Source organism: Panicum virgatum, chromosome 6K, assembly GCF_016808335.1.
Source record: "Panicum virgatum strain AP13 chromosome 6K, P.virgatum_v5, whole genome shotgun sequence".
Classification (NCBI taxonomy): Eukaryota; Viridiplantae; Streptophyta; class Magnoliopsida; order Poales; family Poaceae; genus Panicum; species Panicum virgatum.
This window is the reverse complement of record NC_053141.1, coordinates 16,222,053-16,366,231: the sequence shown is the minus strand read 5'-3', so window position 1 is coordinate 16,366,231 and position 144,179 is coordinate 16,222,053. Positions and strand designations below refer to the sequence as shown.

General features: G+C 45.5%; 3 protein-coding genes and 4 long non-coding RNA genes across 9 annotated transcripts; 2 read left to right on the top strand and 5 right to left on the bottom strand.

Moving 5' to 3' along the window:
- Positions 1 to 60,650: 60,650 nt before the first annotated feature.
- LOC120713304 lies at positions 60,651 to 68,856 on the bottom strand. The gene is made up of 7 exons (XM_039999292.1): positions 67,675 to 68,856; positions 62,619 to 62,720; positions 62,385 to 62,513; positions 62,111 to 62,304; positions 61,971 to 62,028; positions 61,627 to 61,706; positions 60,651 to 60,951 (listed from the first exon to the last, which is right to left on the bottom strand). The coding sequence occupies exons 1-5, from the start codon at positions 68,854 to 68,856 to the stop codon at positions 61,983 to 61,985; spliced, it is 1,653 nt and encodes a 550-aa protein (XP_039855226.1). The 3' UTR covers positions 60,651 to 60,951; positions 61,627 to 61,706; positions 61,971 to 61,982.
- Positions 68,857 to 82,491: 13,635 nt separating this feature from the next.
- Positions 82,492 to 85,364, bottom strand: LOC120711900. 2 transcript variants are annotated; one of them, XR_005690525.1, is made up of 6 exons: positions 84,734 to 85,364; positions 84,292 to 84,323; positions 83,550 to 83,711; positions 83,341 to 83,461; positions 83,066 to 83,122; positions 82,492 to 82,711 (listed from the first exon to the last, which is right to left on the bottom strand). It is a non-coding gene; the product is annotated as an uncharacterized LOC120711900 (long non-coding RNA). The 2 variants fall into 2 exon arrangements; XR_005690524.1 differs by lacking the exon at positions 83,066 to 83,122 and having other exon boundaries at positions 84,734 to 85,360.
- A 1,472-nt stretch (positions 85,365 to 86,836) lies between these two features.
- Positions 86,837 to 91,085, bottom strand: LOC120711899. The gene is made up of 2 exons (XR_005690523.1): positions 91,037 to 91,085; positions 86,837 to 87,115 (listed from the first exon to the last, which is right to left on the bottom strand). It is a non-coding gene; the product is annotated as an uncharacterized LOC120711899 (long non-coding RNA).
- LOC120711898 lies at positions 91,081 to 97,715 on the bottom strand. Its single transcript, XR_005690522.1, has 3 exons — positions 97,659 to 97,715; positions 97,496 to 97,574; positions 91,081 to 91,111 (listed from the first exon to the last, which is right to left on the bottom strand). It is a non-coding gene; the product is annotated as an uncharacterized LOC120711898 (long non-coding RNA).
- Positions 97,716 to 99,568: 1,853 nt separating this feature from the next.
- On the top strand, positions 99,569 to 108,383 carry LOC120711896. Of its 2 annotated transcripts, XM_039997574.1 has the most exons (4): positions 99,569 to 101,586; positions 105,419 to 105,510; positions 105,764 to 106,044; positions 107,037 to 108,383. In XM_039997574.1, the coding sequence occupies exon 1, from the start codon at positions 99,670 to 99,672 to the stop codon at positions 101,581 to 101,583; it is 1,914 nt and encodes a 637-aa protein (XP_039853508.1). In that variant the 5' UTR covers positions 99,569 to 99,669; the 3' UTR covers positions 101,584 to 101,586; positions 105,419 to 105,510; positions 105,764 to 106,044; positions 107,037 to 108,383. The 2 variants fall into 2 exon arrangements, with proteins under 2 accessions (XP_039853508.1, XP_039853507.1); XM_039997573.1 differs by having other exon boundaries at positions 105,784 to 108,383.
- A 14,037-nt stretch (positions 108,384 to 122,420) lies between these two features.
- LOC120711895 lies at positions 122,421 to 124,048 on the top strand. The gene is made up of 3 exons (XR_005690521.1): positions 122,421 to 122,816; positions 123,481 to 123,531; positions 123,760 to 124,048. It is a non-coding gene; the product is annotated as an uncharacterized LOC120711895 (long non-coding RNA).
- A 4,229-nt stretch (positions 124,049 to 128,277) lies between these two features.
- LOC120639114 (cysteine proteinase inhibitor 8-like) lies at positions 128,278 to 128,883 on the bottom strand. The gene has a single exon (XM_039915151.1). The coding sequence runs from the start codon at positions 128,848 to 128,850 to the stop codon at positions 128,404 to 128,406; it is 447 nt and encodes a 148-aa protein (XP_039771085.1). The 5' UTR covers positions 128,851 to 128,883; the 3' UTR covers positions 128,278 to 128,403.
- Between the last annotated feature and the right edge of the window lie 15,296 nt (positions 128,884 to 144,179).

The following is a 144,179-nucleotide window of genomic DNA, read 5'->3' as shown; positions in this document are numbered from 1 at the left end:
GACGCGAGGTCGTGCCCTTCTCACGAGCCTATCTGGATTGTCTGTGTAGTTTTCCGGCAGGGAGAAACCAGTCATACACTACCCCTATCTTCTTTCAAATAAAAAATAAAAGAAGACATAAAGTGACATTAGCCTGAAAGAGTAAAGTCTATATCCTGAGTACAAGGCCTAAGTTAATATCAGCACAATATCTTTGTTCACATGCTATCCCCGGCAACGGCGCCAGAAATACTTGTTGACATTTCTTAGCACAATCACTAGGAATGGTTAATCCCCGGCAACGATGCCAGAAATGATTGTTGGCGGTCCTTAGTGCAATCACTAGAAATGAGGGCGCCGATCCCATCCTAGCAACTGCACCTAAGGGGTGCCACTCTCGTGGTATAATCAATACGATTACAGATGGATCCGGAAGTGCACGGATATACCGTTGTAGTATTTCACCTGGAGAGTAAGGGTGTCGTCATTTATTTGTGTCCCAAAGGACGGCAGCAACAAAGGTATTGTACTCAACATTAACCATGACATTTTACATTAAGCAATAGGCAATACTCTAACAGGGGTAAGTCCAGATAAAGAATAAGCAAGGGTAATGCGACACAGCACATAACCACACTCCAAGAGGAAGGAATAAAGGAGAGAAACTATAATACAAAGGACTACTCTATCCTACGTTAAGTCAGCTGGAGCTTAGGCTAGGTTAGGTGTCCTAGTGCTTCTATCCAAAGCTGGGGTCATGTTAGATCATGGTTAGGGCTACAAGTGCCAGGAAAATGGGATAGCGGGGAGAAGGTCCCGCACCGGAGTACATCCAGTCCCGTTACCTCTTTGCATGAACTCCTACACCAAACCCGAACGTCGGGGAGTACGCTAAACGCAACACCGCTGTTTGTTGGTACTTTGTAACGTCACGAATAAAATCCGCAAGCGCACGGATACCGTTTTAGCTTTCACCCAAGAGTATTCTAGGGTATCGTATCCACAGGGGAACGTGAGTACACTACCTATGGGTTCAGACAGCCCAAGGACACACACACACTGTTGTAGGAGGATAGGAAAGAGAGGACTTTCTACGATCTAGAATCTATGCCTAGAAGAAGAGATCACGTCGCCGTTATACTTCGAGCTTAAGGTATCGACCGGCTTATACAAGCCGGTAGCTCCAATATGTGCTCTATCCAATATCCGAACGTGGAGGATTACTAAAAGGCTCGAATAGGGCTGTCACCACCTGCCGGCTACCTCTACAAACCGTGGGACTATCAGACAATTGAGTGGTATAGTCCAGCCTAGACACCACATCTATGCCTTTCCCTACTAACTCTAGAGGGGATCAGAGTTATCCTTTTCTATCCAGAGCCCACTCTAGAGTCAAATGCTACTCGCTAGCATACACATCAACTAATATAAGGTAGAGATGATATATTGCGATCTAAACTCTAATTCTAAATAAACAAAGAAACTCTCGAACACTTACAACCGAATAAGCATTCGTCGAGGCACAAGCGGAGAAGAGCGCCGACAAGCCCGGCACATCCCCCAACTATCTCCCTCACTCTCGTAGAGGTACAATTTGGAGAAGAGCACCATTGCCGGTGCCCATCCTGAGTACCTCTACTCCTAACTCCCTAAGACAACTCTACACCTCAAGTGAGGACTCAAGAGAAGAGATGGTGTGGTGTGTGTGTGTCTTCATTCTCACCCCCTCCCCTTGTATTTATAGGAGGGAGCCACTCCGGGAATGCAGCCAATCCTCCTCAAACCGCCTTCTAGAGAGAATAAGTGACACGTGGAAGCTGGAGGTGAGAGGGCCCAGTGCCAGGTCGGTGGACCTCTAGGTCGACCGACCTGTGGCCACCGCGTTTTGCCCCCAAATTTGGACACGTGACTGATGAGTGGGCCCTTAGGTCGGTTCCTGGTGACTTGGCGCGAAACTATGTCGGTTGCATGCCCTGGTGGGTCCATGGATCTTCTTGCTCGCTTCTGATTGGTCGAGGTGGAATTGCTTTGGATCGATGACATGTCACGCGTGTGGGCTGAGTCTCCCTCTCATGTGCAGCTGCCAAGTGGGCCCTTTTGGCCTTTGGGCTTGCTTGTGCTTGGCCCAGGAATTTATGCCTTGGATAATATGCTCGTTACATGCAGTTTTGGCCCAAATTCACCTGCACACATTCTCAGACCAGCATCTGTGGAATTCGTCAAATAATCATCTTATGCTAACATTTATTCCTTCTGATACTCGACTTTTGCACGATAGTTGGAGGTCAAAATGGGTCATTAGTGATCGTCAACAACATCCCCCACACTTAATTCTTTGCTCGTCCTCGAGTAAAGGCAAGAACTAAGGCGTACCCAACTTCATATGATATGACACCTGCATACAAATTATTCTAGGCCTTACCTTTGCCTGTGAATTTTGATGTGTCTACCATAAATGTTTGGGAGGTTGAAGAACAGAACGGTGTTGACTTCAATCTCCACCACTTTCCTGCTATATGACAGGGGTTTTGGAAATATTTTTGCAAACACCAACCATAGCTTTACTTCTCCATAGGATCTCTCACGTCGCTCACTATGTATATATCCTCACCAAAGGCATTGCTTGTTTTCATCCTACTTCTAAAGATGGCTTATGTGGAGCTCATGGTAGGGAAAATGTAATCATGCACTTGTGTCACATATATTGCAAAACCAAACAAAGGATCCATGGGGACGACAAATCAAACAAGCTGATCAAGATCGTGCACATATGTGGAAGGGGGATGATGCAATGAAATATTCCTTTTATGAATCTCTCTCTCCTTTATTTGGATAACATGACGACATGGCTATATATATTTTTTTTCTTCTTTTCTCTTCTTCTCTTTTTTTAATGGACATTGATGTGTCCATTTTTTTCTCTCTTTTTTGGATCATGCTTCTTGGGCATGCCATCCTTTTTTTTAATAGCCCATGCCTCATTTGAAGGATACTAGAGAGAGATCATTAAACATGGAGTTTTATTTTGTGGATGAATGGAATGGCATAGCTGACTTCCAGTGTAGAAGTTCAGCTGGTGGAGTGCACAAGATCTTGATCAAGCAAGTATGAAAAGACATCTCACTAGGGTCACAAAGTTTGAAGAAGCTCAATGCAACAACAAGGCACATATGCGTAAAGATTTGTATCATGAAGGTCAACATATGGCTTTGGTAGGACAGACACATGGAGTTATAAAGCTATGGAGGTTTTTCTTTTGATAAAAAATTCACAGACACATAAGCAAATAAAGCAAGGATTCTTCCATCAAACCATATCTCACTGGTCAACAACTTAACAATTATGGGTTCCCTAAGATTTGATTCACAAGCTCAGGTTTAGCAAAGAATAAAAGGTATACAAGCCAATCATAGAGAAGTACAAGAACCAGAGGATACCTTGAGTTTAATTTTAATGATTAAGCAAGATTTCATTTAAACTCATAGGTTAGGGAGAGTATGAGGGGTAGAGTGCACAAACCGTCACGATAAAGAATGAACGATGGTAGCACTGGTTAGCAAACCTTACTAGCACCAGTTCATCTTGGCCTTTTGCGTGCTGGTTCATTCGGTGTTGTGCACGTGTTGTGGGAGATCTCGAGTGTATATGCATGAGAGTTCCGAGAGATCTCCCCCACATTTGTTCTTGTATCTGGTGCTTATTCAAAAACAAAAATATGGAAACAAACTAACGGCTCTACTGGTTTTAAAAACTAGGGAGCTCCTAAGATTTATTGAAAATAAAATTTAATCTCACCAAAATACTTACTCAAGCAAGGCTGAATTATGATTGCATCAACATGAGCATGTTGTGCAACATTAATCCAAAACCTTGGCTTACCTTCCCATTTGAATTCAGCTCAATGACTCACCCAACTGGATTTGATTTTCCTGCACGGGTTAGTCCACATATGCAACCAATATCTATACAAGTAGTAACTCTAGAACATCAATCAAACTTGACACCATGTCAGTTTGACTGACGAAGATATTTTAACCCAAGCACCATGCTTGGTTTAGAACACCCATGAATGTGTTATGCATCACACATTCAAACCGGAGCATGCGAGAACAGATAAAGGGAGCAAGAAAGCATGATCAAGCATTATTCGAAGAGAGATAGGCATGAGTACGAACCTGGTGATCCTCAGGTGACCTCCCGACAGGGCTTTGTTTAATGTCAAAAGCAGGACATTGAGAGTACTTACCATGATGTATTGTTGATCAAGACTCGATGTTGTTACCATGGCAACTCCTCTCATTTTTTTTTCTTTCATTTTTTTATAGAGCAAAATGCGTGGACATACACCAATTCCAAGACAAGATATGAATCGAGAAATGAACTTACTTTGGGGTACTCACATACCTCCCCCACACTTGGAGTTTGCAAAACTTCAAGTGTATGGAGTTCAAGTCTTCTTTTGTAGTTGTTCCTTCATCAAGGCATATCAAGGTGTTGTAGTCGGTGTAGCTCTCATGTTCGTAGGTATTGCTTGTCCGTCATTCTTCTTGATCTTCCCTTAGAAAGGTTAGTGACCAAAAATACCCGAAGGGAAACTATACCCTAGAACATGCTCTTGCTTTTTGTTGAAAGGGAAATAAATAAGTAAATAAATAAACAATAGTCCGGGTTATCTCCCGGTAGTGCTTTGTTTTTATGGTCATAAGCTCGACCATGATAACCTTTGCAGCTATCACTGGTGATGGGTCATTGTTTCACAACCAATTGTTGAAGCTAGCTACAAGGTTAGTACCACGGTGCACCCACAAAATCTGCAATGTTTACGATAAACATATCCATCTACAACCAACCTTCTGAAGATTTTGCAGAAGAGGACCTTGAGTTGGTTGTAGTTCTCGTGTGTGTACGGTGCACTAAGCATGCCTAACTCTGGAGTTGCATTGAATGAGCACAGTTTACATGGTATGTCAAAAGTGAAATTCCCATGCTCATTTGAGGAATCCTTTTCATTGGACTCCAGAGTCGGCGCCTCACAAGATTTCTTGACCCATTGATTCTCCATCTCAAGAGATTCATCGTGAAAGCTTGATGTTGATTCTCGATTGTGGTCGAGAACAACATATTCTAGGCCAGCAGGAAGAGGCTCAAACTCGATCAAGGGTGATGATGAACGTTCATCTTCACAAAAGTGAAAGCTATCTTTCGAGTCGTATTCTTCAGAGGATTCTAGAACTCCCAAGAGAACGGGCTCGGATGATATGAACGGAGATGTATGCATTATCTCCTCGAGCGGGTTTTGCTCGGGAAGAGGCTTGGCCAGAAGATTTTCTAGGTGAGGAGTAGCAGTGGCCGAGCCGGTTTCCCTAAGCTTTTCATCTAGGCTCCCATGAGATGCTAAAAGTTTTTCTAGCGGGCAGCCTAAGAGCAGATCAAAATCGAGGATATCGTAGATGTAAAAACCTAAATACACCTCAATTTTGTCTATGGTGATAGGCACGTCCCTTGCAATCCCCCGACATTCAAAGTACAGTCCGGATGGACTTTTAAAGTACTTGTCGGTTGGGGTTAGAGGCTTGTTACCCACGAGAGTGTCCAAAAGGCACTGGGGTATGATACAAACCTCAGCAAAAGGGTCATGAAGAGCTTCTACGGCATTTCCCTTCATAAAACAATGGATGGTTGCAGAGGTTGGGCTAATCCGAATTGCTTCGGAAGCACGCTTTGCCTCCTTTGACCAATCCATTGCGGGTGTATGGCGGAAAATTTTATCGAGTGTGTCATAAGGACACAACGAGATTTCTCGTGCCTAAGATTCGAGGTGTTTTTGATGTTTCCTGAAGGATCATCCTCGAATCGGGAAGAGAACTCCGAAGGTTGAATTTCTTCTTCCTTCGGTGTTCGTGGTTCGGGAGAGGGCTCAACAAACGAATATTGGGATGTGGAAGATGAAGGCTCAGATTCGGGTGTTGAGAGACTCTCATGGCTCGACGCGGATTCCTCCCAGCGGGGTTCACTATGGTCGGTAGAGAAGAAAGAGCCTTCTAAGAAACTATATAGGATGTGTCTTCCTTCTTCCGGAGTTGTGTGTAAGAACCATCCTCCACTGGCGTCGTCAAGCTCTAGGACAGTTTTCATGTCTAAACCCAAGTAGAAAACTTCCAATGATACTTCATCGGGTATAGACATGTATGGGATAGATGCCAAAAGGTGTGAGAATCTAGCCCATGCTGCACCTATGGACACCTTCTCTAATTGCTCAAAATCGAGGATGTCGGTCGGTAGGGAGTCTATGCGTTCGGTAAGAGAGAATGAGTAACAAAAGTCATCTCAAAGCTCCTCCCAATCACCGCTCATATTTCCTATCGTGCGGGTGTACCATTACTCGGCCCTCTCTATAAGAGAGAAGGGGAACAATTTCCACTACAAATCTTCCTGTGTCATGCCTAGGATTACTAGACCCGTATATAGTTCCTCGAATTCTTGCAAATGCTCATAGGGATCTTCATGAATTTCTCCCGAGAAGGGTCGAGTTCATGATTAGATGAGGAAGATGGTAATGGCTCAGAGAACTCGCCCATTGGGGTAGAGAGCTGTGGAAAGGATAGCTGCTCCATGGGTAGCGGGGGTAAAGGTAGAAGGAAAGAAAAGGAAAAAGATACGAGGACGACTGAGTCCAAAGATAATGTAGCTGCCGTTCCCCGGCAGCGGCGCCAGAAAGCTTGTTGGTACTTTGTAACGTCACGAATAAAATCCGTAAGCGCACGGATACCGTTGTAGCTTTCACCCAAGAGTATTCCAGGGTATCGTATCCATAGGGGAACGTGAGTACACTACCTACAGGTTCAGACAGTCCAAGGACACACACACTGGTGTAGGAGAATAGGAAAGAGACGACCTTCTACGATCTAGAATCTATGCCTAGAAGAAGAGATCACGTCGCCGTTATACTTCGAGCTAAAGGTATCGACCGGCTTACACAAGCCGGTAGCTCCAATATGTGCTCTATCCAATATCCGAACGTGGAGGATTACTAAAAGGCTCGAACAGGGCTGTCACCACTAGCCGGCTACCTCTACAAACCGTGGGACTATCAGACAACTAAGTGGTATAGTCTAGCCTAGACACCACATCTACGCCTTTCCCTACTAACTCTAGAGGTGATCAAGGTTATCCTTTTCTATCCGGAGCCCACTCTAGAGTCAAATGCAACTCGCTAGCATACACATCAACTAATATAAGACAGAGATGATAACTTGCGATCTAAAATCTAATTCTAAATAAACAAAGAAAATCTCGAACACTTACAGCCGAATAAGCATCCGTCGAGGCAAAAGCGGAGAAGAGCGCCGACAGGCCCGGCACATCCCTCGACTATCTCCCTCACTCTCGTAGAGGTACAATTTGGAGAAGAGCGCCGTTGCCGGTGCCCCTCCTGAGTACCTCTACTCCTAACTCCCTAAGACAACTCTACACCTCAAGTGAGGACTCAAGAGAAGAGATGGTGTGGTGTGTGGTGTGTGTGTGTGTCTTCATTCTCACCCCCTCCCCTTGTATTTATAGGAGGGAGCCACCCCGGGAATGCAGCCAATCCTCCTCAAACCGCCTTCTAGAGCCAATAAGGAAGTGACACGTGGAAGCTGGAGGCGAGAGGGCCTAGTGCCAGGTCGGTGGACCTCTAGGTCGGCCGACCTGTGGCCACCCCCTTTTGCCCCCAAATTTGGACATGTGACTGATGAGTGGGCCCTTAGGTCGGTTCCTAGTGACTTGGCACGAAACTATGTCGGTTGCATGCCCTGGTGGGTCCATGGATCTTCTTGCTCGCGTCTGATTGGTCGAAGTGGAATTGCTTTGGATCGATGATGTGTCACGCGTGTGGGCTGAGTCTCCCTCTCATGTGCAGCTGCCAAGTGGGCCCTTTTGGCCTTTGGGCTTGCTTGTGCTTCACCCAGGAATTTATGCCTTGGATAATATGCTCATTACATGCAGTTTTGGCCCAAATTCACCTGCACACATTCTCAGATCAGCATCTGTGGAATTCGTCAAATAATCATCTTATGCTAACATTTATTTCTTCTGATGCTCGACTTTTGCATGATAGTTGACGATCAAAATGGGTCGTTAGTGACCGTCAACACTGTTACGCCAGACGGACAGGGCTGTCACCGCCTGCCGTCTACCCCAGTCACACTGTGGAGCATGGTCATATCCGAAGGATCCAGCATACCCGAGCACCACGCTCGTGTATGAAGTCACTACTCTAGTGACCCCAGGTCTCCCACCCTTCGGATGGACGAGTAAAACACTAGAGCATGCCCGAAAGCACAACGAACCTCTATCCGTACCCGGATCATCTGGCCTAACCAAGACCGTAGCATAACTCATGAACGAACTAAGCATGGATTGATAAACTATCAAGATAGTAAAGCAACCATGTCATAACTCTATATTATAAATAGAAGTCTGACAAGTCGGATACAAAGCCATACCAGGAGCCGAGGATTGCTCAACGACCCCGAGGACGACTTGCTCGCTAAAGAAGAACTAGCCTAGCTCCACTACCTAGCTAAGAGAGCAAGAGAGAGGAGAGCTTTCTTGGAGAGAATGGAATGAAGTGTGTGTGTAGAGAGGGGTGAGAGGGGGCCCTATTTATACTAGTGGAGGTCGGTTCCCGCCAAATGCACGTATGGAAGGTGATCAGGAGACTTGGGGGTGAGTCCTCCTCGAAATGCACCTGGAAGGGAGGCCGGCCATGTTCTGCCGACCCAGGGGGTCGGCCGGCCCCACCTGGCCGCCTCTCGTCCTCATCCTTCTCTGGCAGGCTGACATATGGGCCCTGATATCTTTCCTTGTATGCATTATGTGTGGCGCGCCCGTTTGCTCTGCCAGATGGGACCTCTTTGTAAGTGGGTGATGCCGGATGCGATATTCTGCATAGTTGTATGGCGTCTGCTGCGTGTTTTCATCTTATTCCGCTCTTGCTCATCTGGAATGTACAAAACTCGAAAACAACTGTGGATCAAGGTTAGTGATACAAATATGCAAGTAATGCATGCAGTTTTCCTTTATTATTGAGTATAGTTGACAGGTGAAAATGGCACTTATGCACCGTCAACAGATGGATATGTCATTCTTGATGAGAAAAAGTTGACACCTCTAGATGAAGGGAATGATTTACTCAACGATCAAGTCGTGAATGTGTTGTTTAGTGCTCTTGATGTTAGTGAATTCAACCGAGTCAAGGGTCTCACTAATGCTAATGAGATATGGAAGAAACTTATGGAAATTCATGAGGGTACTTCAAGTGTGAAAGATGCAAAATTATATGTGCTCAAGGGAAAATTTAGTATGAATTTGCCATGAAGAAAGAAGAAAGTGTGCCCGAGATGTTCAATCGGTTGAATGACATTGTGAATGATCTCAAGGGGCTTGGATTTGATGTTTCGGATGTGGATTTCTCTCACAAATTTCTTTGATGTCTTCCGGAGAGATATGACACTATTGTGACTTTGCTAGTGAGATCAAATTTGAAGACCACAACTCCCACACAAGTTTTGGGAGAAGTGCTCACTCATGACATGTGCAAGAAGTCGCAAGATGAAGTGCATGGTGTGACAAATGATGAGAAAAAAAAGAGTGTGGCTTTCAAGGCATAATCCTCCAATGGAGAAAATGATGAAGATTGTAATGAGGATGAGTCGGATGAAGAAATAGCTCTTTTTGTAAAGAGATTCAACAAATTCATGAGCAAGAAGAGTTATGGAAGAAAAGGTCAATACTCAAAGAAAAATCCCTTCATCAACAAGAAGTGTTTTGAGTGTGGTGAAGAAGGTCACATCATTGTCAATTGTCCAAACAAGAAAAATGACAAGAGCAAGAAGGGCAAGAAAAAGAAGAGATTCATCAAGAGGAAGAAGAATGGCCAAGCCTATTTTGTTGAATGGGACTCCGATGCAAGCTCCGATGATGATGATGATGATGATGATGATGATGATGATGATGATGATGATGATGATGATGATGATGATGATGATGATGATGATGATGATGATGATGATGATGATGACAAGACATCCAAAGGTGTTGCCAGAATCGCCATCAAGGAGGCTCCTTTACTCTTCTCCACATCACATTGCCTTATGGCAAAAGGTGGTAAAAATGTATTACAAGATGGTGAACTTGATGAACTCACTTATGATGATCTTGTTGAAATGCTCAATGATGCCGATGAATTCATGAGCAAAGAAAAGGCAAAGTTGAAGGACTTGAAGTTGAAATTCACCTCACTTCAAGCATCCTATGAGGAGCTAAAGACCCCTCATGAGAATCTTAAAGAAACTCATGAGAAGGTTGAGGAAGCTCACAACACCTTACTTACTCATGAAAATAAGGCAACATTGAGTATTGGTGTTAGTTGTGATTTAATCAATGATAAGTGTTGCGCTTCTAGTTCAACTAACCCGTCTTGTAGCTCAAGTGACTTTTCATGCCCAAGTAATACATCCTCTTGTGATGAGTCACTCATTGTGGAAAATGAATTATTGAAGAAGGAGGTCACTTGCTTGACAAATGACTTGAGAAAATGCTATGGTCAAATGGTTAAATTCAATCATGGTTGGGGGAATCAAAAATTCTCAAGGAACAAAGAAGGCTTTGGATACATTCCCAAGAAGGGAAGGGCAGCCTTTGTTCAAACAAGGACCACTTTTGTGAAGGCTAGTGGTGTTCCTTTTCGTGAAAATTGCAAAAATCTTGGTCATGATGAGAAAAATTGCACAAACAAGAAAGCTATATCCTTTGATGCTAGATATGTTCTTTTCAAATATTCTAAAGGTTGTGTTAGTGCTAAATTTGTTGGGATACCTATAAATGGTGCTAAAAAGAATGCCATTTGGGTGCCTAAAGCTTTGGTCTCTAACATTCAAGGACCCAAGAAAGTTTGGGTACCTAAACGAGGATGATTTTCTTTTGTAGGTGAACTACAAGGCCGGAGGAAAATATTGGGTGCTTGATACTGGATGCACTCAACATATTACCGGTGATCCAAGTATGTTCTCCTCTCTTGAAGAAAATGTTGTTAGCTATAGTGACATAATCTTTGGAGATAATAACCAAGGCAAAGTTGAAGGAGTTGGTAAAATTGCTATCTCAAATGATCACTCTCTCTCAAATGTGTTGCTAGTTGATTCACTCAAGTTCAATCTTTTGTCGGTTACTCAACTTTGTGATCATGGGTACAAATGCTCTTTCACTAGTGATAGTGTAGAAGTGACTAGTTTGGATGGTAAATATCAAATATTCAAGTGCTTTAGACATGACACTATTTATCTTGTGGATTTCTCTTCTAATGATGCAAAGTTGACAACATGTCTATTCTCAAAATCATCTATGGGTTGGTTATGGCATAGAAGACTTGCTCATGTTGGCATGAAACAACTCAACTGGCTCTTGAAATATGATTTAGTTGTTGGGTTGAAAAATGTGAAGTTTGAGAAGGATGAATTGTGTAGTGCTTGTCAAGCCGGAAAGCAAGTTGGAAATTCACATCCCTCCAAAAGTACTATGTCAACCTCAAGACCATTGGAATTATTGTATATGGATTTATTTGGTCCTACTACATATAGAAGCAATGGAGAAAATTGTTATTGTCTTGTGATTGTGGATGATTACTCAAGATACACTTGGGTATTCATTCTAAATGATTAGGCCGACACTTATGACATTTTGAAGAAATTTTTGACAAGGGTTGAAAATAAATTTGATCTCAAAGTGAAGAAAGTAAGAAGTGATAATGGAAGTGAATTTTGAAATACAAGAGTTGAGGAGTTGTGTGATGACAAGGGGATCAAGCATGAGTTCTCATCCAAGTACACACCGGAACAAAATGGTCTTGTTGAGAGGAAAAATAGAACTTTCATTGATATGGCAAGATCAATGCTCTCCGAGAACAAAGTTTCGGATAGTTTTTGGGCTGAGGCAATTAACACCGCTTGTCATGCTTCAAATAGGCTATATTGTCATAGAGTTCATGACAAAACTCTATATGAGCTGCTAGTTGAAAGAAAGACAAATATTTCTTATTTTCGAGACTTTGGTTGCAAATGCTATATTCTAAGCAAAGGAACTCGGTTATCAAAGTTTCAAAGCAAGTGTGATGAAGGATTTCTTCTTGGATACTCATCTTGTAGCAAGGCTTATCGGGTTCATAATAAAACTCATGGCATTGTTGAAGAAGTGTATGATGTGGAGTTTGATGAAACTCAAGGCTCTCATGAAGAAAAGGATAACCTTGATGATGTGAGAAGTGATGTCTTGAGAAATATAATGAAGAATATATCAATTGGTGATATTCGACCAAGTGAAGAAGATGAGTGTTGACGGTCACTAACGACCCATTTTGACTGTCAACTATCATACAAAAGTCGAGCATCAGAAGGAATAAATGTTATCATAGGATGTTTATTTGACGAATTTCACAAATGCTGGTCTGAGAATGTGCGCAGGTGAATTTGGGCCAAAATTGCGTGTGACAAGCATATTATCCAACGCATAAATTCCTGGGCCAAGCACAAGCAAGGCCAAAGGACAAAAAGGGCCCACTTGGCAGCTGCACATGAGAGAGACGCAACCCATACGCAAGGAGACACGTCATCGATCTGAGGCAACACCCTCTCGACGAATCAGACGCGTTCACGAGGATCCATGGGCCCACCAGAGCACCAAAACCGACTCAGGACAGGACATTACCCATATACATGACATGGGGGCCCACCTAGCAGTCTTCTGACCAAGAACCTTGGTGAACGGAGCCAGCCCACGGTCGGCCGACCAGCTAGGTCGGCCGAACTAGTGGTGGCAGCCCACGGGCCCCACCGCCTCTCAGTGACATGTGGCGTCGCGTGGTTGGCTACCTATGGCGGTTTGGCTTCATTCCCAGGGTGGCTCCGTCCTATAAATACAAGGGGAGGGGATGAGAATTAGAACACACCACACACTCCACACCACAACATCTTCTCTTGAGTTCTCACTTGAGTGAGAGTTATCCTAGGGAGTTTAGGAGTAGAGGTACTCAGGAGGGGCGCCAGTAATGGCGCTCTTCACCAAATTGTACCTCTACGAGAGTGAGGGAGATAGTCGGGGGAAGTGCCGGGCTTGTCGGCGCTCTTCTCCGCTTGTACCTCGACGGATGCTTATTCGGTTGTAAATGTTCGAGACTTTCTTTGTTTATTTAGAATTAGAGTTTAGATCGCAAGTTATCATCTCTGCCTTATATTAGTTGATGTGTATGCTAGCGAGTAGTATTTGACTCTAGAGTGGGCTCCGGATAGAAAAGGATAACCTTGATCGCCTCTAGAGTTAGTAGGGAAAGGCGTAGACGTGGTGTCTAGGCTAGACTATACCACTCAGTTATCTGATAGTCCCATGGTTTGTAGAGGTAGCCGGCAGGTGGTGACAGCCCTGTTCGAGCCTTTTAGTAATCCTCCATGTTCGGATATTGGATAGAGCACATATTGGAGCTACCGGCTTGTATAAGCCGGTCGATACCTTTAGCTCGAAGTATAACGGCAACGTGATCTCTTCTTCTAGGCATAGATTCTAGATCATAGAAAGTCCTCTCTTTTCTATCCTCCTACACCAGTGTGTGTGTCCTTGGACTGTCTAAGATCGTAGATAGTGTACTCACGTTCTCCAGTGGATACGACACCCTAGAATACTCTTGGGTGAAAGCTACAGCGGTATCTGTGCGCTTGCGGATTTTATTCGTGACGTTACAAAGTACCAACAAGCTTTCTGGCGCCGTTGCCGGGGAATGGCAGCTACATTATCTTCGGACTCAGTCGTCCTCATATCTTTTTCTTTTTTTTCCTTCTACCTCTACCCCCGCTACCCTCGGAGCAGCTATCCTTTCCACAGCTCTCTACCCCAATGGGCGAGTTCTCTGAGCCATCACCATCTTCCTCATCTTACCATGAACTCGACCCTGGCTTTATAGCCATGGTTCAGAACGGGAGAAATTCATGAAGATCCCTATGAGCATTTGCAAGAATTCGAGGAACTGTGTAAGGGTCTAGTAATCCTAGGCATGACAAAGGAAGATTTGTGATGGAAATTGTTCCCCTTCTCTCTTATAGAGAGGGTGGAGCAATGGTACACCCGCACGATAGGAAATATGAATGGTGATTGGGAGGAGCTTCGAGATGACTTTTGTTACTCGTTCTCCCTCACCGAATGCATAGACTCCCTACCGATCGACATCCTCAACTTTGAGAAATTAGAGAAGGAGTCCATAGGTGCAGCATGGGCTAGATTTTCACGCCTTTTGGCATCTATCCCTGACATGTCTATACCCGATGAAGTATCGTTGGAAGTTTTCTACTTGGGTTTAGACATGGAAACTGCCCTAGAGCTTGACGACGCCAGCGGAGGATGGTTCTTACACACAACTCCAGAAGAAGGAAGAGACATCCTAGATAGCTTCTTAAAAGACTCTTTCTTCTCTACCGACCATAGTGAACCCCGCCGGGAGGAATCTGTGTCGAGACATGAGAGTCTCCCAACACCCGAATCTGAGCCTTCATCTTCCATATCCCAATATTCATTTGTTGAGCCCTCTCCCGAACCACGAACACCGAAGGAAGAAGAAATTCAACCTTCGGAGTTCTCTTCCCGATTCGAGGATGATCCTTCAGGAAACATCCAAAATACCTCGAATCATCTTAGGCACGAGGAGCCTATGAAATCGATGTGTCTTTATGAGACCCTCGATATAATTCCCCCTCTATGCACCCGCAATTGATTGGTCAAAGGAGGCAAAGTGTGCATCCGAAGCGATTCGGATTAGCCCAACCTTTGCAACCATCACTTGTTCTATGAAGGGAAAAATCGTAGAAGCTCTTCATGACCCTGCTGCTGAGGTTTGCATCATACCCGAGTGCTTTTTGGACACTCTCGTGGGTAACAAGCCTTTAACCCCGACCGACAAATACTTTAAGAGTCCATCCGGACTATACTTTGAATGTTGGGAGATTGTAAGGGACGTGCCTATCACAATAGACAAAATTGAGATGCATTTAGATTTTTATATCTATGATATCCTCGATTTTGATCTTATCCTAGGCCTCCCGCTAGAAAAAACTTCTGGCATCTCATGGGAGCCTAGATGAAAAGCTTAGCGAAACACACCACTGCTACTCCTTGCTTAGAAAATCTTCTGGCAAAGCCTCTCCCCGAGCAAACCCCGCTCAAGAAGATGATGCATACATCTCCGTTCATATCATCCGAGCCTGTTCTCTTGGGAGTTCTAGAATCCTCTGAAGAATACGACTCGGAAGATAGCCTTCACTTTTGTGAAGATGAACGTTCATCATCACCCTTGATCGAGTTTGAGCCTCTTCCCGATGGCCTAGAATCTGTTGTTCTTGACCTTGATCGAGATACAACTATGATCTTTCATGATGAATCTCTTGAGATGGAGAAACAATGGGCCTCGGAATTCTGTGAGGCGCCGACTCTAGAGTCCAATGAAAAGGATTCCTCAAATGAGCATGAGAATTTTACTCTAGATATACCACACAAACCATGCTCATTCAATCCAACTCCAAAATCAGTCATGCTTAGTACCCCATGCACACACGAGGACTACAACCACCTTATGGTCCTCTTCTGCAAAATTTTCAGAAGGTTGGTTGTAGATGTATATGTTTATCGTAAACATTGCAGATTTTGTGCGTGCACCGTGACACTGACCTCGTAGCTAGCTTCAACAATTGGTGGTGAAATAATGACCCATCACCAATTACGGCTACAAGAGTTATCATGGTCGAGCTTATGACCATAAAAACAAAGCACTGCCGAGAGATAGCCCGGACTATCATTTATTTATCTACTTTTTTATTTCCCTTTCAATAAAAAGCAGGAGCATGTTCTAGGATATAGTTTTACTTTAGGTATTTTTGGTCGCTAACCTTTCCAGGGGAAGATCAAAGAAAACAGCAGACAAGCAACACCTACGAACATGAGAGCTACACCGACTACAACACCTCGAAATGTCTTGATGAAGGAACAACTACAGAAGGAGACTTGAACTCCATACACTTGAAGTTTTGCAAACTCCAAGTGTGGGGGAGGTATGTGAGTGCCCTGAAGTAAGTTCCCTTCTCAATTCATATCTTGTCTTGGAATTCGTGTATGTCCTCGCATCTTGCTCTCTATAAAAAAATAATAAAAAATTGAGAGGAGTTGCCATGGTGACAATATTATCTCCATCAACAAAATGCCATGGTAAGTACTCTCAATGTCCTGCTTTTGACATTAAACAAAGCCCTGTCGGGAGATCGCCCGAGGATCACCAGGTTTGTACTCATGCCTATCTCTCTTCAAATAATGCTCAATCATGCTTCGTGCTCCCTTTTATCTATTCTTGTATGCACCGGTTTGAATGTGTGGTGCACAACACATTCATAGACGTCTTTATTTAAGTATGGTGCTTAGGTTAAAATGTCTTCTTTAGTCAAACTGACATGGCATCAAGTTTGGTTAATGAACCTCAGAGTTAATACTTGTATAGATGTTGGTTGCATATATGGACTAACCCCTGCAGGAAAATCAAATCCAATTGGGTGAGTCATTGAGCTGAATTCAAATGGAAAGGTAAGACAAGGTTTTGGATTAATGTTCCACAACATACTCATGTTGATGCAATCTTAGTTCAGCCTTGCTTGAGTAAGTATCTTGGTGAGATTAAATTTTAGTTTAATTAAATTTTAGGAGCTCACTGGTTCTTAAAACCAGTAGAGCTATTAGTTTGTTTCCACCTTTTTGTTTTTGAATAAGCACCAGGTACAAGAACAAGTGTGGAGGAGATCTCTCGGAAACTTTCATGAATATACACTCGAGATCTCCCACAACACATGAACAACACCGAACGAACCAGAATGCAAAAAGCCAAGACGAATCAGAGCTAGTATTGGGCAGTGGAACCTCAGGTTTGGCTGACTAGCACTAACTCCGATCATCTTCATCGCGATGGTTTGTGCACTCTACCCCTCATACTCTCCCTAACCTATGAGTTTAAATGAAATCTGGATCAATCATTAAAATTAAACTCAAGGTATCCTCTGGTTCTTGTGCTTCTCTATGATTGGCTTGCATACCTTTTATTCTTTGCTAAACCTGAGCTTGTGAATCATATCTTAGGGAACCCATAATTGTTAAGTTGTTGACTAGTGAGATATGGTTTGATGGAAGAATCCTTACTTTATCTGCTTATGTGTCTGGGAAATTTTTATCAAAATGAAAACCTCCATAGCTTTACAACTCCATGTGTTTGTCCTACCAAAGCCATATGTTGACCTTCATGATACAAATCTTTACACATATGTGCCTTGTTGCTGCTTTGAGCTTCTTCAAGCTTTGTGACCCTAGTGAGATGTCTTTCATACTTGCTTGATCAAGATCATGTGCACTCCACCAGCTGAACTTCTACACTGGAAGTCAGTTATGCCATTCCATCCATCCACAAAATAAAACTCCATGTTTAGTGATCTCTCTCTCTAGTATCCTTCAAATGAGGCATGGGCTATTAAAAAAAAGAAAAAAAAAAGAGAAAAGATGGCATGCCCAAGAAGCATGGCCCAAAAAAAAGGAAAAAAATGGACACATCGATGTCCATAAAAAAAAGGAGAAGAGAAAAAAAAATATAGCCATGTCCTCATGTTATCCAAATAAAGGAGAGAGAGAGAGATTCATAAAAGGAGTATTTCATTCCATTTCCACCATCCACCTTCCACATATGTGCACGATGTTGATCAGCTTGTTTGATTTGTCATCTCCATGGATCCTTTGTTTGATTTTGCAATATATGTGACACAAGTGCATGCTTCCATTTTCCCTACCATGAGCTCCACATAGGCCATATTTAGATGTAGGATGAAAACAAGCAATGCCTTGGTGAGGATATATACATAGCGAGCGACATGAGAGATCCTATGGAGAAGTAAAGCTATAGTTGGTCTTTGCAAAAATATTTTCAAAACCCCAGACATATGGCAGGAAAGTGGAGGAGACTGAAGTCAGCACCGTTCCACTCTTCAACTTCCCAAACAATTCATGGTAGACACATCAAAATTCACAGGTAAGGGTGAAGCTTAGAATAATTTGTATGCAGGTGTCATATCATATGAAGTGGGGTCCGCCTTAGTTCTTGCCTTTACTCGAGGACGAGCAAAGAACTAAGTGTGGGGGATCTTGTTGACGGTCACTAACGACCCATTTTGACCGTCAACTATCGTACAAAAGCCGAGCATCAGAAGGAATAAATGTTAGTATAGGATGTTTATTTGACGAATTTCACAGATGCTGGTCTGAGAATGTGTGCAGGTGAATTTGGGCCAAAATTGCATGTGACAAGCATATTATCCAACGCATAAATTCCTGGGCCAAGCACAAGCAAGGCCAAAGGCCAAAAAGGGCCCACTTGGCAGCTGCACATGAGAGAGAGACGCAGCCCATACGCAAGGAGACACGTCATCGATCCAAGGCAACACCCTCTCGACAAATCAGACGTGTTCATGAGGATCCACGGGCCCACCAGAGCACCAAAACTGACTCAAGACAGGCCCTTACCCATATACATGACATGTAGGCCCACCTAGCAGTCTTCTGACCAAGAAGCGGGACGGACGGAGACAGCCCTCGGTCGGCCGACCAACTAGGTCGGCTGAACCAGTGGTGGCGGCCCACGGGTCCCACCGCCTCTCAGTAACAGGTGGCGTCGCGTGGTTGGCTACCTATGGCAGTTTGGCTTCATTCCCGGGGTGGATCCCTCCTATAAATACAAGGGGAGGGGGTGAGAATTAAAACACTCCACACACTCCACACCACAACATCTTCTTTTGAGTTCTCACTTGAGTGAGAGTTATCTTAGGGAGTTTAGGAGTAGAGGTACTCAGGAGGGGCGCCGGTAACGGCGCTCTTCACCAAATTGTACCTCTACGAGAGTGAGGGAGATAGTCGGGGGAAGTGCCGGGCTTGTCGGTGTTCTTCTCCGCTTGTACCTCGACGGATGCTTATTCGGTTGTAAGTGTTCGAGACTTTCTTTGTTTATTTAGAATTAGAGTTTAGATCGCAAGTTATCATCTCTGCCTTATATTAGTTGATGTGTATGCTAGCGAGTAGCATTTGACTCTAGAGTGGGCTCCGGATAGAAAAGGATAACCCTAATCGCCTCTAGAGTTAGTAGGGAAAGGCGTAGATGTGGTGTCTAGGCTGGACTATACCACTCAGTTGTCTGATAGTCCCACGGTTTTTAGAGGTAGCCGGCAGGTGGTGACAGCCATGTTCGAGCCATTTAGTAATCCTCCATGTTCGGATATTGGATAGAGCACATATTGGAGCTACCGGCTTGTATAAGCCGGTCGATACCTTTAGCTCGAAGTATAACGGCGACGTGATCTCTTATTCTAGGCATAGATTCTAGATCGTAGAAAGTCCTCTCTTCCCTATCCTCCTACACCAGTGTGTGTGTGTCCTTGGACTGTTTGAGATCATAGATAGTGTACTCACATTCCCCAGTGGATAAGATACCCTGGAATACTCTTGGGTGAAAGCTACAGCGGTATCCGTGTGCTTGCGGATTTTATTCATGACGTTACAAAGTACCAACAATGAGGAAGAAAATGACTTATCTATTCCTATTAGAGTGATTCCATGTAACTCTACTTCTACTTCAAATGATAAAGCTCAACCAATTGATCAAGTCACTCATGATGATGATTCTCAAGCTCAAGATCAACCGGGCTCATCTACCTCACCATCCACATCAACTCAAGAGCCCGTAGCTCCACCAAAAGTTCATCATGCCATTGCAAAGGAACACCCCGTGGATCTAATTATGAGTGACATTAGTAAGGGTGTTCAAACTCGATCTCGTGTTGCTTCATTTTGTGAACACTATTCTTTTGTATCTTCTTTTGAACCTAACCGTGTAGATGAAGCATTCATGGATCCGGATTGGGTGAATGCTATGCATGAAGAGTTGAATAACTTCACCCGGAATCAAGTTTGGGATTTAGTTGAGAGGCCCAAGAATTATAATGTTATTGGTACTAAATGGGTCTTTCAACAAGCAAAATGAAGATAGAATTGTAGTGAGAAACAAGGCAAGATTGGTGGCTCAAGGCTTCACTCAAGTCGAAGGTTTGGATTTCGGTGAAACTTTTGCTCCCGTTGCTAGACTTCAAGCCATAAGGATCTTGCTAGCTTATGCATGCTCACATAATATAAAACTTTTTTCAAATGGATGTAGAAATTACTTTCTTAAATGGTATAATTAGTGAACTAGTGTATGTTGAACAACCTCCCGGGTTTGAAGATCCTAAGAAGCCAAATCATGTGTACAAGTTGTCTAAAACTCTCTATGGTCTTAAGCAAGCTCCTCGGGCTTGGTATGAGAGACTAAGAGACTTTCTAGTTTCTAAAGGCTTCAAAATTGGGAAGGTTGACACTACATTGTTCACTAAATCTATTAGAAAAGACTTGTTTGTTTGACAAATTTACATTGATGATATTATTTTTGGTTCTACTAACCCAAGCTTTTGTGAGGAATTTGGTGACATGATGTCTAGGGAATTTGAAATGTCCATGATTGGTGAATTGAGTTTCTTTCTTGGACTTCAAATCAAGCAACTCAAGGAAGGCACATTTGTGTGTCAATCTAAATATGTGAAGGATATTTTAAAGAAATTTGGTATGGAGGATGCTAAACCTATTGTTGGCGCTCCTTAAGTACACCTTTTATCCCTTGTTTATCCTTGATAATGGCATGAATTTAATATCAAAATCAGTAACCGTACTAACCCCGGCCTAATTATTGGTCATTTTCACACTTGCACATATATTTTGGAGGAACTTCGTTTTTGCAGGTTTTTGGTCTATTTTGAAGCATGAAATGACGAGGCCCGTGATCGAGTACTAACACGGAGAAAGACGAAGGCCAAAGCCCAAAGGAAGGACCAAAGCCCATGTTGATTCGAAGCCCATTCACGCACATCCATCCTCCAAGAGAGCCCAAAGGACCAAGCCCACGAAGATGAGATCAAGATACTTCGGGATTAAGCAAAGCAAATGAAGATTTAAGGAAGGATTCCCTATCCTATCCTTTCCTCGAAGATATCTCCAAGATAACGACGTCCAAAGGGGTGCAATTGTGAAGGACAGAAACTCTAGAAGATGCGAGGAGTCTACACGTGAAAAATGAGACCAAGGTGAGCCCGAAAAGGGGTAGGCCGGCCGGCCTAGGCCTACGGGGCCGGCCGGCCCAGCCCGTTTTCGAGTCGGTTTGGCCTCCCCTTCGACCGGTGGCTTCCTCGGCTTATAAATAGCTCGCACCTTATTCAACTCGAGGCATCCATCCAACCAGAACTCGACGAAAACCTAGGGCCAAGACCGGAGGGAGACGACGGCCGCCGCAAGTCTTCGAAGTTGTCTAGGAGATGGCTTAGGCCATCCCTAGCCGCCATGGCCTCCCTGCGTGGTTGTGTCATGGTGGAGTTCATGAGCTAGTTGGAGTCGTCAATGGTGTATACGCGGTGGTGGCGATCCAAACGAATCTATTATGTGAGTAATGTCTTCATGTCATCCGATCTATTTAGCGATCATGTCTCTCCTCTTTCGATTTCGTTCTTGCTTTGGGTGCGCTTATTCCTAGATCTATTCTCGAGATAGATTGCATGGGGTGTTCTTGTAGCTATGGTGGCTAGGAGTTCATATCGGATCTACCCAAAAGTGGGTTCGACTTGCTTCAGGGTATCCCGTTGAAAAGGGGGGCGTCGTGACAGGCCGTCTCCACAGAGTAGGTTGGGTATCGAGGGATCGGATTGGAGGTTTTGATTTAAAGAGGCTTTGGATGAGATGCATGTTGAGCTTACTCGTTTAGCTAGAACTACAACTAGAATGTGTGTGATAGGTTTAGTCATGCCTTCGGTCATGCTTTATCCTTACCGATGTTCATGGATGAGATCAATCTTCGTACATCACTCATATCTATCAAAGGTTCACCTTTTATATGCAATTAATGCTTCATGTTAGGATAGATCCGTTAGATTAGATGGAAAACCCTAGTAAGTAAATTGTCGATCCACGGATTGATAAACCGTGGGGGAATACTCTAAGGGAAAAGCTACCACGAACCGTGCGCTTGCGGTATACAAATCGGGGGCTTTAGTGAACGTCAACAAGCTTTTCTGGCGCCGTTGCCGGGGATCGGCAACTCGAACCCTAGGGCGATCTATCTAATTTTTTGGGCTAACCCTAAATTTTATTATTGCATATACCCTTGTTTTCTTGTTCGTGTCCTTGAAAGCAGGTGGAAAAAGCTAGACACCAAACTTGGGCTTCGAGAAGTCCACAACCCGCTCCAACAAACTTCGACAATCGACGACAAGACGATCGAGGAGTTCTCGACATCAACATCGAAAACCCTAGATCCACTTCGACAAGATGTGAATAACATCAAGTTTCGCTCTTTAGTGGTAAGTGCTAACTTTTGTTAGTGGCCCAGCATCCGCTATCGAGTCCCCACTCCCTAAAGCAAAAGATGATAAATAAGGTACGCCGCCGTGTCAATTGATTTTAAAGACTAATGTTTTTGGGAAGATTTGTTTGCTCAAGCAATAGGTATGAAGCATGTCCGAAAAGAAAATCGTGTGATTGGATCATCATCATCTATGAAGTGTCGCTATTGTGATGAGTTTTTCGTCCAAGATCAGATATGTGCCATGAGGAAATAATAGATTATTATGAAGTTCCGTCAAGTCTTCTTTCCAACGCATCAAAAATCGTTAATTTTGGAGATCGGTGTGAAGAGTTATGGAAAGATCTTTCAACGCTGCGCGTTCTGAAATCTCTCGGGACGAAGCGTAGCGCCGGAGTAAAACAAGCATAACTTTTTCATCCGAGGTCCAATTTGGGTAAATGACCACTTGTTGGAAACATGATTTGATACACCTCACAATGAGCTTGGAGTTTGGTACATGTTCTGCACTGGACAAAGGAGCAATTCAACGAAGAAAGGTGCAGCAGCAAACAACGGAGAAAGTGATGACGATGTCAAAAGGATGATTGGAAGGCCGAGTGCACAAAAGATGATGATTTGAAGTTGATCAAAGCTGGAGGCAACAAGATTAGAAGAACCACAACACCACATATCTTTTCCAGTGAGATGCTCGATATACTTCTAATCGAGTGATGCTATCAAGGAAGGAAACCGTTCGGATCATCAACACGAAGCACATGAGCATCTTCCAATCCCTACACCTTGGGTAAAGCAAGAACAATGGAGAAGACACATCATTGAAGCTGTGATTGCTGTTAATCAATGGTGATGACCTTGAAGACTAGGGACGCACGACACTACGCTCCAAAGACCACATGATCGAGATCATTGACATCTTCTGATGAATTCACAAGAGGATATTATTCTCATCAATATTCTGCTCGACCTCAGAAGAAAATTGCAGTATATTTTTGGATATTCAAAAGCTCCACGAAGTTCCGATTCCAACGAATCAAGAATGAAGTCAATCGAAGTTTCCCACAAGAAGTTATGGCCAAAACATCGAAAGTTGTGCACTCTGAAATTTTCTGGACAGCACGCAGCGCTAAAGTAAAATGGTCATAACTCTCTTGTTTGGACTCCGTTTAAAGCGAGTGACCACTCGTTGGAAAGGTAATTTCATAAAATTTTCAATAGATCTATATTTTGGTATATGTTCTGTTGAGTATATAGGAGAGATCCCACGAAGAAGAGGCAGGGGCAATGTGATGAGAACAAGATAGAGAAGATGACGATGACAACAATGAAGAGGAGCTTGGGCAATGTTTTCATCAAGCGTACATGATAAAATTCAGAGGCTTGGAGCAGAGGAAGAACCCCAATGACATTGGCAAATGAAGACACAAGCAGTCGACTTTCGACAAACGAAGATGTTGCAAACAAACCACGACGGATTACAAGAGCGCAACATTCAACACATGGAGACGTGAGAAGCAAATCACGACGGACCACGAAGAGTGCATCAAGATGACATCTCGCACAAAGAACCACGACTCCAATGAGTATGAAAAAGCTCCGAGGCTAAGGTATACAGTGAATTCTCAAGCTTCTATTGGTTTTGTTGATAATCTTTAAAAATCTCATGCTCGAACCGATAGTCAGAATGAAAGTTTAAATTCTATGCCTTGTTCTTTTCATGATGATAGGCTAGAGTTTCTTGAGAAGGTTGATTTCATGCTTAAAGAACCTTTGCCTAATAATGAGCTCCGCGCTATGCAAGAAACACATGCTGCATTTAATTACACCATGTCTTGTTGATGAAAAATAATTGAGGATGTGATTATGTTGCATATGTTTACAAACAATTGTAAATCTCGATCTTGCTTTGCACTTGGTCAAGCTCATGACCCTAAAAGAGCACATGTTGGGAGAAACCCCGAATTTCACTAACCATGCAGGACATGAAACTCAAATGATGAGGAGGGAAACTGTGCCCAAAATTTTGAACACCATCATCAACATCTTCAAGTTTCAAGAACGGAGGTCGCTAAGCCTCATCAATTTTGTGCACAAGTCCAGAGATTTGCAATGCAAAAAAGTTGAATATTCAGGATCTCCATCAAGTCCTCGGTTCAACGCATCCATGATAGATACAATTGAAAACCCACGGGAGGAGCTATGTCTCAAACATCGGAGATGCACGTGCTGAAATCAGAACGGGGCAGATTGCAGTGACGGGAAAAAGGGGCATAACTCCCTCAATTGGAATGCGTTTTGGGCAAATGAAGACTTGTTGGAAAGAAGATTTCGTGCACCTTGCATTGGATCAATTGGTTGGTGCAACTTCCAATCTGGACAGAGAGGAAAATTCATGAAAAGAAAGGTAGCGACGAAGGACAACAAAGAAGGAGGTGACCATGATGTGAGAGACGATTGGGCAAGTTTTCCATTAAGCGTGATTGATCATGTCCAACATGGGAAGAGGAATAAGAGCTGCATGGAACACCTTCACCTCTTGCATGAAGGACCATGGCTTCGCATCAATTTGAAGGTAAGAAAGTCGAGCTCTATGACTTTAAATGAAGCGCTTTGCAGGAGGCAACCCGATCTTTTGTTTTATATATATTAATATGACCGTCTACAATGCACTCTTTAATCGGAATATCAAGTAACATTGTACCATTGCTCTAACAAAAACCACAACTTCATGTTGTTCATTCTAAATGTTATTGAGGGAGCACTTTGTTATTTGATCTTGGGAAACTTGTAGACCTTTTTGTGTGCCTATTAGTGTTTAGAGTCTTTTTATTTGTGTCTTTTCAGAGAGATTTATGAAGCATTGCACCACCCTTTGATTCTAAACTTGTGGCTAGTTAACTTAGGCTAACTTTTTGTTTTGTTTTAGACCACCTCATCATGTCATATCATTTTATTCACCCACCACGTGTTGCATTGCATACCATGTTGTTCGTTTCACCCTTGTATTGCATTGCATGTTGCATTTGAAAAAAAACCTTTTCTAAAAAACATTGACTAGCCTCGCTTTTGAGATCCTAAAACCCTTAGGAAAACCACTCATAGAGCAATCCTAAAACCATAGGGTATGTTTTTCATTCAAAAAAAATCTAACTTTTGTTTCTCTCTAGTTTTTTTTCAAACCACCTTAGATAGAATTTCTATACCCAACACTCTCTCTCTTCAAAATTTTTTTTTTAAGCCAAAAATATAGGAAACCCATAAACCCACTTCTAAAACCTTGTTAGCTCGGTTGCTTGATCCTTTTTCGATAAATAACCTTTTCATTGACAAAAGCCTCACTTCTTATGAAGTGTCGCAAAGGCTTTTTGTCACTCTTAGCAATTGTTTTTGAATAATCTAGTTGCGGAACAACATCGAAAGGTCCTTTCAACCTTGCTAACACTTATTTTTGCTAACTCTGCATTTGCACTTTGCATCCATTCCATTGTTCGTGCCCTCATTTTGCTAGCTTGGTCTCAATCTTATTGATGTATGCTTTCCTATCCATGTAATGCTTATCATGATAGCATTTTCCTTTTTGCAATCTTGTGTAAACATGGTGTTTAGACATGATTGAAGACCATCATCATTTAGTTACCAAGCTATGAGGTTGCATTTGGTTGGTTTATAAGCTTTGCAATGCGCTTTATTTTTTTTCTTGTGCTATGAAGGCCTATTGATCTTGGGATAGACATGGTGTTTTGACCTTGGTTAAATAAGTCTTTGTGGCTATGGAGAAGTTCGGCAACCTAGTTGTAAACATGGTGTTTAGAACTAGGTGTAAACATTGTATTTGTTTATATACCTTCCTCTCATTTGCATTTACACTAGCACACACGTACACTCACTAGTTTCGCTAAGCTAACTTTGCCACAAATTGAGATCTTAGGAATGGTAGGTTTGTTGGCATTTGTTTCTACTCCCGACCGTCACCCCGGGGGTAGTGTGTGTTTAAAATGTTTTGCAGGCATGAAGAAGCGTTCCCATGAGTTCAAGGCCAAAAGAATTTCAATCAAGATCGTCAACATCGTCGAAACCCGAGAAGGACGCAGCTGTTTTCATCAATTTGAGAACATGTTCAGAGCTGTACAAGAAGAAAAAAGTTGATATTCAGAAGCTCCATCAAATTCTCATTCCAACGCATTCAAGATCAATGAATTTGAAGACCCGTACACGGAGATATGGCAAGAACATTGGACGTTGCGCGTTCTGAAATTCGTCGGGACAGATTGCAGCACTGGGATAAAATAGACACAACTCTCTTGTTCGGAATCAATTTTGGGTGAATAAGGACTCGTTGGAAAGGAAAATTCGCGTACTTCGCAATGGAGCAATGTTTCAGTACAGGTTCTGTTCTGGAAATTGAAAGAAAAATTCGTGAAGATGCAGCAGCAATGAGACAACGAGGAATTGAAGGTGGCGACGACGATGTGAAGCAATGATTGGGACCATGACTTAATACAAGAAGAAGTTGAAGGAAATTGAGGCAACAAAGGTGAAGACACATTGAAGATGATATTCATACACATGAGGGAAGGACTTCAAGAATTTCAAGATGGTCCATCTTCTCCTTCCACGCCTAGCATCATGCTAAGCATGGGGGAGGATTTCGTGGACAAGGAAGAAAGATCTCATGGAGTAAGATAATCACGGTTGCCACAAGATGCTCATGATTCTTCTTCCATGCTTAGTATAATGCTTAAGTATGGGGGAGGCCGCGCTACACTTCATTACGAGCATCGAGAAGGACGGTAATTCTTTCTCAACTCTCTCTTTTTCTAAATGCTTGTACATATATGCCTTCAACCATAGATGCAACCTTTGTATATATCTCTCAACCTATCACATGGCTTCTAGGAGGACAACCTAGTTTTGTTTTTGTTTTCAATAAGTGTAGGATCGCCATCACTTTGAGCTCACCACAATGATACATTTTGGCAATGCCTTATGCTTATGGAAAAATGATGAAAGTTGCTGCTTTGTTTTACCTACGCTATGTTGTATATGACTTGACCATTTGCTCTCAATTAAATGGAATTAAAATATTTAAATACCGGCTCTTTTATTTGTGGAGGTTAAATGACTAAATTCTAAATCCACATATTCTATGTTGCTCTTTGATTTAAGTCTACCGATGACCTTACACCTTGTGTTGTTTAATTTGAAAACTTAATTCCTATGCTATCTACATTTGTGAATCTCTTGCAAAGTTCTACCTACCAAAGCCTATAGAAGCATATTCTTTCATGATGAAACCTTTAGATTGCAAACTTATATTTTGATGAGTTGGATTAAGATTGATTTCTTTGGTATGAGACTAAGAAGCTGGTCATTCTGTTTTTTTTTTGTGTAACCCCCTTTTTGCTAGCCTATTTATCCATGCATTGTGAGTTTCTACTTCGGGAATTTTACAAACCTCGCTGGATATCCACCCTAAACCAAAAATATCTTTTTGTGATTACCTCCTTAACCACAACCCAATTTGAGTATGGATTATCATTTCGACGGAATCAAAAGAATCAAGGGCACCATATAAAGAAAAGTTTTGGGAGACAAGGCTCCCCGGAGATACTTTGATGCCTAATAGAATCGCGACTTGGCTTTGGATTTGCTTTGCTCTTGCATGGTTTACCTAGAGTACATCAACTATCGTGTTCTTGTTGTTCGTTACCGATTATCCTCGTGTAGTGACAGTATGCGGGAGGGAAAGGTTTTGATCCTGGAACACACCTTCAAGCGGTTTTACGAAGAAGAAGGTGAATTTGAGATACTTACCCTAGCTAGTTGGTTCTCCCACTATTCATACTCGAGGACGAGCATTCGTTCAAGCATGGGGGGATGGTTGGGTAAGTATTCTATGTTATCAAAAGTTCTAAGGAGCAAAAAGAAAGAAAAAAAATGAAAAATGAAAAAAAGGGGAGAAAAGAAAAGAAAAAAAAAGAGAAGAATAAAATGCTCCTTAGTTCTTTTTGGTTTCATTAATTTTCCAAGTTACTTTGAAGAATTATTCCATACTCAAATCTTCCAACCATGTGCAATCCGATAACGAGAACTTCATTTGTGTCTCGGGATCATCCATTTGCCACTTGCACATGTCCACCTATCTAAATGTGTGTGTTTCATCTTTCTTCCTCTCCAACATTATTTTCCAATGGCCTTTTTGACTAGTCTCAGTAAATCCAATAGATCTCTCTCTTAGTTTGACAATATTTCAGATATAATGTTTTGCTAGGATTGTTTTTACCTACCAAGCTCCACATAAGCCTTCCACTTTTATATATGAGTAGAATAGGTTGAAATCAATCTAATGTAGGCTTGAGCGACTTGATGAGATGAGTAGTTCCATGATCTTTTGCAAGAGAACCTCACTTATGTTTGATATGCATTCTTTTGAAAATTCTTCACGATGAAACAAGGTAAAGGTTTGAAGTTCGCTTAAGTTTGAGAGCATTGCATTTATTTATTATTGTGGCTTGTTCTTTAATTGCTAGTCTATCTTCCATAATGAAAAAGTAGCCGGTCAAAACATGAACTTAAATGCTAAATACTTGAGAGAGCAATATGTCTTGTTATGTATGACTAAGTGCAGAGAGGACATTGAGGGGCAATGCTGATTTCTTTATAAGCAAAGCTCCTGGACTTACTCGAGGACGAGCAAGGTTTAAGCATGGGGGGAATGTTGGCGCTCCTTAAGTACACCTTTTATCCCTTGTTTATCCTTGATAATGGCATGAATTTAATATCAAAATCACTAACCATCCTAACCCCGGCCTAATTATTGGTCATTTTCACACTTGCACATATATTTTGGAGGAACTTCGTTTTTGCAGGTTTTTGGCCTATTTTGAAGCATGAAATGACGAGGCCCGTGATCGAGTACTAACACGGAGAAAGACGAAGGCCAAAGCCCAAAGGAAGGACCAAAGCCCATGTTGATTCGAAGCCCATTCACGCACATCCATCCTCCAAGAGAGCCCAAAGGACCAAGCCCACGAAGATGAGATCAAGATACTTCGGGATTAAGCAAAGCAAATGAAGATTTAAGGAAGGATTCCCTATCCTATCCTTTCCTCGAAGATATCTCCAAGATAACGACGTCCAAAGAGGTGCAATTGTGAAGGACAGAAACTCTAGAAGATGCGAGGAGTCTACACGTGAAAAATGAGACCAAGGTGAGCCCGAAAAGGGGTAGGCCGGCCGGCCTAGGCCTACGGGGCCGGCCGGCCCAGCCCGTTTTCGAGTCGGTTTGGCCTCCCCTTCGACCGGTGGCTTCCTCGGCTTATAAATAGCTCGCACCTTATTCAACTCGAGGCATCCATCCAACCAGAACTCGACGAAAACCTAGGGCCAAGACCGGAGGGAGACGACGGCCGCCGCAAGTCTTCGAAGTTGTCTAGGAGATGGCTTAGGCCATCCCTAGCCGCCATGGCCTCCCTGCGTGGTTGTGTCATGGTGGAGTTCATGAGCTAGTTGGAGTCGTCAATGGTGTATACGCGGTGGTGGCGATCCAAACGAATCTATTTTGTGAGTAATGTCTTCATGTCATCCGATCTATTTAGCGATCATGTCTCTCCTCTTTCGATTTCGTTCTTGCTTTGGGTGCGCTTATTCCTAGATCTATTCTCGAGATAGATTGCATGGGGTGTTCTTGTAGCTATGGTGGCTAGGAGTTCATACCGGATCTACCCAAAAGGGGGTTCGACTTGCTTCAGGGTATCCTGTTGAAAAGGGGGGCGTCGTGACAGGCCGTCTCCACAGAGTAGGTTGGGTATCGAGGGATCGGATTGGAGGTTTTGATTTAAAAAGGCTTTGGATGAGATGCATGTTGAGCTTACTCGTTTAGCTAGAACTACAACTAGAATGCGTGTGATAGGTTTAGTCATGCCTTAGGTCATGCTTTATCCTTACCGATGTTCATGGATGAGATCAACCTTCGTACATCACTCATATCTATCAAAGGTTCACCTTTTATATGCAATTAATGCTTCATGTTAGGATAGATCCGTTAGATTAGATGGAAAACCCTAGTAAGTTCATTGTCGATCCACGGATTGATAAACCTTGGGGAAATACTCTAAGGGAAAAGCTACCATGAACCGTGCGCTTGCGGTATACAAATCGGGGGCGTTAGTGAACGTCAACACCTATCAAGACACCTATGGCTACAAATGGACATCTTGATCTTGATGAGGGGGGTAATCTGGTTGACCAAAAGCTTTATAGATAAATGATTGGGAGTTTACTTTATTTGATCGCATCTAGGCCCGACATCATGTTTAGTGTTTGCATGTGTGCTAGATTTCAAGCTGCTCCAAGTGAATGTCATTTGACTGCTGTCAAGCGTATCTTGAGATATTTGAAGTTCACTCCAAATATTGGCTTATGGTATCCAAAGGGTGCTCACTTTGAATTGGTTGGATATTCAGGTTCGGATTATGCCGGATGTAAAGTTGATAGAAAAAGCACTTCCGGTGGTTGTCAATTTCTTGGAAGGTCTCTTGTTTCTTGGTCTTCAAAGAAACAAAATTCAGTTGCTCTCTCAACCGCCGAAGCGGAATATATTTCAGCCGGAAGTTGTTGTGCTCAATTATTGTGGATGAAGCAAACTCTTCTTGACTTTGGTGTGAAGTTCAAGGAAACTCCCTTATTATGTGACAATGAAAGTGCTGTGAAGATTGCATCAAATCCGGTTCAACATTCAAGAACAAAGCATATTGATATTCGCCATCATTTTCTTAGAGATCATGTGAACAAGAGAGATATCAAAATGGATGGAATTGGCACCGAAGATCAATTTGCGGACATATTCACTAAGCCTTTGGATGAAAGTCGTTTTTGCAAGTTGAGAAATAATCTAAATGTCATTGACTTCTCAAATGTGGCTTGAAAACAAGTGCATATGCTATTTGGCTCTCTATTGCATTCCTTGCTTTGCATTTCTTGCATTTTTGAAGCATTTTTGAGCTATTTTTGAGTTCCCTTGGATCTTGCAAGTTTTATTCGATTCTCTTGATCAACCATGTTTAAATTACTCCTTGGAAGGTTTTTCCACTGGTTTTGAATTTTTTGGAATTTGTTATGAGCAATGATCCCATGATCAAATTCAACTTGAGGACTTTCAAGGCTAAATTGGGCAATCTGGACAATGATTAGCGGACTGTCCGTGGGTAAGGGGCGGACAATCCGCCAATGGTTAAAATTATCTGGTCAGAAACATGACAGAATCTTGGCTATTCGGAGTTAGTGAGGCGGACGGTCCGCTCATGGTCCGCGGACGGTCCGCGATATGGAGCTGCAGATTGGATTTTAATAAAAAAGGAGGAAATGTCTGGGGCACGCGGACGGTCCGCCAAGCCCTCGCAGACGGTCCGTGACTATTGGGATCCCGTGGGACCAGGCCGCCGTGCCTTATCTGTGCTTGTCCCCCTCTCCAACAAGTCAAAACGGCCACTCATCTCTCAATTTCTCTCTCTGGTTCTCAAGCACGTGGAAAGGGACCTCCAAGGGAGAGGGCATTTGGCATCCTTCCCGGACAGTCTGAGCACATCCCCGGACTCTCCACGAGCTTCTTCACCATGTCCAATTGGTATTTCATTGAACCCCCTCTCATGCTCTTGGATTTCATCAATGGAGTGAGTTAGGGTTTGAATCTCTGATCTGAAATTCGACCATGGATTCTTGAAAAATTTTGGGGGAACTAGTTGCTAGTTGTATTGAGATACCTCAGTTAAAGTTTGGTTGATTATTATGGATTATATCTCAAGTTGTGGATGGATCAAATGGAGGGTGACTTGATGAATTCGCGCCCGCACAGTAAGCGGCGGACGGTCCGCCCTACCCTGGCAGACGGTCCGCCCCTACTGATATTGCTGGTTCACTCTATTGTGAGATTGATGGCCTATGCATATATATACATACATTCAAATCAAGTTGTTCTTATAAATTTATTATTGATACTCAGGCCCATTCGAAGGTTTTTCTCCTCTGCTACATCAAAGATCAAAAAGGCAAGTGCATCAAAAAGACAAAGAAGATATCATGATCCGAATGATGAAGATTATGCTCCTAACCAGAGTGATCTAGCTGTTGTGTCCTCTGCTGCAGAAGATAATGATGAGCCATGGAAGGTGCACATGGAAGTGATGATGATGAAGTTATTGATGTGCAATCCATAAACTTGCCTGGCAGACATTGGACAGCCGAGTCATATGCAAATGCAAGATCAGTGAATCAATTTCATCAAGACAGAGACACAAATGTGCTGTTCTTCAAAACTTAGGTACAACAAGATGTCTTCTTTGGCCATATACTCAGAAAAATTGTGTTCAGTCATCAAACCATTGACCTAGCATATGAGTAATCAAGCAGTCATGACTGATCTAGTTTCTAGGTTTGAAAGTATGGGCTTAACTAATTTTCTTCAGCATAGACGTGATTGGAATGAGACCATTATATGCCAATTCTATGCAACTGTAGAGATTGATCTAGATGAAGAAAAATTATGGTGGATCACTGGAAAAAGGATATATTATGCCACCTTTGCTCAATTTGCTACTGCAAATCAGTTGAACTATGAATTTTTTACTGATCATGAAAGTGTCAACATTGATTTAAATTATGAACCATAGGAAGATGAGTACATTGATTTTTATGAGCCTGCTCGTCTAGGAATTCCTTGTAGTATTGGTGGTCCTCTAGGCCTTAGGCATCATCCTGTAGTGATAAACAAGATTGCTAGAGTCACATTTTTGCCTAGGAGTGGAAATAAGGACAAAGTCAGAGGTGCTTATTGGAGTGTGATCTCTCATGTGATGCACGGGCATAAGATCAATATTATTTCACTCATCATGAATCAGCTGGCAGAGTATAGGCTCAATTTTGAACTGAATTTATATTTTGCCCCATATATCATGTCAGTGATTAAAGCAAAGACCAACTTTAGAGGACTTTGTGAGAGCAAGCACAAGCCTTTCAGACCATTAAAGAATGACACTGCATTTCTTCAAAGGCCATTGACTCCATTCCCTCCTGAGCCTGAAGATGATGCAAATGCCAATGAGGGTGATGCAGCAGCTATGGGTGGCGATGCAAACCAGGAGGCCATGCCACCACCTCCACCTCCTATGCAGTAGCAGTGGGTGCCTCCAGCTGGATATTTTGATCCATACTTTGCAAGTATGCAGCAGAACATGAATACTCAAATTGAGGGGCTTGCAACTCAGATGCAGAATCAAATGAACTTGGGATTTCAGAACATGGGTCAAAATTTTCAGCAGCACATGAATGCAGGATTTCAGTCCTTTGGGCAAAATATTTAGAACACCATGTATCAGCCCATGATGACTCAATTGCAGAATGTTCAGGAGAGTTTGCACTCGGATATTGCAGCTTTGGACACTCACTTTGACGACTTGCCTTCTTCTGAGCAGTATGAGTGTTGGTATTTCTTAACTCTTATAGAGAAGTCTGCAAGCGCACGGAAATACCGTTGTAGCACTTCACCCGGGAGTATTCAGGGTATCGTATTTTCCACGAGGAACGGGTGTGTAACTGCCTTCTAACTAGAATACCCTGAAGAAGATAAGAGATAGAGAGACCTTAGGATATTGTGGTTCTGATCTAAGGATGGGTTCAAGGGAAGATACACTAATGTTTTCACTGGCTCACTTCAGGCACCGGTCTGACCCTGATCTACCAGGGACCTCCAGTATCGCTCTATGTCGTACCCAGGCAGGGGGGAGTGCACTAACCACGCAGACTGTCTCCGTAGCGGATGGACAGGGCTGTCACCATCTACCGTCTACCCCATAATACCAGCTGAATACGAGACAAACAAAGGTAATCTAAGGCCCAGACACCACGCCTATGCCTTCGACTACTACTCTAGAGTTGCGCAGGGTTATCCCGTCTTTATCAGGGGCCCTCTTCTAGAGTATCCGCTACAAGAATGGACGATGAACCCATGAACGAATGAGAACAAAAGAATAACTTTACTAGATCTCACCGAATAGAAGAACTCGGATATGTACTCCAACCGTACCGTATCCGTAGAGGTAAAAAGCCGAAGAGACGCCGACAAGTCTGACTCTTCTCCACACTCCTTCCTCACACACTCCCTAGGCCAATGATACAAAGAGGTCGAGCCTCTCTACTCTTCTCCTTCACATATGAAATGGTGTGTCTTGTGAGAGGTGGAGGGAGCCCCCTTTTATAGTCTTCAGGGTCGGTTCCCGCCAAAAGCATATATGGAAGGTGATCAGGAGGAGTAGGGGGCACGCCACGTCGAAGTGCACCTGGACGGGAGGCCGACCCCACCTGGCCGCCTCTCGTCCTTATCCTCCTCGGGGAGTCTGATCTGTGGGCCCATGTCAAGATCTCGTGGTGCATTTGCCTTGGTTCCCCTGTTTGCTCTGACATGTGGGCCCTCCTTGTAAGTGACACGTCTCAGTGTTGATCTTTTGTGCATTTTTTCTCGTGTTCACTTGTGTTTTTCCTATTTTGCAGATGTGGGTGCCTGCAGATGACAATTCACCAAAACTCGTGGAAATGATTAGTTGTAAGCCCTATATCTACGTTTGGTGATTATTTCTGGTAAAAAGCTGCAAGAGTTGACAATCGAAAACGACACTTAAGGACCATCAACAATGAGCAGCTTGTGGAGCGCCAGCAGCAGTTGCAGCAGAGCTTCAACACATTCCACACCACATTCACGGGCTTCTCTGATCATTTCTACTCACTGTATCCCACTCCAGTGCCTCCTCCTCAGTTCTATCCGCATCAGCCGTTCTACCCGCCATCTGCCTCCGCCGCCGATGGATGATTGATGGATATTTTTGGCAATTGATGCCAAAGGGGGAGAGATATGAATGTGTGATCTAGGTGAAGCTCATGTGCTCATGTTTTATTCGCTGCGTTGAACTTTGTTTAGTTGGTGTTTGTGTGTTGGACTTCTTGCATTACATATTTATCTTTTCGCCTGCAAGAACTTGTGTTTGAACTAGAACCTCGGTTTGTAATATGTGGTGAACTATGTTGGCTTGCTTAAATTCTTATCCTTGTTGGTGTTCTATTTCTTGCGGCTATTTGAGGTTGTGCTAACAATATGAGCTTAATTTATATATTATCTTGTATACTCGTGTGCCTCGATGTCTACTTGTAGGGGAAACTCTGTCAAAATCTCTAATTCATAAATATGTGCACTTGGTCTTCATTCAAATTTATATGCACATATCAAGGGGGAGTTCTCTCTACTTATCGAGCTAAGGTGAAATTTATCCATACCATATTCTGAAAATTTCAAGAAAAATGGGTAAGTTCTACCAAAGTTCAATTCCAAGTCTACCTTATGCCGTGTGTATAAAGTTGACTTGAAAACTCTTTATCTCTCTTTTGAAAGTATTGTCATCAATTACCAAAAAGGGGGAGATTGAAAGCATCTAGGCCCCTAGTTCGTGTTTTGGTAATTAATGACAACATTTATGGACTAATAATATCTTGAGAGAACTTATATGTAAGGTTGGTCCATGAGAATGTGTGCATGAGTTGATGCCATGAAAGAAATTGGAGATGATATGGATGGTTTCGCTCAAGGCAAAGGTATATGTTAGGGCGTTTCTATTTTGCCAGTCATGAGGTGATTAGTCGCTGAAATATGACCGGATTAATAGGATACATAGCCGTACTATTAAGAAGGGTCATTGTACCCTTGCTTGACTATTCGTTAGTGCCATTTTGCTCAAACCTTGGTTGCATGCATGAGGGCTAACAACGTTCTTGAGAAAATGGTAACTTGGCTTCAAATGTGTGTGCTGACTATCTAGGGCGGACGGTCCGGCCCTTTTGGGCGGACGGTCCGCCCCACTAATGTCTGGACTTGGATAGAAACACAGGGTTTCTGTGTAGTGTTGAAAAATGCCGGGCGGATGGTCCGCCCCCTTCATATTCAATCGAGACAGAAACACCCGTTTCTGTGTTGCGCCGAAAATTATAGGGGCGGACGGTCCAGCCCTCCGGGGCGGACGGTCCGCCCCCTATCTTTCAAGTCTGGACAGAATCTTCAAGTTTCTGGTGGCCTTCACGGAATAAAGGGCGGACGGTCCGCCTCTTCTCCTAGTTTTTCCAGAAACATTTGTTTCTCCGAGTGACTGAGGTTTTGAACGGCGGACGGTCCGCCCCTTGGGTGCGGACAGTCCGCAAAACCCCTGTTTTTACGTGTTTTGAACCTAACGGCTAGATCCCGAGGCATACTCTATATATTTCTCATGTCCGGCCGTCGGGAAGCTCTCTTGGCCTCTTGAAAAGCTTTCTTGACATACTAGAGCTGGTTTCCTCCTCTCTCACACACTCTTTGCTTAGGGATTGCATTCTTGTGAGTGTGAGAGCATCCTAGTGTATTGCATCAAGAGTTTGAGCTTTGTGGCACTAGCAAATCCTCAAGCAAGCATCATCGACTTGTTACTCTTGGGAGTTGCCACTCCCTAGACGACTTGGAGGAGTTGATTTCGTGGAGCCCTTCAAGGAGATTGTGGAGGAGCCCCGAAATTGGGTGTGAGAGGTCTTTGTGCTCACCTCGCCGGAGTGGTGAAGAGCAACTCTAGTGGAATCGAGGTTTGGAGAGGTTCATTGATTCAAGCCGGCTCAAGATCAAGGGGAGTCTTGATAGAGGAGCGGTTGATTCTTTGAATCCACCTCAACGTGGATTAGGGGTGACCGGCAAGTCATCGACACCACGAGAAAAATTTTTGTGTCAAGCTCGGTTATTTCTTTGCTCATTTCAATTCTTGCAATTTACTTTGAGCAATTTACTTTCCTAGTGCTTGAATTATCTCTTATCATCCTAGGTTGCAAACCTAACTAGTGATAGGTCTTGCTAGAAATAGAAGCTCTCTTGTTTTACTAATTAAATTTCTCTAGTGTTTGTGTTTGAAGTTTAAAACCACCTATTCACCCCCCCCCCCTCTACTACCCTATCCTTCCTGTGCTCGTTCAAATTCACCCTGATTAAATTCAAATAAAATCATGAACGAATTGCATAGGAAGAGCGAAATCATTTCATGGAAAAGGTTTGTGCTAAGTCTTATTTCATATACAAGTACCTATCTTCCTTGGAATGCATGTTTAGGATCGCTCGCCATCTTGCTTATTGATCCTTGAGATATGATGACATGAGGTTGTGCGAGTTCCTAATTCAAAGTCTTGGAAGTTTTTATTTTAAAAAAACACAAAAAAAAACAAGGCGACTCTTGTGCTCAGCTTGCCTTATACCTATTCCAGAGCGTTTACATCATTTACATACAAACTCAATCCTACAGCTGTCTTTCTCATTCTGAGCTCGTGCAAATGCCATGCCTCTGATAAGTTATGACTGTTTATCACTGTGGGTTATACACATACACGATCATCACTCCAAGGTCCTCTATGTGATTGCATAAAGCACTCCATCCCCCTGAAAGAAAGAAGAAACACATGAACGGCCTTCATGCCAGTTCAAGTCAAAAAAATGATGAATGAAAATGATGAAGAAAGGGGAGAAATGGAAGATGCTTGAATACCACTAAGGACTTACATTTCTGTTACACTTGCACATAGCCCGAGTAATGAACCTTCTAACTACCATGAGACATTACGTTTGCACCTGCAAATTGAATGTGTAAGACATGCAATCACCTTTACCCGAGCCCCACATACTCCTAGTGAGGAATCGAGCAAACAAAGCGAGGTTTGAGTAAAACGAGTGAATGAGTGGTCTGAGCAAGAGAGTATGCCGTGGTTTTATAAAATTCAGAAAAACCTTCCAAGTACTACGATGCAGGAACTAGCGGCAACTCTCATCAACTTGTTCCAGAGATCAATGGGTGAAGACGGTAGCGCTAGCCACCCAGAATCCAAGGTATGAAGGGAAAGTTTTGAAATAACGCTTATGCATACCCTATCTCATGAACCATGGACTTTGCTTGATCCTCAGGATCTGTTTCGACTCTTTTTGCTCGGGACGAGCAAAGTCTAGGTGTGGGGGTGTGTTGGCGGTCATTTTCAGTGATTTCTACCACTAACATTCCTTCAGATTTCAGGCTCTCAGGACCATAATGCATCAAATTTCACTAACATTAATGAGTTCCATGAGTTTTGGTGCACTTGTGATTTCAGGAACACAACGTACAAAATCGAGCCAAAACGGGATAAAACTCAGGCCGGCCAGCCTAGGCCAGGCCGGCCGGCCTCCCACTGTGCCATCTCATTGTGTGACTCCTCGGAGATGGTCCTGAGCAAGATATCAAGCAAAGATCAAGTGCTCAACACGATTACAATCAATCAAGATCGAAAGGCATGAACAAAGTCTATTCGGGTCCACAATCAATGACAAACCACTCAACCAAGGCCCCAACTGACTTGAGGAACATCACAAGACCCTGGATCAACATGACACGACAACAGAGGGCCGAGATTTGCCAGAGCCAGGCCGACCGGCCTAGGTGAGGCCGGCCGGCCTTAGAGTCACGTGAAAAATGCCGAGCAGCGCACAATCGACTCCAGGAGAAAATCCAAGCCATCCAGAGGAAGGTCGGTGCCAGATGGAACGATCCCTAGGCCGGCCGGCCTAAGGGAGGCCAGCCGGCCCCACATGGCAGCCTCTGGAGCTCCCCCTTGGCGTGGAAGTTACGCCCAACTGTCTTACCGGCTTACAACCTATGCCACCTGCTGAACCGACCTCGGAGCACTATAAATAGAGCTCACTATCCCACTAATAACACACACCATCCACTTGAGAGAAGTGTTCACTCTTGAATCCTCTTGTATTAGAATAGGGAGAGAGTGAGGTGAGAAGCTTTGGTGCAAACCAAGCTTAAAGGAGCGGGCTCGAGTTCTCTCGGGTCTTACTCCATCTTTTGTATCCACCTCGAAGGAATATATCTTTGAGTAAGTTCCTCATCTCATCTTCAGTTTCTCACTAGCTTTACTTTCTGCATTAGTCACTTGTTTAATTACTTTCTTTGATCTGCAGGATCCTGAGTCTGCGTAAGTAGCAAGTTCTACTTATCTGAGGTTGCTTTCTATCTAAGTACACGGTAGGAGCAAGTAGCTTGATAGTTGTGGGCGTGGTGCCCAGACTTGGTTAGCTATCTCAGGTTGTGTTCCACCCCACGGTACCATTGTGGTAGGCGGCAGGTGGTGACAGCCCTGTCCGTCCCTCGTAGTCCACCATGTTCGGGTGTTTTCATAGCAGTAGTGCCAACTGCCGTTGGACTCCCTTCTCACCCCAGTCTGAGTCCTTCCCTGAGGCCGCCAAAGCAAATCAAGTTAGTAGTTAGCTTGTCGCTAGGTAGAATAGTAAGTTATCTGGAGTTTGGCACTCTTCCCTCTTACCTTTTCTCTTTTGGTGTGTCCGGTTGAGTAGTTCTAGATTTAGTCGAAGCTTTACCATTGCTTGGATTCGATATCCCAGTTATACTCCCTGGTGAAGGCTACATTGGTCTATGTATGCTTGCGGAGTAATTTGTTTAGGCTAAGGAGTGCCAACACTTGTCATAAATGCTTGCATAGGAAACCATAGCCTATCCTTGGCATTACTTTTACCTTATTGCGTCCACATATACGCTTCATACGGATGGTGACGTGGACCTATCTCGTCTTTGGGGATAGATTGGATAGATGCAGGGTACGACTCGAAGTATGGCAACAACAACGATGGGTGGTACGACTGAAGATGTGCTACACTCAAGATTGGCTGTGGGGGAGAAGGATCCAGAAGGAAGTCCAGCTTGAATCTTAGCTACCGTCTCGCTTTCTGTTTGCATCACAATTAACCCAGCGGGCTTGTACTCGGAGATTAATACTGTTATCCAGAATGCTGTAATAATTTAAACCCATGAATGTTCTGTAATCGGTGGTATGACTATGTTTACTATCTGAAATGAGTTCTGTATGTGATAGCGACTGATCCAGGGACTATCACGACGATACAGGGAGTCGGGTTGCCCTTTCGGGAACCCGGTTCGTTTCAGCTGGTATCAGAGCCATACTTGACTGTAGCACGAGCCCTAGAATGGTCGTTAGCTTAGGAACGATCTATAGTCTATTCTATCTATTCCTATACACCCCTTGAACTTTATATAACTACTTTTGACTCTACTTTACTCTTATCACCTTCTTCAACTAACCTTCTCACCTTTTGCTAACGTCATTTCTACATTCACGCGCAGATGAACGAGGTCGAGGAGATCGAGCTCTTGAGGGAGTGTCTCCACCACGACAAGGAGGCTTACCAGCTGCACCGCGCCGAGGCTTTCGGATGGTTCTAGCGAGTCCTCTAGAAGGCCAATATCTCAAGGAATCGCGTCAAGTTCGCCATGAAGAAGGTGACTGAGGGAGGCTACGAGAGCTACGACGCCGACTTGGTCGTGATGCCCGACCCGACTACCCCCGGCTCGACCGGCTTGTCGGTTAAGGATATTTCGACCGCAGCCACCGCCTGTGCCCAGCTCGTCGCCTATAGGATAGTGAAGAAGGTGCTTGATCAGTACTAGGAGAGCAAGTTTCGAGACAGCAACTAAAGCCTTCTTCCCCGAGCAGTGCTACCAAGAGAGGACCCTGACGACACCAGTCTGGAGATGTTCTCAGCACCAGTCCAGGAGAAGAGAGGAGGCAGAGCTTTGGTACACACCACAGGGATGTACTTGCTCAGTACTGACCGTTTGTTGGAGAACGCCATTGAGGAGATCCGTCGACTGGACTCCATCTCACGGGGCCACGCGAGGCTGATACCAGGGATGGAGCGAGAGATTAGTGGGTTGACCTACGCTCAGGTTTAGTTGGTGTCGATGCTTTGCCAGGTCCGCGACTAAAAGTTACAGACATATCAGATGATGGACGCCAGAGACAAGGCTGAGGAGAAGCTGCGCCGGTCAGAGACCAAGCGCCGCAAGATGGCCAAGCAGATGGAGGACCTTCACGGGATCATCGCCGATAGGAAGATTCTGGAGACTACCATCAGCGACAAGGTCACTGAGCTGGAGACCCGTCAGAGAGAGAACCAAGACAACCTCACCCGGCTACTCCGCACTGTTGCGTACTACTGCGACAAGGCCAACCGTCTGGAGCAGACTTGGAGGCTGACTGATGCAGTAAGAGTGTCTGAGCTACAGGAGTTACAGGACCAGCTTCCGGAGGAGAGTAGGACAGAGATCCATAAGGAGAACTTTGAGCCTATCTCTACGGACCTACACCTGCACTGTTGCCCCTATGAGAGCCCGCCGCCAGCTATCAAGACCCCGGAGATTCTGAGCCTGAAGACCGTCGGGGAGATCTTGCCCCGCAACTACCCAGAGGAGATCAAGAGAGTGCTTCCATTCCGCAAGCGCCCCCGTCCCGAGTAGGGTGTGAGTAGTAGTGCTAGAATAAGGTAGTTGTAGAGCAGCAGCCACTGATGTCCCATTCCGGCGTGAGAGTCATGAGTAGTGTTGTGCCGAGGATCAAATGCCGGCAGGGTTGTAGATGTGTCGTGTAATCGTTAAGAGTCACCCCTTTTGAGTTTTTCACGATGCATCTCTAGAGCATGAGTTGGGTGTGCTATCCAAGGGTTAGGGAATAGCCTCGGATAAGCACTGGTGTCTCTTGTACCACATGCTTGATCCACTGAGTGACTGGATCTTTTGTTTCGTTCTTCACATTGATTGTATAATTACTATGTTTTACATAACCCTTCTTTTTGAGTGACGTTCGTTAAACCCTTTTACCCTTCGTCCATCCTTCTCTGAAGATGTCGATCCGCCAGTCCAACCGGATCATGGCCCGATTCGAGGAAGCCGCTCGTGAGGAAACCGCTGCCGTTGCACGTGGCCGTGGATGTGGCCATGGACGTGGCTGCGGATGCGGACGTGCTTCTGCACTTGTACCACCTGTAGGGCTTGGCAGGGGCGCAGACCCGGCTGCCCAAGCCCCTCAACGGCACACAGGGCAGGCAGAGGAAGGAGATGATGAGGACGAGGAAGTCGATGAAGAGATCGTGGTGGAACATGCGCCGCAGCAGCAGCAAGCACCGCCACCGCCACCACCACTGTCTAACCTCACTGAGGTTATGGCCGCTCAAACTCCATGGATGCAATGCCTAACCCAGATCACCGAGCAGGGGGTTCAACACAAGGGACCACACCCCGCCCCCCAGGAGGAGAGCCTGCACCGGAAGATTGAGAGGTTCATCCGTCTGAAGGCGCCGACGACTGGCTTAGGGTCATGGAGACGAAGCTCGACCTCACCGACTACAATGACGAGGAGTGTGTCACCATTGCCGTGTGCCAGCTAGAGGGACCTGCCAAGTCCAGGTGGGACAACTACTGTGACTCCCACGCAGACCCCGCTCACATCACTTGGGAGGAGTTCGCTAAGGCATTCCGCGACCAGCATGTGCCGAAGCAAGTGATGATTCAGAACACCCAGGATTTCCGCACCATGGTCCAGGGCACCATGATGGTGGAGGAGTACGAGTGCCACTTCATGAAGATGATGTGATATGCCCCCGACGACATGAACACCGATGAGAAGAAACAGTTCTGGTTCCAGCGCGGCTTGCACCACGGGATTCGCCAGCTAGTGGCCAGATGTGAGTTCTCCACGCTCCGCCACCTGGTGAACCATTGCATCGCCGCTGAGAAGGAAAGGCTTACCTGGGAGGATCGCCAACGCAACAAGAAGAGGCAGGCTGACCAGGCGATCCACGACTGCTCTTTCCAGAAGACCAGGAGTGCACCACCACCCCTGTCCAGGAGCAACTATCGCTCCGGCTTTGTCCCACCGAATAGGAGCTTCGGATGAGGAGGCAACCAAAACAACTACAACATGGGACTAAATCAAGGTGGAGGAGGCTACAACCGCTTCCAGCAGGGGCAGCGAGCTAACACCGGTACCGCTCCGGTTGTTTGCTTCACCTGCCACAAGCCTGGCCACAAGTCCTATGACTGCCCCGACAAGAGGACCCAGACACCTGCACGCGGCCCAGCACCCGCTGGCCGGCCCGCGCAGACGCCCCGCACTGCCGACCATGGTCGCCTGAACCACATGACAGAGGAGGAAGCACGCGAAGGGCCAGAGGTGGTGATAGGTATGTACCTAATCAATGGTGCAAAAGCATTGGTGTTGTTCGACTCTGGAGCAACTAGCTCCTATGTTTCTACAAAGTTTGCTACACAAAACTCCCTCCACATGATCATTAGAAGCCGACCCATAGTAACCAGTTCCCCACTAGGAGATCTTAGATATACCCTTGAGTGCAAAGGGGTGAGGATCATGATCCAAGGAATGCCTTTCAAGGCTGACCTGACTGTGTTAAAGTCAGAAGGGATAGATGTAATCTTAGGGATGGATTGGTTAACCAAACATAAGGGAGTCATCTCATGCTCACCCCGTCTTGTATCCTTAGAACACCCCAGTGGAAGAAAAATAGAGCTAGAACCCCTAAAGTCTCAAGAGGTACCTCGGATGTACAGCCTAGAAAGTGTAGAAGAGCAAACACTCCATGACGTACCAGTAGTATGTGAGTACCCGGATGTGTTTCCGGAAGAGTTGCTAGGACTACCGCCTAACAGGGACATCGAGTTTGTGATCAACCTAGTACCAGGTACAGCTCCAATTTCTAAACGGCCCTATCGGATGTTGGTAGAAGAACTGGTAGAACTAAAGAAGTAGTTGAAGGAGTTTCTAGATAAGGATTATATCCGACCTAGCGCTTCACCGTGGGGATCACCAGACTTGTTCGTGAGGAAGAAAGATGGGTCCATGAGGATGTGCATTGATTACCGCTCCTTGAATGCGGTAACCATCAAGAACAAGCACCCGTTGCCAAGAATTGATGATCTATTGGATCAGCTCAAGAGGGCCAAGTACTTCAGCAAGATTGACTTGAGGTCCGGTTACCACTAGATGAAGATTCGCCCCGATGACATCCCGAAGACACCTTTTGTGACCAGATATGGCCAGTATGAGTTCACTGTTGTGTCTTTTGGGCTGACCAATGCCCTGGCTTACTTCATGAACATGATGAACAAGGTGTTCATGGAAGAATTGGATAAGTTTGTCGTAGTCTTCATTGAAGACATTCTAATCTATTCCGAGACCGCAGAAGAACATGCAGAGCACCTGCGGATTGTACTCGAGAAGCTAAGGCAGAACCAGCTATACGCCAACTTCAGCAAGTGTGAGTTTTGGCTGGAGAAGGTTGCATTTCTGGGACATGTCCTGACAGTACAAGGTGTTGCAGTGGATCCTGCCAAGATTGAAGCCGTGATAGAATGGCAGCAACCGAAGAACATCACTGACATCAGAAGTTTTCTCGGATTGGCCGGATACTACCTCCGGTTCATCGAAAACTTCTCGAAGATAGCCAAGCCGATGACCAAACAGCTAGAGAATGGTGTACCTTTTGTTTGGTCAGAGAAATGTGAAGCCAGTTTTTAAGAACTCAAGTCTAAGCTTACTACTACCCCGGTCCTTACACTCTCGGATATCCGAAAGGACATTGTGGTGTATTGTGATGCTTCTCGCTAAGGTCTAGGGTGTAAACTGATGCAAGAAGGCAAGGTTGTTGCCTATGCTTCACGCCAGCTAAGGAAGCATGAAGAGAACTACCCAACCCACGACCTTGAGCTCAATGCAGTTGTACATGCGTTGAAGATTTGGAGGCACTACTTAATCGGCAACAAATATGACAACTACACCGATCACAAGAGCTTGAAATACTTCTTCACCCAGTCAGAACTGAACATGAGGCAGAGAAGATGGCTAGAGCTGATCAAAGACTATGATCTCAACATCCAGTATCACCCCGGCAAAGACAACGTAGTGGCAGATGCGCTCAGCAGAAGAAGCTATTACAATAACATGATGGTTCGTAATGAACAACCCGAGTTGTGTGATGAGTTAGATAAGATGAAGCTTGAGATAATTGAGCAGGGGCAGCTGAGCGAGATGATCATCAAGTATGATCCAGAGGATAGGATTTGTGAAGCCCAGAAGCAATGTCCTGAGATTCATGAGATACAGGAACTAATGAAGGAAGGAAAAGCAGTCGACTACAGAGTTGACGAGCAGGTAACCTTGTGGCTAAAGGACCGCATATGCGTACCGAAGGATGAGCAAATTCGGGGAGAAATTCTGAGAGAAGGGCACGACTCCAAGTACTCCATACACCTATGGAGTATGAAGATGTACCAAGACCTCAAAGATCGATTCTGGTGGAACGAAACGAGGACAGACATAGCCGAGTATGTGGCTAAGTGCGACACGTGCATGAGGATCAAGGCCGAGCACAAACGTCCGGCAGGACTTCTCAAGCCTTTGGATATTCCAGTATGGAAGTGGGATGACATCATTATGGATTTCATCATGGGGTTACCACATACCCAGAATGGGCATGATGCGATATGGGTGACAGTTGACAAACTAACCAAGGTGGCTCACTTCATACCCGTTAAAGAAACATAAAGGGTCGCCAAGTTAGCAGAATTGTACATCGACAACATTGGTGCCTGCAAATGATAATTCACCAAAACATGGGGCACCCAAGAGCATAGTATCAGATAGAGGGCCATAGTTCACCACCCGGTTCTGGCAGAGCTTTGTTGATGGTTGTTAAGTCCTAAAATCAGTCGTCAACTCCTGTAGCATTTCATGTTCAATAATCACCAAACTTAGTTATAGGGCTTATGACTAATCGAATTCCACGAGTTTTGGTGAATTATCATTTGTAGGCACCCACATCTATAAAATGAGGAAAACACAAGTGAACATAGAAGAAATGCACAGAATATCTTGCACCTGTGTTTCACTTAGAAGAAGGGCCCACAAACTAGTCGAAATGGGCGTGCCAAACAAGATGCACCCAAGGATCAAGACCAGGGCCCACCTATCAGTTGTCCAGAGGAAGACAGGCCCAGGGGAGTGCCATTTGAGCTCGGCCGACCACCTGGGTCACCCGACCCCTTAATTGGATCATTCGGGCCCAATTTTCTCCAGCAGTCTCCCACGGCTCCCCTACATCTATCCCGGGCGTGCATAGTACCACCTCGTGAGTCAAACCGCGGATCCACCTTTGGAGAGGCTACATAAGGAGGAGAGCCCCCCATTTAACAAACCACCATCATGTAGATCTTGTGCCCATTGCAAAGGCGAGGCGCTGCCTAGGCTAGTGCTTAGCGTAGCAGGAGCGTGAGGAGTAGTTCGGAGGGGCGCCGGCCTGTTGGCGCTCTTCTCCAACTTGTACCTCTACGGATGCTGGCTTCCTCTGGTATGAGTAAGTTAGTATTTATGATTCTTGTATTGCATAGTACTTTCGTATGGGTGAGATCAGTTCTCTTACTCGTGGGTTCGTCGCTCCGTATTTATACGGAGTGCAGTAGTTTGCTGCGGGATATCAGACATAGTTAGACTGCAGTAGTAATCAATAGCATAGACGTGGTGTCTAGGCTAAGGGTTACCTTCGTTTGCCTTATATCCCACGGTCTGTGAGGTAGGCCGCAGGTGGTGACAGCCCTGTTGGTCCTTAGTAGCCCTCCATGTTCAGATATAGCGTAGAGTCGTTGGCCAGAGTCTCCTGACCATTTCAGGGGTAAGCCGGTGCCCGAAGCGAGTCTTACTCGAGAGATCGACCTTTAACTCATCTTTAGTGCTACTGCAGGAATCCTCTCCATCCTTGCCACCTAATCTTGGTGTGTCCTTGGACCGACTAAGTTAGGAGTTAGTGCACACACGTTCCCTGTAGAAATGATACCATTGAATACTCACGGGTGAAAGCTACGACAGTATCTGTGCGCTTGCGGATTAATTCTCATCATTAAAATACCCAACAAACTTTCTGGCGCCGTTGCCGGGGAACGGTTGCTGTTCTAACTTCGAACCTAGTTGGTCCTCGTATATTTTCAAAAACAAAAAAAAATATGTTTTCTTTTTCTTTAGCTCTACCTTCACCCCTACTACCCATTCTATCCTCGTATCTTTTTGCTTTTCTTATCTCTACCTCTACCCCCGCTACCCTTGGAAGATTATCCTTGCACACACCTTCCGTCCCTGTGGGGTGAGTCTTTAGAGCCATCCTCTCTGGACTTAGTTCCTCATCTGGCTACGAGATTCACCGTCACGCCTTACCGATCGAATCGAGTGAAATAAATTCACATTCATATCCTCAATTATCGATCGATGCCAATCAAATCAAGTGAATCAAAGTTCATTTCTAAATCCTTGATTTTGATTGATGCCCAATAGAAGTTATGTTCACCCTTCCTATCAAATGAACTTCTATTGGAAGCTTAGGATGGATTGCTTTGCCTCCACGTTCATCTTTGATGAAATGCGAAGCTTCCTACCTAAGGAGGGGATGAGTTGAAAGAAACTCATTTCCCCATGACCGAACTCAGAATCGTTCATTTGGCCCACAGAGTTACACAACCTCTTTCACTATGCGGCCAAGAATATTCTCGAGTTTTTCTTTCCGGAGATCAGGCCACTCTCTTCATGAGCATGAATTTCATCACAAAGATCATGCTCCTCCTTGACATCTCCGAGTTCTTTTGTGCCAAGTCACTGCGAGTCTTATGATCATCTGAGGGTTAACGCCCTTTGCGAGGGTTGTATTTGGTCTTGTATCATAATATCTTTGCAGGGCTCGTAGTTGTATTTGTGCACTAACCTTGCAGCTTGAACAATGATAAATCAATAAATGGTGGTGAAGCTGGAAACTACATCACCATGGTAGCTGCAGGATGAACCCACATGGTCGAGCTTGCGACCATAAACAAAGCACTGCCGGGAGATAGCCCAGATTCTCAAAAAAAACTAGTGCTTGCACTTCTCACTTTTTTTTTAATAAAGTTTAGACTCCCCAGTGTTCAAAACCGGTAGAGTCCTTGTTGTTTCCACCTTTCTTTTTCTTTTGAATAAAAACAGGTACAAGAATAAGTGTGGGGGAGATCTCTCAAAATCACCAATTACAAACTCTTTCGTGATCTCTCCCCCAACATATTGCACAACATCGACGGTCCAATACGCTGAAGATCAGGACAGAAGGAATCCAGAGAAGGATGGCCGAACCTCTGGTTCGACCAAATCACCTCAGATTTCCCTTAGTTCCCTCTTCTTCCTCTTCAAACGAAGGTTTGTGCAACACTACCCTCAAACTCCCTCTTTCTTGAGTTTAAACAAATTGCATGATCACTAAAATTAAACTCAAAGAATCTTGCCAATCCACTTGTGCACTCCATGTTCTTCCATGAATAAACTTGCACACTCTTTGTTCCTCGTATTCTTTCTAGATTTTGTGAACATATATCTTCATAGGGACCCCATGCTATCTAAGTAATTGACTAATGTGATATGATTAGATGAATGGAACCATGCTCTTCCTTGCAAAGTATTTGGGATTTCTTTTCAAAAAAAAATATCAATAGCTTGTCTCCTCAAATTAATGAAAATTCCTACCAAGGCCAAAGTTAGATTTTCATGCTCAAACCTTCATATGCAGTTTGTCCTTTGCTTTGAGTTTTGTCAAACTCTTTGACTCTTGTTAGAGACTTGACATACTCTCATGATCAAGATCACGTACACATCCACTCACATAGCAAACACTGTCATCCACCCACAAAATAAAACTCCATGACATACCATGACTCTTTCTCTCTAAAGTGACTATCAAGGATGTGGGCTATGAAAAAAAAAGAGAAGAAGAAGAAATAAAAGATGCATACCCAAAGAAGGTATGCCACATGCTCAAAAGGCATGTCAAAAAAATGAAAAAATATAATAAAGATGCATACCCAAAGAAGGTATGCCACATGCCCACATGGCATGTCAAAAAAGAGAAGAGAAAGATAGTCCACATCCAAGGAAAATAAAGAAGAGAGAAGGATCATGCAAAGGAGTTCATCCACCACAAAAAAAAATTCCCACATGCTTGCACATCTTGATCTGATTGTATGACTCGTTTCTACTTGGATCTTGTTTTTGACTTAGCAACAGAAGCAAAGCAAGCATGCCTCTGTACTCCTACCCTGAGCTCCACATAAGCCTAATTAGAAGATAGGAGAAAAGAAGGCAACAACTTTGCCTTGGTGAGGATCTGAAACAAAACGAGTGATTCAAGAGAACAATTTGAGGAGCAAGGCTATTCTTTTATTTCAAAATATAAAACCCAAGTTTTGAAGCAGGAAGAGCTAGGAACCTGAAGTCTACATTGTCCCATTCTTCAATTACCCAAGAAAGCATGGTAGCCACTTCAAAGTTCACAGGACTAGAGGAAGCTTGGAATAACTTGTATGCAGGTTACATCCAAGGAGTGGCATCCAACTTAGTCCTTTCTCCTTCACTCGAGGATGAGCAAAGGCTAAGTGTGGGGGTGTTGTTGATGGCTGTTAAGTCCTAAAATCAGCAGTCAACTCCTGCAGCATTTCATGTTCAATAATCACCAAACTTAGTTATAGGGCTTAGACTAATCGAATTCCATGAGTTCTGGTGAATTATCATTTGCAGGCACCCACATCTGTAAAACAAGGAATACACAAGTGAACATAGAAGAAATGCACAAAATATCTTGCACCTGTGTTTCACTTAGAAGAAGAGCCCACAAACTAGTCGAAATGGGCGTGCCAAGCAAGATGCACCCAAGGATCAAGACCAGGGCCCACCTATCAGCTGTCCAGAGGAACACAGGCCCAGGGAGTGCAATTTGGGCTCGGCCGACCCCCTGGGTCGCCCGACTCCTTAATGGGCTCATTCGGGCCGAATTTTCTCCAGCAGTCTCCCACGGCTCCCCTACATCTATCCCGGGCGTGCATAGTACCACCTCGCGAGTCAAACTGCAGATCCACCTTTGGAGAGGCTACATAAGGAGGAGGAGAGCACCCCATTCAACACACCACACAAGAGATGTAGAGCTCCATTGCAAAGGCGAGGCGCTGCCTAGGCTAGTGCTTAGAGTAGCAGGAGGGTGAGGAGTAGTTCGGAGGGGCGCCGACCTGTCGGCGCTCTTCTCCAACTTGTACCTCTATGGATGCTAACTTCCTCTGGTATGAGTAAGTTAGTATTTATGATTCTTGTATTATATAATACTTTCGTATGGGTGAGATCAGTTCTCTTAGTCGTGGGTTCGTCGCTCTGTATTTATACGGAGTGCTGTAGTTTGCTACGGGATATCAGACGTAGTTAGACTGCAGTAGTAATCAATAGCGTAGGCGTGGTGTCTATGCTAAGGGTTACCTTCGTTTGCCTTATCATGGTCTGTGAGGTAGGCCGCAGGTGGTGACAGTTCTGTTGGTCCTTAGTAGCCCTCCACGTTCGGATATAGCGTAGAGCCGTAGGACGGAGTCTCCTGACCATTTCAGGGGTAAGCTGGTGCCCGAAGCGAGTCTTACCCGAGAGATCGACCTTTAACTCATCTTTAGTGCTACCGCAGGAATCCTCTCCAGCCTTGCCACTTAATCTTGGTGCGTCCTTGGACCGACTGAGTTAAGAGTTAGTGCACACACGTTCCCTGTGGAAATGATACCCTTGAATACTCACGGGTGAAAGCTACGACAGTATCCGTGCGCTTGCAGATTAATTCACATCGTTAAAATACCCAACAAGCTTACTTGAGTCCATTGGGACCACACTAGAGTACAGCTCTGCTTACCATACTCAGACAGATGGCTAGACAGAAAGAGTCAACCAAATACTCGAAGATTTGCTGAGAGCATGTGTTCTGACCTATGGCACATATTGGGAGAAAAGCTTGTTCTACACGGAGTTCACTTACAACAACAACTTTCAGGCTAGTCTCAAGATGTCACCTTTTGAGGCATTATATGGCGGAAAGTGCAGAACGCCACTGATGTGGTCAAAAGTCGGAGAACGACCTTTCTTCGGCCTAGAATCAATTGAAGAAGCGGCCAAGTATGTGACCAAGGTTCGGGAGAACTTGAAGATAGCCCATAGTAGACAAAAGAGTTACGCAGACAAGAGGCGGAGAGAACTTGCCTTTGAAGTCGGAGATCACGTGTACCTGAAGGTTTCACCGCTTCGTGGGACCCGGAGGTTCCACGTGAGAGGGAACCTTGCACCGAGATACATTGGCCCATACCCAGTGATCCAGAGGATCGGAGAACTGGCATACAAGCTGCAGCTGCCAGAAGAACTTTCCGGAGTACACCCAATTTTCCATGTGTCTCAGCTACGCAAATGCTTGCGAGTGCCAAATGAAGCTATACCCGCAGAAGCAGTGGATTTGCAAGATACTCTCGAGTATATGGAATATCCGGAGAAAATACTGGATAGGGCAGCAAAAGAAACAAGGAGGACCACCATACCCTATTGCAAGGTTCTGTGGAGCAACCACACCGAACCAGAAGCCACTTGGGAGAAGGAGGCCAACCTAAAGGAGAAGTATCCACACCTGTTTAAACCCCAGGTAAACCCTTAATCTCGAGGACGAGATTCTCGTGAGGGGGGGAGACTGTAACATCCCGTAATTTTACGGAATGTTATATTCTTCAAAAATACGAGATTTCAAAAACTTTTTGTGTGAATGTGTTAATAGCTAGGATCACTTAAGGAATAATGCTATTCTTCCTCAAATTCTTAGAATTTAATTTGTCATTTCAACACAAGGACCTAAAGTGCAATTGTGCTATATTTGAAGTTTGGAGTTTATTTGGTTCTACTTGTTTCAATTTGGTTTGAATGATTTTTGTTTGAATTGGGTGGTATTTGATTTGAATTAAACCATTCAAATCAAATACAAAAAATCTAACCAAACCTCTAACTCAAACCGGGCCCAAACCAAGCAACCCCGCCGGCCCGACCACCCCTTTCCTTTCTGGCCCGAAGCCTGCCGCACCCCAAACCCGTGCGCGGACGCGCCCCGCGCACTGACCTGCCTTGGCCTAGCCAAAGCCATCCCGCCAGCCCGTTCTCCCCGGTCTGCTCCGCCCAGGCGGGCGCTTGCGCGGAGGCACTGACAGGTTGGCCCCACCTATCGGCTTTCTCCTCCGCCGCGACGACTCTGCTTTTTCCCTTTCCCCTATTTTTCCCCTCCATGCCGCGATGTCCACCGGCCGCCTGGCACCTGCTGACGCCCGCGCCTGGCTCCGTTGTCGGCCGCGACCGCCACGCGTGATCCCGCTCCATCCCGCGCTCGCAAACCCTAGCCACGGAGACGCCCTGATGCTGCCACGCATCCACCCGCCGAGCCTTGGGCCCGCCGCGGCCACCCAAAGCCCTAGCTGCCGCCTATATAAGCCCCACGACCGCCTCCGCGAAGCTCTAGCCACCAGGGGTTTCCCCTATCGCCGCCGCCACCAAGACAAGGGGAAGAAACAGAGGAGGAGGGGAAGGGAAGAGGAAGGAAGGGGGGAGCAAACCACCACTGCCGGAGCTTCCCCACACCGGCGACCCGTACCCCTGCAATGACGCTGTAGCTTGGCACGGCACGGCCACGACCCGCCTGCACCGAATCGACACCGTGCCGAGCCTCTTCTTCACCGGACCCGCCGGGTGAGAGCCGTTCGCCTCGCCTGCCCAATTCCCTGCTCAGGCGTGCCTTGGCCACCGTCGAGCCACCAGTAGCGAGCCCTAGGATCCCCCTTTCCCTTGTGTGTTTGCATGCAGGAGCCTCTCGCCGCTTCACTATCGTAACCTGCAACCGCTGTTGCCTTCCCCTACTTAGCGCCGCCATGCCGAGTCTGCTCGGCTAGGCCACGCCGCGGCCCAGGTAAACCTGCTACCCGTGCACATGAGCGCGCACACTCGTACCAAGGCCTCGCCTTGAGTGTTGCAGCCCAACCACCAGGCCTCGCCGGTGCGACGCCCTTGCACCGCGACCGCCGTAGCCTGCCGCCACCGTCGTGGCCACGCCTTGCGGGTGCCATGCGTTGGTGAGTGAGCTAGAGCCCAAGGAGAGGCCTTTGCCCACCTTGGCACCAGGGATCATCGCTGCCACCCTGTTTCATCGCCGCCGGCCGCCATGGCCTCGCCACGGTTCCGCCAGCGAGCGCGTGCGAAGGCCAGCCAAAGGTTGTCCTTTTGCTTTCCTTGATCGCGTGCGTGCATGCCGGAGCCAAGGCGAAGCCTTTGCTCGCCGGGAGCACAGGCACCGATGCCGCAGATGCCCCAGACCGCCGCCACCACCGCGTCGTCGCCACGCCCACTCCGCGACGTCGCGTTCGCGGCGTGGCGAGCGAACCCGCCGCACACACATGCACACACGCGCACACACACACGGGCCCTAAAGCACCGGATCAGAGAGGAGCCGCACCAGATCCCAGAGAGGATGACGCGTGGGACCTAGATGTCAGTGACAGAGAATAAAAGAAGAAAAAGAAAAGAGAAGGGAAAGAACAGGAAGCGGGCCGGATCTGGCCCGGAAGGCCCAAGAAGAAGAGGAGCCCAGGAAGACTTTCGGCCCGAGGACGCGTTGTTCTTTTTCCTTTTTCTTTTACACGGCACTGACACGCGGGTCCCACCTATCGATGAGACCCGCTGACTGACCAGTGGGCCTGCCTTGACCCTTGACCGTTGATCGGGTCAATGTTGACCTGGTCAACATTGACGTCAGCATGGGCCAAGCTGACGTCAGCACAGCCGAGCCCCTGAATGACGTCATGCTGACGTCAGCATGCCACGTGGTACGTCCAGAGGCTGCCACGTGTCACTGATTTTCTTTTATATTTTCCAAAATCCTTTTCTTAATTCCAGAAATGCTTTTAGGCTTAGAAAAATCATAATAAATCAATCGTAGCTCTGAAAATTATGGAACCAGTTTCATAATTCTTCTAAAATCATGACCTACGCATTAGAGTAGGAGTTGCTGTGATTTGGATCTTCTTTTGTGGAGTTTTGTGCATCTTTGCACTTTGACCCTTAAACTTTCTCGTAATTACGAATAGGACCTGATGCCGAGGAGCTGACCGGAGGCCACGACTACCCCGACATCCAAGAGCTCTACGAGGAGACGCCAGGTTCACGCCCATCCATGTTCTGAATACCTATTAGGCACTTGCTTGCTAGATACGCTACGCTCCCAAATTGAGTAATGAGATGAGCTTGCTTCGCCATTTACTTTCCGTATTCCCTGTTTCCCATACTTAGCTTTGTTGATACATGCTATTGCTACTTTGTGTGTGAGATTGGGGTGTGTGTATATATATATATATATATATATATATGATATAGGAGATGGTGGATAGGTTACAGCGGGGGCGAGCGGACCTTTTCTCCGACCTTTGGGTCAGGAGCTGGGGGTTGTGTGTTGGGCACGACCCTGTGAGCACCTGTGATGGGTGACGGGCGCCTGTAGCGGGTGCATGGCTATTCCCGTGGGAACAATAGTTGAGGAGTTGAGGAGGCGATACCTGTAATGGGTGCCGATCGCGAACCGTGTTTACGGAACGCAAACAGTGGACGAAGACGCTCGCCTTTGCTAGATTAAGGACTTGACTTTGTGGCCCTAGTGACGGAACTATGTCAAATGTGCACACCACTTATCCTTTATGAGGGGGGACTCAGCCCGAGCTAGCTATATGTGGCATCATTACTGTAGGAGGATAGAGTTTTAGTGTCAGGGGGAGACGGCAGGACTCTATCGCCCCCGATCGCAAGATCCATGGAGATTTCATTCTAGATTGCTTCACAGCCCCGGGCGACCTACTACGGGAGGACTCGCCCCAGACCGGAAACAGGATGGTGTCGTAGCCATTAGTTTCGTTGACTGGTGCCTCGGAGATAGTCGGAGTTGCTTGCCGGCTAGATTCGGGGCGAGTGGGTACAGGTGTACAACCCCTGTAGGGTAAAACTACACGTATAGCCGCGTACTCGGTCATGTACAACTCTTGATCTGGCACCACACCGTAGTTAGATCCACATATACTTTTCTACCTCCCTCTAGTCCACTTTCCTGCTCGGATAGCAGCTGAGGTGTGGGGAGAGGGAGTTCCCGCACCGAACTTGGGTAGTTTGTTGTAGTGGAAATTAGTCGACCGGGAGTCCGGAATGCCGGAGCTGCCCGCGTTGGAAGGAGTTTGGATGACTTGTCATAAATGCTTGCATAGGAAACCATAGCCTATCCTTGGCATTAGTTTTACCTTATTGCATCCACATATACGCTTCATATGGATGGTGACGTGGACCTATCCCGTCCTTGGGGATAGATTGGATAGATGCAGGGTACGATTCGGAGTATGACAACAACGACGATGGGTGGTACGACTGAAGGTGTGCTACACTCAAGATTGCTTGTGGGGGAGAAGGATATAGAAGGAAGTCCAGCTTGAAGCTTAGCTACCATCTCACTTTCTGTTTGCATCGCAATTAGCCTAGCGAGCTTGTACTCGGAGATTAATACTGTTATCCCGAATGCTGTAATAATTTAAACCCATGAATGTTCTATAATTGGTGGTATGACTATGTGAAATGAGTTCTGTATATGACAGCGACTGATCCAGGGACTATCACGATGATACAAGGAGTCGGGTTGCCCTTTCGGGAACCCGGTTCGGTTCAGTTTTATCTATAAAAAAAGATTCCTTGCGGGATAAGTCCACCCCACCCTATAAATAGAAGGGTTAATTGGATTGCTACCATTACAACTTTCACAAGTTGGAAATATACTACTACAATTCACCAAATTGGAGATATACCATTTGGATACCTCTTTCCCCTCCTGAGGCCCTCCCGCAAGGTACAGCTCCTTGTATTTTTTCTGTATGGACGTGTATACCCCTCTATCAGAATCCATTTGTCCCGTCCCCCCCCCCCCCCCCGCCGTCGCCACCCCCTGGTTTCCGCCCCGCCGCCTGCCATCCCCGGAGGCCGCGCCGGTGCCCGCACTGGAGGTCGTTGTGTTGCAGGTATTTGACTGTGGGCAGAGCAGAGCACTGAGCAGGGCAGAGCAGCGCAGCTAGGGGCTTGCATCATGGTCAGGGGCTTGCGGCGCAGCCTCCAGGCCAGGAGCCAGCGCGTGCAGCCTCCAGGCCAGGGGCCGGCGTGGCCTCCAGGCCAGGGCCAACGCGCGCGGGCCTCCAGGGCGGGTGGCGCGGCATCTGGGGGTGGCGGCGGCGGGTTCATCGTGACGCGTGGGACAGAGCAAATGGATTTTGATGGAGGGGTATACACATCCATATGGGAAAAATACAAGGAGTTGTACCATGCGGGTGGGCCTCAGGAGAGGAAAGAGGTATCCTAGTGGTATATCTCCAATATGATGAATTGTAGTAGTATATTTCCAACTTGTAAAAATTGTAATGGTACCAATCCAATTAACCCTAAATATAAAGGGTCACGGGCGATTGAGGGTATCTAATCGATCAAATAATACAACTTTTATCTTTTTACTTTTTCTTGCCCTAGCTTTTTCAATCTATTACTTGTTGTTCCTCCTTCGTCTCCATGTCGATTGAGGGCGTTCTAGGTGGCCTGCCAACCCTAGAACAACCCTGCATACGCCTGCCTCGATGGGTCCTTCCCGGGCGACGTTCATTCATTGGTTCGCCGCCGATCTACCTGGCGACAACCGATCTTACCGATATACCTGACCAGTCTGACCGGTCTGAGCATCGGCGCTGCATCATGCCGTCGCTCGCTGCGCATTTGAGCACGTCCGTGTGTTGGCCCAATATTTGCGCCAACATACTTTTGGCAACTCCGCTGGGGATAGGGAAAATCTATCGGCTACCATGGCCTGTATTCCTAAACCTGGTGAAATTGATGTCGACAACATTAAAAGGCCGACTGTTGAGCAACTTTTGGCCAAACATCAGAGAAGAGAAGGAGAAGGAGATTCAAAGACTGGAGGAAGAAGCCAAGAAGCAATAATACATCTCACACTTCTCCATCGACCAACAAGGGAAGATTACAGAGGATGACACCTTCGACTCTTCTCAATTTGAGGTAAAATTTGATGAGAATAAACAACCTGCTCTAGATTCAGAAGTAGTAAATACGATAGATAGTGTTGTTGCTTCTCATGTAAATAATAAGTTGGAATTTATTGGTCAAAATATGCATGATATGTTTGATGATCTCTTTAGCCGAATTGAGACACATCTTGGTATAAAATCTATCGGTAATGATAAATATGCATCTACATCTAATACCGATAAGACAATGGGTGGTTCGGCTAGTGACAAAATTCCAACTACGCTATTGTCACTAGTTCAGCTAATCAGCATAGCTAAATTAATTATAATGCATCACCTAATGCAAATGTGCCATATGGGGCTGCAAGTTTGTTGCGACATTCTACACCGCCGAACTTTGCTGAACCTAGTAGTACACCGATCACAAATCGGCTTAACATCGATAATGTTGGATCATGTAGTATTAAAAAGGAGGTGATTTAGATATTTCGACAAACTTTTAGTATAGACCCTAAAGTCAAATGCCAATCTTATCAAAGACCATACCTTAAGAATTACGATTATGTTGCATATCCTCAAGGGTTTAAAATTCCTAAATTTGTTAAATTCACTGGTGATGATAGTAGAACTATTTTAGAGCATATAGAATAATTTATTATACAATGTGGTCGAGCTAGCATTAATGATATTTACAAATTGAGGATATTTCCTTTATCTCTGTCGGGTGCTGCATTTACTTGGTTTATTTCATTGCCACCCAACTCAATTTACACTTTTGCTGATTTAGAGCAAAAATTTCATGATTATTTCTTTACCGGTGAAACTAAATTGAAATTATCACATCTTACATCAGTTAAACAAAAGATACATGAAAGTGTTTCTGAGTATATTAGAAGATTTACATATACTAGAAACTGATGCTATAGTTTGACAATTTCTGATAGAGATTTAGCTGATCTAGCTTTTGCTAGTTTACTTGATTTTCATAAAGCAAAACTAGAGGAACAAGAATTTCTAGATGTTAGTCAAATTTTACAAAAAGTTATGGCTAATGAAAGCCGAGCTAAAGAAGCTAGAGATTCACAAAAGTCCAATGAAAAGCCTAATCGTCCTGTTATGTGCTTGGGTGCGATTCAAATTGTTCGGACGATGAAGGTAAAGATGTTTATGCTGCTGAATTTGTTTGGCCCTCCAGTGATAAACCTTGCATTTGTGGTTCTCTTAAGCCGATTCACAAAGATTGGCAAGAAAGATTTACTTTTGATGTATCTAAATGAGAGAGAATATTTGATGAATTATATAAGAATGGATACATCAAAATGTTGCATACTATACCGCCGCCTGAGGAATTAAAGCGGCGAGCTTACTGCAGGTTTCATAATAATTTCTCATGCCACTAATGATTGCAACATACTTCGGAGACAAATTCAGTCGGTTGTTAATGAAGGCCGAATAATTGTTCCACAAATGAAGGTTTATCAGAATCCCTTTTCTGCACATACACATATACTTGAATTGATTAATCCCAAAGTGTTAATTCAGCCAAATCAAACCGAATTGACAAAAGGGAAGAATGTAATCACTGGTGAAGAAAGGCCAGAAAAGGAGGTACTGCAGAACAAGGATTCTCAGGCTGCAACAAAAATTTCAATGCTCGGGGGGTATGAAAACAAGAAAGATGCCAGGTCTGCTGAGACCGGTCTGCCCGGTCTAGAAACTGAGGAATTTTGCAAAAAAAATCCCAATGAGAAGAGAAAAAGCAAGGCCGAGCTTCAAGGAGCTCTTGGCCAAATATGAGAAGGAAGGAGCCCCCAAGAAACAGAAGAAAAGGTCGAACAATGCTAAGAATACAAATCCACCATCAAAGCATAAGAGCAATCGGATTCTCGTCTGAGTCAAGGTGATTACACTTCTGAGCCGTATTCATTTGGTAAGCCGATTACTCCATGGTACTACTGATATCCTTGTTATATGCCTTTGGATTATAATAGGATGTATATGCAGTCGAATTATATTCGTTATCCTTCTATATATCCAAGTTATACTTCACAGAGACAGATTAGCAATAATCTAGTCAAAAAAGACATTAATTGCAGGGAAGGGGGTGAGAAAGGCATAAAACAAGATTCAAAATATTTAAAGCCGAGGTGGTGTCCCTCCGGCTTGTCTCATACTCAAAAAAGAAGATTACAACATTTGCGCAATAAGGAATCGATGGAGCAACGAGCAGAGGTCGTGCCAGTAAGGTCAGCAACTACAAAGAAGATATGGAAGCCAAAGCAAGTTGTTTCGTCATCAGTTTAAATTAAAGCAAGTTATGGCCAATAAATTGTTATCACCCTCGTACAAAAAATGGCCGATGCATTAGTAATTATCACTGTTAGGCAATTTTGGTTCGAATGAGTGTTCTTTGGCACGCAAGCTTTCTCAAAAAACACGGAGGCATATGTTGACAACCAAAATTGGCATTAGGCAGAACCGACCGGTCTGACCGGTGCATCCGAGCGGTCTGACCGGTCTACCGCTGTAGTTGGTCCGGCAGGAGCCGACCGGTCTGACCAGTAGGCATGACCGGTCTGTAGGAGTCCGAATGTAATTGATTTAATTCGTAGGGATTTATCTATAAAAAAGAATTCCTTGCGGGATAAGTCCGCCGTACTCTATAAATATAAAGGGTCACGGCCGATTGAGGGTATCCAATCTATCAAATAATACAACTTTTATCTTTTTACTTTTCTTGCCCTAGCTTTTTCGATCTATTACTTGTTGTTCCTCCTTCGTCTCTACGTCGATTGAGGGCATTCTAGATGGCCTGCTGACCCTAGAACAACCCTGCGTGCGCCTGCCCAAATGGGTCCTTCTCGGGCGACGTTAGTTGATTCATCACGGTCTGCCCGGCGACAACCGGTCTAACCGGTATACCCAACCAATCTGAGCATCGGCGCTGTATCGTGTCGTCGCTCGTTCCTTGTGTTGATCCTAGATTTGCGCCAACAGGTATTCAATTACTTCTTTGTATTGTCCGAGTGCCTGCCATTGTAGTATTTTACACGACACATAACATAGTTGGATCCAGCTTGAAATGTAGAAAAAATAACAGACTTGGTGATGGATGTCCAAAAATGCAGGTATACCGTGAATGACAATCCAAACTCTTTTTACAAGACCAATCTCTTCGCTCAACTACAGTTTGGTGATAATTTCTTCTTTTGGGTAAAGTGATCCATGATAACCAAACATATAATGGTGCTATGGAAAATGACACATGTTCATTTGTCATTTCAGATGCCAGAAAAGAACCAAACATGTCATGATACAAATTGTCAGTAAGTTGCAGCCAGCAACTCTGAAAAACAAGGACTTTTCATATTGAATGTTTGCCTAAGGTCAGCAAGAGGATTTGTAAGAGCAAACATCCACTTTTTGGTACTGTAATGAGTACCACAACATAACAATGTACAGTCCTTTAATCCATCAGAAGATACAGCGCTTCTTTCCTTAAAAATGACCAAGCCTCTCCTCAAATGTTCACCTACAATTCTGAAGACAAATTTCTTGGTTAAAGGCATGAAATTAATACAAATACAAGTACTTGTAATAGGATTTAACATAAGTGAAATTTGCTGATGAAGATGCAGTAGAGTCACCAACTAACATCTTGGCATACCTATGAGTGAATCCACATGCTTTTTAGTTCAGTTAGAAGCAAAGGGTACAACAAAAAGTATGTAATTTTTTTAGACTTGGCCATATGAGTATGTAATTTCTTTAGAATTAGACATATGAATACATATTCTAAGTGGCATGGTTTGCAAAAAGTCATCATCCAAGTATCTAACATAAACAGGATGCGCAATAGTAATTTGTACATTTCCCAACATTGTCCATTAAAAAAAAACTTATCTGCTGGTTGTAGTCTATATGCATACTTTTTTTCTGTTCTCATGTATCAGCAGTCTATTTTATTGATATACTATGAGAGCTTACTAAGCTCCAAAGATTAAAAAAAACTAAAAGTTTAAATAAGCACATTTGCAGCTCACTGAAATGTTTTATATAAATTGCACTTATCCAAGTACTCACTGACATCATAGGTTCTTATATTGCTCATGAGCACATATTGGATATTTTTGGACAAGCACACATGACAAGCCATTGGCAGGTTTCATATGACATGAGGAGATTGAAGGTTACATGGTAAGACATCACTGTCACCTTTGCTGCATCTGTATGTAACAAACTCCTTATCCATCGTCATCACCTCGCAGGTCTGCTCCTAATATGCAGAATTACTCCTGTACCAGGTGTAAAATATGCAGGTGAGTTTCTTTTTTCATCATAGGACAAAGAATTGCATGATTTTGACACTATGGGGCAAATTTTAAATACCAGAAGTAAATGGTACTATTACTCATGCTACTGTGATCATCTGGATAACAAACACATTTGGACATCATTGACATTTACAGTACCTAATCTCAAGCACAAGTGCTTTTCACTGACACAGCAAAAATATTTAACAATTGCATACTATTTGCTGGTGGAGCATGAAAGGTTACCTAAGCACTAGACTAAAATCCAAACAGTTTGAAAATGCTCAGCACCTTTGGAACATCACTGTTTCAAAAAGAATTTGGTCAGTCAATATTGAAAAAAAAAAATCAGAGATGACAGTAAACATAACTTGCATATAACTTACATCTTGCGTCCAAAGAAAACAAAAGTTCCCCAATCCATTTTCTTGTTTTCTGGATCACAAAACCCCAAAATTTTCTTCAAATCAGCTCTTGATTCTTCATGCCACTTCAAGAGAATGTCCATTTTCACCGCATTTAGTGCCTTTCCTGGATCATTGGTGAATTCTGCTTCTACTTCTTTGGAGTAACTCAAATCCTAAGATGTGATTTTAGGAATACTTGAGTTTACAAACAAATCAGCAAACAAAATTCTCAGAAAAAATATAAAACGCAGACCTCTTTTATCTGAAGATCCATTGCCTCTCTGTGAGGGCCAATCTTTTTGTAGGTGACTTTCAGGATACACAACCATTCATCATAGCCATACTTCTGATATTCCAAGAACTCAGCTATTCCTAGAGCAGTCTAAAAAGGTCAAAGAATTATTTTCTGCTGTAATAAATTACTGGATCTACAAGACACTGAGATTTACTAAATTAAACCATTATCAATCTATGGGTTGAGATTTACCTTCAGGGTTCGGAATTTTGCATAGAAAGCTTGTTTGAACTTCACTTTATCCTCTTCGTTGAACGCCATCTCATTCATTTGGGTGATCAAGTCATCGACAGTCTAAAACACAAAACAGCGAATCAGCAAAATAGTATGTGCATATATGCAACAACTAAAAAGCCTGGTTTTTGTCACTGCAGTGTACATTGTAGTTGCTAGTTTATTTCCTATTTCTATGTTACTATTCCTTAATGCATCCTCTTGCATCAACGTATTAGATGGCTCCGAAGAGACCCATCAGATTATCACAGAATGATGGAACTGAAGACTGTGATGTGAGACTGTTGCCTTAAATAAATGCTTTGTACAACCAGTATGTGAGAGTTTTTTTCATATATGCTAATGTTTATATCTTTTCAAGCTTGATTGTTTTAATGCCCTTTTCACCCAGTTGTTTTTGTATAGTGCATAAAAAAAGGCATGTGGGTGCGATCAAGATGCAGTTCTGGGAAGATCTAGATAGCATGGTTAGTACCGTGCCTACCAGCGAGAAACTCTTCATAGGAGGAGATCTCAACGGCCATGTGGGTGCGACTAATGTAGGGTTCGAGCGAGTGCACAGGGGTTTTGGGTATGGTAGCAGGAGTCAAGAGGGGGAGGATGTGTTGAACTTCGCGTTAGCCTACGACTTATTGATAGCGAATACAGTGTTTAAGAAGAGGGAATCCCATCTTGTGACATTTCGTAGTGGACAACACTCGAGCCAGATCGACTTTATCCTTACTAGGAGGGAGGATAGACGTGATTGCTTAGATTGTAAGGTGATACCTGGGGAGTGTGTTGTCCCTCAACACAAGCTTGTGGTGGCGGACTTTCGTCTTCGGGTACGTGTCCACCGGGACAAATGTGCCAAGATTGCGAAAACAAAGTGGTGGAAGCTTAGAGGGGAAGCGGCACAAGCGTTTAAGGAAAGGATGCTAGATGAGGGGCCTTGGGAAGAGGAGAAGACGCAGATGACATGTGGCTAAAGATGGCAACATGTGTTCGGAAGGTGGCCTCAGAGGTGTTTGGCGTGAGTAGGGGAGGCAAACAGGAGGGGAAAGACACCTGGTGGTGGAACGACGAGGTGCAAAGGGCTATTAAGGAGAAGAAGGAGTGTTTCAAGCGCCTCTACCTTGACAAGAGTGCAGCCAACATCGAGGGCTATAAATTAGCGAAGAGGGTTACAAAGCGAGCTGTGAGTGTAGCAAAGGGTAAGACATATGATGACCTGTATCAGCGGCTAGGCACGAAAGAAGGGGAGAATGACATTTATAGGATGGCTAGGATCCGCGAGCGGAAGACAAAGGACATCAACCAAATCAAATGCATTAAGGATGGGACAGATCGACTGCTAGTGAAGGATGAGGAGATCATGGATAGATGGAGAGAGTACTTTGACAAGTTGTTTAATGGGGAGAGTGAGAGCCCTACCCTTGATTTAGATGACTCTTTTGACGATACAAACAGACGTTTTGTGAGGAGAATTCAGGAGGTAGAGATCGGGGAGGCTTTGAAGAGAATGAAGAGAGGTAAAGCGATGGGCCCTGATGGTATTCCCATTGAGGTGTGGAGATGCCTAGGAGATAGAGCAATAGTATGATTAACTAAGCTTTTTAATCTCATTTTTCGGTCAAACAAGATGCCGGAAGAATGGAGGAGAAGTATATTAGTACCTATCTTCAAAAACAAGGGCGATGTTCAAAGTTGTACTAACTACCGTGGGATTAAGCTGATGAGCCATACGATGAAGCTTTGGGAGAGGGTTATCAAGCATCGCCTAAGAAGAGTGACAAGTGTGACCCAAAATCAATTTGGGTTCATGCCTGGAAGGTCAACCATGGAGGCGATTTTCTTAATACGACAATTGATAGAGAGATATAGGGAGCAGAAGAAGGACTTGCACATGGTCTTCATTGACCTTGAGAAGGCATATGACAAAGTACCGAGACATGTCATGTGGTGGGCTTTGGAGAAGCACAAAGTCCCAACTAAGTACATTACCCTCATTAAGGATATGTACAAGGATGCGACGACGTTTGTCCGGACATGTGATGGCAACACCACTGACTTTCCTATTAACATAGGCCTACACCAGGGGTCAGCATTGAGCCCTTATTTATTTGCTTTAGTGATGGATGAGGTCACAAGGGATATACAAGGTGAGATCCCTTGGTGTATGCTCTTTGCTGATGATGTGGTGCTAGTTGACGAGAGTAGGGCAGGGGTTAATAGGAAGTTAGAGCTGTGGAGACGCACGTTAGAGTCGAAAGGGTTCAGACTTAGTAGGACCAAGACCGAGTACATGATGTGCGATTTCAGCGCGACTAGGCATGAGGGGGGAGACGTTAGTCTAGATGGGCAAGTGGTGGTCCAGAAGGATACTTTTCGGTATTTAGGATCGGTGCTACAAAAGGATGGCGACATTGATGAAAATGTTAGGCATAGAATTTCAGCTGGCTGGTTGAAATGGCGGCAAGCTTCTGGCATCCTTTGTGATAAGAGGGTGCCACAAAAGCTAAAAGGCAAATTCTATAGGACAGCAATTCGTCCGGCGATGTTATACGGTGTTGAATGTTGGCCTACAAAAAGGCGACATGTGCAGCAACTGAGTGTAGCAGAGATGCGGATGTTGCGGTGGTTTTGCGGGCACACAAGGAGGGATAGAGTCCGGAACGAAGTTATTCGGGATAGGGTCGGGGTGGCACCAATTGAGGAGAAACTTACTCAACATCGGCTGAGATGGTTTGGACATGTCCAACGAAGGCCTCCTGAGGCGCCGGTGCGTATTGGGGTTCTTGAGCGGGTCGATAATATAAAGAGGGGTAGAGGTAGACCTAAACTGACGTGGGATGAGTTGGTTAAGAGAGACCTTAAGGATTGGAATATCTCTAAAGAGATAGCTTTGGATAGGAGCGCTTGGAGACTAGCTATCAATGTGCCTGAACCTTGAACTTATTTCTTTCGGGTTTCATCTCTAGCCTACCCCAACTTGCTTGGGAAAAAAGGCTATGTTGTTGTTGTTGTTGTTGTTGTTGCATAAAAAAAGGCACTTGAGACAGAGCTCGCCATCTCATTCAAACGTAGTGCAGAGCTCATATGTTTTATTTGTTCCATGCCCATTCGTTTTTTTAAAGTATGTTTCATGCCGGGTATGCTTTTTTGCATTGCAGCTATCTGATTACATTCTATACAAATTAGATTAAGATCCCAAAAGGAGTGGAATTATCAAAAGATGCATTTAGCCATTTACTAGGTCCACTCTTTTCATGGATATTCTGTTGTTCCGACTATTACAAAATCTGAAGTTGTAAACTACAAAGCCATATGCTTTCTTGTTTCTTCCCAACGGAAAAGTAAGTATCTTCCATAATTTTTATTTCTTCTTTTCTAAATACAAGATATATGTGGTTTGTAATTAAATTTTGTTCAAATATAATCATCATCTAACCTGTATACAAGTTGAATTACATAACCTTTATATGCAATTTACACCATATTCTGCAATTTACACCATATTCTGCACCGTATATTATGTGTATAGGCACTGTAACCTACTCTCTGTTTTCCACAATTCAGCATATAAACATCATAAATGTTAGAGAAAAAGTATCTGTTCCAGGTTTTTTATTTCTTCTTTTTTGAAATATAAGATATATGTGGTCTGCAATTTTGATTTGTTCAAATACAATTTCTCTGCATACACCACATTTTGTATGATGATTTACATAGCCTTTGTACTCTATTTACACCATATTCTGTGATGTATATTATTTGTATATGCACTATAACCTACTTTTTTTCACAATCCTGTGTGCCTGATCTAATTTTCTACCCTTTTCCTCCCCGAATTCTTTTTTCTCCAGGGAGAATATTGTGGATATTAGAAGGGCACATTGCAGTTTCTGGTCATTGAATTTCTAGCAAGACTTTGATCAGCATGCAAGGGTTGAGGGGGATGATCCAGTGATGCAGTTTTCACAAGAATGACTATTATGCTTCAGCTTTTTTTTAGTTTCTTTTATCTATCATATGTTATCAACAATCCAGTCAATAATACATGGAGTATGGACAAGTATGCTGGCAGGTATTGTTGCATTTTTGGAATTTTTTTTGTATGCTTCAAAATATCAATGTGATCTGAATGGTTTACATATATGTTCTCATACAGTTACAGTTACAATATCACTGTCAGTTAAGTGTTAGGCAGGTGTAAGTGTAATAGAAATCGAGTTTTCCAATTTTATGATGGCTTTTCTTTCATATGTTAGCCTAGCATGTTTTTGCATGATTTCAAGCTGTTCATATGTACTGTGCATAGTCTGATATTGTAACAATGTTTTTGTGTTCTGTCGATCAGGTTTGAATCTATTTCAATTTTTTGCTACCAGATCTTGATATGGGCTGTGTTTAGATGAGGGGAATTGGAGGAGAAAAAGTCACATCAGTCACTGTAGTACACTGTAGCACTTTTCGTTTGTTTGTGGTAAATATTATCATACCATGACCTAACTAGGCTCAAAAGATTCGTCTCCCAACGTACATCAAAACTATGCAATTAGTTTTTTTATTTAACTACATTTAGTACTCCATACATGAGTTATTTGTTATATTTAATATTTCGATGTGATATGAGATGTGATGGATGTGATGGAAAGTTTGGAAATTTTCTGGGAACTAAACACACCCTAAACACACCCATGTAAAGTTTTGTCAGACGTGTCAGTTTTTAGACATGGTCAGACATAGCACATCTGATCAGGTTGTCAGATTGACGCTCAGAAAATCGAGTGTGGAGATGGTCAGAGACACCTGATTTTTCATGCAGTTGTTTTTCTAGTGTTTGAAAGCCTTCTGACACCCGGGTGCCAAGCGGGTGAGAAACACCAAAGTGTTCAGTAGACAGACTCGTATTAACAACTGGAGCTTAACGTCAAACACAACAAACTAGATGTACTTATCAAAGGATGTGACATCTAAAGAAACATTAACCGAAAAATAGTGACATCTAAAGATTGGTCCGTATATTGGTCACCTGGAGTTGGGTTGGGGAAGAGCAGAACTTGTCATCAGCACCATCACTTGAGATCTGGTTATGAGCAATCGACGTGAATGAGCGCCGTAAAATCCTGGCGAAGCCTGCGTGGTTGGAGAGGTAAGAGGCTGGGACAAGTGCATTGGTCGATGCGGCCACAACCAGGCGGGAGGAGACGCTGTTCACGAAGCGAGGAGGCGGAGGCGGAGGTGAAGCCGTGTCGGGGTCCTCGGCGTCGGACGGCAATGACGCAAACACGCACTCCCAGTTCACGGCGAGGATGCAGACCACGGAGTTCCCCAGCGGCGTAGCCGGGAGCCCTTGCCCGGTCACGGGGAAGCCGAAGGGGTAGGAGATGCCGTTCCCCCAGAGTTGGAGTCCGGAGCGGAAGGGGATGGCGGGGGGGCAGTTGGAACACGCTGCAGCGAGCACCATCGTCGAAGAGGACTCGAGCGGGTCGATCGCGCCCACGCCCGCGCCCGCAGCTGCGTCGGCGCAGAGGAGCGGCGCCGGTTCTGTCGCACTCGGCGGTGGAAGTAGGAGCACGCGGGGGGGCGCGCCGTTCGACGGGGAGATGGCAGCGTGGTAGACCGCGCGGCGAACCGCGGAGGCGGGGTAGGTCCGTAGAGCTGCGAGGACGGAGTCGGAATTGCAGACGGCCACGACCCAACCTGAGGATGAGGGCCCAGCCGCCGACGAGGTCGCCGCGGCCGCGACGCGGTCGACGGCGCGGCGGGTGGCCGATGAGGAGGCCGCGAAGGCGCTGACCTCCGCCCTCGAGAGGAAGAGCGCGACGGCTTCCGCAGCGGACGCGAGCAGGTCGATGGCGCCCGTGCCCGCAGCGGCGTCAGCGTAGAGGAGCGACGCCGGTTCAGACACACGCGGCGGTGGAAGCAGGAGAACGCGGGGGGGCACGCCCTTCGACGGGGAGGCGGCGGCGTGGCAGACGGCGCTGCGAACTGCGGAGGCGATGCAGGTCCGTAGCGCGGCGAGGATGGAGTCAGAAGTGCAGACGGACACGACCCAACCTGAGGACGAGGGCCCAGCCGCCGACGAGGTCGCCGCGGCCGCGACGCGGTTGACGGCGTGGCGGGTGGCCGACGAGGAGACCGCGAGGGCGCTGACCCCCGCCCTCGAGAGGAAGAGCGCGAGGGCTTCCGCCACGCGCGGTGCCTGCGCCATTGGGTTTCCTCGCCGGAGCGGGTGCGGGACGGCGAGGAATTGAAATTGAGGGGGGAAGAAATGCGATGGTTTATTTAGGAAGTTGCATTTAGTAGGCTCGTGATATCGTTAATTTTGGGTGTTTTAACCTTTCATTTTGGTTATTTCAGTCTTTTTTTACCGTGCACACTGCACAAGATATTGTATTTTTCTTAGGTTGACTCCAACAAGGCAACGCAAAATGATAAAGGCATTCAAGAGTTTGCATCGCGCACACAAAAAATCCGATCTCCAACAGCGCGAAAGCAAAATCCAACCCCTCCCACTCTCCTCCCGCCCCCGCCCCTCCTCCCACCAGTGGCCGCGGCCGCGCGTCCGACGCGGAGGCGGAGAAGTTGGGGGCGGGGTCGGCCAGGCAAACCCGAGCCGAGCCCCCGTGCGCCCCAGGCCACAGCACTGCTCGCCATTGCCGCTGCGAGCTCGAGCTCGCTGCGGAGCCCTCCCTTCCTCCCATCCCCGACCCCGACTAACCCCGCCTCTAGCTTCGCCTCGGCCCGGTGAAGCTCACCAGCCACCCCACGCCACCCCTCCCACGGGCGTTCCTCCTCTGCGCCGCGCTCGCCCCGCGCCGCCGCTCGCCAAATGCATTTGAGGAGAGAGGGGATGTATTTTTACATCTCCTCTCTCCTCGAAGGCAAAGTGCGTCGTGCTTTTGCCTGCTCTGTTGGAGAAGGATTTCGTGATGCATAGTGCCAATTGAAGATGCAAAAATGGATTTGCCTATCCTGTTGGGGTCAGCCTTAGGCTGGACTAAAGATGTTAATTAATAGGCACCTTAGGATTACCGGTTTGCACCCTTGGATATCTCATAGTTGCAAACTTGCAAATTTGCAAGAGATCGTTCAATTTGACATTACACAGTACAACACAGACGCTCACAAATTTGACATATATTTCTAGTAGTTATAATAGTGATTTTTATTATATTGCAAGTGTATTCTTTCTAAACCTCCCCCTCCCGCCTCCTCCCCTTCCCTTGGCTCCCGCCTCCTCCCCGCAGCCTAACCCCACCATGACCGTCACTCAAGGTGGCGAAAAATCACCATTCACATGGATCCCCGCAGGGACCCGGCCCATTACCAGCGGGGGCAGGGGGCCCATTACCAGCGGGGGCAGAGGGAATTTTTCCCGTAGGAAGACCGGAGCAGGACGGGGCAGGGCAAGAGTTTGACTCCATCAAAATTTGTGGTCAGTCTACAAAGGGAGCGGGTCGGACTGCCCTTGCACGCGCCCCGCTGCACCGTTTGAACAAAAGTAGGATCATGGATCGACCCACCCCTTCTTCTCATCTTTCCCAGCATAATCCGTGGGGCTCCTCGGGTCGAACCTGCCCAGCGGGCGGTGTGTTGCTGCTCTGCAAAATTCTTCAAGGTGCACACTCACACACTTGAATGTCGGCACGCGAGGCATAGCGGTGATGCAACAAGAGTCGACCCTGGGGTCTCCAGGGGTCAACAGGGTCCCGACCCTGTGTCTCCTCTTTGTTTTGGGATTGACCCGCTTCGAACCACGGATTGATTCAAGGAGCAGAGCAAATTCGTAAGAGGGTCGACCCGACCCCCCTGCTGGCTGAATTTGTGGGAATCTAAAAAGTAAAAAATAGAGACACGGCCCATGTATTAGCAAGTCCACTATAGCCTAATCACGTAGCCTGATATCACTCTCAATCTTTCCCTCTCCTCTCCCCATCCGTTGTAGATGCCCATTGCATGCTCAGCCGCTCGCGGTTTTTTCTTTTTTATATTTTTTAAAAAATTAAAATTTCAAAAATATATGTCCGTTTTGAAATATTTCAAAAATATACCCCGGTCGCCCTCCCATAGGGCGACAGGCCCAAAGTGTAATTTTTTTTCTTCAAATTTGCAACGAAGTCCCTGGAGAAAAAAAAAGGGGGGGCGACAGGCCCCCCCTTTTTTCAGGGACCTATTTTGAGCTATTCGAGCGTGTATTCGTCATCATCGTCGGCAAGATCTCGGCCGCTAACTCCTACCGCACGTAACTTGTCCTTCATTAAATCACAGGAAAAAATCGCAAGAACTTCCCTTATTTCACGAGCATTATGGAACCCACAAACATAATAAGTTCACATCAATAATATCTATAGAAACAAATGACAAGTAACCTACCACAATCATAAACATCGGATACAAAAAAGCGGTCCACAGCTATCTCATTACAAATAAACATCAGATACATCTAACCACCCCTAGGGCGTCGGACCCTCTTAGCCCTCTGCTGGGCACGGACATGGCCCTCGGAGTAGGTGAGAACATCCGGAGACCTTACCTGTCGCTCAGGACGCGCAAGGGGCTGCGGTGTCTGCTGCTGAGAGATCCCAAGTGGTGCTCCTCCTAGCTGTGAATACCCCAAGACATCGGGGTCACCTTGCGCGGCAGGCTCTTCTGGACTCAAGCTGTCGAAGTCGTATAAGGTGAAGGTCTCGTTATCTGGTCGAAAGGAGGAAGAAGAAGGTCCGGCGCCCGCATCGGGGTAGAATCCTACGCAAAAAAATGTGGATGTTAGCGTACGCTCGTATATTTTGTCATGCCATGTAGAAACCGAAATCCGAAACATAAACTAACCTGTGTAGGCCGGTATCTGTGGCCCCGGTACCATCCCTGGATACGGTCCGCCAACTGGTGCTGTCCCTCTAAACATTCCAGTATGGCCGAACGCAGTAGCTGGATCGTATCCTGTATGTGATATTAGTAAATATGTAGGAACACTTGATGTAATTTTAAAGAGATATGTACGTTACCTGCACTTGGGAAGAACTGCGACGTCGGCCCGTGCATGGTCGACGGACACGGGAACGACGACGAGGCCTGAGACGACCCGTGGCTGTCTTCGTACTGCACACGGCTTCCGAAGTTGTGCACTACCTGACGCAACTGATCACGCTGCCTCGACCATGCCTCTGTCTGCTCAAACTGGGTCATTGGGGATCCGGCACGTACCCTCGTCAAGTAAGTCGAGCAGTCCGTCTCCATCATGTTGCAAAGGCGAAGCTGCATCAATTCAGTAAAGTTACAGTTACAAACACATGAATTATCTTATGAATATGATTATATATATATATGCAAATATGATTAAGAGACTCATCGCGCCAGCTAGTGCCTCCACGTGGTGCCGGCCATATCCATCCTGAGGCCTCGCCTGGTGTGGCTGCGGGTGAGTGTCAACAAAAACCAGACGAGCCCGAGTCCGGGGTAAGTACCAGGTGAGGTAAGCCCTAAAGGAGCTGTCTGTGTGTGGTCCTGTTGGATGGACCAAGAGCTCGTCTGCCTGTTCCCATTGGTCCACCCACGGCTGGATCTTGGTGAGCCAATTATCAGAGCACGGCAAGCCACTCCTTGACAACCTACAAAGTGGACCACGAAGAATCGTTAGATTCGACACGAATGTATGAGCCAAGTTCATTCATAATTACCTGTGGTCCTAGCGACTGACACGCTCCAACGCGGTGGCACCGGAAACTCCTGGCGCTGTCCAAACTGTCTCCTGACTCTCCAGGGGCAATATGCCTCAATCGCGATGTCATAAACCAGGACAGGGGAAGTAAGCCACAGGCTCGCATTCGCGGAGCAGTGCGAAGACAGGCCTGCTGGTGCACGGGTAGCGACAGCCTCTGGGCTGTAAGGCTCCCAGACAACGTCCTCGGGCGTCAGCATGTCGAGCTCCGAAACAAACTCAGGATATGCGCGTCTAACCCGCGCATGTGCCCAGGACCTCTGCATTCTGAATAAGTAAAATTAAAAGTGCGCTAATACATCATGTAACAATGAATAACAAAATTAGATTTGTTGCGAACGTACCTGACGCCAGATCCAGATAGTGCCCATAGTGGGCCTCTCGTCCTCCTCGTCGCCGTACATGCCCCCGTGCTAAGGCTCGTGGCTGACAAAGGGCCGACCAACGGCTAGCCTCTCGTACGACCAAAACTGTAGCAGTAGTGGGCACCCTGACAGGATAGCATTCCCATGTATCTTCATGCAGCCGTCACAGAGTCCACGGTAAGTGGCTGCAAGTACCGTCTCACCCCAGCTGTAGGGCGGTACGTCCTCGTCCCCATCCGCAATCTCCCGTGCATACTGAAGGAGAATCCTATCGACCGAGTTGCCATGAGTGTTGTTGAACATGATGTAACCAAACAACCAAAGTAGGTACGCCTCCAGCGATCTGGTCACACTGTACTCGTCGGTGCTCAACAGCTGCAAAGTAAGACCTGTGGCTCGAGTCGATCACTGGGTCTAGTAAGGAGTCCATCTCCATACCTGCATTCAAAAATATATGAGAACACATAGGTAAATATATATTTCATACAAACTGGACGCGTAATATTTATACATTACATATAGGTTCGATACAAACTCCACGCACGATTACTATATATTACAGATAGGTTCGATACAAACTGCACGCACGATATTTATACATTACAGATATCCTCCATACAAACTGGACGCACGATTACTACATATTACAAATATTGAAATACAATTGTGGATCATGACACCGAATGTCTTCCACGAGCAATTCTCGCCGATGCTCGTCTGAACGTAGGAGGTGCTCCATCTCTGGGATTTCCGGAAGGACCGACGTCAGCAGCATCGGGAAGTGCATTCTGAGGACACTTCTTGTAGTTGTGACTCAATGATCCACATTGGCTGCAACGCTTTTGTGCCTTGCTTGCTTCCGACTCGTCCATACCATTCCGAATACGACGTGTCTGACGGCGGCCTTTGCCTATCTTAGTGGCTGGATCATGAATAAACATCTTATTCTCATTATCCTGAGTGAAAGGCCCCACAATTCAAATCCCGTATACCTCATGTCCCCAGGTGGATACAGCTGCTTCCTTGCTGAAGTACGGTGAAACAAATACTCCTGGCTGCAACGCAGACTCTGCACATGCCGCAATGAGATGGGAGCATGGCAAATGCAATAACTTAGGCTTCATGAAGGAGCAGAAGGCTTTGCCATCAACTGTAATCAAACTCTCCTGTACCACCCTATCTCTACGGATACCACGACCACTTCTATCCTTGCATAGAACCTCAAATCTATGCTCCATTGTACCTGTCGATATGACGCGGTGCAATTTGGCCTTTTCAATCTTCTCTTACATATATTGTGTCACTCTTTTGCAAAACTGAATTTGGGGGTTGCTGATGTTTATGCTTACAGCCGTGTAACGCTCTCTGAAATACTTCATGCACCCATACATGATGAACTCAACAATTCCCACAAGAGGAAAGGCACGACAAGAACGCATAACCATATTGAAACACTCTGCATGGTTCGTTGTCTGAATACCATACCGTATTCCGTTGGTATCATAAAGGAATGACCATTTCTCCTTAGGTGCACCTCGAATCCAGTGTGAAAATGGCTTCTCAATTGAATCCCTAGCCTCTGCAGCCTGACTCGTGCCTGCTCCTGATGCCCTTACCTTCACTAGCTCTGCAGTCAACTGATCAAGCATCTGCCATAATGCATTGAATTTTCTCTGTTGATTTTGGGTGCACAACCTCTTAAACAGGTTCTTAAGATCCTTGTTCTTGAAGTGCTCATAGAAGTTTGCACCCATATGCCTAATGCACCACCTGTTTTGGACATCGGACCACAATGGAGGCGTTGTCGCAGTTCCACGTTGCAATTTCAGTATTGATTGCAGGATACCTGCATGCCTATCACTAATAAGGCACACATCTGGGCGTGCAGCAACAACATGAATCTTCACTAGTTCAAGGAACCAATACCAACTGTCTATGTTCTCATTCTCAACAAATGCAAATGCGAGCGGAACTATTTGGTTGTTGCAATCTACACCGATTACGGTGAGTACCTGACCTTTATACCTTCCAGTCAAAAATGTGCCATCAATGCAGATCACCGGAAGAGAAAACTGAAATGCTCTAACACAAGCACCTATGCAAAAGAAGGCTCGTTGCATAATTCTTTGTCCCCTAGTCACGGCTGGTACGAGGTATGTGTCATAAATGCTTCCAGGATTTCTAGCAGCAACCTGGGATAACATACGAGGTAGGTTATCATATGATGCCTCGTATGTGCCGAACCGCATCTCGAACACCATTTGTTTAGCCCTCCATGCCTTCAAATAATTGATGGTGTACTGGTAAGTCTGCTCAATGTGTCGAACAATCATTTTTGGCTCATAATTTAGGTTGTCCATAATAAATCCATACATTTGCTTTGCAACAAAGTCGCATGATATATTGCAATGCGAGGGAAGAACTTCTGACAGCAAACAAGCGTGCTCTGTCACAATGGAACATTTCCAGTTTGACTTCCATTTTCCCTTGAATGCATGTACTCGCCATGGACATCCAGCATTCACACACTTCACCTCATATTCTTTACTGCCAGACTTTACGACTCTGAATTCTCGTTTCAATGAGATTGCCCATAGTCTCACAGCATCTTTTACGGCTTCAATGTTTGGATATGTTGCACCTTGCACTACCTCATTCCCTCTGTACTCCCACTCTTGATTTCGTACATCTTCTGCGACATGACTGCCAAAACTATGCTCTTTCCACTCTTTTGGCAATGAGTACTGCTCGTCATCAGATGAGTCCTCATATTCTTCTATCTCTATTGCGGTTTGGTCTTCTGCCTCCATCTCGTCCACAATGCTATGTATCCTCTCTCCCTCATCAGCGAGGCCCTGTGGTCCCATGTTTTGGTTCTCTATCTCTTCTGACTCATCTTGCTCAACATAATTGGTCTCTCTTCGAATACTCGGAGTTCCTTGATCTGCACAATGTTGGATTTCATTTTGTGTCTTCTCCTGAATTTGAACAAGAATGGCTAGAGGCCACCCACGCTCTAGAGCTGCTTGCATGTACTTCTGCCAGTCATCAGTGTTGTGTATCATCATTAATTCCCATAATTCATTTTCTACCTCTCAATTAACAAGAGACTGGACAGTGATCACATGTGTCAACGGATCAACATGGAACCCACGCTGCAGCCACTTACATATGGAACCAAAACTCCTTTCCAGAGGTTTATCTATGCCGCTAGATGTGCGCTTAAAGGCAGAAAGATCTACTCCATTTGGCCCATACATAACATTGTATTCACCATAAAATACTTGAAACTGCATCTTGCTCGACATATCTGTATATCACATAATACTTATCGAGTTATACTCTTTACTTCACTACCTTATTCAATAATTCGTAAAAACTAAGTATGAAATTCAACTACAACGTATAAGTATTCATAACTACGTGATGACACTCAAATTCTATACTGCATATGCCAAATTCTATTCTAAATCATAATTAATTTATAAACACGTCTCTAATAGTACTGCAATTGCAATAATAAATGCGTAGAACTAATTTTCTAAACTAGTTTACTACTACGTAACTACAAACTAAAGTATCATTGAACTCCTATTTAAATGGTTCTACTATAGCACTAATTAAATTAAATTACTCATCCCTACTTAAATTACTCATATTTAAATACGTAGTACTTAAATATAACAATATTTAAACTAAATGTACTAACCTGCAGATCACAAGTGCTGAATCCGGCAGGGCTTCGCCGCTTTCCTTCTCCTCACTCCTCTCTTTTTTTCTGGATTTTTGGTGGAATTTTCGGGCTCAAATGAGGAGGGAAGTGGAGGGTCAGCCCTTTTATAGGGGGGCACCCCGGTCGCCCGCGGGGGGGGGGGCGACAGGCCCCCTGCCGCGCCTGTGGGCCAGGCCCAACGGCGGTCGCCCGTGGGCTGGGCGACAGGCCCCTGTCGCCCCCCCCCAACGGGCGACAGGGTCTTTTTTTTCCAGGGACCTCATTGCGAATTTGAAAAAAAAAATTACACTTAAGGCCTGTCGCCCTATGGGAGGGCGACCGGGGTATATTTTTGAAATATTTCAAAACGGACATATATTTTTGAAATTTTAATTTTTAAAAAATATAAAAAAGAAAAAACCGCCAGCCGCTCGGCTCTGTCGCTTCAGAGCTTGGCCGCCCAAAGTCCCAATGCTATGCCTCATCCAGTGGGCCTCAGTTAATCGGTACAAGTTGTGAGTATTTGAGTAGGAAAAAGCTAATTGACGACTAGTCGCGCTGCTAGTTTGTCACGCAACACGCGTTGCAGCCCATGGCCCGCTAACTAGTGTCTAGAGGTGAGAGTTGGGCTGTTGTGGTTCCCATACACTTTTCTTGTTTTCTTTCTAAAAAATGCGATTACTTTCTCCTAGAGCGTATGTTTTCAATTATGTTTGCACTATTATATTTTTATTATAGATCTATGAAACAAGATCCATGGTCCATGTGTTTTGAAATACTTTTTTATGTATTGGTAACTTATATTGAACAGTAGTAGCTACTTATATATTAAACATGTAGCAACTTATATGTAAATATCATAATAAATTGTAAATATAAATTGCTACAAAAATAATTTTTACCATCATTGTTTACTAACATGATGTCTAAATAAGTTGGCACATTGACTCTACATAAGGTGACTCAATGTCACTAGGGTGGTGTTTGGATTCGGGGACTAAATTTTAGTCTCTATCACATTAAAAGAGAATCTTGCTATTTAAAAATATTAAATAAAAATTTATTATAAAACTAATTGCAGACCCCTTAGGCTAAACTGCGAGACAAATCTAATGAGGTATATTAATCCATAATTAGCGGATGATTATTGTAGTATTACTGTTGCAAATCATGAATTAATTAGGCTCATTAGATTCGCCTCACAAATTAGCACTCATCTGTCAAAAAAATTTATAAACATATTTTATTTAATACTCTTAAATAGTATGATTCTCTTTAATGTGATCGGGACTAAACTTTAGTCCTGGGAAACAAACAGGCCCTAGGTACAATATCTAAATTTTCACACTATATGAACACACAACTTGTCACATAATTCTTTACATAAGTTGATATTTATTTTCCTATAAATATCGTATGTTGTAAGTAGACATGAGATTATAAGTTGTTATCTAGTCATAATGACATAAGGTAATTTATGATATATAGTAGTTGACACATAGTATTTGTACAAATTGATACAAAATATGTACATAAGTTGCTAATACCGCTATATATAAATTGACGAAGAAGATTGTAGCGAAAATGGCCTCTCATGCCATATTTCAATATAATGTTTTGGCGATTGATGACACACGCAACACTTGAACTAATGTGTTTGCCTAGATGATATACTCAGGCTTTTAGGTTCAAGTGATGACAAAGAGAAGAGAGGCGAACCTAAAAGAAATCAAGTCACCGGTTGAACCGACGCCAAGCAAATTACACACGTCGGTGCATTGACTTGAGCACGTCTGGGAGTTTTAGTATCACCGGTTGAACTGACGTAAGGCAAAATGTACTCATCGGTGCAATGACAGAGATGGCCTGCGGGCTAGGGTTTGGCACCGGATGAACCGACGATAGGAAGTTTGAATACGTCGGTGCAATGGCAAAAGCAGACCAAGAAAAATGCATACATCGGATGAACCGATGATGCACCGGATAATGACGTCGGTGCAGTTGTCCAGAGAGTTTGTTTTTCAAGGATCAGAGGACAGTTGCACTCACCGGTTAAACCGACGCTAATATTACATACACCGGTTGATTGCGTCGGTTGATTGCCCGTACACGTAACGGCTAGTTTTCAGTGGGCAGTTTAGTATCACCGGTTAAACCGACGATGGCAATTTGGGGAGCATCGGATTAACCGGTGTTAAGCGTTTTTCTGGCAGCTTTTCTCCAACGGCTATATTTGCTTGTGTTGCCTATATATACCCCCAAGGCCAGGTCATTTGAGAGTGCTGGAGTTCAAGGAAGTATACAAGAGCTAAAGATCATCTCCAACCACCATAGAGCTTCATTGTACATCATATAGGCTTAAGCACACTTGTGAGAGTGCTTAGTGCTTGTTTAGGCTTAGTTCTTGAGAGAACTAGCTTGAGAGAAAGTCTTGCTGCGGGAAGCAACTTGTATACTCGTCGTGTGACCCTCCGACTTGGTGTGGAGTGGCAACGACACTTTGTGCGGGGAAGGAGGCCCCTACTTGGTGTTAAAGCTCCAAGATAGTGAAGACGGTGCCGTGGTGACGCTTCGAGATAGACGGTGGCGGTGACCTCGTCTTTGTGACTTGGCGTCACTTAGCCTTTGCTTGTCGGGAGCCTTGGAGGCGTGGCAAGACGGTGATCAAGCGAAGAGACTCGGCATCACACTTGTTCTTTGTGAGCAAGTGGCCGTGGACGTAGGGAGGGACTTTGGTGTCCTAACCGAACCACGTTAAATCGTGTGTCTTGGTGTCTTCACGGGAGTTTGCATATCCTCTCCCTTACCGCATTACGTTTCCGCATTTACTCTTTCTTGCTTACCTTTACTTTCCTAGTTAGTTTGATTATGATTGGCTATAGGTTGCAAGTCTTTTGGGGTAAGTAGAGGGTAGCATAGATAAACCTTAGTCATAACTAGCATGTGTAGGACGTGTTAGGTTTATCTTATGCAATTAGATTGAGCCCTAGGATAGAAAAGCGATTAGCGACCCTATTCACCCCCTCCCCCTCTAGGGTCGGACACCCCGGTGATCCTTACAAAGATAAAATTATTCTAAGGATATGGAAAGTAGGTCTTGTTTCGTAGATAAAATTGTAAAGAATCTAGCTAATAGTGCAAACGGATTTGAAAATGGATGACAAAGTTATCACCGATTAAAGAAAAAAACAAAATGTCCTCTTTAGAAACCCACTGCATGTACACGCGATTTATTTTGGAGAGAAGGTTGTTCCTTCACTACTACAAAGAATAGATATTGTAACATACTTTTGTAACACATACATCAATATGTTACAGAGAAATTTCAGAGTAACACAAAACTAAGTGTTGTAGGAAAAGCAAGTAACACATAGCATTTGGTTTGTAAAGTTGTGTTACAAACAGAGATTATAGCAACACAAAATTAATGTTACATCTAAATTGTTACAAAAAGGTATTATGTTGTAACACATAATTGAAAAGGTGTAAAATGCGTCATAGACATATTTCTTGTATTGTAACACAAAATAATGGTACATCTATAGCGTTACAAGGAAACATGCATATCTTACCTCGGGCTTTCTAGCTAATATCACAGGGTAAACATATATGGAAACAAATATTTATTAATAATAAAGAATACTATGATTACAAGAACCTTAATCAATGCGACAAATCATATATTGACACTATTACGATGTTAGCACCATTGTCAAACAAAAAATAGCAAAAAATTGGTAGAACAAAAATAGAATAAATGTAATGTTACTTCTAGGATTTGAACCTAAAACCTCCATCCTCACATGATCCATTCTTACCATCCCACCTATATCTCATTGATGATCTAATATTGAGTTTTATTCATTTTGACTTGGGAAAAGTCCAATTTACACCCTTTATCCTAAAAATTCAATTTCCAGCCTTCAACTACAAAACTGGATAACAAAGCCTATCAAAATGTCGGAACCGGGCAAATTTAGCCCTTGGGTGATTTTGAAGGTGGTTTTGTATTTTTTTTAAAAAAATAGAAACATTTTAAATAAAAAAAATATGAAACTAGTACCAAAATTTTTCACGAGCATGGATGAATAGTGATTTAACCAGCATAGTAAAATAGACGCTTAACTATATATATATGATGAGTTATGAGAGTTAAATCTATCATTGATATATTTAGTGTGTTTACTATTAAAACTGGGAAAGGTTTAATATTTTTTGTATATTTTAAAAATGGATCATTATTTAAAATTATTGTTTCTGAAGGATTATCTAAATTTGACACTAACAATTACGATCGAAGATGTTCTGATAATCGATCGGCCCTGAAAGTAATTACTTCTGTTATAGCTCGAAGACAGAAACATCTTAATATTATCAGCACATATCATTTTTTAATTGAGTAAATACAACGATAACAGTATAACACTAATACACTATATGATGGAAACTAAAAGAAGTTTGTAAAATCTCTACTTCTATTATTCTAATGCATCATCCGTCAAAACTAATCTACTCTCTCCATCGGTCCTCCGTCAAAACAACAAACCCACGTCAAATCCATCGCCCCCACTCGCCACTCGCGGAAACCGCCGCCTCCAGTCCGCCCTCGCCATCCCTGAGCCTCCTAGTTCGACCTCGCCGTCCTCCGGCAGGGGATCATCACGCCGTGCCGCCTCCCAGTCAGCCATTGCCGTCCTGCTACTGCTGCTAGCCCTATTGGCCTATCCTCCCTGGCGTTCATTAGGCTGCCGCCTCCCGGTCCGCGCTCCTGGGATACCTGCGACTCCGCGTTCATCCCGCGATTGGAGATCGGAGAGAGAAACTGTTGTTGCCTTCAGGCGCCCCGGCCTCCGCGCCATCTGCAAAGGGAGATTATATCGCGAATCGCGACACTTCCACCTCTTGCCGCCTCTCACCGCTGCCCCTTCCTGTGCTCGACGATGTCGCCGCCCAGCACTCCTGCCGTCCATCGCTGCAACATGATCCTTGGCAAGGTCACAGGTTTCTGCAGTCGCGGGCCAAGACCAGGGGAACCGGACCAACAAATACGTACGTGAGACCCCCTCTCATCTCACAACTATTTTTTATTGCACGTTACCTTGTTTTAGTACCAACGATTCAGAGTGCGGGAGTGCTCTTATGATCAATTGTTCTGTGTTTTCAATTGGGACATTCTGATCGCGAAAAGCCCCTCGAGAGGGCACACACATACAGAACAAATTAACTGGCACAGCTGAAACATAATTAGATTACAAAAATTATTAATTCAGTATGTAGGAAGAATTATCAATTGCTGGGGGAATTACTTTTTTTTTAACGAATTGAATTCTTAATGCCAATAAAATTAACAAAATTGGTAACCAGATAGACAGTGATAATGATGTTAATGGTGACTAAACTAGTGGCAGATCGGGATATGTTACTAGGAGGCGCAGTAACACTTTTATTGACCTATAGTAAGGATATGTTACTAGGAGGCGCAGTAACACTTTTATTGACCTATAGTAACACAAGTTGGTGTTACTACATCCATGTTCTGTAGTAGTGCTTTGGGATTTCGCGCTGCATGCATGCAACTATGCAATTTGCTTTGGAGGTGCTGGGGTCGTGCGATCACCTCACCACGCAATTGGTCATGCGTTAATGCGCTCCATTTTAGTAGTAGAAGCACTAGTCTGATTGATGTGTTAGCTTGTAGCTTGTGCTCGCACTATGCCAGAACTCGTCATTGGTGACGAAAAAAAATCGCGTCACTAAATTTTCATCACCGATGTGAATCACATCGGCGACACGGAAATCCGCGTCACCGATCGGTGATCATCGGTGACGCGTTTTGCAAAAATGCATCTCCAATGACCATCATCGGTGACGCGTTTTTCCAAAACCAAAACACGTCTCTAATGATGCTCATCGGTGACGCGTTTTTCCAAAACCAAAACACGTCTCTAATGATGCTCATCGGTGACACGTTTTGTCAAAACACGTCTCCAATGATGAATTAAAAAAACAAAAAAAAAAGAAAAATAGGACAGGAAAAGAGACAGGAAATAGGCCATACATACTAAAATCTCATTTAACCATTCAAATTACTGTCACTAGCAGCTCATTTAACCATTCAAGTAGCTGTTACATTGAAAAATCTTGATACATCATTCAAGTTACTCATACATCATATAGTTGAAATGCTAAATCTAGATGCCTAGCAAACTAAAGTCAGCAGCCAACACAGAGGTTGCTAAATAGGCCATGCGGCGGCTGCTCCAGTCCCCTACATCCAAAAGAAGATAAGAACCATTCATGAAAGTGCACCCTAAAGTCACAATACTGTACTATTAGTGCTCATACATACATCACAGTTAGTAATGCCCGACAGCTATGCATCAGTTAATATCAATACATGCACAGAGAATATAGCATCAAATCTTACAGGTAATTTACAGGGCATTCGGTGTTACTGCCTTAGAGACAAACAATGGAGCAACTAAAAATTTTCATTTCTTGAAACCATAGGAAAAAAATAACTACAGGTAAGCCATTTAGAACATAAGCATTTGACAACCAAGAATAATATTTGTATCGCAGATCTTACAGAAACCAAACATGAGAGAATCGTATTGCTAACCTGTTATTTCACTTTATTGAGATTGGAGCACTTATCTACAGCCCAGAGACAATATATCTATATAGCAAATAATCAAATGAGCACGACAACTCAGAACTAGCAAATATATGTTTTCCATAGCTCAAACAAAAGAAGAGGCTTATCTCAAGTCTGGTGTACTACATTTGTAATGGAGCATGCTAATATCATGCAACTTATATTGCTAAGCAAATAAATGAATGCGTAGCACATAAGTTGGATTTAGAATTGCTGATTCTGTCAAGAAATATTGTTACCTGATTATCGATGCAGAGCTCCTCGTGACCAGCTGATCTTCATGCTACAGAAAGCGTGACTGTTAGTGTAACACTTAGAGTAACACACACCTCCCAACAATCATTGACTTTCTCATAAACCCTGAAAGGATAAACCAAGTCTGAATGATTAGTGTAAGTTTGTTTACGAATATAGCCCAAACTGATGTTTGAAAGAAACTAATACACACCTTTAGAGAGCAGCAGGTCTGTCACTATTAGCAGATTTCATATACAGGTCCACATAGTCACTGTTAGCTGATCAGACTTGAAGGTGACCATGGTCCAGTTCCCCCCTGCTTGCACTTGGTAATCTGGGGCTGTGACTTCTTCCCCATGTTTTTAGAGAAAACCTGCATTTGTATTCAGGGAACATCACACTCTGTATCTGGATATTTGGGGCAGCTATCCCTTAACTGGAACAGAATGAATTAATTCATATCAAGTGTGCCATTAGCTACAACGTTTATGTTTGATACTAAAGCTTAGTAACAATTCACACTTGTATCTTCTTATATAAAAAGCAAGTATGAAACATAAACTGGATTCCAAGAACAGGAAAAAAAACACACTGGCAATTCTAGTGATGTATATCACAAGAAACCATGGTATGGAATCGTCTCAAAACAAAGTTATAACTTGTGCAAAACAACACCAAGGCGCAGAATCACCATTTATTGAGAAAGCCAGACAATGAGAATAGCCAGTGTGTATCTATAATTCTTAGTACATAATTGTATATGTCACATGTCAATGGGCACTCTCATTCAAATTTTACTTCTGCAGTTGGCTTCTGAAGCCATCTTAGCAAAACATAGAACACATGGCATTTGAACTAATTCCAGCACTACAATTTTAAGTCAAAAGAAGAGATTTCTAGTAAACTGATGGGATGGCAAAGAAACAAATCATGAGATGTGTAGAAAGGCTTACCAGAAAGAGAAAATATGATGAATATTAGCTCCCTGTGAACAAATCAAAATGAATTATGGTCAGATCCTACAAAATGAAGCTTAGCTTTCACTTAGCTTATTGCATTGCCGGATGGTATTAACATTGGCGGCCTATATGGTATTAACATCAGGTGACAACAGATGTTCTGGTACATAATAGACAATAACGCAACAATGCAATCCAGACACACTACTGAAAACTAAATTGTTGTGGTTCCAGGTAGCATAGCAATTTACAAGGACACTAGAACAGAAGTAACACAAGGTCTACCAAGTACAGGAATGGACCTGAAAACAAAATTAATACAACAATTATCATTTAAAAGCTTGAACTGGCGCAATAAACATAGCAACAAGCAAACATTTAATGCTCAACTAACAATCAGTAAGTAACAAAGAGAATTAAACAAAGATCTGTATACCTTGACAAAGTTACCGAGCGTCTTGGTGGAGCCGTGGGAGGAGGTGAAGACATTATCTATGCCGGCGAACTGGCGCACCTTCTTGTTCCCCCCAGTAGCCCCTCCTGACGGGCACGACCGAGAGCTTGGCGAGGATGATGGCGCCGCGGATGGCTGTGTCCACCTCCTTGGCGCACTTGACCCTGAGCCCGACGTTGTGGGCGGGTCGGCGATGGGGCGGGGCCCTGAGCCGGCGCCCCAGGGCCCACGCGTCGCGGCGGAGCGGCAGGGCCCCGAGCCGGCACCCCAAGGGCCGTGCGTCGCGGCGGGGCGGCGTCCCGAGGGCCGCGCGTCGGGGCGGAGTGGCGCCGCGCGTTGGGGTCGAGGGCTCCGAGCCGGCGCACCAAGGGCCGCCAGTTGGGGCGGAGGGCGCCGGGGGGGGGGGGGATCGGAGATCTGACCGCCCACGCTTTCTCTACCAGGCCGGGGCCGCCGGTGGAGGAGGAGCGCCGGCCCCCAGATCCGGCAGGGAGGCGGGCCGGCGGAGGGAGGGGGAGTCCGGCGGAGGCCGCCTCGCCAGGGGAGGGAGGGGGAGGCCGGAGGCAGAGGGGAGGGTGGCGCGCAGTGAGAGGGAGCGAGTCTGGGAGGCGGACGGGTGTGAGCGGACGAGAGAGAGGGGTTTTGAAATAAAAATTCGGGTCCGGAAACTTGTAATGCTAACGGCGATTCCGTGACGACGCGTACAGTTAAATTCACGTCGCATTTTATGCACACTGTGGATGACGTTGGTTTCCAATATGCATCACCGATTGTTGAGGTCCGTTTTGTTGACGCGTGTGAAAAACACACATCTCCGATTACCCGATATAGATGACGCGATTTGAGTTTTCTCGGTTATAGCTGGTATATAGGTGACGCGGTTGGTTTGGACGCGTCACTAAAAGTTTTTCCGTGACGCGGTTAATTTCAGTGTCGCCTAATATGGTGTCATCTTTATTGTATTCTGGCATAGTGTCGTTCTTTCAATGATGTACTTGCCTCGTGTTTAGCTATATGGCAGTGTATTTGATTTGTGCTTGGATATGCTAGCTTGTGCTCGTTCTTTGCTTCGAGCTATTAGTTCGTGGCACTACTCTCATCGTGTCATCCCTGGACATATTCAGGAATGAATTAGCAGTCCAAGCTTCTTCTGCACCAAATTATTCGACGTTAGCCCTACTATCTTCGTTTATTGTATCCATCATATATTTTGCAGTGGCTTTCTCATCGTAACGGGATACATTCTTAACTGAAATCCTAAGCGTGTGATAGAGAGAGTGAGTGTATGTGTGAGTGTGCGTGAGAGAGAGCAGTGTATGTGTTAGTGTTAGTGTGTGAGAGAGAGTGAGAGCGAGTGTGTGAGAGTGAGAGAAGAGTGTGTGTGTTTGTGAGAAAGCTGAGTGTGTGAGTGAATATACGAGCGCGTGTGTCAAAGTGTTTGTGAGTGACATGCATTTTCTAGCTAAACAAACACTAATTACCTAAAACAATTAAATATAGACAAATAATTAAAATGTGTGTGATTGCATGATACATCATAATTGTACAACGTTTAGATCATGAAAAATTTTGGACGAAATTCATTAGTAATTTTCAACCGTAGATTAGAAAGACTAAACATAATCTAATTATAAAACTAATTATATGGATGAACGAAAAATCACGAGACAAGTTTATTAAGTCTAATTAATCTATCATTATAGGTTGTTTACTGTAGCATGATATTGTCTAATTATGATCCAATTAGACTTAAAAGACTCGCCTTGCTATTTCACCCGAGAGCTGTATAATGAGTTTTTGTCAATTATTCATATTTAAAAGTATTAAGGAGGCGACTAACCTACGGCCGGCCGTAATATTACCCACCCTTATGGCCAACCTACTTTTCAAAAGTCTATTATATTAGCAATTCTTTTCTGGTCCCCCCGTCCCGACCGATGCTAGTGGGTATTTTGGCGGCATGGAAAATCACCCCCCCTTCCTCCGTCTCGCCCGGCGGCGGCACAACAACAGGAGCGATCCATTAAAAAATCAAAAAGCAGGCGGCCCCGTAAAACAAACAACGGAAAAAAGGAGCAAATCAGATGAGCAGATTTGAACAAGCGAACTTTATTTACTACTATGTATCCATCATCGATGTCTTGGTTTTAGGTTTGTAGCAACATTAATAGATCCACGAGGGGGACACGCTTCATCCAGATGCAAAAAAAAAACCACACAGATCTTCGGTTTAGCCCCAGGAACTTGCTATACACAGGGGATTTTGAAAAGTAGCATGCGTGGGTACATTTCTGGGCAGAATTGTTGGATGCTCCCAGGGTTTCCCTGTCGTCCACATCATCAAATCCAATGTTGTCAGTGGATCTGCACATTGGGAAATTTGTTAGTTATTTGATGCTGAATGAACCAGAAACATGCATGATTTGCCTGTGCAAAAAGATGCCTTGTACTTTCAGTAGAATTGCCTAACCGTGGAAGCTTATGTGCTTGTAGTAAAAGACATAATTGCCTGACAAAATTTGATAGTTATTTGATGCTGAATGAACCAGAAACATGCATGATTTGCCTGTTCCAAAAAAATGCCTTGTACTTTCAGTAAAATTGCCTAACCGTGAAAGCTGATGTGCTTGTAGTAAAAGATATAATTGCCTGACAAAATCTGTTAGTTATTTGATACTGAATGAACCAGAAACATGCATGATTTGGCTGTTCCAAAAAATGCCTTGTACTTTTAGTAGAATTGCCTATCTGTGGAAGTTGATGTGCTTGTAGTAAAAAAACATAATTGTCTGATAATGTTTTTCATTATGCTACTGAGTAATGAGATTTGTGCTTGTTTCAAAATGGTTGTGCAGGGTAAGAAAGAAAAAGATAAAACAAGCAAACATGGATTTAAATGAGCCCCCATCCGTCGAATTTGATTATGATTTCCTACAAGAGTCAGATGGCAATCCTACATATTGCACTCAGACAACTACAGTGCATAACATTGAACCTTCTCCAAATCAGCAAAACCCAGTTGTTATCAATGGTGCAGCTGTAGAGATCACCGGGGTGTCCGACCCTAGAGGGGGAGGGGGTGAATAGGGTCGCTAATCGCTTTTCTATCCTAGGGCTCAAACTACTTGCATAAGATAAACCTAACACGTCCTACACATGCTAGTTATGACTAAAGTTTATCTATGCTACCCTCTACTTACCCCAAAAGACTTGCAACCTATAGCCAATCCTAATCAAACTAACTAGGAAAGTAAAGGCAAGCAAGATAGAGTAAATGCGGAAACGTAATGCGGTAAGTAAAGCGGTACGGGAGTGGATATGCAAACTCCCCTGAAGACACCAAGACACACGATTTAACGTGGTTCGGTTAGGACACCAAAGTCCCTCCCTACGTCCACGGCCACTTGTCCAACACGAACAAGTGTGATACCGAGTCTTTTCGCTTGATCACCGTCTTGCGTTGGCCACCAAGGCTCCCGGCAAGTAAAGGCTAAGTGCCACCAAGTCACCAAGACGAGGTCACCGCCACCGTCTCTCTCGAAGCGTCACCACGGCACCGTCTTCACTATCGGAGCTTCTCCACCAAGGATGGGGTCTCCTTCCCCGCACAAAGTGTCGTTGTCTCTCCACACCAAGTAGGAGGGTCACACGACGAGTACAAAGATTGCTTGCCGCAGCAAGACTTCGCTCAAGCTAGCTCTCGCAAGAACTAAGTCTAATCAAGCACTAAGCACTCTCACAAATGTGCTTAAGCCTATATGATTTACAATGAAGCTCTATGGTGGTTGGAGCTGTTCTTCAACACTTGTATGCTTCTTTGGTCTCCAGCACTCTCAAATGACCCGGCCTTGGGGGTATATATAGGCAGCTGGAGAAAAGCTGCCAGAAATGTGCTTAACGCCGGTTAATCCTACGCTCCCCAAATAGCCATCGTCAGTTAAAACGGTGATACTAAACTGCCCATTGAAAACTAGCCGTTACGTGTACGGGCAATCGACCGACGTAATCGACCGGTGCATGTAATATTGGCGTAGGTTTAACCGGTGAGTGTAACTTCTTCACGTTCCTTCAAAAACCACCTCTCTGGACAACTGAACCGATGTGTACGGATCACCGGGGTGTCCGACCCTAGAGGGGGAGGGGGTGAATAGGGTCGCTAATCGCTTTTTAACCTAGGGCTCAATCTAATTGCATAAGATAAACCTAACACGTCCTACACATGCTAGTTATGACTAAGGTTTATCTATGCTACCCTCTACTTACCCCAAAAGACTTGCAACCTATAGCCAATCCTAATCAAACTAACTAGGAAAGCAAAGGTAAGTAAGAAAGAGTAAATGCGGAAACGTAATGCGGTAAGTAAAGCGGTAAGGGAAAGGATATGCAAACTCCCGTGAAGACACCAAGACACACGATTTAACGTGGTTCGGGTAGGACACCAAAGTCCCTCCCTACGTCCACGGTCACTTGTCCAACACGAACAAGTGTGATGCCGAGTCTCTTCGCTTGATCACCGTCTTGCGTTGGCCACCAGGGCACCCGGCAAGCAAAGGCTAAGTGCCACCAAGTCATCAAGACGAGGTCACCGCCACCGTCTATCTCGAAGCGTCACCATGGCACCGTCTTCACTATCGGAGCTTCTCACCAAGAGGGGTCTCCTTCCCCGCACAAAGTGCCGTTGCCTCTCCACACCAAGTAGGAGGGTCACACGACGAGTACAAGTGTTTGCTTGCCGCAGCAAGACTTCTCTCAAGGGAGCTCTCGCAAGAACTAATCCCTAATCAAGCACTAAGCACTCTAACAAGTGTGCTTAAGCCTATATGATGTACAATGAAGATCTATGGTGGTTGGAGATGATCTTTAGCTCTTGTATATTTCCTTGAACTCCAGCACTATCAAATGACCCGGCCTTGGTGGTATATATAGGCAGCATAAGCAAATATAGCCGTTGGAGAAAAGCTGCCAGAAAACTGCGTAACGCCGGTTAATCCGACGTACCCCAAAAGCCATCATCGGTTCAACCGGTGTATGTAAACTGCTATTTGAAAAACTAGCCGTTAGCAATCAACCGGTGTATCGCCGGTTTAACCGATGTAATCAACCGGTGTATGTAATATTAGCGTCGGTTTAACCGGTGAGTGTAACTTCTTCACGTTCCTCCAAAAACCACCTCTCTGGACAACTGAACCGATGCAATTGACCGGTGCATCATCGGTTCAACCGGTGTATGTATTTTTCTAGGTCTTCATCTGCCAATGCACCGACGTATACAACTTTCGTAGCGTCGGTTAAACCGGTGAGTGAAAGACACTCCAGAACTGTTCCAAGTCAATGCACCGACGCATGTAATTTTCTTATCGTCGGTTTAACCGGTGATACTAAAATATCTCTGTCTTGATTTCTTTGACTTGGTTTCTTCACGGTCGCTTCAATCTTCGAACCTTTGGAACGAAGAGCCTCAGACCTGCGAGGGGCGGCTCCCCCTCGACCCCCGTCTGCTAACCGGGTAGCGGAACCCCCGTAGGGGCGGCCCTTCGGGCCTAGCTACGCCTATATTCTCTTTGTCATCACTTGAACCTAAAAGCCTGAAAATGATCATCTTAACACATATATTAGTCCAAGTGTTGTGTGTGTCATCAAACACCAAAACATTATATGGAAATATGGCATAAGAGGTCATTTTCCCTACAGCGGCTGCTGATGATGTAAATCTAGGTGCTGCTGGGAACAACCTAACAGAAGATGTGCCTACTAACAGCCAAGATGTGGAGGTTGTGGAGGAAATTTGGTCCACACCTCCAGTATCGTACACTGGGCAGATGTTTGACACTAAGCAGGAGGCATGGGCATTCTATAATTCATATGCAAACAGGATAGGGTTCTCAATCCGCACAGACACTTCGCGTCTATCAGGTCCTGAGAGGGAGCAGCGGAAGGTCCTCTTTGTTTGTAACAAAGAAGGGCAAGGCAGAAAGGAAAATGAGAGCGTGCCAACTGCTGAATCTAATGACAGTGCGCTGGAGGCCTGTCAAATTTGGGTATAGCTTGAATAGTCTAGAAGGCAATGCTCTATTTTTTCGGGACTTCAGAAACGAAAAGCAAATATTAAATTATAAAAACTGACAAACAAGAGCCCCAAACTTACAAACAAAAAAGAGCTAGTTGCTTTGCCTACTGTAATCTTAAAATATGCCTAGTGAAGTATAGAAACTTCCCAACATGAAAACCATGTTATTGCTTATAAAAATGATGGATTATACAACTAATAGAGAGAATATAGCGCACCTCAATGTTAGGTGCTTGTGGGCGGCCTTGTTGCCGCTTCTCCTTTCTTGCCATTGTAGGAAAGTTACAGAAAACCTGCCGTATTATTAACAAAAAAAAATTAACTGATGCAGATTTAGTGCTAAAAAGTGGAAAATAGAAAAATAACTCTGATCTACTTGGACAGAAATACATTCATGCAGCTAGAAAAAAAAGGTGGGGGTAAAAAAAAGAATGCAACTATGTTGTTTGTGCTTAGGCAATTATAAATGAACGTTGACGCATTTATAGCCAGAAAAAGGCAAACAGCCAACTGTGATCTACTTGGAAAACTACATTTCTGGTATACTTGTGCTAAAGACAACAAAAGGGGAATGCAATTATATTGTTTAAGGTTAGGCAATTATAAGTGAATTTTGATGCAATTATACCGGAAACAGACCACTGGATTGCTGCATACAAAAATGCTACTTAACAAAAAGTGGAACATGCCTTGTCTCTACTAGCGTACGCGTGATTTACTAAATCCCATGTTTTTGTGCTTGGCAATTATAAATGGATTTTAAACCAACTAGATTATAATCTAGCACCCCCTAATCTCTTCATCGAGCCCCACATCCCCCATCCTAGATTATAACTGGAAAAAAAATATGCGCACTGATGCATAAGTCTTTGCTGTTGGTCTTTGTGGTCCCTTGTACCCCTGCAGTATCTCTTGTACCCCTGCAACATCTTGTAGTCCTTAGCATCTTGGACTGCAGGATAGCAGTTAGCATCTAGGTAGGACAGCATCTTCCCTTTCAGTTTACTAGGACAGTAGGACAGCAGGAGCATCTTAGACTAGGCAGCTAGCTTGTGCCCTGGCAGGTTGTATAAATATGTAGCCACCCCTCCCGTTGGATGGCATGTCTTTGAGTTTGTGAATATGAGAAAACCAGAAAATTGCCCCAAGTTCACTGTCATCCTCTGAGCTCAATGAGAGTTAGGATTGAACTTCTAACAACTGGTATCCGAGCCGTACTTTCCTGTAGGTTGGATATCTCTTGCTTCTCCCCTTCCCAAGCGCTTGTAGCAGCCCAGCAGCTAGCGCAGCAGCACCTGCTGCACCCTCTGTTCCTCCTTCTTCACCCGAGCAGACGAGAAGCAGCTCGTCTGAGGCTGCGTCTTCTCCATGCAGCAACCCCTTGGAGGCGCGCCATGTCCGACTCACCGTCTCAGCACACGGCGTCAGCGAGACGCCGAGCTCGCCGTGGCAGAGGAGCGCAGGCGAGCGACGGCACAAGCTGCTGCAGCAGCGGTGAGGGCGGCCAGGCTGGCTGCAGCGGAGCTGGCGGCGGCCAGGGCGGAGGTGGAAGTAGAGGCGGCGGAAGATGCGGCGCGTGCGGCGGAGGTCGAGGTTGAGACCCTGCGCGGCAGCCTCAGCGGCTCCATCTCCGGCGACACCACCGCCGATAGGGACCTTGAGGAGTTGGCGAGGGAGAGGGCGCGGTAGCGGACCAAGCGGTGGGCAGCAGCCCACCCCCACGGCGACGGCCCGGAGGCCGCGCCCTGGCGGCGGTGCGCAGGCCGGGGCGGCGGCCCTGGAGGTGGCGCGTTGGGGGGCGGCAACGCTCCTGGCTGGGGCGCGCGCGGCGGCACCCCCGGCTACCACGGTCTCCAAGCGGTGGTCAGGGACGTCGGTCCCGGCGGTGGATGGCCCACCCTCACCAAGACCAACTACGTCGAGTGGGCTGCGGTCATGGAGGTGAAGCTCCAGGTGCGGTATATGTGGGAGGCAGTCCGGTACGGCGACATCGACTACGATGAGGATCGACGGGTGCTGGATGCTCTTATCGCAGCAGCCCCGCCCGAGATGCAGTTCATGCTTTCCAAGAAGTGAACTGCCAAGGAGGCCCGGGACTCCATCGCTGCGGCACGTATCGGCAGCGACCGCGCCCGTAAGACCACTCTGCAGGCACTTCGCAAGGAGTGGGAGAACCTGGCCTTCAAGCCAGGTGGGGATGTTGATGACTTCGCCCTCCGTCTCAACACTCTGCTGCAGAAGATGGTGCAGTTCGGCGACGACACCTATGATGAGGAGAGAGCTGTCGAGAAGCTCTTCCGCTGCGTCCCTGAGAGGTACAGGCAGACCGCTCGCTCGATCAAGTCTCTGCTAGACCTCTCCACCATGACGATCGAGGAGGCGATAGGTCGCCTCAAGGTCGTCGACAGCGACGAGCCACAGCCTCCTTCGGGAGGAATCTCCATCGGTGGGAAGCTCCACCTCACTCTGGAGTAGTGGGAGGCCCGGTGCGGTGACAGGAGGAGAGGGGAGCCCTCTTCCTCGACTGGTGGCCGCAAGCACGGCAAGCTGCGAAAGGAGCGCGGAGGTGCCCAAGCCGGGGCACGAGGGCATGCCGAGGGTGGTGCCCGCGGAGATGCTTAGGGCGGCGCCGCCGATAGGCCCAAGGCGGCACGAGACGACGCCTGCCACAACTGTGGCAGGCCCGGCCACTGGGCCAGGGACTACCCGCAACGAAGGCATGGGGGCCAAGCCCACGTCGCGGAGGCCCAACCGGATGACGAGCCGGCTTTGTTCCTACTCCACGGGGACACGGAGCTGCATCCGGCAGCACCACCTGCCACCGCTCTACTCCACCTCGACGAGTCACGCGCCTGAGTCCTTCTCGGCAACGGCTCCAACGACGACAGACTCGATGGCTGGTACCTCGACTCCGGCGCCACGCAACACATGACCGGGCGGCGGGAGTTCTTCTTTGACCTGGACGTCGACGTAGGTGGCTCCGTCAGGTTCAGGGACTCATCCGCCATGGAGATCAAGGGCGTGGGCTCCGTGATCTTCACCGCCAAGTCCGGAGAGCATCGGATGCTCACCGGAGTCTACTACATCCCGGCGCTGCGGAACTCCATCATCACCCTTGGGCAGCTCGATGAGAGCGGCTCACACGTGGTGATCGACAGTGGGGTCCTCCGCATCTGGGACCACCGTTGGCAGCTTCTCGCCAGGGTGGTTCGAGGGAAGAACCACCTCTACATCGTCCACGTCGGGGTGGCCCAACCTCTTTGTCTTGCAGCTCACAGGGACGATGAGGCATGGCAGTGGCGCGAGCGCTTTGGGCACCTCCACTTGAAGGCCTTGAAGCGGCTCAATGCCAAGGAGATGGTGCGAGGCCTCCCGAGCCTCGACCACGTGGAGCAGCTCTGCGACATCTGCGTGCTGACGAAGCAGAGGCGGCACTCCTTCCCCCAGCAGGCGAGCTTCCGAGCCAGGGAGCGGCTCGAGCTCGTACACGGGGAATTGTGTGGCCCGGTGACACCGGTCACACCAGGAGGATGACGCTACTTCCTGCTGCTTGTCGACGACCTCTCCCGCTTCATGTGGGTGATGATCCTCGACAGCAAGGGAGAGGCTGCGGACACCATCAGGCGTGCTCAGGCTGCTGCGGAGGCGGAGAGCGGCCGCAAGTTGCGCGTGTTGCGCACCGACAACAGCGGCGAGTTCACGGCGTACTGTGCGGATGAGGGCATCCAGCGCCACTACTCCGCACCGTACAGCCCACAGCAGAACAGCGTCATCGAGCGGCGCAACCAGACGATTGTGGGGATGGTTTGGGCCCTCCTCAAGCAGAGGGGGGTGCCGGCCTTGTACTGGGGAGAGGCGGTGGTGACGGCCGTCTACATCCTCAACCGCTCGCCCACCAAGGCGCTCAACGGCATGACGCCGTATGAGGCTTGGCACGGGCGCAAGCTGTCCGTCTCCCACCTAAGGGTCTTCGGCTGCCTCGCGTTCGCCAAGGAGCTTGGCCACATCAGCAAGCTCGACGACAGGACCACTCCGGGAGTGTTCATCGGCTATGCGGAGGGCTCAAAGGCCTACCGCATTCTCGACCCGGAGACACAGCGTGTGCACACGGCGCGCGATGTTGTGTTCGACGAAGGTCGAGGATGGGCGTGGGATAAGGCGGTGGATGACGGCTCGGCTCCGACATACGACGACTTCACCGTCGAGTACGTCCACTTCGAGGGAGCTGGGGGGGTAGGCAGCTCCTCTTCGACGAGCGTGCCTACCCTAGTCCCCGAGTCTTCACCGACTCCGGCACCCGCTACACCAGCAGCACCACACTCTCCAGCCGCGACTCTGGCTGCGACGAGTTCCTCGCCTACACCACCACAGCCGGCGACGCCACGCACTCCAGTACCGACAGCCACTTCTCCGGGCACATCTACTTCGACACCTGCTCGTGCTGAGCACAGTCTGGTGGAGTTCGCTACTCCACTCTCTCACGACGAGGAGCGCGTCGACGTGTACCACGACGGCGAGCCGTTGCGATACCGTACGATGGAGGACCTTCTCGGCGATCAGCCGGTGCCGGGACTGGTGCCTCACGACCTGGAGGCGCAGTTGCACCTCGCGTGCGACGACGGCGAGCCTCGGTCTTTCGCAGAGGCCGAGGGACACGCGGCATGGCGTGCCGCGATGCAGTCGGAGATGGACGCGGTTGAGAAGAACCGCACTTGGGAGCTTGCTGACCTCCCTCGTGGTCACCGCGCGATCACCTTTAAGTGGGTGTTCAAGCTGAAGAGGGATGAAGCTGGCACCGTCGTCAAGCACAAGGCTCGCCTGGTGGCATGAGGTTTCGTGCAGCAGGAGGGAGTCGACTTCGACGATGCCTTCGCTCCCGTGGCACGGATGGAGTCCGTGCGACTCCTCCATGCGCTGGATGCCCAGGAGGGCTGGCGCGTCCATTACATGGACGTCAAGTCGGCGTTTCTCAACGGCGACTTGAAGGAGGAGGTCTATGTGCACCAGCCGCCGGGATTCGCGATCCCCAGCAAGGAGGGCAAGGTGCTACGCCTGCGTAAGGCCCTCTAAGGCTTGCGGCAGGCACCACGGGCGTGGAAAGCCAAGTTGGATTCCACGCTCAAGAGGATGGGCTTCGAGCAAAGCCCGCACGAGGCGGCCATCTACCGGCGGGGCAATGGAGCAAATGCCCTGCTGGTGGGTGTCTACGTCGACGACTTAGTGATCACCGGCACCAAGGATGTGAAGGTGGTGGCGTTCAAGGAAGAGATGAAGGCCACCTTCCAGATGAGTGACATGGGGCCTCTCTCCTTCTACTTGGGGATCGAGGTGCACCAGGACGACTCCGGGATCACGCTTCGACAGACCGCCTACGCCAAGCGCGTCGTTGAGCTAGCTGGGCTCACCGATTGCAACCCAGCTCTCACTCCGATGGAGGAGAGGCTGAAGCTGAGCCGTGACAGCATGACGGAGGAGGTGGATGCCACCCAGTACCGGCACCTTGTGGGGAGCCTTCGCTACCTCGCCCACACATGGCCGGACTTGGTGTTCTCTGTCGGCTACGTTAGTCGGTTCATGCAGCGACCGACGATGGAGCACCAGCAGGCCATGAAGAGGATCTTCCGCTATGTTGCGGGGACTCTCGACCACGGCCTCCACTACCCGAAGTTCCCTGGGGCGGCACACTTCATCGGGTACAGCGACAGCGACCATGCCGGCAACTTCGACACCAGCAAGAGCACAAGCGGGATCCTCTTCTTCCTCGGCGAGTGCCTCGTTAGCTGGCAGTCGGTCAAGCAGCAGGTGGTGGCTCTGTCCAGCTGCGAGGCTGAGTACATAGCGGCCTCCACCGCTTCGACTCAGGCGCTCTGTCTCGCTTGACTACTTGGTGATCTCCTCGGCAGAGACACTGAAGCGGTGGAGCTCAGGGTGGACAGCAAGTCCGCTCTGGCCCTGGCGAAGAACCCCGTTTTCCATGAACGGAGCAAGCACATCCAGGTAAGGTACCACTTCATCCGAGGCTGTTTGGAGGACGGGAGCATCAAGGCGAGCTACATCAATACCAAAGACCAGCTTGCGGACCTGTTCACCAAGCCCCTTGGGAGGATCAAGTTCCTTGAGCTCTGCTCCAGCACCGGGATGGTCCAATCTTCGCACAAGACGACGCACAAGACTTAGGGGGAGAATGATGGATAAGTCTTTGCTGTTGGTCTTTGTGGTCCCTTGTACCCCTGCAGCATCTCTTGTACCCTTGCAGCATCTTGTAGTCCTTAGCATCTTGGACTGCAGGACAACAGTTAGCATCTAGGTAGGACAGCATCTTGCCTTTCAGTTTGCTAGGACAGTAGGACAGCAAGAGCATCTTAGACTAGCCAGCTAGCTTGTGCCATGGCTGGTTGTATAAATATGTAGCCACCCCTCCCGTTGGATGGCATGGCTTTGAGTTTGTGAATATGAGAAAACCAGAAAATTGCCCCAAATTCACTGTCATCCTCTCAGCTCAATGAGAGTTAGGATTGAGCTTCTAACACGCACATCACTTGAAAAACCCCACGGGATGGAGGGGGTGTGGGGTAAACTAATCTCGAGCTTGACACCCTCGCCTGAATCCACGTGATGTGCAGGGGGCTCATGTGCAGAGGATGGGAAAGGGAAGAGGGCACGGGAGAGAAACTCACCTTGGGCTGATGTCTGAGATTTCAATGCGCCACGCACGTATGCTGCTGCACAGGGGCGGTGCCTCTGAATGGATTGCCGCTGAATCCATAAAAACAAAGCACATCAGACAAAAAAAGCTAGAGCAGAAAAAACCAACGGATCGAGAGCTCGATTAGGACAAACAGGGGGAGCTGCAGGGCTCGATGCGCGCGCGCGGAGGGGGCCTGATCCAGCGATTCCACGTAGCACGCGCTGGGTTCGATGCGCGCGCGCGCGGAGAGGGCCTGATCCAGCGTTCCACGCAGCATGCGCTGATGAATCGCCCCTTCTCCCGCTGGTTAGCGCATCGATGAAGCCGGAAAACACAGAGCACATCCCGTCAGAGAAACCGGGGAGGGGGACGAATGTGCGCGCGCGTGGGGGTGGCGAGGGGAATCACTGACCTTGCCCTCGCCCGGGGGTGCTGCGCCCCAGATTCAGTTGGGCGCCATGGGGGAGAGGGGGTGCGAGTGGACGGGATTGGGGGATGGGAGGAGAGGAAGAGACGAACCCTAGAGAGAGAGGAGGTGAATGAAATGAACTGGCACATGTCCCAAGGTTTTGAATAAATTTCTCCACCGCTCTCCTGCCTTCTGGAACGTGGGACCATCTCGGTTTGATGCCGCTCGTGCACGGGGGAAGCCCTCCGTGTCGTTGGATGAAGCATCCTGTAGCGTGGACGCCGGATATAACCGACCGTGCAATAAGACACTTGTACGACCGGTTGTATCTAAGTCATTACCTACTTTTAATTAATGGTCAAACCTTTGAAATTACTGTGACTTTGAATTTTTTTCCAAAACAAGGAGTCGGCCAAACTGCCCGATCGAACGGCGTCGATAGAAGCAGAATCACCTGACCTCAACCTCAGCCCCAGCCGGTTCCATTAGCCTTGCTAATGGGTTGGAACCCGTACCATATCCAATCCCACCCAAAATTAACATATTTAGTTATCCAACCCCACCCAACCCGATTAGTTAATTTCTCAACTCTAACCAACCCGCCCCATTACAAGCGGTAACCCATAAAAACCCATGGGTTCTACTATGTAGATGAATTTAGTGGTTCTACACTTGATGTGTGGGCCACATATATGTCTAGCCACACTACTTTGCACAGAGTATCTACCAGTCATATTGACTCATCTCCAATAAATTTCAGTCAATTTCGATAAAAATTTTATAGTGTGAACGCGAGGTTTTAATTTCAGGGTCCGACTCTTGATGTGGAGCCCACATGTAGTTCTAGCCATGCTGCTTTGCACAGAGTAGCTGTCAGTCGTACTTAGTCATCTCCAATAAATTTCAGTCAATTTTGATAAAATTTTATAGTGTGAACACGAGGTTTTAATTCTAGGGTCCGGCTCTTCATGTGGGGCCCACAGGTAGTTTTAGCCACACTGCTTTGCATAAAGTAGCTGCCAGTTGTACTGAGTCATCTCCAATAAATTTCAGTCAATTTCGATAAAATTTTATAGTGTGAACGCGAGGTTTTAATTCTAGGGTCCGACTCTTCATGTGGGGCTCATAGGTAGTTCTAGCCACACTTCTTTGCACAAAGTAGCTGCCAGTCATACTGAGTCATCTCCAACAATTTTAGTCAATTTCGATAAAATTTTCTAGTGTGAACGCAATGTTTTATTTCTAGTCCGGCTCTTGATGTGGGTCCACATGTAGTTTTGATCACACTGCTTTGTATAGAGTAGCTGCCAGTCATACTAAATCATCTCCAATAAATTTCAGTCAATTTCGATAAAATTTTCTAATATAAACACGTGGTTTTAATTTTATAGTCCAGCTCTCATGTGAGACCCACATTTATATATAGTTACACTATTTTGTAAAAAGTATCTATTTCAATCCACCCCAACCCGTTCCAACCCGAATTTATATAAAACCCGCCCCGCCCCACTCCATTAACTAATACAACTCATTTTAACCTATCCAAACACACTTCATTTCAAAACCCACCCCATAAAACCTATTTCAACCCAACCCATTAGCAGCCCTGGCTTCCATCCCTACACCGAGTCCACCATTAGCCCCGTGCACCCATCTCCTTCCCCTTCCTACTCCCCGCACAGCCGCTCCCCACTCCCTCCCAGATCCGCTCCGCTGCCCTCGGCCCCAGATCCGCCGCCGGCGTCCGCGCCGCCATGGCGTGCCTCGCGATCTCCCTGCAGCCGGTGAACGGCCCGGACATCCTCCTCCAGACCCGGTCCTGGTTCCCCGTCTCCCGCGCCCTCGCCGCCGTCTCCGCCTTCCGCCTCGCGCGCCTCCACCTCGCCCGCGGCAAGCAGCAGCCCGCCGCCGCCTCCGCCTCCTCCGCCTCGCTCGATGCCATCGGCGACGACCCGCTTGCCGCCGGATCGGGCCAGCTCGTCGTCGGCGTCGAGTCGCAGTACCGCGTCGTGTACCGACTCGTCAACTACATCTACGTGCTCGGCGTCACCACCGCGGGCTCCGACCACGCCGCCCCCGCCGTCCACGCCTTCGCCGTCGCCGACGCCGTCAACCAGGCCGTCTCCGTCGTCGTCGCCGCCTGCCGCGGCGTCGACGTCACCCCGGAGAAGGTGCACCGCAAGTACCCCGAGGTTTACCTCGCGCTCGACCTCGTCCTCCACGGCGTCGGCTCCGTCCGCCTCTCCCAGATCCTCGCCACCATCCATGGCGACAACCTCGCGCGCATGGTCAACTCCTCGCCCGACGCCGAGGCACGCGCCCGCGGCGCAGATTCCTGGTCCACAGTGGAGCACCTCGCGCAGGATCGCCACGCCGCGAGGGAGGGCTTCTCCGGCGCCTCGTTCGAGCTTCCCCAGGAGACGCTTGCTGCTGGTGACGAGTTCTCGTCTAACATTGCTCCTGCGACCACAGTTGCTACTGGGGATGAGCCGCCACCTGAGGAGGCAGCTCCTGTGGACAAGGATCCCTTTGCGGCCAGCGACCTCATTAACAACAAGCCTGAAGAGGCTTTGGTTGGTGGGTTCAAGAAGAACAAGGAGACAGCCCTTGTGGTTGCTGATCCTGCTGCTGCACTTGCTGGGTTGGAGGTCACAACTTTGCCGCCAGCTGAGGCAACTAAGCCGACATTTATCGGAGTTGAAGGGTTTGAAGGTGACTATGGTGGAATTGAGTTTGGCAACGAGGAAGCTTCACTTGCTGAGGCGTTTGAAGGGTTCAATGCACCATTTGGTGGTGGCCTGGATGCTTCTGAGTTTGTTACCACGACGAAGAAGGATCATAAGGACAGGGCCATCACTGGTCTTGAGCTGCTAGCAACCAGTGGGCAGCAACAGAATGCAGCTTCTGGTACTCCACTGGAGAACCTGTTGGTGACCAAGCGCACAGAAATGACTGCTCCTGAGTTGTTCATTGCAGAGGAGATCAATGCAGAATTCAAGGAGTCAATTCTTGTGCGGGTTGGTTTGAAGGGTACAATCTTCCTCCGAACCTTGCCATTGAACAAGGCAGCGGGGAAGGAGACAGAATTCTCATTCCGTCTTGAGGGCACATCAGGAATGAAAAGGGCCGCATTGCAGAGTAATGTATTGAGTAACCTCCAGAATGGGTTATTCCATGTCAGAACTGTGTCGAAGGAGGAGCCCATTCCCCTTATGAAGTACAGCTTCCTGCCGAAGCACTCGCCTCTACCTTTGAGAATGCGCCTTGTGAAGCGCCATAGTGGGACATTGCTCTCAGTGATGATACAGTATGCATCCAACCCAATGCTGCCGCAGCCGCTGAACAATGTAACCTTCATTGTTAAGCTTCCTGTGGACCCCACTCTGCTCAATGTTTCACCCAAGGCTGTGCTGAACCGGGCGGAGAGGGAGCTAAGATGGCATATTTCAGACATTCCCCTGAAGGGTCCAGCTGGAAGGCTCAGGGCACGAATGCCTGTTGATCAAGATTCCAAGGATGGTGAGCTAGAGGTCATAGGGATGGTGAAGTTTGCTTACCAAGGGCCATTTACATTGTCTGGCATCAAACTACGTCCAGCCACTGATGGCATTGCCCAATTTAATGAAGTTGGACATACCTTTTCCAGTGGGAGTTACCTGTGCGTCTGATAGGTACCTTCTTATATTGTAGGTGCTTCTTTACCTGTTTCTTTACATTTGTTTGTTTCTACAGCAGGGTGTGAAAATCCTATTGTATGTAGCAAAGTGTGTTTGTTTTTGTGAGGGCTGAAATTCCATCATGTTATGATCTTTTGTTCTTGATACATCATCTGTGATTACTGATTACTCATGAAAGCTACTTAATATTCATATGAAGAAATGTTGTGCTGCAATTTTGAATTATTGTTCTATTGTTTCTCTTTGTCTGGCACACATTACTTAAAGATGTTACTGCTTCTTGTTAAAAGAGCACGTCATTGGATTTAGCTTTGATGAGAAGAAATCTAGTCACTCAGTCAAAACAACTAATTGATTTTTATGAAAGAAAAGTCTGAAGTGTGTATTCTTTATTTTTAATGTTTCTTATCCCCGTAGATCAAGTTAAAGTTAGGCTGATGGCACTATTGGAATACATGGTTAGCAAATTAGATTCAAGTTTCACTATTTTGTCACATATAATATCCACTGTAGAACTTTCTCTTGAAGAAAGAATTCTCTAGAGCTGTAACCTAACAGGAAGGGCAATGATTAATACAGCTATATATTTGATACTTGATACCCTTATCACATACGTTCGTGTATGTATGCCACTTCTGCAAATACCTAAGTTACTATCTAGTTGTGATTATGATAATGGTGTTCAGCTCGGTCATGTTTTGTCTTACAATTGGGTCCCCATCTGATCATTACTGAATGAAAAGGGTAGTGTATTCATCTTTGTCACTGCAGCTGCCACTTATTTAATGCTGAGAAACTAGTGTTTATGTTATTTTCTGAACTCCTAATGACAACTATATCTAATAATTGCCTATACTAATTATATTGCTTCATTTGATTCATTGATATGCAAGTTTAACTGAGATCCTGTGTCCTGTTCTAGTAGTCATTATTGCAGTCTCGATGTTGCTTGTATCAATACTGATTAATGTAATAGTTTGCTATCTGCACTCTGCAGTAACTGAAGTTGGCTTATTGTCGGGCTTTGTTTGTGCCAGCACGTTTATATGATTATTGGCTCTACGAATAGATTGTTACACTACATGTGTGTTGCAGCAAAAGAGACTATCATGAGCTTAATGTGGAGTGTGGACAATAGGAGTTCAGTTAGTACAATTGTTTAAAAACAAGTGGTGTCTCCAATTGTGTGTTCGAATAATTTAAGCTCTCTTCTCTATCTTCATGAACATGTAAAGATTGGCTACATAAAACTGGCATGAATTAGTATATTTTATCTTTGTATGTCTTGTTATTAGGATTTTTAAAAACATTGCCATGAATTGTTGCTTGTTCCCTTCATTTCCTAAGTATTCCAACTTGCGGCATCTTTCCATTCAAGGTTACTAATGCGATGGTATTGTGGTCAAATTATGCTACATTTAGTTGTCAAATGTTGATCTTGGGAAAAGAGTGTCTTACGATTATAAAGAATGATTTGTTTTCTTGTTTTGTTTCTAAAAAGTCATTCCAAACAAAGTAATATATTTATCATTTGTTCTAAATCACTGTTTTACACATTTTACATATTGGAAATGTGTGTTCTTATCTAATTCTACTTGACTTTTCTAGTTTTCTTAATCCACAGCAACGTCCTGAAAATTTATTTGTTTGCACTACTTGAAGATCCCCATACGAAAGCCATGGAAACATGGCTATATGTTTTGAGAAAAATACGCCCCTATTCTGTGCTCATGCTTTTTTTCTCTCTTGAACAAGCAGGAGAGCTGCGTATCTTTATTAAGAGGAATATTCTGTACACATGTTTGTCTTGACTTTTTAGCCCATGTGTATTAGCTGAAAATTGAAATTTGTTCCATCTGCTTGTTTCCAGCATGTAGCATTGATATGACGTTCTCATGACATAGATTTCGCCTTGTGCCTGTAAACTTATAGAACATGTCATTTTTTTTCTTTCTTTGAAGCGATCTTATATGTTTCTGTGGTGGGTATGACTAGGTCTGACAATGTTTATTTCTTATGTCCTTGTAGATGTGTGAGTTACTTTTATGTCGGTAATCTTTTGGGTACACTTAGATTTTGCATTACAACTTTATTTACAGCTAGGATGCAAACTGATTAAGGATAATTTTGTCTCTGCATTCCTTGCCCCACCTTTATTTTTGAACAAATAGCTCACAGATCTCCTTGTTCCTTTCTTGTTGTTCAACTCCTTTGGATATGCAAACAGCTAGTTATGTTTTGAAATTTAAAACATTGCAATCCTCTATTTCTTGAGTATTGCTTTATATTCAATTGTGCGACATTGATTCACATATTATTTGTTTACTATTTTACGTTCTTAACTGAAAATTGTCTTATTAATGAGACATGTTTATATAAAGAACCAGAATATTATATATTATCCAATAAAGATATTTAAATGTATCACCATGTGAAGGTCATGAGTTAGCAAATTTGGAGTGAAGTATTGTATTATCAATTAACCAAAACAGATGTTTAAATTAAATCTCACTGCTTTAAAATTTCTTGATGGTAGGGCATTCAAAAGTTTATAACTTACATATGGTGAGTTTATGTTTAATATAAAAAATAGTAAATAGCTGTGAATTTGAGTATGGCTAATGGAAGCGGTACAAGTGATAGATGTATTTTTGGTAACATCACATTTTTTGCCAATAATTTGAGACGTGCTGCAGCTTCTTTGACATGGTCTGTAATGTGGGTATAGTTGAACTAATACTTTTGCTATTAGGTATTCCAACATTATTTTTTTCGAGAGCAGTGGTTGTCTGGTTGATTCTTGTACAATTTCTTTTTTAGTGGACAGACCAAACAATGTGGACTGATACAAGTTCGAATTGCGGTCCTTAGTCCTTAATGAAATTAGAAGAGATCTGACATGTAATCTTTGCAAAACGCTCTTTACTTTATTGTTGTTATCCACTTTACTTTAGGCTTTGGGAAACCATGAAACTGATAATTCATTCTGGGTATAAATTAAAAGGAATAATGACCTAGTAGGCTTTTTATATATCTTAGTTGTGTTAACTTGATGGCTATATATCATTTTTTATTCGGTAATTAGATTATTTTGGAATATCTCTAAAGAGATAGCTTTGGATAGGAGCGCTTGGAGACTAGCTATCAATGTGCCTGAACCTTGAACTTATTTCTTTCGGGTTTCATCTCTAGCCTACCCCAACTTGCTTGGGAAAAAATGCTATGTTGTTGTTGTTGTTGCTGCTGCTGTGTCACTAAGTGTGGTTTTCAGGAGTCACGACTCTACTGGCTGCTGCTGTAGTTTTTCATGTTTTTCTTTCATCAAAACTTTTAGATGGGTACTATGGATTTTTTCTTAACATTCTTAACTAGTTTCTATTAATGTTTTCCACCAAGTTCATTGTTAGGGATTATGAGGTTATCAGCTAAAGAAACCATAGTTTCTCCAAGATTATGGAAGCTCGAAGCATGCTCAACCATAGTTTCTGTACGATTATGGAAACTCAAAGCGTGCTAAAATGCAACCTTCTTTTGGACTTGTGCAAATAATGCAATCTATTGGCCAAGCATGCCACCTTGGTTTGAACACTTCTGTTTATGTTTCAGCTTTTTATGTGGTCCAATGTTGTGATGCATTATGCTAATGTGGTACGATCATCACTGTCATTCAGGCCTTACACTTATCTTAACATTTGATCTCTCCTTTGTCAATGATTAAGTATGGGTTCATTTATCTCCAATAAAAAGAGTAACTTGTATAAAATTGTCTTAGTCAGATTGTTTCAGCTGTTCATGAATTGCTGAATAGCAATGTAAAACTTTTCAGAAAGACAGCAGAGGAGGTGATGATGTAGCTGTATCATTGCTGGTGTGGTCCCTTATCTTGTATGTGCTTATTGGATATAAGTTTCTGGCAAGGTGATCCAGTTGCATCTGTCTCTGATGACTGATTCTTTTCTATATGCTTATATCTATTACTGCTAAATGTCCAGCTGCAACTGCATAAAGTAATTTCTACCACCTTCCTGCTTCGAAAGCCTCTTGCTCCTTTTGTTCCTTTAGCAGATTTAAGTTAACCATCTTTACAGCACCATTATACCTTTTGTTAAGTTGTTACTTGTTACCATGTCTAGTTAACTGATATCATTCCTCTCATGTGATCACTTTTCAGTTTCAACTTTATTTCTGCAGATAAACTTTTCATCATTACAATAATGAGATGGAAGTGAAGGATGCATCCTTTTGCCGATAATAAGTGCCCTCTGGATATGCATGTCTTTTCATCATTACACTAAAGAGGTGGAAGTGAAGGATGCAGCCTTTGCCAATAATAAGTGCCCTCTGGATATGCATGTGGTTCTGCGGAAATTCTAGCTTCAGATTTTGCGCAACTCTTCACAGTTGGAGCATATAAGAACCAGTCTCATTTTTGGATTGCGACTACCATGTCTGGTCAGAGAGCCCATTAATGTCATGCGGGCGTCAGAATTATGGTTTCAAGGATGTGGGCAGAGTTGCATGCCCGCAGCCAAGTCAAGATCCTCAATCAATGTCTTTGATCTGAATCTGGCTGGCAACTGCCGCAGCGGCGTATTACTGTGTTGTGTCAGGGATCATCACAACCATGCATGCTGACAGCAAGGCCTGCTGGTCAAGTCGTCTTCAGTTTAATGTCATGGCTGCTGATGCAATGCCGTTGCTTTTGGTCAGATTCCATGTGGGTTTAGCTGTGCTTAGAGGAATGAATGGGGCAGATAGTGGCTGATGGCTCGGCATGTGGCGAGGCTGTGATTTCTCCATTGGAGCTGCAGGAGGGAAGATGGCATGCACAGAAGCAGGGAAACACCACCCAGGTATTAACCACCTAAGTTGAAAGATCCAAAGGGTAGTAACAAGTAGTGGCCAATGGTTTGGATTTTACAATGGTGTAAAGGAGCCAAAGGACCTCTAGCTGACTTGGTTAGGGGAACCCAGCGGCACTCCTCAGGTCCTGGGTTCGACTCCTCGTGGGAGCGAATTTCAGGTTGAGGTTAAAAAAATCCCCTCGCCTGCCTCATGTCCAAAGCACTGTGGAGCCCGGCCTAACTCACAAGGCGACGGGCCCCCGTGTACGGGTGGGGCAGGGGTTCGGGGATTTTCTTGGCCTGCTGTGAGAAGGTCATTCTACCTCTCAAAAAATGCCGTGGGGGCGGTCTTACCCCCCGCAGGTCAAGTTTTTTACAATGGTGTAAAGGAGTAACAGCAGAATCAATGAATGGTCTTCCTTTTACACATGGGTTTTGCCTGTCAATTCTCTACCAACATATGTTGAGCGTGTCTCCGGTGATCAGCTGTGGACGCTTCAGTGAGTATACACAGCCACCACTGCCCCTTGCCGCAGGCCACAGCTATGGTGGCGGCGCCGGTGTTCAGCCCCAGGTGCTACCTGTCAGGTTCAGCCTCAGCTACCTTGAGTGCTGTGAACCCTACTACATGCCCCAAGGATCTGGGCAACACTGCCTACCACAGCCAGCACAGCCTATGCAGCACCATTGGTATCCTTCCCCAACTACACTGGCGGATACATTTGCTGGTGCTGGAGTGCTTACCAAGGCTACCCATGCCTTGCCCAAGGATGCCAAGGTACATGTTTTGAATCCCAACAAGTAATACTAGCGTTGCCTTATAATCCTGTTATGTCGCTAAATTAAATAACAATTTTATCCCCCTGTAGCTATTATTAGATATCAAATTCATCCTTCCAGATGTATGGCATTTGTACAAATAAAGCTGCTACACATTAAAAATTCTTGGATGTTTCCTTGAGACAGGAGTTCCACTACTTGTTTATGATTTAGTGCCAATGGTAGCCTTTTCAGCCATCTTCATATTTAGCTCCATATCGTATCTTGGAAATATGGAGTGAGGATTGCAGTTGAAACTGCCATGGCCAACTGCATACTTCCACTCAATTCGTATCAATGCCAGTGGTCTCAGGTCTGTATCAAGGTACTGAATATTCTTCTTGTTGATAGTGTAACTGTGAAGTTGTAAGGCTTTGGATCTTCAAGGTACATGCACCCAAATTGATCAAACATGGGTGGACCCGTGGATACAGCTGTTCAAGGAACATTTGGGTACTTGGACCCTATGAACTATATCATGGGGGCACCTCACTGAGAAGAGCGATGTATACAATCTTGATTCGCTTTTTGTAGTTCTGGTTTATGAAGAAGCCCATTTCCTATTGATTCCCAGAAGGTCATGGTCTTGTCAAACATTCTGTTACCCTACTCCAGAAAAACAACTTAACCCAGGTTCTCAAGGAGGAAAGCTGAGAAGTTACTGATGTCACCCTGTTGGCGGCAATGTGAAGTTTTTAGATCCAGAACGACCAACAATGAGATGAGTAGAGAAGGTGCTCAAAGGCATGCATGCAGTCAAAGGAGTGTGCTTCAAGTGACATGTTGGATGATGATGAACCGGAACTTGATTCAGGCGAATGATCCTTCTGTTGTAGGTATTAGTTCGTAATGCTTACAGGGTCGTGCATCTTTGTAGCTTCAAGCTGGGATTAGTAGTTATATCAAACATAATTTGCAGATTGAACTTCCTCCTAGTGTCTGAACTCTGTATGGTTCCACGGTATCTCTGGATTTAAACTCTTGACAGGTGCAGCATAGATGCACCTTATATTTCTGATTGTGAGCTCATAAGTGCGGTTGGAGATCTTTCTTACAGATTCTTGGACAGGTGAGCCCAACCATGTAATTACAAAGGATAAACACAACTGTTTGTTGACGTGGACTTCACCTGCTTGTTGTTCAATCTTTTCGTGTAATGATGACAAGGAAAGAAGGCAAACATCCGACAGTTAGGTTACCTGCTTGTCAATCTGTCATGCGGGCAGACTTGATTTTGTTGTACAATCTTAGGCCCTGTTTAGAGAAGCTAAAGTTGAGTGCTACTTTAGCACATATTAGCACTCGTGCACATGCTAAAGTTTTTAAGTTTTGGCTAAAGTTTAGACCACTCCATTAGCACTCCTGTTTGGAGTAACTAGTGCTAAAGTTTAGCATTTTTATCCATTAGCACTTTGATCCAATCAAGACCTTACCCCTTGAACTTAGGGTCTTATCAATATTTGATATGTACAACTGGCAAACTTCGGTTGAGATGCTTCTTTAAGAGTGAAGTACACCATCGGCCTATATATTTGTCCTGTAATGTCACATAAGTCCCAATCTTAAAATATCAACTTCTTTAACTCTGAACTATTTAAATTTGCTTGGCTTTACTAAACCTAGTTTTTCTAAATGTTACAGAAAATATATCAAATTGTTTGCCATATCAAATTAGGAGCGTTTGATACTATTTTAACCCTCTAGATATGGAAAATGCATGACGAATAAGTACAAAAAAAGGGCGTACCCAGTGCCGTAGGCTTCCCGCACTGTGCGGGGTCTGGGGAAGGGTTGTCTTTAAGACCCAAGCCTTACCCACACAAATGTGTAGAGGCTAGGGCTCGAACCCGGGACCTTCTGGTTACAGACGGTAGGCTCTACCGCTGCATCGGCCTATATAAGTACAAAAATAAGACTAAAATTAATTATTTGTCTAAAATGTCTTACATCATGCCAACAATTTCTGAAGTTGAAATCCAATTTATACATGGCGAAACATAGAAGACAAATTTGAAAAGGGTGTGAATTTCTCACCTTTTTGTGGAGTCAAACAAGAGTTGAAATTTTGCCAAGGGGTTAAGCGGACAAATCGAATTGCTCGCACTATTGGAGTACTTATAAAAAAAAAGTTTGTGATCGAATAGGACTGCCACATTGTCTGCTCAATTAAAATGAGGCAATTTCTCGAGGAAAGTGGTCTGAAATTGTGCTCTACTAGCTCTAAAACACTCATTCATCAATGCATGGTCGCCATCTGACGGTCGCATTCGACGCACGCAAGCAAGCGAGCATTGTGCGGTGCAGTGCGCTTGGACAGGGATGTTGGCGGATCTGTCATTCGCTCGGCAGATCTTGCTGTACAGTATCAGTCGAAAACGATGGGACTCGATCGAGAGGTTCGATCTGCCATCATCACACACACGGGGATCGGAGAAACGCCGTCGCTCGCTTCTCGTGCGCCCGTCCGTGCTCGCTCGCTCGACCACCCGTGACCACGGATCGATCGTACCGAGATCGAGCCTGACCTGCCACGCCTCGCCACTCGGGCACGAGCTTTGGCCGGTAGCTCGTGTTTGCATTGGTTCGGAAGGACGTGTGGAGCGGCAGCTGGTGTGAGCGAGGTGTCGCTTGCCCCCCGGTGTTGTCGTCGTCGACGACGGTACGTGTCTCGCCGCACCGACCCAACAGAGGCCAGGCCAGGCGGCGTCACCGTCCCCGGCGTGCGGTTCACGGCATGGGACAGCTCCGGCGATGCTCAGCGATCCAATGCACTGTCGCTGGTGACGAGACTCGTCGAAGACCTCTGTCCAGACAGAGGGAATATATATCAAAGGGAGAGACGAGACTGCAGAGGCCAACTTAATTTGGTGCCTCATTTTGTACCGGCCGGTTTGGACCAGAAAGAGTACTCGCTCATCTTGTTCTTATGTGGACGTGCTAACTGCCGGATCGATTTTTTGTAACGACCTGCATTGGGCATTGCCCATACGCGGTACACGAACGGAGAATTATTCCCTGAGCAGATGGCATGTTGCCATTTCTGAATCGTCGTGCTCCGATCTGAAATTTTCTGAAGGTGATATTCGCTTTTTTTTGCAAATTAATAGGTATGGGTTATATTAAAAATAATGTATTTCCAATCTTGGTGTTAAAAATATCATAGGACATAACTAGATTATATGAACATAGATAACAATTTGGATATAACCACGTCTAACTTTGTATCATCACAACCCAATATAACTTAGAGAATTCTGAAGTTGCGAGAATTTCGATACAAACCCTATGTAACCACGTCTATGAACATAGAGTATTTGCGCCATTTCGATACAAACTCTCCGGTAAACTCGCGAGAATCCTGAAGTTGGAATTCTCCGGAACAGGAGAATAAAAAGAATAAGGAAGAAGGGGAGCTTCAAGGTTCCTTTGTTTGCTACGGAGGATAGACTCGAGTATAGGAATGGTGGTAAAGAGCATTCAAATTTTGCTTAGAGAACCTAAGGGCTAGGCCTTAAAAGAGTTGGGCTCTAATCCTATACAAACTAAAAAAAATTTATGGTCATGTTGGGCTATGAAGAGACTAATATGGCCATGGCCCATTACCACCCCTAAGTAGGATACAGTACCATTTACCCAAAGCCCAAAGGTTGTGAAGGTGATGATGTGTCAGCTGTGAGGTATAAAACACTCTAGGTTTCACTTTCACCGTAGCTTTGCCTTTGGCTGAGGAATGATTGATTCCCCTTTCTTTACCGTCTTTCTTCTTTCCACCCATTAACCTTTTCTTTTTTCCTTTATTTCTCTTATCACTTACCCTTTTTACAGAACTTCCATTATAATGGCAGCTTGAAGTAGTGATCCAAGTTAAGTGCTGTTGCCTAGAATTATTAGATTGATTATCCTCTCACCAAGGCATCAATTGGAATGGGATGAGAGGCACTTTAAAGCCGGCAACACGTTGCCAAATCATATGGATCAAACGGTCAGCTATGCTTCAGCAGCCTTCAACTATAGAGGCTGCTGGGGCTCACTCTGGAAACTAAGAGATCGAGGCCCTTTCGGCCTTTCCTCAGCTAAAGTAACAGTAGGCGCGTGGCTGCGTCTTTTCCTCGAGACACACGCGAGCCACGCCTGCATATGCAAACACAAATCATCTGCGATAATAAGGTCTGCTTACGTCAGCAGCATGTTTTAGCCATGCTATGTTTAATTAATAAGATGATTTAATTTGGATATCTCGCGTGGAGGCCAAGAGCAATAATTGATGTTGCATTTCGTTTTTTTAATTAGAATATTCGTTCAAAAATTGTGGTCACTTTTTTTTCCTATGAAGGTGTCAAAGAACTGCACGCTTTAACACACGCATACTCCTCTATCTGTGTAATTGTGTTTGTGTGTAAAAGATCTAGAGTGCGTTTGCTTACAGTTATTAGCTCGAATTATATATATTCCCACATCAAATGTATATATGTATTTGATACTTTTGAATTTTCACTGTTTTTAGGGATGACTTTGACCTCCATTTTCCATTATATGTATGTATCCATAAATCTATTCAGATAAAGTACTTATGAAGATAAATTTACAAATGCAATCATTATATCGAATCATTGATAGCCAAAGTTGCAAAAGTTTGACCGAGTATTTATCCAAAATATACATCATATACTTCATCCCGTCACTAGGTAGCGTATATGTATGAAAGCGTTTTTCAATACAAATATACAAAAATATTTTTTTACATCTTCAAACTAAATATTTTAAAATCTATTAGCAGTTAAAATTTCAAAAGTTTGACTGAATTTTAGTCAAACTGCAAAGTTGTTTTGGAAATTATGATGAAGGAGTATTTAAACACTGGATATATATTTTGATTACTCAACATGGCGCAGATATTAGATTATATTTTATTCATAAATATCTTGACATCAGGCACCTTGAGCATGATCCCCAAGACCCTACATATTACAGGACATATACAAGTAACACAACAGCTATACATATTTAGCCAACTAATCCTAATTCCTAACATTAGACACCAAACAGAAAGAAAGTAAAAAAACAGAAAAAAAAAGACAGCAGCAGCAGAAGAAGAGAACAAGTCGAAACTGAACATTAATAGGCACCGCTTCGTTCTTGTGGCCCTCAACTACCACCAACCTTGGCGCCACTCCCGTGACGCCGCCACCGTGCGCGCTCACCACCGACTCACCGGCCGGCGCTGCCGTTTGGACCTTCACGGGCGGCGCCAGCCTCGATCACCAACAAGCGGCATCCGCCATCTGCACGCACCTACACCAGCCTCACCGGCGCCGCGGCGGCCGCCACGGCCTCGACGCCCTTGCAGCTCAGCGACCGGATCAGCCTCCAGGGCGCCCACCCCGCGGCGGCGGCGGCGGCGGAGGGCTCGTTCCCGGCGCTGTGCTGCCGCGCGTGCAGGCGCCTCCTGATCTCGCCCATGTCCATGGCCGCCGGCACGCGCACGGACCCGAACGCCATGTCGTGCCACCTCATCTTCCTGCTCGCCGGCGCCGCCGCCACGGCCGCGGCACTTGCTGGCGCCCCGCGCCGCGCGCGCTGCTGGGGAGGCTGCGGCGGGGCGGGCGCGGCCGCCGCGGCCTGGACGGCTGTTCTTGGACGCGCGCTGCGCCGGCGCCGGGGCCTGGGGAGGAGAGGCGTGAACTCGAAGTCGTCGTCCTCGTAGTAGTCGTCGTCGGGGGAGCACGCGTTGGCGGCGGCGGACGACGGCGAGAGAGAGGGCCCCATCTCTCTCTCGCTCTCTCTGGACACAGATGGAGGGAGGGGAGTGTATGTGAGCTTGAGTGTGTGCCCTTTAGCGTCGTGTGAAGGGCGTGGTATTGTGAATTGGAGAGAGAGAGAGAGAGAGAGAGAGAGAGATGGATGCTTTTGAAAGAGTGGGGGAGAGAGATGCCGTGATGGCTGGCGGTGCCTTTTGTAGCTCTTGGCTGATCGAGCCTGTCGTTGAATAGAACCCCTGGAACGCTTTGCTTTCTGCGTAGTCAAGGTACACCAGTGGTCGGTCTCTTGATGACGTTGATATAGAAGCATCGGAAGAATAATACACAATTAGACAATTTTTACATATAATTAGTACATGGAAACTCAACTCGATTCTCCAGCCAAGTCTAAAAGACTCGGTGAGAATCAATGAGGCATGACGGTCATTTTTTATTGTAAAACGTTAGCGTTTGGGGAAATAAAGCTAAACCACAATCAAATAGGGTGCTGCTATTGGTTTTGGGTGTGGCTGCAGAAGGGAAGATATTTGATCGCTATGCTTCAGATTGGAGATGGTTGACATGTAGTTATTCGTCAAGATGGATGGAGGATTAATAATAGACTTTGCTTCCTTCTATAGTATAACTATTTTTTTAGAGAATTTTTACAATGATTGAAAAAAATAAAAATCGTCCATCCAATAGAATCGTATGGTGGTCAAGGTAGGAAGTACCTGGAAGTACATAGGGTAAGGTACCTGGTGGTACAAAAATGTGGGATCAAGTACCAAAAAGTGTGCCTCAATACTAATTTAATTTAATTTTTGTAAATATCTTTCATTGATCAATGGCCATAAAAAATTCATGGGAAAAATATTTAAAAGTACCCAATTAGTACTTTACAATCCTTGTAATAAAGCTCGTTTACTGATGTTGTGTACCTGGATAATTGAAAACTTTGAATTGAAAACAGGTTTCTGCCCACTTGCAGAGGTTTGAGATGCCACCATTTTTTATGAAAATGTTGTTTCAACATTAATTTTATCTGTTTTCATTAGTTTGGTATTGGTACGCGTTTTTTATGATCTACTCCCTCCGTTCCAAATTATAAGGCATTCCAACAATCTTAGAGAGTCAAAAAAATTTATGTTTGACCAAATTTATATAATAGAATAATGATATTTATTATATAAACTAAGTACCATTAGATTCTTTATTAGTTATATTTTCATAGTACATCAATTTAATATCATAAATCTTTATATTTCTCTTTATAATTTTGGTCAAACTTGAGATTGATTTGACTCTTTAAAATTTTTGGGATGTTTTATAATTTAGAACGGAGGGAGTAGCTAACCTCCTCTGTAAATTAGAAGCATGTGCTTAAATGAAATGGATGTTGTAGACAGGCTCCCGGCACGGCGGTGCAAACAGAGGATTCTGCATGGCCATAGTCAGACAAATTTGAATTAGTAAGGCGAAGAAAAACATTGTAGTTCTAGAACATTAAAGCCACTTGAGACGACGGGAAGATGTCGGGACGTGGTAGAAAAGTCATGGCCGGGTATGGTGGTTGATGTGGGGAAGGAAGGCGGAGCTCGATGACCGGTTCACCCCGTCTGCATACTTTGACAGCAAATAATCCTTCAATCCCGCGTACGGACTGGATAAATAGATACTTTAAACGGTCTAAGCACGTCCCAAAACTGAATACATCTCCCAAAACAAGTATATTAAGAGGAAAGCAAAATGACCATTACAAACATTAATAGGCAGAAGCTATTAAGGCGGACACAGTGTACCACCAATCAAGTGGCGGACGACCATAAACACAACCAAGAACAGCAAGAACAACAGAGGAGGATACATACCCGGACTATCAAACCTAGCCAAAACCACACAACTAAACCCGCTAAAAGAAACTACACCACCAAAGGTGCGAAGGTCTACAATACAAACAAGGTGGCAAAGCATCCACCCGACCGACCAACAGCGACAGCAAAGCATCCGCCCGAAGTGAACTCCAACCAACGACGGCGGCGGCAAAGCATCCGCCAAAGCAGCACAGCGGCAAAATTTCTGCCAACGAAGAGAAAGGCGGTAAAACATCCGCCAACCGATGACCAACGCAATCTGGGCAATGTAGAGGAAACTAAGTGAAGACAGGCACATAAGTGGATCCACGCCGAGAATAGCAAGCGACCACCACCGGCATGAGCTTCCAAGACAACGCCTCCAGGGAGGGAGGACGAAAAAGGCGCCGTCGCCGTCCGACCACCATGGTCTAGGTTTTCACCTGGAAAACGCACCGAAGTGGAGGGTGTCGTGGTGTGGCAAACCACAGCCGGGTGGCGGAAAGCACCCGCCTAAGCCCAGAGGGAGAGTACTCGGGGGTTAGCTAGCGACTAGTTCGATCTTGCTCAAGAACGCGATGAACACAGCAGGTTTAGAGTGGTTCAGGCCGCCGGAGCGTAATACCCTACATCCACTATGTGCTGTATTGCTCAAGACTGAAGAGTTCGCGCTGAGTCCAGCGTGTCTGAGTGTATGCCCCTGAGAGCTTGTGGTGTACAGCGAGCGCTACCCTTTTATATCTCAAGGGAGGCGCGTACATGGCCGTTGGGTCCCCGACAGGTGGGCCCAACCGATGCAGTAACAGTAACATACTGTTCATACATTATGGCGTTGCAGGCGAAGGAGATCATACTCCTGGATTTCCTTGTCTGCTCCAGTAATCCCCCGTTCTGCATGTCCAGGCGCTGTCTTGTCGGAGCGGCGCCAGGCGTAGCTAGCGGCGTCGCCTGCCACATAGCTGAACGGGCCGCGTAGCTTGCGGCATAGCCGGTATGATGGAAAAGTGCCGTGCCGTCGTATCCAATTAATGCGGCAGAGGAGCTCTGCGCGGGTGCAGCACAGGCGGCTGCACTGTGTACCTTGGTAATACACGGTCCACAGTGAGGCCTAACAATGGTTGCCGCGCGTGCCGCGGCGGCAGAGCACGCCTCAACCACCCGCATTGAATGCGGTGGGTGGGCGAGTCTTCCAGCGGAAGACTCGCGCTTGAGCCTGTGCCCGCGCCTGCGGGACACGTGGCGGCCCCGGACACCCCCGGGTAGTATGTTGGTTCTACCGCGTGGGAGGTCCGGACGGACGTGGGATGTCTCGGACCCCTACGGGGAGGGAGGACGCAAAAGGCGCCGTCGCCGTCCGACCACCATGGTCTAGGTTTTCACCTGGAAAACGCACCGAAGTGGAGGGCATAGGGGGGAAAGAGTGGCATCTTCAACAAGGTAAGCGACGCCCTCAGGTGTCGCCATCACCGGCCCGCAAGCAGATCAATGCTTTCGCCTTCACTCCATTCCCAACTCAGAGCCGATGACAGCAGAAGGCCACCATCCCAAGCTGGAGGCCGGCGGCCGGCAATCAGCCCCGACGAGGGCGGCGCGAGTGAGGAGCTGCCGGCCACACGAGGCAGCGTCGAGGGAGGAGGTCAGTCTTGGGCGAGCGGGACCACGGCGCGGCTATGCAGCTAGGAGCTCCCGGCCACCCGAGGCGGCGGCGCCATGGCAAGGAGCCCCCGGCCACCCGAGGCGGCGGCGCCATGGCAAGGAGCCCCCGGCCACCCGAGGTGGCGGCGGCGTGGCCAAGGCCCCTGCCACCGGAGGCTGAATGGGCAAGGGCTCAAGGGCGGCACACAGCCGTGCAGCCGCCACCCGAACCGGCAGTGGCGGCGCATCTGCATAGGAGCCGACGACGGCGCATCATCCACACCGACGGCAGATCCGGCCATGGGCGGCCCGAATCCGGCGAGGAGGAGGCTGGATCCGGCCCCGACAGCCGGTGGCGGTGAGGCACAACGAGGTTGTAGGGCGGGAGGAAGAAGGAGGTGGAGGGAGAGAGGAGAGGCGTGGGCGGCGCGGGCGGAGCCAACTTCGGCCCGGCCATGGGCCGCCGCCACCGCTCGGACGGTTGCCGGCATCGGCGGCGGCCCTGGGTGGGGCGGTGGGAGGCGATGCGGGTGCCCCCCGAGTCGTCCACGAGAGCGAACGCGGGACAGGGGGGTGTGAGTTCCTCCAAAAACAAGTACATTAAAACGTACAAATTCGGTCAATCACCGACTCATATGGCCCCTATAGGCATAGGCGGCTCACAATATGCTCCAGAATCACTAACTTATCTGTGAAAGAAACACTTGGTCAATTTGCAAAGGTATTAAGGAAACCCTATGAAAATTCTTTAGAATCACCCATTCATCATCGGACTCACCGACTTAAATCATAAATCAACCGGTGTTAACACTACACACCCCTTCTATCGCCTACCATGTCTCTAGAGTTCGATTTGGACGATCCATACTTTCATTTCTATCATTGGCGAGAGCTATCCAATTAATCGAACTCCAATATATAATTTGACCCTCAGAACTAATAAAAAGAAAGAAAAAGTCCTATTTACCTCCCTAGACTATGGGTTGAGTTTACATTTCCACCCTAAACTCAAAAACCGGGTATTTTGCCTCCTCAAACTCGCAATACAGGACATATGACCTCCGTAGGTGGTTTCTCTTATTGGTTTTTCTTCTTTTGTTTTGTGTTTATTTTGGATGAAACTTTGAAAAATCACAGTAAATCACAAAAAAATCATAAAATGGAAAATTTAATTTTGTTGTACTCCACATGAGTGGAGATATGTAGTGAACATATTATATGATATAATTTATTAATTTTTTTACTTTTATATATACACTTTAATTTAATTAATTTATATCTAAATTTTCTATCCACTTATTGTGAAATCTTTATGGTGGCCTAGTCATTAAATGATTGAGCTGTAGCAAAACTTTCATACTCATTGGATCATATATGCCCGAGTTATAGCTTTAGGAGTTTAATTTCAAACTATATCAGACTCTTTAGTTTCTCAAGAATAAATGATACAATGACCATGAAATTTTTATTGCAGCTCAAGAATGTAATTAGTAGCTCACCATAAAAATTACACCATAATTAAACCATGGAAAATGTATATGAATTAATTATAAAAAAGTATATATCTAAAAGTAAAAATTTAATTTTTACTAAATTATATCATATCATATGTTCACTTAATAGATCTACCCATATAGAGTTCAACAAAATTTAAATTTCCATTTTATGATTTTTCGATTTACTATGATTTTTCATCCAAAATAAATATAAAAGAAAAAGAGAAAAACCACTAAGAAAAACCAACCAAGGAGATCATATATCCAGTATCGCGAGATCGAGGTGGCAAAATACCTAGTTTTCATGTTCAAGGTGGAAACGTAAACTCAACCCATAGTTCAGGGAGGCAAATATGACTTTTTTTCCTAAAAAGAATAACCAAATGACCGAATAAATTGGTGGTAGCAATACATGTCTCCTTCTGTCAGCCATACCTCCCACGTCTGAAGTCTGATTTCGACAATCCACATGTCCATTTTGATTATCAGAGCTATGTAATGGTGAACTCGAATCTACAACTTGGCCCTCAGAATCAACGAAAAAATATTACATACCAAATCAGTGTCAATGCATGGCACCTTCTGATTGCTAGAAAAATCCAAAGTCAGATTTAGGTGATCCAAATATCCATTTTGATTGTTTCGACGAGGGATATCCATTATTGGCGATCTCTATTATGTAATATGATTCCATCTTCCTCTTGATCCAAGCCAATCTATGCATTTTCCAACCGGTCTTGTGTCTTTTGGATGTCAACACGTGGGCTGATTATAGAATAACTTTCACTAGTTTGTAAAGATTGTAGTAATCCTTTATCCGAGTAACACATCTCATAAGAATCCCCAAAATTTGTTTGACAATCCAAATATCTTGGTGAACTTGAGCTGCGTAGATTAACTTTCATTGGTTGTTTATGTAGGACAAGACTATTGAACCTTTTCCCCAAAAAAATTATTACCGGGATTGATACAATGGAAAATGGTGACGTCAGTATTAAGTGGTTTACTAGAACAGTGCGCAGCGTTGCCGTGCAAAAGTGGCTTTCCGTGTCTATTCGGTTTGGGATGTTATTATAAGAGAAGAAAGGTTGGTTCCATGTATTCGGTATGGGTAATTATTATAAGAGAAGAAGCTTCTTTTTCGAAACATATCCGTTTACGTGATTCCATAAGAAAATGAGGACTTCCATAAGATTACCAAAAAAAAGCGGACAGCAGAATGATTTTGTAGAAAAATGATGTGTGTTTTGTAAAATTTTAAAGGAAAGTGGACTCCAGTTTGATCATCAAACTTTGAAGGGTAGTTTTGCAAAATTTCTAGAGAGGGTTCTAGAGTGCAGGTTGATTTCAGAAGACAAGGGATTTTATGAAAAACTCCATACCCTCTTCAGTACTCTGAGCCATCCATGCACAATCAAACGGCCAATTTTTCCCGTCACTGACGTGGATGGCTTCTCCGGCTAGGATCGCGACGCGGTTTCAGTCATACAAGATGATATATGAAAGAAACGTACACAAATTTGCTACTAAGATTCACAATAAATCACAAATTGTCGTGCAAACAGTTGCATCATCTCGAGGTACTACTGGGTTTAACAAACACACGTGTATACTAAACGAACCTTCATTTTAGTTCAACTGTTTCTAGATGCTTTGACAAGTCGATCGAGAGAGTGACCATACCGGAAAAAGATGCATGCCAGTCGACACGGTGATGGAAAAAGACCGATAGGAGACAGAACCTTTTGGGTCAACTTCCTGTGATGTGTGCTAGCACCGGAAGGTCTTCTCCTAACTTATTTGATGTACAATCAGTTCAAATTTTCAAAAGAATACAGTGTCTCAAGAAGGAGCCACTAAGGAGAGAGTGTCTTCATGTGCAAGCATACGAGAGATGATCTTCTAGAAAATCATAGTAAAAAAAAAAGATACAGTAAAGAATTGCAATGGAGGAGGTACCTGCTGTAGCCTGTACTGGTAGATCAAGGGTGCCGGTAATATAGGAGAGTAAATTGCCGGAAGCTAAGGAGAAAAAGATTCAGAGTGTGGAGTGGGGTATTCAACTGTTTTCTCAAGTACTCCCGTGAGATTGGAGTATAGCCTGGATCCATGTCACTGAGACGTCGTCCATGCACATGGGCATGTATGATTGGTTTCTATCATAAAGTGCAAACATTTGAAATGAGTAGCACCAAAGGAAAATAAATACGAGTAGTAAAAGCAACCAAATTTAAAGATCCTGCCATCTTTCAGCGGGAAAGAAGAATTTTTCTCAATATTAAATTGACTTCCCACAGGAATCACCGAATCACCCTTTTACTATCTTTCTTCTATTTCTCAACTTTAGCATGCATGCATATGCAGCACGCGTGAGATGGAACATGAGCGGCGACTAGAATCATGAGAGCAAAGTGAACACTAGTCAAATCCACAATCAACATCCGTACATGGGACGGAAAATAAGAGTGCTGATCATGATTGCACCATATGTGCCTATAATCTCTTCGCATGATAGCTGAATGGTTGTTTAAGGAAAGAGAGCTTGTGTGGTTCACCTCCTTAAAGATGCGGTTAGTTGCAGATAATCTTTTGTAGTACCACTATTGCCTTATTTTCGTAAAAAAAAAAGGAAGAGAGATGCAAATAAAGCAATGCTACTGACTTCACCAACATTGTTTAGTCGCCTCACAAGCCTCAGTACTCCTATAATCTCAGCAAAGCTGTGTAAAACCTGGCTTGATCACAGTAAATGGATGAACATATGGATGTGTACAAGTGCAGACAAATATGGAAACATAGCTCTGCCATACGTCCAAACAGCAAGCAAATTAAAGCAAAGGGCCGGGGAGTATTATGATGGTACCTTTTTCCATAAGGGACCCTACTGGTGCTGTGTGTATGTGTGGCTATGACAACCTGTTCCTAACTTGTTGACAATGCATATGCATGATTACATGCCCCGGAGGCTTGAAAAGAATCTTCATCCCCAACTGCCCAATTGAGCATGGAGTGGGGCTATACACATGAACTTTTTCTTTGGCCCCCCAATTTACTTGGAAATTAAAGGAACTACACCAAACTGGGTTTACCTTGGCGGCTGAATAGGAATCGCCAAGAAATATGATTTTTCCTTGGCTGTACTAATAAACAGCCAAGGAATGTATATTAATTGGCGGTTTGAGAAAACCGCCAAAAAAACATGTAATTTTCTTGGCAGTTCAGCTAAACCGCCAAGTGAAGTTGTAATTTCCTTGGCCGTTCGGCTACGCCGCCAAGTAAACCTTGAATTTCCTTGGCCGTTAGACTAAGCCGCCAAGTAATATGTAATTTCCTTGGCGGCTTTTGGCCAAGAAAGTATTTGTTGCTACTTATTTTTGCTTATTAACCTATATGATATATGTTTGTTATATACTTTTCCACTTGTTTAGTATTTATATTGACTTACATATTTGACACGGTTATTTTAACTTAAACATATATTACATATAGTCTTGATGTCTTGTTAAGTTCACTAACACAGCATATTTATTGTTATGTTCACTAACTCATGTGGCACAAACTTTAGTTAAAAGAACTATATGAGAGATCTATCTATTTTATGAAAAATCTACACTTCAATTTTCATAAAAAACTATGAAACTTTTATGTAAAGTTTAGACATTCATATAATGATTCTATGACAATTTACAAAACTTTCACAGAAGTTTAAGGTATTATTATAATTATTTTTTAACAAGGTTACAAGTAGAAGTTTGAATTATCCCTCGCACATAATTTCTGTGAAACTTTTAGGTATTATTTGAGATACTTATATATACCGTACTATATATGAAATGATATTGAAATATATAATATAACTATTTTTGTGTTTTTATAAAAAAATTTCAATAAGCACACAAAATTTTCATATCTTACACATAGTTTAATTTTGAATTACTTTCAATAAGCACACAAAAATTCATTTAACTATAAAAGTAGTGAATCAATTTCAAAATTTATGAAACTCCTACTCAACAACTTATGTAGTATACTACGTATAAAAAATATATTGGTGCATATGAGATCATTATTTTTATGTGGTACTTTACAATGGTGCCATGAAATGAAAAATGAAAATGAAAAGGGTTAAACAGACTGTGAAACTTACTCTATTAGATTTATAATTTATAATTCCCATAATTTCAAGTAACCTACTCTATTGGTTCTAACAATAATATTTATCTAACTTCTTACATTTTTCAACAAGTGCAATCTGGTGGTTCGAGAAGCTGACGGTGGGCCTAGACTTGCTACATTGGGTTAAAGTAGTGGATAAAAAAAGCTAGTAGCACCGCAGCAGCAGCCTGTGAAAACTATGCGGCCAAATGTCAAAAATTTTGGCGGCCAAAACTCCCGCTCGTGAAATCCAAATTCATCCCGCACGCACTGCCTTTATCCTTTTGTGCTCAGCTCCCCATCCACCAGTTGCTTCTCTGTCTCGCAGCCAGGCCGGCGCTTGCCGCCCCTGCCTCCTCCTCCGGGCGCGCAAGTAGGCCGCCGTTTGCCGGCCGCGCATCCGGCCGGAGCTCGCTGCCCCTGCCTCCTCCACCGCGCGCGCAACCCGGCCGCCGCTCGCCGGCCGCGCACCAAGCCGACGCTCGCCGCCCCCACCTCCACCCGTTCGAGGTCATCGCCTTCCGCCTCTATTCGCTCCCCGATGCCTCGGATACCACCGGCGCCGCGACCGCGGCCGCGGGCCTCTGGCGCCTCTGTTCCTCCTCGCCCATCGCTGTCGCCACTGCCACGAAGCCTCTGGGGCTAGATCCGTTCCTCAAAGAGGAGGCATCGACGGCGGTAGAGGTGCGGCTATTTTTCTTCCCCAAATCCTCTATTTTTCTTTTTTTGACAGTAATCCTCTATTTTTCCTCTGATGAAAGAAATGTGCACTATGTACATGTGCAATATGCGCTCCTGTTTGTTATTGCCGTTCAAAGTTCCCTTGCTCGTTGTGTAACTTCATTGATATTAATGGCATAAACAATTTAGCATTAGTGCATAGTGTATTTAATCTGAAATTAGCTTGTTAACTTTAGGTTGTATGCTACCAGTGAATACTTGAATCATGAGTGCATCTCTAATACAGAAAATGAAACTGAACTACATGATTCTGTGATGTGTGCCTTACAAATGCTAACTGAAACTGAACTATATGCATGTGTCATAGAAATGTTAACTGAACTGAACTATACACGGTAATGTTCACTGATAGTATGGCTCCAAGTATGCTTGCAACTAGTTTATTTCTAATGAAAGAACAATTACTTAGCATCAGCAATGGGTCAATTCATAGTGCAGAGTAAATGATTTAGCATGCATAGGAGCCTAATAAGTAGAAGAAATAAGTTCTAGGTTAACTCCTGCATGAATCCTGATAATAACAAGTGAGACCCATGTCCCCCTTCTTTATTTACATATGTTCAACCTTTAATTAATCTCTACGTTTTCTTTGCTTCATGTCGACAAGGTGGGAGGGAGGACAACACACCCCAGCAAGCAACATCTAGGAAAAAAATAGGTAAAAGTTTCACAAATGATGAACAATTGGAACTACAGGTGGAAACTTTGGGTAATTTGAAAAGTAAAGCTTAATCAGTTGAATATTGGTTGTACTCATCTAGTATCTTAGCCATATTGTCTAAAGAATATGCAAGTCTAGTAGGTGTCTTATGTGGCCACTTCGATGTCTTTGGAAGTGATGTGTTTAGGTTGAGTTGAACTGAGCGATGAAGCTACCTTTTTGCAGGAATCGTTTTGATGACCTGGACAAGGAAGTTCGCTATGGTCTATAGTGAGAGGAGGCTAATTTTGAGTCCAGATAATTTTGGTAACTGATAGTGACATGTGTATTTAGATGTGTGGGTTTACTCGAGAGGATTATATTGTAGGGTAAATGAATTTGCTTATCTTGGAGATAAGCCATTTTATTTCTTATGAAAATAAGATGGTGCTTTTGATGTATGTGCTAAGATGAGTTGGAAAAACACATGGTTAATTAACTGTATGTGTGCATAATTTAAAACCGATGGATATAATTTTTGTTGTTGGTGGTATACGTTTTCTTGGCGGTTGGCAGCCAAGAAAAGGGTTGCCAAGGAATCAACTATTTATCTTGGCGGTAGAGGGCTGCCAAGATAACCCCTTTACTTGGCACTAGAGGCTGCCAAGATAATTGCTTTTCTTGGTGGTTGAGGGCTGCCAAGATAATCTTTTTACTTGGTGGTTGAGGGCTGCCAAGATAATCTTTTTACTTGGTGGTTGAGGGCTGCCAAGATAACTCCATTACTTGGCGGTTGAGGGCTGCTAGGAAAAGCTATTAGCTTGGCGGTGTAGTAAAACCACCAAAAAAGTGTTTCTTGGCAGGTGGCTGCCAAGGAAATCGAGTTTCCTTGGTTCTCTACTCTTGGCGGATTTTGCTTGGCGGTTGGCCGCCAAGAACTATTTTCTTGGCGGTTTTAGTATATTTCTTGGTGGTTTTTGACCGCCAACGCAATTCCGGATTTTGGTAGTGAGGGTTCATCTACAGTTGGTACCTCTGTAGTTGGGTCACCGATGTGTGGGTCTGGGTCCACACGTCAATGATCAGGGCCAGCTGTAAGGGAAGACCTGTCCATATTTACTTACCCTACGACATCCATAGATGCATGCTATATGCTTGGCATGAGATTAGGTTGGCATATCATCACATTCATGACAACGAAACCCGTATCGTGTTAATTATCTTTGATAGGGGTGCAGTGGAAGCAGATAAAAAATATGATCAGGTTTCGAAGTCTGATATGTAAATGTGGTAATTTGCGACACACATTCTAGAGATTTGAATGAGAATTGATCTTCTCGTTTATCTTAAACCCGGAAAAAATATTCGAAAATGACACAAAATATGTCAACACTATTGAAAAAAACTCTAACTGCTAAGGTAGATGGTTAATAGTACATTCAGCAATATATTTATGAGGACAGTTGCCAATAGCACATTCACTTCCATATTTTCTATGTTGATTAAACATACAAATTTCACGGGGAATTTTGCTTAACCGATGCAACCATTCTAATATGGAGTAACGCATGGAATGTGTTGGAGTTTTCTTTGACAACAAGAGAAATGTTTTAGATGTTTTGCTAAATTTTTTTACTAGGGATGCAAAACCATTATGTTTTAAGGAAAACTTAGTGCAGCTGCAAGATCTCATACACATGCACACAATCATACCTACAAATCCCTATGGATGACTAGGTCGGCAAATCTAAAGATTGTCAATTTTTCAAATGGTACCTTTTTTGTGTAATTTTCAAATGGTTCCTCATTGTTGGCTTGCACGTTGCCTACCACGAAATGAACAAATAGATGAATATAAAGGCACTCAGTTCAGGACAGTGATTGTTGACTTATTGTTTATCTGCTGTATGCACTTGTTCAGTATATCCGACATTCCGACCAAATTATGATGACCAGTATGTCCGTGTATTATGTAGTTCAGGTGTTGGGCTCAATTGGGGCCAATCCTGAGGCACTACAGACAGACACGTCCATCAGCCCATGGAAAAGATCCTGTGGCCTGACATCCAACAACGGGCCTGATCTGGGCAGAGAAAACTGCATAATCTTTAAAAGACCTAGGGGGGATTTCTGCCCCCACATTGCGCCACATAGGCTGAAATATCTCGACCGTCGGATCGCGCGTGAATGGCTCGGATTGATCCAACATATGGGTCCCACATATGGGCCCCACCGTGGGCCCCGAAGGACCCAAGTGGGCCCCACTGTGGACTCACGGGACCCACAAGTGGGTCCCACCATATGTGGGGCCCACGGAACCAATTATATGTGGGGCCTACTATAATTTAAAAAAAACCCTCTGAAATCTAATAAAATCAACTCGCACTCTATCTACGTCGCTCCACATAAAACCCTATGAGCTTTGGTGAAATCAATTTGCACTCCACGAATAACAAATCCACAGAAAACACACCAAGACTTCTATAGAACCAACCCGCTTAATGTATATCGTTGACGGGTTAAATCGCTTCACATATTTACACACTGCATAATGGGCTATAACACTGCCTATAATAGAATATACCAGATAATCCCTTCCTTTGGAAAAAAAACATAGTAACTTTATTGTCAATTATACTCAACTCATTTATATAGTCCAGCCCACACAGTTAATTTCAGCCTACACTTAATTTTATAAAAAACTCCTTGAATTTTATCAAAATTAATATATAGTCCAGCCCACACTCAGTTAATTCATAAATACCATTTATTCAAGCCACATCTTTAGCAATTTTACGAGAACTCTCTCGATCCAACTACCTCTCAGGTAACTTTATGACAAACAACCCACGATCCATGCATTTTTTACAAATCCAAGCTCTACAGCAATTAACCCATACTCCATAGACTTTGCAAAAAAGGCTCCCAAAATCATGACGATCAACCCGCGGCCCCTACATTCTAACTAAGTAATAATACACTAAAGTTTCTATAAATTAATCCATAGCCTAAAATTTCGCGAAAACATTCCCAGCCTTCGTACCAATCACTGGGCTACAGGTTATGGCGCGGCAACGCCGCGCCAGTCTTTCTAGTAAGGAATCCTAAAGGAGACCCATCTGATGGGCCTAGCCAGGGCAGCAATTTTGGGCTTCAGATGATGGATCGAGTTTTCAGCTGGTAAAGCCCACATTCTGTGGCCGGATTTTTTTTTCTCTGAAACTATTCAATTACGTTGCCAATATAGTTTTCATATAAATTCAGATTCAGATGGACCATGTGGCCGGCCCGCGGCGGCGGCCAACGGCCGCGCCAAAGTCGGCACAGCCACGTTCCCTCCCCTTCCCCCTCTTCTCCCACTCCATCTCTTGGCCCTAACCCTAGGTCGCTCCGGTCGCCGGTGTCTCTAGCCTTCTTTCGCCGGATCTGCCGCCTCCTTGGCCGGATCTTCTCCGGGCCATGGTGGATGTCGCCGTCGCCGCCACGCCCCCTCCTCTGTTGGGGATGGTGGTCTCCGCCCCATGCTGGTTCCCTCCCTCGCGGGGGCCGGGCGTGCCTGGTGCGCGCTCGCGGCCGGCCTGGTGCGCGCGGGGTAGGAGGCTTGCACGGAAGGCATTGAGGCGTGGTGGCGCTGGCTTCACGGAGTTGGAGGTGACCTCTTGGATGATCTCACCGGCGTTTCCGACGCAGCATGGAGGTCTCGTTCTTCACATCGCCTGGTCGCTTTGGCAGTTCCGTGTGGTTCGCGATGGGTGGCTTCGGGGCTCCCGGATGTAGATCTGACGTCGGTTTGGCCTCCAGTGGTGACTCCTCTCCGGCAGATGCGCCTTCGGCTTTGGTATTGAAAGGGCTAGCTACGGACTTTGCAACTACTTCTGGTGATGACATCTTCAATTTCGCCTTTGTTTTTCATATAGACCAAGAGACATGAGTCACCTTGGCTTCATTCGCGGATTCTCTTACTCGAAGACGGATTTCATCTGCACTTTGTTCCGGTGGATTATGCATGGGTACCCAGTGGCTACTTTGCAGCATGGTATCTCATGTTACGAATTCAGATGGTCTGCTGGATTTGGAGTTCGTGGCCATTTAAAGTGGGTCAGGTCTGATCTATATGGAAGGATTGGCCTGGTAAGAAGGGGGAAGCAACACGGTGTGACTTTGTCGTGGTGGTACTTGTTACTAATTCACCGGTTCCGGGAAGAAATTCCTAGGTCTAAACCTGGCAGTGACCTTGTTGAAGGCATTGTTTGGATTAAGATGAATTACTCCCTCAGGTGAAAACCTTTGATCTAGTCTTAATTATTGGTTGGGTCACTGCAATGCTGGCACGTGCACGTGCCGTTTTCTCGTTGGAGGCGTTGTCTCGGGAGCCTACTTCATAGTCCAAGAGCTGCTTTGGTTTGCGAAGTGGATGAAGGTGAAGTCGCTTGTGGTAGTTTGCTGCGGCATAATCTTTAGGTCATGGCGTTCTCTTTTTTTTGTTTTTTTTTCATAGGCTGTGTGCATCTTAGTTATGCAGAGGCCGGGTTGGATCTTATATAATTGTATGATCTTAATGTAATTGTCTAAGATCACTAAAACTTCCCTTTTCCAAAAAAAAAGACGGACCATGTGTCCGCGAACTGACATGGAAATTAAAGCTAGGGTAATATGCAGATGGACCTGCATGTTTGAAATTTTGAGTCTTCTCTAGATATGGGGAATGGATCGGAAGAATCCTTTGCGAAAAAAATGATGTAGAAAGGCCAGATGAAAGATTCTTTTTTAGAGCAAAGGCCAGATGAAAGATTGGTGACTCTGCTTCTTAATTATTACAATCGGAAGGAGGCGATCCAAGACGAACTTAAAATCAAATATTCCTGTCGTCTGTCCTCGCTGATCGATCGATCAGTTGGCAGGGGCGAAGGAGAGGAGCCTGCGTGTATTGCTCCACTCCTGGTCGTACACAAGAGCCTTGTAGCTGGCGCCCTTACCATCCCGGCCCAACGCGTGGATGACGAGCCGGTAGTTCATTCCAGACCCAACCTTTTGATCGCCGCTCACAACCTTGCTTAACTTGAGCCCGTCGTTGGCTTCCTTGACGTGCTCCGCCACCGCCCACCCACCGAGCTCCTGGACGAAAGGGTCGTTGATGTCGGTAATGGGTTCCCATACACCAACTTTGGTTGCCGTGGTGGGTGTGGCGGCAACGGCGCAGACGACGACAGCAGCGACGAGAAGGAGATTGGTCCTCATGGCTGGGATGGTATGGCCGGCTATGATCTGTGGCTTGCTGGCAGCGCATTTAAATAGCAGCGGGTCTCCAGATGTGATGAAACTCTTCTCACATTTCATGAAACCACATTCTTCTCTCTCCTTGTCATATCAGCAAAGTTGGCACCAGGGTGAATGAATGAAGTTTTGGAGTAAATTGATAGGATGAGCATCTAGTTAAAATGTCTAGCTCAGTCCTCACAAAAAAGGAGAGAAATGAATGGTATGATTTAGAATGAATTAACAGGATGTTAATGCTCGTATTAATTATTCATACATACAATTCCTTTTAAGATTTTCTTCTGCATTAGGAATCAAACTCTAGGGAAAAGATTTAAAAAGTATGTATTGAGATTTAGGATAATTATATTCTTTTAGTATAGCGTGATAAATTCTTTTATCGAACACAAATGGAAAACCTCTATGTCTATCCCTATATCTATATCTATATCTATATCTATATCTATATCTATATCTATATCTATATCTATATCTATCCTATCTTATCTATATCTATATCTATTCTATATATAATACACACACTGTTGACGGTCCTTAAGTGCAAAATATGGCCGTCAACTATACTCAATACTAAAAAGAAACTATACACCTTACTCACATATTTTTAGCACATAACCTAACTCCACAAGTTGTTTTGTCTACCCAGCCATTTCAGGGAAGCAAGAGTGAAACAAGACAAAAATACACAGCAACACGCCACAAGAATGCACAGAAGATCGTATCCGGTGTGACATTTACAAAGAGGGCCCACCTAACAGAGCAACATACCTATGAGAGACCAAGGCGCACATGTTAGTCACCCAGGGGAGACCCAGGGGAGGTAGAGCCGGGGAGGCGCTGCCTAGGGATCGACCGACCCCTAGGATCGGCTGACCCTTGACGGGATCTCGTCTAGGTGAACCTTGACATGGAGTGCCCCCTACTCCTCCTGATCACCTTCCATACGGGGAGATGGCGGGAACCGGCCCTGAGCACTATGAAAGGAGCCCTCTCTCCCTCATCACAAAACACACCACACACTTGAAGCCCCTATCTCTCTCTTAACTTAGGCTGGTGGAGCTAGGTAGAACTCTTGTGGAAGTCATCCTCAGGGTCGTTGACCAATCCTCGGCCTTTGGTATGGCTTTGTTCTCAACTTGTCAGGATTCTATTCATAAAAAAGAGTTTAGTCATGGTTACTATGCTACCTTTATAGTTTATCAATCCATGCTTGGTTTGTTCATGAGTTGTGTGAAGTATAAAGTTAGGCCAGATGATTCGGGTACGGATATCAGTTGTTGTGCTTTCGGGCTTGCTCTGGCGTTTTACTTGTCCATCCGAAGGGTGGGAGACCCGGGGACGCTAGGGCAATGACCTCATACACGAGCATGGTTCACAGGTATACGGGATCCTGCAGATATGGTCGTACTCTACTGTGTGAATGGGGTAGACGGCAGGTGGTGACAGCCCTGTCCGTCCATTGTAACAGCTGTGTTGGGGGTAGTGCATTGCCCGATGTGGGAGTTCAGTGTAGGAGTTTGTGCAAATATGTAACGACCCTAACAGTACCTGGGTCGGGTCATTCTCCCTGATATCCCATTTTCCTATAAACTACAGCCCTAACCATGTTCATTGCATAACCCCTGCTAACATGAATAGATGCGCTAGTGCATTCCCCGACGTGGGAGTTCGGTGTAGGAGTTCATGCAAAGATGTAATGACCTTAACAGTAACTGGGTTGGGACATTCTTCCTGATATCCCATTTTCCTGGTACTTGCAGCCATAATCATGCGTGTAGCATTACCCCTGCTAATATGAATAGATGCGCTAGTACCCTTGTTCTTTGCCTGAGCTCCCGCTAACATTAGTGTTGTTCTTTTTATTCTTTATTTCTATCTTTATCTTTTATCCTTGAGAGTTGGCTGTATGTGTGTCACATTACCCTGATTATTCCTCTATCATGGCTTACCCCTATTTAGGCTATGCCTATGGCTTAATGCACAATGTCATGATTATGTACCAAGCACCTTTATCACCTGTCATGCTTTGGAAAAAAAATAATGATACCAAATACTCTTCGAGTGAAATGCTACAATGGTATATCCATGCGCTTGCGGATCCTTCTGTAATCGTTAAGTTATACTAGGACATTTCCTGGTGCCGTTGTTATGGACTAACAATCCTAGTGACGACGTTAAGAAACGCCAACACACACACAAAAAGACTAAGAAGGAGAGGGTAGGTCGCCTGCGACCATGGTCCCCCGTGACCATCTATATCTATATCTATATTTATATCTATATCTATTATTTTTTCATATTTTCTTCTGCATTAGGAATCAGACTCTAGGGGGAAGATTTAAAAAGTATGTATTGAGATTGAGGATAATTCTTTTAGTATAGCTTGGTATTTTTTTTATCGAAGACTCATATGGAATATTGATTTTTTTTGGATACATATGGAATATTGATGATATAATACATGAAGAGAGGCTGCACATTCCACAATCAAAAGGTACCAAAACAAAAAGGTTCAATGAGGCCCCAGTATTAGTGTTGGGGGCGTCACCTTCGGCCATCGACTGAAGGCCCGCGCACAGCTTGAATGCCACGACATGGTCTTCTGCCGGCACGGCAAGCCGAGCGAAGAGAGGCGAAGACCAAGGTGCCGAAGGCGAAGTCGAAGCCGAGCGAAGTGAAGAGATTCGAAAACCAAGGCGCCGAAGACGAAGACGAAGGCAAGCGAAGCGAGGCGAAGGCCGATGCACCGTTCGCGAAGACGAAGACCAGCAAAGGAAGGCGTAGGGGAGCGAGCACTTCGGAAGCCGCGAAGGGATCATGTTCGCTGGACAATGATGTGCGAACCTGGGCCTGGTGGGCTGTAATGGGCCCAATGGGCAGAAAGGGGCCTGGATGTAATCTTCTAAGTGATGTAAAAATACGGTTGTGCCCCGAGAATATACCAGGAATATAGTTGTTAGGGGGTATTACAGTGTAATAACGAAGGGTGGTAGGTGAACCGTCACCTATAAATACCCGACCCCTGTACATTGATGGGACACATTGAATGCAGAGAGAGAGTTGTGCTTAACTGAGCGAAGCCTTGTTTCCGTTTTGGAGTTGTTCTCTTCGATAGGAGCGCACTTTTCCTTACTGTTGTAGTGTTCGTCCATTCCGGAGGCACTCTCCACCAACAATTTGGCGCCCACCCGTCGGTTCGACACACCACGCCACACCACATGGTGGCGAAGAAGAAGGGAGACGCTACTACCACTTCGACATACACGACAACAATGACAACTCCGCAAGACGAAGCCGCCCCCAGGCAAGAGCCCGCAACCGGCAATGAAGACATCACCGTCGAAGACATCGCAGAAGGCCAACACGAAGTCGATCTGCTAGACCTTGGCATCTCTGCCGAAGACATCGCTGCTATGCGAAGGGTTGGTGCTCGCCTCGAAGAAGCGCGAAGAGCCAAGATACAAGCTCTTCAGGAAGAATCTGCGGAGCCTCAGATCATCACGAGAGCAAAGGGGAAGGAAATAATGTTGACTGAAGCAGAAAGGCAAGAGCAGTACAACAAGCTGCAAGAAGAAGAACTTCGCTGCAAGGCGTTACAAGAGAAGATCAGAGCACAACGACTGATGCTCGAAAAAATGCAGGCACCGCAGCCACCGCGGCAACTGTCGAAGGGCATGGTCGCAACGAACCCACCAAGAAACGCAAGGGTCTGAACAAGGGCTATACCAGTCGAAGAGATCTCTGACCAGTCTGAGCCAGAAGAGGAAGGGTATTATCGAAGGGTCCACCCGCGAAGAACGCCATTGTCCGAAGAGTTGGAAGAAATACAATGGCCTCATCGACTCAACCCAGCAGTACTGCCTCAGTTTGATGGTGAGTCTGACCCCGAAGAGTTTCTCCTGAAATACGAAGCCACCATAGAGGCAGCTGGAGGAGGCACAACATGCAAAGCGAAGGCACTATTCCTTGCACTGCGAGGATTGGCTCAGCGATGGTATGCAAACATACCCCCAGGAAGAATTTTATCATGGAACCAGCTTCGTTCCCAGTTGCGCTCAAGTTTTCGAGCCGTCAGACCAGACGAAGTCACTTCCTGTGATTTCCATAACTTGAAGCAAGGAAGCATGACTTTACAAGAGTACCTTCAGAGTTTGATAAAGCTTCGCACAAGAGGGCCAGACGTCATTGACCAGAGCATTATCGACTCAGCAGTCAATAGGATTAGCCTCGGCCCATGCGGGGAGTACTTAACCCGGCGTAGGCCGAAGACAGTTACCAAATTGTTCGAGAATATACAAGAATATTGCATATCAGACCGTGCGAAGATGCAAAAGCTTGAAGAAATGAATGAGAAGAGGAAGTCAAGAAACAGCGAGAGGTCGCACCAGAAGCCATGGCATTCCGACCAGTCGAAGCAAATAACTATCAATAGTGTCTCCGAGGAGGAGTCACGTGAAACCAAGCACCACAAGAACAAGGGCGGCAGAGACCAACACGAAGACAGATCTAGCCGCGGAGACAGATCCAGCCGCGAAGATAGATCTAGCCGCGAAGACAGGACCAGCCATAATAATAGGTCCAACCGCGAAGACAGAAATAATCGCGAAGACCATTACCAGAAAGGCCGATGAGAAAAGGGGGGCCGAAGGGAAAAACACCATTTTGCTATTTCCATGGGAAGGACCAAGGTCATTGGACCAATGAATGCCCAATCGCAATTGAAACGAAGGCAGAGCTCGAATGCAAAAATTCACAATCAGCAAAACCAGTAAATTACACTTCGCAACCACCGCATCCAGTTCCTTTTCCACAAACCACCTGGACCCCAACGCCAAATTGGCCAGTATCATACCCAGTTTACAACTACAACCCATCATACACACCTCCAATGTCATTGCCTTCGCAACAATCCATGCCACCACCTTCGCACCAGTCGATGCCGATGCTACCTGCTCCGCAGTACGCCAACACATGGTCAAGGAGCTCCACGCTTCTACCCCCACCACCGAAGATCGAGCCAGGACAGATACCGGAAAGAGTAGGCGACGAACCATCTGGAAGCATGGTTAACATCATCAACGCCATCTCCAGAGGATCCAATGAACCAGTTCATGAGATGAAGAGGCAACGCAAAGAATACTTCAGAACTGTCTCTCATGTGAGCGAAGGCAAATGCTTCCAAACTCTGTGGTCGCATGTCCCCATAACTTTCACACAGGCAGACCTTCGGCGGCAACACTACCCTCACAATGATCCCCTTGTCATCAGAGCCAACATCGGCAAGAATTCAGTACACTTCGCCGGGAATGATGTCGGAAGGATCTTGGTCGACAATGGTAGCTCTGCAGACATTCTAGTATGGCAATGCTTCGTCAAGATGGGGTTCACAGAGCAAGCCCTGAAGAAATCGCAGTACCCTCTCATTGGCTTTGGCAAGAGAATCGAGGCCCTTGGCAAGATAGAGCTCAACGTCACGTTCGGCGAAGGGGTCACGCAAAGAACAGAAGCAATAACCTTCGATGTGGTGGACATCAACTATCCCTACAATGCCATCTTCGGCCGCAACACACTGGTGAAGTTTGCAGCTGTAATCCATCAGCCGTATCTATGCATGAAGATACCTTCGGCAGAGGGAGTCGTGACCGTCTACGGCAATCAAGAAGAAGCACGCAGATGTGAAGATAACGCGTACAGCACCAACAAGATTGTGCATGCCATTGAGGCATCAGAAGATGACACAAAAACATTTATTGCCGAAGACATGCGAAGAGAAAATAAAAACGAAGGGGTCTCACCAGCAGAACATACAAAGAAGGTACCGTTATGCGAAGATGTGCCTGATCGTATGGTGATCGTCAGCAAAGAGCTCGAGGAGCACGAAGAGGCAAGACTCATACAGTTCCTGAGGAACAATCAAGACGTCTTTGCATGGTCTTCGTCCGACCTGCGAGGAGTCAGTCGAGAAGTCATTGAGCATACGCTTACAGTCAATCCCAAGGCAAAACCGATAAAGCAGGGGCAGAGGACAATGTCCGAAGAGAGGAAGAAAGCAGCAAAGGGTGAGGTGCAGAAGTTGCTAGACGCAGGTGTCATTCGCGAGGTGCAATACCCAAAGTGGCTGGCAAATGTGGTCATGGTACCGAAGAAGAATGGGAAATGGAGAATGTGCATCGACTTCACCAACCTCAATAAGGCTTGTCCGAAGGATGAATACCCTTTGCCTCGCATTGGCACATTGGTCGATGCGGCGGCCGACTCGGAAATGCTGAGAATGTTGGATTGTTTCTCCGGTTATCACCAGATTTTCATGAATAAGGAGGACGAAGAGAAAACTAGTTTCACCACTCCCTTCGGGACATACTGTTACATCAGGATGCCAGAAGGCCTCCGCAACACAGGCTGTACATTTAACAGAATGATCAAGAAGGTGCTCGGGGACCAGCTAGATAGAAACATCTCCGCATATGTGGATGACGTGGTCGTTCGGAGCAAGAAAAAAGAAGATCACATACAAGATCTTCGTGAAACATTTTCAAACCTTCGCCGGCACGGCCTAAAGCTAAATCCTGAAAAATGTGTCTTCGGTGTTCGAAGAGGCAAGCTATTGGGTTGTATGATCACAGAAAGAGGTATAGAGGCGAACCCTGAGAAGATCGAGGCAATCAGGCGGATGAAGCCGCCAACCACAAAGAAAGGAGTTCAGAAATTGACAGGTCGATTGGCTTCACTGAACAAATTCATCTCCAGATCGACAGAAAAGTCTCTCCCATTCTTCAAAGCACTAAAGGGAGCTGGCAACATGCAATGGGGCGAAGAGCAAGCGAAGGCGTTTGAATCCTTGAAAACATTTATAGAAAACCTAGCAGTCATGACCAGCCCTTCTGAGAAGGCAGAGCTCTTGCTATACATCGCCTCTTCGGGTGCCGCGGTCAGTGCAGCTCTCGTCGAAGAGAGATTAATTGAAGGAGAACTTAAGCAAGTCCCCATCTATTTCGTCTCCGAAGCCCTGAGTGGCTCGAAACTACTTTACTCCGAAATGGAAAAAATGGCTTACACAGTAGTCATGGCTTCGCGAAAACTTCGCTACTACTTCCAGAGTCACAAGATAAAAGTTCCAACTTCGTTCCCTCTTCGGGACATGTTTGAAAACAAGGAGGCCTCCGGCAGAATAGGCAAATGGGCTACAAAACTAGCAGAGCATACAATTGACTTCGTCCCCAGAACAACAATCAAGTCACAGGTCTTGGCAGAATTCATTGCAGACTGGACTCCAGCTTCGCTTTCGCAAGAGACACCGAAGTTAGAATCAATATGGCATCTTGAATGTGATGGGGCATACTAGAGAGATGGGGCAGGGGCTTCGGCAATCCTCACTGCTCCATCGGGCACACAATTGAAATATGCATCGAGGTTAGACTTCAAAGGGTGCACAAACAATGTTGCAGAATACGAAGGCCTGCTCCTAGGTCTTCGCAAGGCAAGAGCACTGGGAGCACGAAGGTTGTCTATCAGATCTGACTCGGAGCTAATCACCGGACACATCAATAAAACCAATAGAGCACTAAAGCCGGAGCTGTCAAAGTATCTGGCAGCCGTCCGAGGCATGGAGAAATTTTTCTTCAGATGCAGCATACGGAGCTTCCCAAGATCGCAAAACAAGCAAGCCGATATACCAAAACAAGCATTTCGTCCCTGAAGATGACAAGAAAAGAGAATGACTCTCCGTGCTCGCAACTACAAAATCATCAACTACAAAATCTCCGGGGAACAGGACCGGAACCCTCCACGTCCTCGCCGCTTGACGACGACGACGAATCCGAAGACGTCGATGATGAACTCGGAGACGAAGGGGCTGTAGCAGAGTTTTTAGCATGGGGCTCCGTGGCCTCCAGGACAGATTGGATCTCCTGGACGAGTTCGTCATCGCTGTCTGGCTCCATGGCACTGTACTCTAAAGCCAGTGAGGGCTTCGGCGGTGGAGCGACGGCCGCGATAGGACGAGCGGCAATGGGAGGCGAAGAAGCGGTGACGGGATTTCCATCTCCTCCATTGTCTTCGGACTCCCCAGCACTGTGAAGGGGCGAGGAAGTCAGGAAATCTAGAAGCTTCGAGCGTTTCCCTCTGCCAGGGCCAGAGCCCCCCTTTTTCCATTTTTTCTTCTCAAGTGTGGCAGTGACGCCACCGGTGCCTCAAACTTTTCCCCCAGCTTTCTGAACAGCAAGAAGAGCTTCGGCAGCACGCTGAGGGGCTTCGATGCCGAAGAACGAAAACACACGATTGCCTCGCGCGCCAGCAAGTTTGGACAGAAGCAAGTCATATTCATTGCCGGACACTGGTCCAAGCATCTCATCAGCGCGGGACTCCACCTCCGCTACATCTATCTCTGAAAACGAAGACAAAAGTTCTTATTATCCTCGAAAAAAAACTTACGTTCTTTTCGAAGCCCGAAGGCTTTGCTAAAGTTGGGCATCGGAAGCCCATAAACTTCCCTCTCCGAAGGAGCCCAGGAGGAAATGGTCCAGCCCTCTCTGAGGGGGAAGCACCCGCATGCGACGAACTCTTCTATTATGTCACGCATGCTGAGCACTTTCGACACCTCATGAAGGACGGTCATGAAGGCTTCGTTCGCAGGGATGCGAGCCACGTCAACCTTCGGGGTGTCGTCCAAATTTCCCAGATTCTGAACAACCAAAGGATGGCGCTTCATCTCTGGATCGAGGGGCACCTTGTGGTAAAACCAGAACGAAGACCAGTCCCCCGGCCACTTATTCTTCGACGCCCCAACGGGGCTGGGAGCAGTATGTTGAAAGGCGAAGGTGTAGCACCCGTACTGGGGCTCCATCTCCGATGAGATACCGTCAGAGCCACGCACGGAGATGCTCTTCGGCTGGTAGTGCACCCGCATCACCCGACCGAAGTTCTCCGGGGTCCGTACAAGGCGGCAGGTCTTCGACAACCACATGAAAAGGTTGACGCGGGTGAAGGAGTTCGGGGTCATGTGGTGTAGAAAGATGCCGTACCGGGCGAAGATGTCGACGACAGCGGTGTCGATGGGGAGGCGAAGCCCAACAGGAAAGAAGTCTTTGAAGACAATCACTTCGTCTTCTCTTAGCTTCGCATAGGTGTCTGTCTCCGGGGGAACCCGTCCGAGGCCAGGGGTCAGAATACCTTGGTTCTCCATTTCTCGCAGCATGGCCAGGGTCATCTTCGTCTAGCCGAAGAAGGTAGTAGGCGGGAATTTGCTCTTCTTTGGAGCCATTGCAGAATCAGGTGAATTCGCCGTGGCGCTAGCGAAAGGAAATGAGCCAAGACAGTGCTAGTGGAAGACAAAGAGACTCAAAGACTGGAGGAAGCTAGAGAGTTCGCGGCAGGGAGGCAATGGAAGCATACCGCCCCATAGCGGGCAACCTCGTTTATATAGGAGGGGGGGGCGTGAAAAGTCCGTTTTGCCCCTCCAGGGTTTTCGCGGGATAAGCACGCATGGAAGGACAGCGACGGGATTTCGCACCAGAGGCCTCGTTCGGCGTGTCAAAGGAAAAAGTCAAATTTATTTCAAGTAATTCATCAATGCATTAATCAATATGCCTCGATATGTGGTCTGTTGCTTAACAGGTAAATTAAGAAGACTTAGGCCTCGACGGACAGCGAAGCGATCGGTCGAAGCCCGAAGGGTGGCGCTTCGGTAGAAAAAGTCGAAGTCATCGCCCCTCCAAGGATGGGCAACGACTCCGAGGGGCTACTGTTGGGGGAGTCACCTTCGGCCATCGACCGAAGGCCAGCTCACAGCTTGAATGCCACGACATGGTCTTCTGCTAGCACGGCAAGCCGAGTGAAGAGAGACGAAGATCAAAGCGCCAAGGGCGAAGACGAAGCCAAGCGAAGAGAGGCGAAGACCAAGGCGCCAAAGGCGAAGACGAAGCCGAGCGAAGAGAGGCGAAGACCAAGGCGCCGAAGGCGAAGACGAAGCTGAGCGAAGCGAAGATATTCAAAAACCAAGGCGCCGAAGGCGAAGACGAAGGCAAGCGAAGCGAGGCGAAGGCCGATGCGCCGTTCGCGAAGACGAAGACCAGCAAAGGAAGGCGTAGGGGAGCGAGCACTTCGGAAGCCGTGAAGGGATCGTGTTCGCCGGACGATGATGTGCGAACCTGGGCCTGGTGGGCTGTAATGGGCCCAATGGGCAGAAAGGGGCCTGGATGTAATCTTCTAAGTGATGTAAAAATACGGTTGTGCCCCGAGAATATACCGGGAATATAGTTGTTAGGGGGTATTACAGTGTAATAATGAAGGGTGGTAGGTGAACCGTCACCTATAAATACCCGACCCCTGTACATTGATGGGACACATTGAATGCAGAGAGAGAGAGAGAGTTGTGCTTTACTGAGCGAAGCCTTGTTTCCGTTTTGGAGTTGTTCTCTTCGATAGGAGCGCACTTTTCCTTACTGTTGTAGTGTTTGTCCATTCCTGAGGCACTCTCTACCAACAATTAGCCCAAAGTAGCCTGGTCCATCCCAGCCTTCTAGACCGGCAGCCCAAACCTCCCTAACCCTAGTCTCCTATCCCCGAGTCCCATTATCCCCTCCCGATTCCTGTTCCTCCCAACTCTCGGCCTTCCCCTACCGTGGGCTACCGCCAGGTGCCAGTGCACCACCCAGTCACCCATTGTGCGTCTGCACCAACCACCCCTCCCGCTCACAACCACATACTCCCTCAATATTATAAAGGATGTCATTTCGGACATCGATATGGTCTCCAAAAACAACTTTGATCACTAACTTTTTACTATAAAAATTATAAAATATAGTCAATATATACTTTTACGAAACTACATTTGAAGATGAATATACTTATATCGCTTTTATATTTTTAAACTGAACTCAAAAATATTTATTTATAGTTAAAGTTTAAATATCTAACTTAAGGCAAACTCAAAATAACTTTTTTTACAATATAGAGGGAGTACCGCACTGCAGGCCATCCCCTAGTCATCAATCAGGCCGGTGCAGCGTCACCTATCGCCTGCTTAGTCGCGTGCCATCGCCTCCGCGACCAGCCAGCCTTCCCTAGCCTGATTGCTTGAAAGCCTGCAGCCGGCACCCCTAGGCCCCAATCACGTCACACCATCACCAGCTCGCTGCCTATCCCCTCTCGTAGCCCTGAATTTGATGTTTGATGTGTGCCTGGAAAGTCTTAGAGCAAGTATTATGACTAGCTGCAAGCCGCTGGCAGAGAAAAATGGAGAGAGTGCGAAGTCGGCGTCTCACGAGACGGCGGCTTGAAGCGGGCGGAATGCGCGCCATTCGCTGCTGCCCTCCCTTTGATTGGCTGCATGCAATGCAACCCTGCTATCGATGCTGCTGCCCAAGGCACTAACAACCAAATCTAATCCTGAAAACTAACCGAAGATACCCGGTGGCTTTAACCGGCCACCTTCTTTGCACGGCGAACATACTGCTTGCCCCACATAACAATATATCGTCAGGACATAAATTCCTTTTGTTGGATGCAAGTATAACTTAATACCAATCATGAGCAAATGATTTAAAATTTAATAACTGTGTTCGGCTGGTGTGGAGTGTGCTGCTCTTGGCTGCAGCAGCAGCGAGCAGCCAGCAGCAGCCGAGCAGCAGCCTAGCGTTCAGCAAGCAAGCAGCAATCCGAACGACAGCAGCGGCAGAAGCAGCCGGAAGCAGCCCAAAAGTGACCAGCCGAACACGGACAATAAGATGATGTAATAAATATCAAGAAATCGTGTGTAGAATCATGTACCTAGCTGGTTTGACTTAGTAAGCAAAGGGAACGAGATTAAATGCATGTGTCACATACGTGTCCAACTAGCTAGAACTAATCCCGTGAATAGGTTGATGTGAAAATTTTCGTTTACGACCCCATTCCGAAACCCTAAGACTACAAATAGTATTTTTTTAAGATTATACAGTACAACTCAGACACTCACAACATACGCACACTCACACCCCTATGAACACATGTACGCAAACCTTACCCCTATGAACATGCAATCGTATTGCCATGAAAGAAGCATCACTGCTGGAGAATGTCACATTGGTACCAGCACGTTAGTGCCGGTCAAATTAGAGCCGGCACTAACGTGCCTGTACAGTATAAGGCGGGCACGTTAGTGCCGGCTAGAAACCCCAGCCGGCACTAACGTGCCATCCCCCAACGGTCAGCACCGCTGCCACAACGGTCAAAAGACACGTTAGTGCCGGCTGGGAATTCTAGCCGGCACTAACTTGGTCAATTGCAAGTTAGTGCCGGCTGGTAGCTCTAGCCAGCACTAAAAGTCCACACTTAGTGCCGGCTAAAGCCACCAGCCGGCACTAAATTGCCCCGTATATACAGCCACTCCTTCTTCCCCAGCCCGACCATTTCATTTGGCCGAGCTCCTCCTCTCTCTCATGGCGTGTTAGAGGGATGGTGCTGCCCATTCCCCCCAAATTTGTGAGAATTTCACCCATCCAAGTGCACCAAAGGTTAGTAGCTTCTTCCACTCTTCTTTCATGGTGTTTATTCTTTGTTTCATGCTTTCTAGATAAAGAAAATAGTGATTTTAAGGTTGAGGAAAAATGAGCATAATTTTCCGATTTGTTCATTAATTTGAGCAAAATAGAATCGATTTGTTACTTTTTAGAGAAGGTTTTCTAGATAGTTTGACTATGACACATTTAGAGTAATTTTTTTGAATTATTTCACAGTGACATGTGTATATGTTATTATGCAAAATTTTAAGGATTTTAAGAATGAGGGAAAATGAGCATGATTTATTAATTTGTTCATTAATTTGAGTAAGGTAGAATTGATTTGTTGCTTTTTAGAGAATGATTACTATATAGTTTGACTATCACACATTTAGAATGATTTTTTTGAATTATTTCATGGTGACATGTGTATATGTTATTGTGCCAATTTATTTTGCTATTTAGTTTAAATTTACAAGATAGGGATAATGAGCATGATTTTTTGAATTATGGTGACACATCATAATTTACATTTTTTTTGAATTATGGTGACACATCATAATTTACATTTTTTTTGAATTACTTCATAGTAACCTATTTTTAGGGATAATGAGCATGATTTTTTTTAATTTGTACAGATGGACCGGCAATGGATGCCCGGAAGCCGGAGCACCTCGGCGTGGATTCAGGGTTTAGATTCTTTTCTCAAGGCGGCAATGGCAAATAGGTCGCCAAAGGGTTTAATGTGTTGTCCATGCAGTGTTTGCGAAAATAAAAAGGAATTCCGAAAAAAAGATACTCTATGGAATCACCTGGCCTTGAATGGTTTCTTGAGTAACTATAGCCTTTGGACTAAGCACGGGGAAGTTGGAGTTATGATGGAAGATAATGAAGAAGATGACGATAGTGATAACAATCTTCCAGATTGGGCATGGGTTCATGAAGCAGGTGGCTTTCAAGATGAACCAATGGATGAGGGTGAAGCAAATATTGCACAAGAGGAGCCATCTGACGAGCTAGGTCAGGCGTTGCTTGATGCACAGAAAGACAGTGAAACTGTGAAGGAGGCATTAAAGTTCGAGAAGATGTTGGAGGACCACAAAAGGCCGTTGTTCCCTAGTTACAAACCGGAGCAGAAGAAGTTGGGTACCACGTTAGAGATGCTGAAATGGAAGGCAACTAATGGTGTCACCGATAAGGGAATTGGTGAGCTATTAAAGATTGTAAAGAACATGCTTCCTGAGGGTAATGAACTGCCGTCAACAACATACGAAGCTAAAAAGATGGTTTGCCCTCTTGGATTGGACTTGCAGAAGATTCATGCATATCCTAACGACTGCATCCTGTATCGCGGCGAATACGAGAACTTGGAAACTTGTCCTATTTGTAGCGCATTGCGGTATAAGATCACGCGAGATGATCCAGGTGATGTTGATGGGCAGCCGGTAAAGAAGAGAGTTCTCGCAAAGTTGGTGTGGTACTTCCCTATAATACCATGTCTAAAGCGCTTTTTCAAAAACAAGGATAACGCTAAGTTGATACGGTGGCACAAAGAAGACCGTAAGGAGGATCACATGATCAGACACCCAGCAGATGGGTCCCAGTGGAGAAACCTTAACCGAGAGTATCCTCAATTTGACAATGACCCAAGGAATATAAGATTTGCTCTAAGTGCGGATGGAATGAATCTGTACGGTGAGTTTGGCAGCGCTCATAGTACATGGCCCGTGACCCTATGTATGTTCAACCTTCCTCCTTGGTTGTGCCTGAAGCGTAAGTTCATCATGATGCCGGTGCTTATAGAAGGGCCAAAAGAATCTGGGAACGATATTGATGTGTTCCTGCAACCCTTGATGGATGATCTCTTACTGCTCTGGAAAGAAGAAGGTGTACATGTGTGGGATGAGTATAAACAGGAATCTTTCAACCTCCGAGCTTTGCTTTTTGTATGCATCAATAATTGGCCTGCACTTGCAAAACTTTTGGGACAGTCGAACATGGGATACATGGCCTGCACCCACTGTTATGATGAAACCGATAGCATTTATTTGAAACACTGTAAGAAGTACGTATACATGGGCCATCGCCGATTCCTTCCTACCGATCACCCCCTAAGAACCGAAGGGAAGCATTTCAAAGGAGAGCCCGAAACTCGTCCTAAGCCTCTGTTCTGTAATGGAAAACGTGTGTTCTCGATGATCAAGGATGTGAAGGTAGTATTTGGAAAGGGTCCCGGTAGCCAACCTGTTCCGAAGGATGACCAGGGACATGTTCCAATGTGGAAGAAGAAGAAGTCTATATTGTGGAACCTATCTTATTGGCAAGTCTTACAGGTTCGCAACGCAATTGATATGATGCATCTGTCAAAGATTCTTTGCGTCAACCTACTAGGCTTTCTAGGGGTGTATGGTAAGTCAAAAGACACATTGGAAGCAAGGCGCGACATGTGGATGCTAGCTGGATGACAAGGCTTGCAACCCGAGAAGAGAGACAAAGAACGCCACTATTTAAAACCTGTCAGCTATAATCTGAGCAAAGAGGAGAAGGAAAGTATGTTCGATTGTTTGAACAGTATCAAGGTCCCGTCTGGGTACTCCTCAAATATACAGGGCATAATAAATGTGAAAGAGATGAAAATCCAAAACTTGAAGTCCCATGACTGCCACGTTCTGATGACACAATTACTTCCGGTTATACTGAGGGGTGTTCTACCAGAAAATGTGAGATTGGCAGTTGTAAAGCTTTGTGCGTTCATGAATGAAATTTCACAGAAAGCAATTAATCCAAATAATCTAATAAAGCTGCAGAAAGACATTGTCGAATGTCTTGTCAGCTTCGAGATGGTCTTCCCACCTTCCTTCTTCAATATTATGACACACCTTCTAATTCATATTATGACAGAAATAACTATCC

What these genes read in the sequence shown, in the direction of transcription:
- LOC120713304 (XM_039999292.1), bottom strand. Translation starts at nt 68,856, where the DNA reads ATGGCGCAGGCACCGCGCGTGGCGGAAGCCCTCGCGCTCTTCCTCTCG. An exon ending in TGGATCTTCAGATAAAAGAG is followed by an intron (nt 62,305 to 62,384) that starts GTCTGCGTTTTA and finishes ATCACATCTTAG; the next exon opens with GATTTGAGTTACTCCAAAGA. An exon ending in GTTTTCTTTGGACGCAAGAT is followed by an intron (nt 62,029 to 62,110) that starts GTAAGTTATATG and finishes TTTTTGAAACAG; the next exon opens with TGATGTTCCAAAGGTGCTGA.
- LOC120711896 (XM_039997573.1), top strand. Translation starts at nt 99,670, where the DNA reads ATGGCGTGCCTCGCGATCTCCCTGCAGCCGGTGAACGGCCCGGACATC.
- LOC120639114 (XM_039915151.1), bottom strand. Translation starts at nt 128,850, where the DNA reads ATGAAATGTGAGAAGAGTTTCATCACATCTGGAGACCCGCTGCTATTT.